The sequence below is a fragment of the Pleurodeles waltl genome, chromosome 6 (assembly GCF_031143425.1).
Source record: "Pleurodeles waltl isolate 20211129_DDA chromosome 6, aPleWal1.hap1.20221129, whole genome shotgun sequence".
Taxonomy (NCBI): Eukaryota; Metazoa; Chordata; class Amphibia; order Caudata; family Salamandridae; genus Pleurodeles; species Pleurodeles waltl.
The window spans coordinates 304528940-304673118 of record NC_090445.1 but is presented as its reverse complement, the minus strand read 5'-3'; positions in this window follow the sequence as shown (position 1 = coordinate 304673118).

Here is a 144179-nt window from a genome sequence, read left to right as displayed (position 1 = left end):
TTACACGCCACTGGTGCTAAAAAGAAATCAATATAATTTGATATAGGTTCCAATAGAGATTGATTCGCTGAAACTATTGGCCTCCCAGATGGATTTTTTAGATCTTTGTGAATTTTGGGAAGAAAATAAATTGTGGCAGTGACCGGATGTTCAACTGTCAGGTATTTAGCCTCCTCTTGATTAATGAGGCCATGTTCTATCCAATTTTGTAAATATGTTTGAATCTGAACTGCCACATGTTTCATAGGATTGCTATTTATGGGTTGATAATAAGTTGCATCTGATAGTTGTCGCATTGCCTCCTGTACATATCTGTTTTTATCTTGAATTACAATATTCCCGCCTTTATCTGCGGGTTTTATTATTAAAGTTTCATCTTTTTGTAAATCACGCAAAATTTGTACTTCAGTTTTTGTCAAGTTGTTTTTGCCACGAATCCATTCTGTTTTATACAAGTCATCAACAACAATTTCAGCAAATAAATCAATTTTATTTCCTGATGGTAATGCTGGGCAAAACTTGGACCTAGGTCTTTTTTTAGTTAGGCCTGCTCCTAATGGTATTATCGCCTGCGATTCGCTAATCGGCTCTTCCTCTTGCGTGCAATCCAGATTTATTAAAGTCATTAAGGTATCTTTATCTTGTACTGTTAATTCATAAGTTGGCATGGTGATACTCGTTTTACTAATGAGATTTGCATCTCTGTGAAACGTTGCCAATTTAATTTTCCGTATATATTTGTATAAGTCAATCCGTGTCTGTACTAAGTCAATGTCGATGGCAGGACAAGAATTGAGGCCTTTTTTCAATAGGGACTCTTCTTGTGATGACATTACTCTATCAGAGAGATTTATCACATTTAATTCTTGAATAATGTTGCGGTTTTCGCTCTGGTGTTTCTTTGAATTCCTCCTCTGTCCCCTTCTTGTGCGTTTGTTTTTCTTTCGCCCCGTCCTCGTCCTTTTCCACGTCTGCTGCTCTGTTGGTCCTTGGATTGTTGTTGGAGGGCGAGGTGCATTTCGTTTAAAAGTGTCGGATTCGATTCATGTGATGTTGCACTTCCATCCTCACTTGCACTGGTGTCACTATGCACAGAAAGAGATTCAATACTTGAATTTTCCGATCTTTGAGATTGTGGCGAATCAAGTTGAGCTCCATGTTTTGCACTCTGAAATTTGCGCGAGAATGTGAATATTTTTCCTTCTGCATAATCCTGTTTATCTCTCTGAAATTTCAATTGCTTGCGCGCTATAACAGTTTCCTCATGTTGCTGTACTTTCAAACTTAAATCATTTTTAATTTTCTTTTCTTCCTCAGTCAGAGTTAGAGAGTCCAAATCTTGCTCAAGATTTTTTAGCTCATTTTGAATTTTATCCAATGCTATCTTTGCATGCTTAACCCCTTCGCTGCCAGGCCTTTTCCCCCTCCTGTGCCGGGCCTTTTTTTGCCTATTTGGGGCAGTTCGCGCTTAGGCCCTCATAACTTTTTGTCCACATAAGCTAACCAAGCCAAATTTGCGTCCTTTTTTTTCAACATCCTAGGGATTCTAGAGGTACCCAGACTTTGTGGGTTCCCTCGAAGGAGGCCAAGAAATTGGCCAAAATACAGTGAAAATTTCGTTTTTTTCAAAAAAATTGGAAAAAGTGGCTGCAGAAGAAGGCTTGTGGTTTTTCCCCTGAAAATGGCATCAACAAAGGGTTTGCGGTGCTAAACTCAGCAGCTTCCCAGCTTTCAGGAACAGGCAGACTTGAATCAGAAAACCCAATTTTTCAACACAATTTCGGCATTTTACTGGGGCATACCCCATTTGTGCAATTTTTTGTGCTTTCAGCCTCCTTCCAGTCAGTGACAGGAATGGTCATGAAACCAATGCTGGATCCCAGAAACCTAAACATTTCTGAAAAGTAGACAAAATTCTGAATTCAGCAAGGGGTCATTTGTGTAGATCCTACAAGGGTTTCCTACAGAAAATAACAGCTGAAAAAGAAAAATATTGAAATTGAGGTGAAAAAACCATCAATTTTTCTCTACGTTTTACTCTGTAACTTTTCCCTGCAATGTCAGATTATCGAAAGCAATATACCGTTACGTCTGCTGGACTGCGGGGATATATAGGGCTTGTAGGTTCATCAAGAACCCGAGGAACCCAGAGCCAATAAATGAGCTGCACCCTGCAGTGCGTTTTCATTCTATACCGGGTATACAGCAATTCATTTGCTGAAATATAAGGAGTAAAAAATTGCTATCAAGAAAACCTTTGCATTTCCAAAAAGGGCACAAGATAAGGTGTTGAGGAGCAGTGGTTATTTGCACATCTCTGAATTCCGGGGTGACCATAGTAGCACGTGAATTACAGGGAATTTCTCAAATAGATGTCTTTTTTACACACACTCCTATATTTGGAAGGACAAAATGTAGAGAAAGACAAGGGGCAATAGTACTTGTTTTGGTAATCTATGTTCCCCCAAGTCTCCCGATAAAAATGGTACCTCACTTGTGTGGGTAGGCCTAGCACCCGCGACAGGATATGCCCCAAAACACAACATGGACACATCACAGAAAACAGAGCTGTTTTTAGCAAAGTGACTACCTGTAGATTTTGGCCTCTAGCTCAGCCGCCACCTAGGGAAACCTACCAAACCTGTGCATTTCTGAAAACTAGAGACCTAGGGGAATCCAAGGAGGGGTGACTTGTGTGGCTCGGACCAGGTTCTGTTACCCAGAATCCTTTGCAAACCTCAAAATTTGGCTAAAAAAACACATGTTCCTCACATTTCTGTGGCAGAAAGTTATGGAATCTGAGAGGAGCCACAAATTTCCTTCCACCCAGCGTTCCCCCACGTCTCCCGATAAAAATGATACCTCACTTGTGTGGGTAGGCCTAGCACCCGCGACAGGATATGCCCCAAAACACAACGTGGACACATCACAGAAAACAGAGCTGTTTTTAGCAAAGTGACTACCTGTAGATTTTGGCCTCTAGCTCAGCCGCCACCTAGGGAAACCTACCAAACCTGTGCATTTCTGAAAACTAGAGACCTAGGGGAATCCAAGGAGGGGTGACTTGTGTGGCTCGGACCAGGTTCTGTTACCCAGAATCCTTTGCAAACCTCAAAATTTGGCTAAAAAAACACATGTTCCTCACATTTCTGTGGCAGAAAGTTCTGGAATCTGAGAGGAGCCACAAATTTCCTTCCACCCAGCGTTCCCCCACATCTCCCGATAAAAATGATACCTCACTTGTGTGGGTAGGCCTAGCGCCCGCGACAGGATATACCCCAAAACACAACGTGGACATATCACAGAAAACAGAGTTGTTTTTAGCAAAGTGACTACCTGTAGATTTTGGCCTCTAGCTCAGCCGCCACCTAGGGAAACCTACCAAACCTGTGCATTTCTGAAAACTAGAGACCTAGGGGAATCCAAGGAGGGGTGACTTGCGGGGCTCGGACCAGGTTCTGTTACCCAGAATCCTTTGCAAACCTCAAAATTTCGCTAAAAAAACACATGTTCCTCACATTTCTGTGGCAGAAAGTTCTGGAATCTGAGAGGAGCCACAAATTTTCTTCCACCCAGCGTTCCCCCACGTCTCCCGATAAAAATGATACCTCACTTGTGTGGGTAGGCCTAGCGCCCGCGACAGGATATGCCCCAAAACACAACGTGGACATATCACAGAAAACAGAGCTGTTTTTAGCAAAGTGACTACCTGTAGATTTTGGCCTCTAGCTCAGCCGCCACCTAGGGAAACCTACCAAACCTGTGCATTTCTGAAAACTAGAGACCTAGGGGAATCCAAGGAGGGGTGACTTGCGGGGCTCGGACCAGGTTCTGTTACCCAGAATCCTTTGCAAACCTCAAAATTTGGCTAAAAAAACACATGTTCCTCACATTTCTGTGGCAGAAAGTTCTGGAATCTGAGAGGAGCCACAAATTTCCTTCCACCCAGCGTTCCCCCACGTCTCCCGATAAAAATGATACCTCACTTGTGTGGGTAGGCCTAGCGCCCGCGACAGGATATACCCCAAAACACAACGTGGACATATCACAGAAAACAGAGCTGTTTTTAGCAAAGTGACTACCTGTAGATTTTGGCCTCTAGCTCAGCCGCCACCTAGGGAAACCTACCAAACCTGTGCATTTCTGAAAACTAGAGACCTAGGGGAATCCAAGGAGGGGTGACTTGCGGGGCTCGGACCAGGTTCTGTTACCCAGAATCCTTTGCAAACCTCAAAATTTCGCTAAAAAAACACATGTTCCTCACATTTCTGTGGCAGAAAGTTCTGGAATCTGAGAGGAGCCACAAATTTCCTTCCACCCAGCGTTCCCCCACGTCTCCCGATAAAAATGATACCTCACTTGTGTGGGTAGGCCTAGCGCCCGCGACAGGATATGCCCCAAAACACAACGTGGACATATCACAGAAAACAGAGCTGTTTTTAGCAAAGTGACTACCTGTAGATTTTGGCCTCTAGCTCAGCCGCCACCTGGGGAAACCTACCAAACCTGTGCATTTCTGAAAACTAGAGACCTAGGGGAATCCAAGGAGGGGTGACTTGCGGGGCTCGGACCAGGTTCTGTTACCCAGAATCCTTTGCAAACCTCAAAATTTGGCTAAAAAAACACATGTTCCTCACATTTCTGTGGCAGAAAGTTCTGGAATCTGAGAGGAGCCACAAATTTCCTTCCACCCAGTGTTCCCCCATGTCTCCCGATAAAAATGATACCTCACTTGTGTGGGTAGGCCTAGCGCCCGCGACAGGATATGCCCCAAAACACAACGTGGACATATCAGAGAAAACAGAGCTGTTTTTAGCAAAGTGACTACCTGTAGATTTTGGCCTCTAGCTCAGCCGCCACCTAGGGAAACCTACCAAACCTGTGCATTTCTGAAAACTAGAGACCTAGGGGAATCCAAGGAGGGGTGACTTGCGGGGCTCGGACCAGGTTCTGTTACCCAGAATCCTTTGCAAATCTCAAAATTTGGCTAAAAAAACACATGTTCCTCACATTTCTGTGGCAGAAAGTTCTGGAATCTGAGAGGAGCCACAAATTTCCTTCCACCCAGCGTTCCCCCACGTCTCCCGATAAAAATGATACCTCACTTGTGTGGGTAGGCCTAGCGCCCGCGACAGGATATGCCCCAAAACACAACGTGGACATATCACAGAAAACAGAGCTGTTTTTAGCAAAGTGACTACCTGTAGATTTTGGCGTCTAGCTCAGCCGCCACCTAGGGAAACCTACCAAACCTGTGCATTTCTGAAAACTAGAGACCTAGGGGAATCCAAGGAGGGGTGACTTGCGGGGCTCGGACCAGGTTCTGTTACCCAGAATCCTTTGCAAACCTCAAAATTTCGCTAAAAAAACACATGTTCCTCACATTTCTGTGGCAGAAAGTTCTGGAATCTGAGAGGAGCCACAAATTTCCTTCCACCCAGCGTTCCCCCACGTCTCCCGATAAAAATGATACCTCACTTGTGTGGGTAGGCCTAGCGCCCGCGACAGGATATGCCCCAAAACACAACGTGGACATATCACAGAAAACAGAGCTGTTTTTAGCAAAGTGACTACCTGTAGATTTTGGCCTCTAGCTCAGCCGCCACCTAGGGAAACCTACCAAACCTGTGCATTTCTGAAAACTAGAGACCTAGGGGAATCCAAGGAGGGGTGACTTGCGGGGCTCGGACCAGGTTCTGTTACCCAGAATCCTTTGCAAACCTCAAAATTTCGCTAAAAAAACACATGTTCCTCACATTTCTGTGGCAGAAAGTTCTGGAATCTGAGAGGAGCCACAAATTTCCTTCCACCCAGCGTTCCCCCACGTCTCCCGATAAAAATGATACCTCACTTGTGTGGGTAGGCCTAGCGCCCGCGACAGGATATGCCCCAAAACACAACGTGGACATATCACAGAAAACAGAGCTGTTTTTAGCAAAGTGACTACCTGTAGATTTTGGCCTCTAGCTCAGCCGCCACCTAGGGAAACCTACCAAACCTGTGCATTTCTGAAAACTAGAGACCTAGGGGAATCCAAGGAGGGGTGACTTGCGGGGCTCGGACCAGGTTCTGTTACCCAGAATCCTTTGCAAATCTCAAAATTTGGCTAAAAAAACACATGTTCCTCACATTTCTGTGGCAGAAAGTTCTGGAATCTGAGAGGAGCCACAAATTTCCTTCCACCCAGCGTTCCCCCACGTCTCCCGATAAAAATGATACCTCACTTGTGTGGGTAGGCCTAGCGCCCGCGACAGGATATGCCCCAAAACACAACGTGGACATATCACAGAAAACAGAGCTGTTTTTAGCAAAGTGACTACCTGTAGATTTTGGCCTCTAGCTCAGCCGCCACCTAGGGAAACCTACCAAACCTGTGCATTTCTGAAAACTAGAGACCTAGGGGAATCCAAGGAGGGGTGACTTGCGGGGCTCGGACCAGGTTCTGTTACCCAGAATCCTTTGCAAACCTCAAAATTTCGCTAAAAAAACACATGTTCCTCACATTTCTGTGGCAGAAAGTTCTGGAATCTGAGAGGAGCCACAAATTTCCTTCCACCCAGCGTTCCCCCACGTCTCCCGATAAAAATGATACCTCACTTGTGTGGGTAGGCCTAGCGCCCGCGACAGGATATGCCCCAAAACACAACGTGGACATATCACAGAAAACAGAGCTGTTTTTAGCAAAGTGACTACCTGTAGATTTTGGCCTCTAGCTCAGCCGCCACCTAGGGAAACCTACCAAACCTGTGCATTTCTGAAAACTAGAGACCTAGGGGAATCCAAGGAGGGGTGACTTGCGGGGCTCGGACCAGGTTCTGTTACCCAGAATCCTTTGCAAACCTCAAAATTTCGCTAAAAAAACACATGTTCCTCACATTTCTGTGGCAGAAAGTTCTGGAATCTGAGAGGAGCCACAAATTTCCTTCCACCCAGCGTTCCCCCACGTCTCCCGATAAAAATGATACCTCACTTGTGTGGGTAGGCCTAGCGCCCGCGACAGGATATGCCCCAAAACACAACGTGGACATATCACAGAAAACAGAGCTGTTTTTAGCAAAGTGACTACCTGTAGATTTTGGCCTCTAGCTCAGCCGCCACCTAGGGAAACCTACCAAACCTGTGCATTTCTGAAAACTAGAGACCTAGGGGAATCCAAGGAGGGGTGACTTGCGGGGCTCGGACCAGGTTCTGTTACCCAGAATCCTTTGCAAACCTCAAAATTTGGCTAAAAAAACACATGTTCCTCACATTTCTGTGGCAGAAAGTTCTGGAATCTGAGAGGAGCCACAAATTTCCTTCCACCCAGCGTTCCCCCATGTCTCCCGATAAAAATTATGCCTCACTTGTGTGGGTAGGCCTAGCGCCCGCGACAGGATATGCCCCAAAACACAACGTGGACATATCACAGAAAACAGAGCTGTTTTTAGCAAAGTGACTACCTGTAGATTTTGGCCTCTAGCTCAGCCGCCACCTAGGGAAACCTACCAAACCTGTGCATTTCTGAAAACTAGAGACCTAGGGGAATCCAAGGAGGGGTGACTTGCGGGGCTCGGACCAGGTTCTGTTACCCAGAATCCTTTGCAAACCTCAAAATTTGGCTAAAAATACACATGTTACTCACATTTCTGTGGCAGAAAGTTCTGGAATCTGAGAGGAGCCACAAATTTCCTTCTACCCAGCGTTCCCCCAAGTCTCCCGATAAAAATGATACCTCACTTGCGTGGGTAGGCCTAGCGCCGGCGACAGGAAACACCCCAAAGCGCAACGTGGACACATCCTACATTTTGGAAAAAAACAGAGGTGTTTTTTGCGAAGTGCCTACCTGTAGATTTTGGCCTCTAGCTCAGCCGGCACCTAGGGAAACCTACCAAACCTGTGCATTTCTGAAAACTAGAGACCTAGGGGAATCCAAGGAGGGGTGACTTGCGGGGCTCGGACCAGGTTCTGTTACCCAGAATCCTTTGCAAACCTCAAAATTTGGCTAAAAATACACATGTTACTCACATTTCTGTGGCAGAAAGTTCTGGAATCTGAGAGGAGCCACAAATTTCCTTCTACCCAGCGTTCCCCCAAGTCTCCCGATAAAAATGATACCTCACTTGTGTGGGTAGGACTAGCGCCCACGAAAGGAAAGGGCCCAAAACACAACGTGGACACATCACATTTTTTTATAAAAAGCAGTGCCTACCTGTGGATTTTGGCCTGTAGCTCAGCCGACACCTGAGGAAACCTAGCAAACCAGTGCATTTTTGAAAACTAGAAACCCAGGGGAATCCAAGATGGGGTGACTTGCGGGGCTCTGACCAGGTTATGTTACCCAGAATCCTTTGCAAACATCAAAATTTGGCCCAAAAAACGCTTTTTCCTCTCATTTCGGTGACAGAAAGTTCTGGAATCTGAGAGGAGCCACAAATTTCCTTCCACCCAGCGTTCCCCTAAGTCTCTCGATAAAAATGGTACATCACTTCTGTGGGTAGGCCTAGCGCCCACAAAAGGAAATGGCCCAAAACACAACGTGGACACAACATATTTTTTCACAGAAAACAGAGGTGTTTTTTGCAAGGTGCCTACCTGTGGTGTTTGGCCTGTAGCTCAGCCGGCCCCAGGGGGGGGGGGGGCCGAAATGCCCTAAAATAAATTTACCCCCCAACCCCCACCCTCCCCCGCCGGGAGCGACCCTTGCCTACGGGGTCGCTCCCCCTGCGTGACATTGGCACCAAAAAACAAATCCCCGGTGCCTAGTGGTTTCTGCCCCCTTGGGGGCAGGTTGACCTAAACTCAGCCAATCTGCCCCCAAGGGGGGCAGAAATGGCCTAAATACAATTTGTCCCCCAGGGGAGCGACTTTTGCCTGATGGGTCGCTCCCCATCTCTAAAAAAAAAAAACAAAGAAAAAAAAAAAGAAAAAAAAGAAAAATTCCCCTGGCGCCTAGAGGTTTCTGCCCCCCCCCCCCCGGGGGCAGTTCGGCCTAATAATAGGCCGATCTGTCCCCCGGGGGGGCAGAAATGGCCTAAAATAAATTTGCCCCCCAACCCCCACCACCCCCCCGGGAGGGACCCTTGCCTACGGGGTCGCTCCCCCTGCGTGACATTGACGCCAAAAAACAAATCCCCGGTGCCTAGTGGTTTCTGCCCCCTTGGGGGCAGATTGACCTAAAATTTGCCAATCTGCCCCCAGGGGGGCAGAAATGGTCTAAATACAATTTGCCCCCCCAGGGGAGCGACCCTTGCCTGATGGGTCGCTCCCCATCTCTAAAAAAAGAAACAACAAAAAAAAAAAACACAAAAAAAAAATTGCCCTGGTGCCTAGAGTGTTCTGCCCCCCCCTCAGGGGCAGTTCGGCCTAATAATAGGCCGATCTGTCCCCCGGGGGGGCAGAAATGGCCTAAAATAAATTTGCCCCCCCAACCCCCATCCCCCCCCCGGGAGCGACCCTTGCCTACGGGGTCGCTCCCCCTGCGTGACATTGGCGCCAAAAAACAAATCCCCGGTGCCTAGTGGTTTCTGCCCCCTTGGGGGCAGATTGACCTAAAATTGGCCAATCTGCCCCCAGGGGGGCAGAAATGGTCTAAATACAATTTGCCCCCCCAGGGGAGCGACCCTTGCCTGATGGGTCGCTCCCCATCTCTAAAAAAAGAAACAAAAAAAAAAAAACACACAAAAAAAAAATTGCCCTGGTGCCTAGAGTGTTCTGCCCCCCCCCCGGGGGCAGTTCGGCCTAATAATAGGCCGATCTGTCCCCCGGGGGGCAGAAATGGCCTAAAATAAATTTGCCCCCCCAACCCCCATCCCCCCCCCGGGAGCGACCCTTGCCTACGGGGTCGCTCCCCCTGCGTGACATTGGCGCCAAAAAAAAAATCCCCGGTGCCTAGTGGTTTCTGCCCCCTTGGGGGCAGATTGACCTAAAATTGGCCAATCTGCCCCCAGGGGGGCAGAAATGGTCTAAATACAATTTGCCCCCCCAGGGGAGCGACCCTTGCCTGATGGGTCGCTCCCCATCTCTAAAAAAAGAAACAACAAAAAAAAAAACACACACAAAAAAAATTGCCCTGGTGCCTAGAGTGTTCTGCCCCCCCGGGGGGCAGAAATGGCCTAAAATAAATTTGCCCCCCCCCCCCCGGGAGCGACCCTTGCCTACGGGGTCGCTCCCCCTGCGTGACATTGGCGCCAAAAAACAAATCCCCGGTGCCTAGTGGTTTCTGCCCCCTTGGGGGCAGATTGACCTAAAATTGGCCAATCTGCCCCCAGGGGGGCAGAAATGGTCTAAATACAATTTGCCCCCCCAGGGGAGCGACCCTTGCCTGATGGGTCGCTCCCCATCTCTAAAAAAAGAAACAACAAAAAAAAAAAACACAAAAAAAAATTGCCCTGGCGCCTAGAGTGTTCTGCCCCCCCCCGGGGGCAGTTCTGCCTAATAATAGGCCGATCTGTCCCCCGGGGGGGCAGAAATGGCCTAAAATAAATTTGCCCCCCAACCCCCACCCCCACCCCCCCGGGAGCGACCCTTGCCTACGGGGTCGCTCCCCCTGCGTGACATTGGCGCCAAAAAACAAATCCCCGGTGCCTAGTGGTTTCTGCCCCCTTGGGGGCAGATTGACCTAAAATTGGCCAATCTGCCCCCAGGGGGGCAGAAATGGTCTAAATACAATGTGCCCCCCCAGGGGAGCGACCCTTGCCTGATGGGTCGCTCCCCATCTCTAAAAAAAGAAACAACAAAAAAAAAACCACACAAAAAAAAAATTGCCCTGGTGCCTAGAGTGTTCTGCCCCCCCCGGGGGGCAGTTCGGCCTAATAATAGGCCGATCTGTCCCCCGGGGGGGCAGAAATGGCCTAAAATAAATTTGCCCCCCTACCCCCCCCCCCCGGGAGCAACCCTTGCCTACGGGGTCGCTCCCCCTGCGTGACATTGGCGCTAAAAAACAAATCCCCGGTGCCTAGTGGTTTCTGCCCCCTTGGGGGCAGATTGACCTAAAATTGGCCAATCTGCCCCCAGGGGGGCAGAAATGGTCTAAATACAATTTGCCCCCCCCCCAGGGGAGCGACCCTTGCCTGATGGGTCGCTCCCCATCTCTAAAAAAAGAAACAACAAAAAAAAAAAACACAAAAAAAAAATTGCCCTGGCGCCTAGAGTGTTCTGCCCCCCCCCCCCGGGGGCAGTTCGGCCTAATAATAGGCCGATCTGTCCCCCGGGGGGGCAGAAATGGCCTAAAATAAATTTGCCCCCCCAACCCCCACACCCCCCCCCGGGAGCGACCCTTGCCTACGGGGTCGCTCCCCCTGCGTGACATTGGCGCCAAAAAACAAATCCCCGGTGCCTAGTGGTTTCTGCCCCCTAGGGGGCAGATTGACGTAAAATTGGCCAATCTGCCCCCAGGGGGGCAGAAATGGTCTAAATACAATTTGCCCCCCCAGGGGAGCGACCCTTGCCTGATGGGTCGCTCCCCATCTCTAAAAAAAGAAACAACAAAAAAAAAAAACACAAAAAAAATTGCCCTGGCGCCTAGAGTGTTCTGCCCCCCCCCGGGGGCAGTTCGGCCTAAAAATAGGCCGATCTGTCCCCCGGGGGGGCAGAAATGGCCTAAAATAAATTTGCCCCCCCAACCGGCACACCCCCCCCCCCGGGAGCGACCCTTGCCTACGGGGTCGCTCCCCCTGCGTGACATTGGCGCCAAAAAACAAATCCCCGGTGCCTTGTGGTTTCTGCCCCCTTGGGGGCAGATTGACCTAAAATTGGCCAATCTGCCCCCAGGGGGGCAGAAATGGTCTAAATACAATTTGCCCCCCCAGGGGAGCGACCCTTGCCTGATGGGTCGCTCCCCATCTCTAAAAAAAGAAACAACAAAAAAAAAAAACACAAAAAAAAAATTGCCCTGGCGCCTAGAGTGTTCTGCCCCCCCCCGGGGGCAGTTCGGCCTAATAATAGGCCGATCTGTCCCCCGGGGGGGCAGAAATGGCCTAAAATAAATTTGCCCCCCCCCCCCCCCCCCGGGAGCGACCCTTGCCTACGGGGTCGCTCCCCCTGCGTGACATTGGCGCCAAAAAACAAATCCCCGGTGCCTAGTGGTTTCTGCCCCCTTGGGGTCGGATTGACCTAAAATCGGCCAATCTGCCCCCAGGGGGGCAGAAATGGTCTAAATACAATTTGCCCCCCAGGGGAGCGACCCTTGCCTAATGGGTCGCTCCCCATCTCTAAAAAAAAAAAAAGAACAAAAAAAAAAAAACACAAAAAAAAAATGTGCCCTGGCGCCTAGAGGTTTCTTCCCCCCCTGGGGGCAGATCGGCCTAATAATAGGCCGATCTGCCCCTAGGGGGGGCAGAAAAGGCCTTCCCAAAAAATTGCCCCCCCTGGGAGCGACCCTTGCCAAAGGGGTCGCTTTGTTGCGTGACATTCACGCGCAAAAACAAACTCCCTGGTGTCTAATGGTTTCTGCCCCCCTTGGGGGCAGTTTGGCCTTATCAAAATAGGCCAATCTGCCCCCAAGGGGGGCAGAAATGGCCTAAATATATATTGCCCCGTAGGGGAGCGACCCTTGCCTAAGGGATCGCTCCCCACCTAAAAAAAAAGAATTCATCACAAAAAAACAAAAAAACAAAAAATGGTCCCTGGTGCCTAGAGGTTTCTGCCCCCCCTGGGGGCAGATCGGCCTAATAATAGGCCAATCTGCCCCCAGGGGGGGCAGAAAAGGCCTTCCTAAAAAAATGCCCCCCTGGGAGCGACCCTTGCCCAAGGGGTCGCTCCCTTTTGCCAATTTCAAGAAAAAAAAAAAAATCCCTGGTGTCTAGTGGGGTTTCAAAAGCCGGATTGCAAGCAATCCAGCTTTTGAAACCTGTGAGAGACTTCAAAGGGAAGGAAATACATTTCCTTCCCTTTGAAGCCTCTCGGGGCCTCCCCCATGGGATTGAAAAAGAAATGCAAAAGCATTTCTTTTTCAATCGCGCTGGAAGCTCTGCTTCCAGCGCGATGGGGGAGACCCTGTGACTAATCAGCGCGCGCTCGCGCGCTGACGTCACAGGGGGAGTTGGGGGGGGTCGGGGGTGGGAGGGGAAGGGCTTCCCCTTCCATCCCTGACTTGGGGGGGTGGGGGGGAACCCCACAGAGGGAGCGAGAGCGCTCCCTCTGGGCTGTGTGCCGAGGACGTAGTGGTTACGTCCTCGGCACAGCAGCACTGTGCCGCAGGACGTAACCACTACGTCCGCGGCACAGAAGGGGTTAATAAGAATTTCAACCAAACCTCTCAATGACTCCAAAATATATGTTCCCCATTCTTCCAATAGGGCACTGCTGGCATCTTGGTAACTTGGCATAATTCTTATTCTCAAACCTCTAGCTATACGTTTTACTTCAATGTATTTTTTCAAAGTCACCACTTCCCACCATTTATTTATTTCCTTCCGAGACAGTTTCTCCCATTCACATAATTTAGCTTTCACATTTGAAGGGCCTTGACCTGTGCCCCCATTATCAGTTTTGGAATTAGTTGTAATGTCCTTGAAAGCTTCCTGTGCCATTAAACGCAGTTTTTCTGTTCTAGAATCCATTTCATGCTAAATTCAATTTGCTTTAAAGACGTACGAGCCTTTCTCTCCTCTTTTATTGCAGTGAGATTCTCCGACCGAAGGAAACTATTTGATCAAAGTATAAAGCAAATATTCACTGGCTTTTCATTCAAGGAAATGCTTTCCTTCGGTGTTTATACAACTCTGGTAGTTAATCAAAATGTGCTTACTTGGAATGGTGGCTGCTCACGCCGATTTGTCTGCAAGCATTTCAAAGATTGTCCCTGTTTTGGCATGTACTAGTGCACTTAATTCAGCGGTGGTGCTGGTGACGGCAGGACACTCTGTAATTTATCAACAACATTCATGAAATACTTCAGGAACGACCGCACTCCGGGATCTCTTGTTTCACAAAATTTATTTATTCAGGCTCAGTTAACTTCATCTACAGCTCAACAATCACCTGCCCTACGCGTTTCGGTCTGAGAGACCTTGATCACAGGCTTTTCCGGTAGGGGGTTTCTGTTTCCACATTTACATCTACAGATAACAATTCATTAAGACTCAACATATTTCTAAATGCACTTAGAAAATACTTCTCTCTGCTTTTTAAGTTTAATAACTGCGGTCTACACAACTAAAACTCTCCCATAATTTCCAAATAAATTCAATTATTAACTGGTGCACTATAAACTTATAATGCTGCATTCTGGGAGTTGTAGTTACCGTAAAACAAAACCAATTTAACCAATCTGTTGATACACCTCATAAATGTGCGTATGTGACATACTGTCCATGTCTCCCCCCATAATAAAAAAACTGAAATATTAATCAAACTGAATATTAGCTGCAAGTGCTGCAGAATAGAAAATAGAAAAAACTGTGTTTTATGATTATTTGCAATGGCTGCCATGTAAAATTACAAATGTACAAATAACTCCTCATCCTGATTCATCCCCATAGGGGTCAAGGTTCGAATCTCCAAGATGTGTTTAGACTCCAATTGTCGTAGTCTCTTTTCTCTGTCCCCTCCTCGTTCACTTATGGGGACATGGTCAATCGCATAAAAAGTCATTGTTTCCCATTGGCTATTATGTGCCAACTCCATATGCTGAGCCGTGGCGTAACTTCTGTCTGTGTTGACGATGGCACGAATATGTTCAAGAATCCTTTTCTTTGTTTCACATATGGTGCTCCCAACATACTTTAAACCGCAGGTCACTCCCACAATTTATTTTCTTCCCAAAATTCACAAAGATCTAAAAAATCCACCTGGGAGGCCAATAGTTTCAGCGAATCAATCTCTATTGGAACCTATATCAAATTATATTGATTTCTTTTTAGCACCAGTGGCGTGTAACTTAAATTCATATTTGAAAGACACAGGGGATTTATTGAGACATTTGGATGGCATTCCGTGGCAGGACTCATATAAGTTGATAACAATGGATGTCCTTTCACTATACACCAATATTGAACATCAGATTGGCATCCAGGCATGTAGGTACTTTCTGAGCCAAAGAAATATTCATTTTGCCCAACATAATGAAATGCTTTTAGAAATGATCCATCTCTGCATTACCAATAATTTCTTTCAGTTTGACCAGCAGTTATTTTTACAGATAAAAGGAACAGCCATGGGCTTTTCCTTTTCTCCAAATGTTGCGAACTTAACAATGGGCTGGTTTGAACAGAGAATAGCATGGGCAGAAGAAAATGAAAGATTCCAGCAGAAAGTCATTAGCTGGTTAAGATTCATTGATGATTTATTTCTAATTTGGGATGGCACAGAAATTGAATTTAAGGAATATTTTAACGTTCTGAACAATACTGTTGCCAAACTGCAATTCACTTATGAAATCAGTGACACACGAGTGACGTTCCTGGACACAGAAATCTATATAAGAGAAGGAGAGATACATACCACATTACACAGAAAATCTACTGCCACAAATTCAGTGTTACATGCCAATAGTTTTCACCCACCTAATACTAAATGGAAAATACCATATGGCAAATTATTATGGATAAAAATAATTTGTTCAGAATCTGGAGAATTTGCTAAACATATAAAGGCCTCAGAAGAAAGATTTATCTCCAGGCAATATCCCAGGAAATGTATTAATAAGGCAAAATAGCAAGTGGAAAAGATTTCGAGAACAGAATTAGTTCATAAAAAAACTTCTGTGTTGGAAGGTCAATCGGAGGATCCTATACGTTTCATCACAACATACTCCAATAATTTCTCCCAGTTACGGAAGATTCTAACCAAACACTGGTCTATTCTCCAATTGGATCCTATAGTAAAGGAGATTATGGGAGACTTTCCTCGAATGACTTTTAGAAGAGCACCAAATTAAAAAAAACAGGTTTTTGGAAATGTGGCAATTGCAAGGCTTGCAAAATTGTGAAAAACACTAAGGAATACACCATTGGTAATGGTGTTACAAAAAGCATTAAACAACATATCACTTGTAAGAGCCGGTTCACAGTATATGTTATTGAATGCCCCTGCGGTTTAAAGTATGTTGGGAGCACCATATGTGAAACAAAGAAAAGGATCCTTGAACATATTCGTGCCATCGTCAACACAGACAGAAGCTACGCCACGGCTAAGCATATGCAGTTGGCACATAATAGCCAATGGGAAACAATGACTTTTTATGCGATTGACCATGTCCCCATAAGTGAACGAGGAGGGGACAGAGAAAAGAGACTACGACAATTGGAGTCTAAACACATCTTGGAGATTCGAACCTTGACCTCTATGGGGATGAATCAGGATGAGGAGTTATTTGTACATTTGTAATTTTACATGGCAGCCATTGCAAATAATCATAAAACACCGTTTTTTCTATTTTCTATTTTCTATTCTGCAGCACTTGCAGCTAATATTCAGTTTGGTTAATATTTCAGTTTTTTTATTATGGGGGGAGACATGGACAGTATGTCACATACGCACATTTATGAGGTGTATCAACAGATTGGTTAAATTGGTTTTGTTTTGCGGTAACTACAACTCCCAGAATGCAGCATTATAAGTTTATAGTGCACCAGTTAATAATTGAATTTATTTGGAAATTATGGGAGAGTTTTAGTTGTGTAGACCGCAGTTATTAAACTTAAAAAGCAGAGAGAAGTATTTTCTAAGTGCATTTAGAAATATGTTGAGTCTTAATGAATTGTTATCTGTAGATATAAATGTGGAAACAGAAACCCCCTACCGGAAAAGCCTGTGATCAAGGTCTCTCAGACCGAAAAGCGTAGGGCAGGTGATTGTTGAGCTGTAGACGAAGTTAACTGAGCCTGAATAAATGAATTTTGTGGAACAAGAGATCCCGGAGTGCGGTCGTTCGTGAAGTATTTCATGAATGTTGTTGATAAATTACGGAGTGTCCTGCCGTCACCAGCACCACCGCTGAATTAAGTGCGCTAGTACATGCCAAAACAGGGACAATCTTTGAAATGCTTGCATATATATATATATATATATATATATATACACACACACATACTTTACCTATTTTCTCTGTATCCTCCAGGGGAATCCACAAACCCTGGGTACCTTTACAATCCCCAGGATGATGGGGAAAAAATGACACAAATTTGGCGTGCATACCTTATGAAGAAAGAAATGTTATGGAGCCCTATGCATGAACTACCCCTAATGGTCAAACAAGCATTTGCAATGCAATGGGTCTCGCGTTTACTTGAGTTAGAGCTATTAGCATTGTAAATTCCTAAGTGGACTCTTCTTGTCACATAAATTGAGAATTAAAATAAAAACAGTTGACATAAGTCAGCCGATTCAAAGAGCCACGCCTGCCATAAGCATGAGCGCGAAGGAGAGACACAAAAGGAAAAAGAAGTTAGCTCGTAGTCAAACGTATCCACAAAAGTGCAATTATGCACTTAACAGGGTCGATGGCCAAGGCGGTAACAAAACTGCACTAAGGAGGAAGAAGCGTAAAGCATTTACCTATGATAACAAAGGATTTTTTAAAGGCAAGCCCACGAATGTGTGATAAAGATGGGTGTGTGGTTGGAATGTTTAAAAGCCCACAGATATATTACAACAGAACAGAGAGCTTGCACGATTGACTTAAAAAGGGCTCAGCAACTGGGGAGTTGGAGGGTGGGAGGCAGCTAGGGGGTTAAGGACAAGCTTGGCAAACATTTCTCAAGATTTATTTAGTCAATTGTGTCACTTGGATTCTCCTTTCACTTATAGTGTGAACAGTCAAGCACTGCAGACTTTCAGTCAGGCAAAACAGACTATAACACTTTATTAAAAACTGAGAAGGAATATTCCTGTTTGCATTCCCAATTGAATTAGGCCCACAAAGGCGATAAACAGTTTCTTAAAAGGCCTATCTGCAGTGTGCAGATACTCGGCTAGATTAGACAGTAGTTCCATTTGAATGCAATCAGATCAGAGCTTCTTACCCAAGCTGTATAGCAGTGGACTTTTAAAATAAAGGTAGACTTTGGTGGCTAGCACTTTTACCAGGATGTACAATTAGTGAAGATGTTAGTGTCAAAGGAGAGATTGTAAAAACTGGATGCCACAAAAACAAAAGGGCTAGGGAAGCTAGATGACTCAGAAACCCATTCCTCACATTGTGTAATTGGTGAGCATTGTTTTAGGCCATCAGTGCAGTGGACTCCTCAGACCTAACACTGTGGTATCAGTGAGTATTCTAGCCTTAGGCCGGCCTCTTGTTTCAGATATCTGTGTTGTTTGCTGACCTACTGCAGTGGAATCAGCCTTGTTCTCATAACAGCTTTCCCTGTCACCAGGAGATGTCAAAGTGAGGTACTTTTGGTAGCTGTGAGTAATCACAACTACCCTTCACATATCACTCTGTCTTGTGCTATGCATAAGAGCAGCTACAGGTTTGCACGGATCTGTTCGGAACACAACTCTAAAACTCACGCACAACACCAAATATCACCCCATATAAATCAATCTAACCCAACACTAACAACCATAAACAATAAACACTTATATGATCACCTAAATGTTTGGAGTTTAAGGGGTAGATTTGCGCTTTAACAATGCCACCTTATCATTTAGTCTGTAGCAATCAGATTTTAAATGTGTGCAATCGGATATCAAGAGTGTCTGTTACTTTCTTTACTTGGGAAAGCTGTAAGCAAGCTCCACTGTGGTAGGACCATCAGACACAGGTAATTCTTTCTTTGTTGAAATATGTAACCTACTGACATTGGGAAGACAGATTTTAAGTCCAAAATCAGAAATCCTCTAAGGGAGCACATTATCTGCTACACTGTCATCATCATCATGACGCGGTGAAGCAGACAAAGGAGACCCGTCAGCGTTAGAGCGTGACTCAAAGTGGTCTTGAAATATTGTGCTCTTTTGAGACCTTTCCTGTTCCTGCCACTCTTAGAGTCAACAAAGAGATCTGTACAAGTTGTAAACACCCCAGCCAGCTTTGGCAATGGCATTTTGGTCACAGTTTGCAATGCTGATGACCCAATTAACATTTTCATTCTTTTTTTCCAACATCCTAGGGATTCTAGAGGTACCCAGAGTTTGTGGGTTCCCCTGAAGGAGACCAAGAAATTAGCCAAAATACAGAAAACATTTTGTTATTTTTTTGAAAAATGGGGAAAAAGGGCTGCAGAAGAAGGCTGATGTTTTTTTCCCTGAAAATGGCATCAACAAAGAGTTTGCAGTGCTAAAATCACCAGCTTCCCAGCTTTCCAGAACAGGTAGACTTGAATCAGAAAACCTCATTTTTCAACACAATTTTGGCATTTTAATGGGACATACTCCATTATTATATTTTTGTGTGCTTTCAGACTCCTTCCACTTAGTGACAGAAATGGGGGCCGATCAGCCTTCCAGCATGATCAGAGGGGACCTCTGATGAGATCAGGGTGTGATTTGCATGCTGACGTCATCAGACGTCCCTGGAGGGTTGTGGGAGGTGGCGCTGGAAGGGGGAGCGATTCTCCTTCCATCCCTGCCCCCATAGCCCAAGGGTGAGCACTAGCCGGAAATGTTAGTTGAAGTGAATGTTGGATGGAAAGAACTGTTACAATTAGAGGAGTTGTTCCTGGAGAGAAACATTACACCACAATCTGTAGTAAACAGTAAGGAAATAGTGTGAATAACACAATGAAGAAGAATACTGCACATAGGCATTTTGCATGGATCATAATGTTGATTGAAGTTGAATGGCATAGCACAGATTAACAGATTGAGCTGAATTTTAGACTGTATGTATTGGGATACAAATGACCTTTCCATTATAAATAGGAATTTACCCCTGCCCTAAGTGAGCCAACTCATGTGAAATGGATACCTATCTTCCCTTTGGCTCAGCAATTATGCTTAAAGCTTGTCCGTGCTGAGGCCTAAACCAGTTCTTGATGATTTGCACATCCAGGATCTTTTTTTTTACCTGCAGTGCAATAATTGTACCATGTAATTAAACATGTGACTACTGCCCATGTTGTTAACATAAAGCGATGGTGGCAACATATCAGTTTTTGATCATCATAGTGAAGAGACCTTTCTCGCTGGTTCAAATAGAACATGATGCCTACAGCTGATTATCAGGGCACTACTTTCTGCCTTAAAACTACTGTTTATAACAGTTTGAGAGCAGCACCAGGATTCGTTGGAACGGGCTGACCCAGCACTCCTTTTGAGACTGGGGACTGTGCCTGGAATGCACCCATCTGTTTTAAACTGCTCAGATTGGTGCAGTCTGAAGTGGGCATGTTGGGCTGGCCATTGCAAGACAACCGGCCAATTCAACATGCACACTTTAAGCTAGTCATCGCTGCTGCCAGTCAGCAGGAATGGCAATGCCCTCACTCTTGCACTTAGTCTAGAACAGCAGCCCTTTAAAATAAAATAGTAATGGCTATTGCACTGATGTCCTGTTTATATGTTGGAGGAGTGTGTGTGAAGTATAGGCAGAAAATGTGTTACTCTGCTAAAACCAGTTGTGAGAAAAAAGGGCTGATTGCAGAGGCCCTCTAACTTTGTGCCGCCATTTTCCACTTTTTTCTGGTGTTTTCCTGACTCTGATGGTGCCTTGGGTACTGCTAACCAGTCCCAGGGCCTGTGCTCTGTGTAAAATCAATATGCAAATTAGGCTAATTATAATTGGCTAAGCCAACCTACCTATAAGTCCCTAGTGTATGGAAGGGCATGTAGGTTTAGGGACCATAGCATAGGTAGTGCCCCCATAGGTGCACTGCTGACATGCCCAGTGTCATTTTAAAGGCAGGCCTGCCTTGCTGGCTGCTTTTAAATTAAAGTTATATGCAAATTCGACTATGGGATTAAAAGTAGTTCCAAAGTCTTAAACTACCTTATTTTTACATATAAGTCACCCCTAAGATGTGCCCTATGTGCCCCTAGGGCTGGATGTAACTATAAGCAGGGACCTTATAAAAGTAGTTTTATAAGTCCTGGTGAGGTAAAAACAGCCAAATTCGTTTTTCCCTCATTGTAGTCAATGGCCTCCATAGGCTAAAATGGGGAGACTTTATTTTAATTTTAAAAGTCCCCATAAATAATGGATGCCACGTGTTTGGTATCAAATTGATTGTTATAATAAATCCCACAACTTCCAGTTGTTGGATTTAATATAACTTGTTCAGGTAAAGAGTTTTAAACTTTACCTGAAAAGTTGCCAATTTCAGCCCTGCATTGTTTTTGCTGCTGTGCCCTGATCGGCCAGCCTGGACAGGCTGCCTTGATGAGGTGTAAAGTGGCCTGGCTTCATACAAAGAGATGTGCCTGTGGGAGGGAATCTCCCTCAGCAGATGGTGAGGCAGGGATGGGGAGGGCTGCCAAACTGGTCTTCAAAGGCAGAGGAGGACATTTGGAGCAACCCAGCAACACCCCCACATCCTGCAACCCCAGACAACTAGGTGCCCCCTTGATTAGATCAGGAGAGGGCAGGAGAGGGCTGTGTTTATGATTTTTAGCCACACCAGTGGGTGCGCTCAGCCAGATGTAACCTCCAAAAATCAGATTCAGCCATGATGGATTTTTGAAGAATGTTGCCTCCTGGGATTGATTTTTGCCACACATCCCAGGAAGTGGTCATCACAGGGGGAAGTACCCTGTACCTGATTGGAGAATCAGGACATCCCTGTTTTTCACCCAGGAACAAGGATAAAACTGGCAGACCTGCACCCACACCTCAGTTCCCTACCACATCCAAGAAGGAAGAACCAAAGGAGAAGAAGGACTGCCCTGCTGGACCGCGGGCCTGCACCTGGAACCTTCACTCAGAAGGACTGCACCAGCTGCACACTTGGGCTTCACCACAAGAAGGACTTTGCCTGGCTTCAACTGGTTTAAGGACGGACTCCCTGTTTGCTATAGGTGAACAATTGCTAGCCAGAGTCCCCTGCACCAACTCCTGAAGAAAGCGACCAGCTGACCACTATCCAGTGGCCAAAAAGGAGTTTGTGCCAGGTGCATTCTGGGAGTTGTAGTCCACACCCCCAAGGATCATCTCAGAGCTTCTGGACCCTTGGGGTGAGCTGTAGACCCCAAATAACCTTAAAAGAGTATCTGGGAGAAGACTCAGAAGTTTGGAGAAGTTTGGAGAACTTTTGAAAAAAAGCTCCATAAAGGGATCGACCTGCTGCGGCAACTCTAGCCGGCTTGCCTCAACTGCAACCCGGCCTGATTTGCAGGTTCGTCCCGGTAAAAATAATCTCCAAAAAAGAGATTAAGTCTGAAGGTAAAAAGCTAAAAAGTTGACCGGGACCTCCCAGCCAGCGTATCCGAGAAGGGCTCCAGGGTCGTCAAGATCCAGGTTTACCCCGGTCGAAGGATTTCCAACTCGAAAAAACGACTAAGTCCAAAGGTAAAAATCTCCACCGAGGATTCCCGTGACACGTATCTGGAGAAGGGTTTCAGGAGGTTCGTCCCGCTGAAGAAATTCTTCAGAAAAACGACTAAGTGTGAACGTAAACTTTTGACCAAGGCCTCCCGCGGCCTGTAGCCAAGCCAGGCTCCATCGCGGTCAGCCTTAAACTTTGACTTTGCCCCGTTCGAGGTGCAACCAGATGGTCAGATTGGCATTTTTTGTTTCTAGGCGCTAGAAAATAATAATTCTTTAAAAATTCATATCTCCGGTTCCCCTTATCTGATTTTTTTCATTTTTGTGTCATTTTAAAGATAAAAAATATAACTATTTTTATAAATTGGTTTTAGATTTTTAAACTGTTTCCTGTGTTTTATTTAATTACTGTTTTGTGATATTTGAATGCTTTACACTCTGTCTCCTAAGTTAAGCCTTGACGCTCATTGCCAAGCTACCAGGGGTTGAGCTGGGTTTAATTTACTGAGACCTAACTGGACCTAAGTGGAGGTTGGTGGCCTATTGCTAAGTGTAGGTACCTACCTGCCCTTACCAATAACCCATTTTCCAACATTAATCCATCACCCACACTTTCTGTCCAGGCTAGAATTTCACAGCTAACCACATACTGGGGGCTTGCTCCCACTCCTCCCTTACCAGGCTGAGAGGTTCGCTTACAGTTCAAGTGCCGTGTTATACCCCTCTCCCCCCCCTTACCTGCCCCCATACCCACTGGGTCTGCTAATCACTGGAAATCACTTATAACACTTAGCAGTAGTAGGTACCTACCTGCCCTTAGCAATAACCCATTTTCCAACACCAGTGAGATCCATTTTGCCCTGCCCTAGTTTTACAAGGCACAAAATGAAGGTTGGGGCATGTCACACTCAAGTCATCGCTTACCTATCCATCCAAATGTTGTTGCAGGAACAACATGAACCCCATTCTTATTCCATTCCATTCAGATTGACAGTATAAAAAACACCCAAGACGGTGCTCAATTCTGACAGCAAAGAAGGCAAAGGTGGATAGGGACCTAGAGAAGACAAACACAAAATACCACCTGTTTGTAGTCACACAGCTCACCTCCTCAGGTGGAGTTTCTCTTGACAGTTTTAAAAAATAATAAACATAATACAGGACTGCAGTTACTCTCTCCACTTACATCAATCTAAATTACATGCAGTTGTTTTCATTTAGAGGGATTTCACGTATTGTCAGATGAATTGTAACATTCTACAGGAAATGAAGCACACAATTTACTTTAGTAAATGCAGTATGGTAAACATTCAACATATCAAAGGTAGTGTATATGGCCAACAGTAGTCTAGCAGTCCAAACCAGTAATATTTAACTAACCTAAGTGCTCTGAAAACATCATTGAGTGAGGTCAAATAATTCCATGGATGCAATGTAAGTCATTGAGGTAACCCTTCAGAGGGAATTTAAAAAAGCTCTTAAAACAGGAATCTTGTAGGAAAAAGTTATTGATCACTGCCTTGAAGATAATCTCAGCTGGGGATTCAGGCACACAGGTCAAAAGCTGAGCCCTAGCAGAGGAACACAAGTGAAGAGCAGAACTCAAGCCTCAAGCAGGTGCTTCCTCTGATCATTTGGGAGGAAACTCAACCACCTGATAATGCCTTTGAGGTGCCTTTTATAGACTGCCACGTTTTTTAATTCTACAAAAGATATTCTGGGGTGCTTGAATCCTTCAGCATATTATCTAACTGTGGGATACTTTAACTCTTTTGTAAATTGTCAAATCCCGCTGTAGCCTTCAATCAGATGGTCACAGCTTTTGGAGAACCTTTGTGGGAGAAAAAGTGAAGGGAGGTAACAACTGGGCAGCACAGATATGACAATCATAATATTGGGTGTGATGTCTTGTATCATGCAGCATGGGCAACATAGTAATTAACAATGCCCTTAGCAAGGAGGGAAAGAGGAACTCAATAACTCAAAAGAACAGAAGTGGATTGAATTAGGGGAGCAACTGTGATAGGCCACAACAGAATACATATTTTACAGACAAATACGATTTTGAAGTTGAAGAGAAGAGCCCAATGTTTCGAAAAGTTGGAAATTGGAAACAGGGCCAGCTTTAGAAATCACGTTAGGATCTTTTAGTTGGTAATTGCTAAATAGTCGTTTATGAGCATTGCCATTTGATTAGTGGTAGGAAATCAAGTGAGTCATTAGGGGAGGGCGGATTTAGAGGGAGGGTAGCTTCTTTCCTTAATTCACACTTCAGGAAGGCTGATGTCAGCCAGGTGTAGAGGTTTCACATTGTGCTTATGCTTCGATTACATCTGCTTGAAGCCAGACTCATCACTTCCTGCTATGACAGCCATTACCCTTCACATTAACATGGTCTGTACTACAGCCAGAAAATGTAATTTGAAAAGAAACCAGATCAAAGTCATTTTTGGACTTCCAGCAGTGCATCCAAATCCCCACCATAATTATACAAATGTTACAGGCTATTAAACAATGTGAAAGTTACCCTGCTTCAATATATTAGATTTTATGAGGTATGCTGAGTATAGAAACGTAGTAACATAAGAGAAGTGTTTCGCATGTTATGAAGGCATATACATCAGTGTTCCCCAAACCCCGGGCCGCAGACCGGTGCCGGTCCGCTGATCAATCGGCACCGGGCCGCCCGAGGTCTTCAAATCTTGAAGGCATGTTTAAATACAATTAAATTTAAATTATTAAATCAAAACAAGCGGACCACGGAAAAATGATCAAACATTTACCGGTCCGCGGCGATAAAAAGGTTGGGATTCACTGATATACATGATTGGTTACACCCAAAGACATAAAGGTGCAATCCACCTGGCGCAAGGTTTTAGACAAGCTAAATAATAAAACAACACATGCTCCTCAGATTCCTCTGAGCAGCAACAGATAATGCACAACTTGTACCTATTGAGTAGCAGAAAGTGACCAGGAAGATGTGAAGTTAGCTAATGGAAGAACGCCATATCTGAACATCAAATAAGGGATATTGAAGAGGAAGGTTTAATGTAATCCAGAAATTTCTCATTCTTGAATGCAGACTTTTGAAGCAGACAAGCCTTGAACTGCCTACTGAGAGAAGCAGAAGATTTTCTTTTCTTCACTGAAAGTCCTCAGTACCTTTTCTTCAAAGTTTTGGCATAGACCGTCAAAATGATGATGGATTATGCCAGATATGGCACAGTCAAAATGTATCAAGGATGTCTTAATGTAATTCATCCAAGGAATCCTCAAGGCATAGGGTTGACTAGAGATATCAGTGAGCACATCTCTGTAGGGCTTCACCGTGTATGAAGCCAGTGCAAGATGGGCCTTAGTTTTGCAATATTCATAATGGGCTTCAGAGCAAGGTACAATCTTAGAGGCAGTAATGGGATACTCTGAGGTAGGTTCAATAGATATATTAGTTGTTCACCTTTATCCCTAACTTTGCTGCATTACAAAATCCCCAGAGTTCTATGCTACAAAGAGCAGCACTAGTAGCTTTGGCTTACTAACTTTCTATTCTGGGTGAAACGGGATAAGAATCTAGGTGCTTAGGAAACCAAAGTATAGCTTATGCCCTATTCTTAATCAAAAGGAAACTCTTTGTATTTTGTGGCACACATGAACTTGAGTCAGACAACCTGATTACCAAATATTTGAATTTGTGAACTCTCTCCACTATGTTGTTGCCCAGCCTAATCTGCCACATAATATTCTTGCCTGGAGTAAAGCTCATAAACTTGGTTTTCCGTACCTTAATCTCTAATACATGATTGTCACAAAATACAAGAATGAGAATTTGAGACGCTTGCGAGATTTTGCAATAAGAAGGGTACCATCTGCAAAGAGTAATACTAGTATCTTCTGCATGGTTATTGTTGGTGAATCGGTTTTGCAAGCAATCAAAAAGTGAAATCAGCCAAAACATACCCTTCTGAACTCCTTGTTGACATTTATTTTTCATGAGTTTACCATTTAGGTTTACTCAAACCAAAGAACAAATATCCTCTTGGAAGTGTTTTATTATCTTGAGGATGTCAGGAGGACCCCCATGTTGGAAAGAACCTCCCATTACCTTGCTCTTGGCACCAAGACAAAAAAAGGCTTGGGTGTCAATAAAACCAAAATAAAGATTTCCCATCAATATCTATTTCCCTCTACTCCGAACAAAGAAAGTGTAAGACATGGCCACCTTTTCCAGTTTTCACTCTATCTCCTGCTTGAAAGTGACCAAATACATTGATTTCCCTAATGCAGTCAGTCAACTATTCAAGAATTTGTTTACAAACAATTTTCTTGGACATTTTCAAAAAGACTGATAGGGTGATAGCTGCTCAAAATATTTTTTCAGACCTTTGTAAAGATGGGTTTAATCTCTGCACCTGTAGCTATAGCAGTACAGATAATATTAATATAAGGCACTCAAACTTTACATTTGGAGCAAAACTAATCTACATTACTTTGGTAATCCCCTGCTAACATGTCAGAAAAGCAATGCTCTTGTAAGGGGATCAGCCATTATATACAGAGATTGCACATGAGAGTTTTATCTGTTAGTTGTAGTGTGGATTTACTTAGATGTGTTTCCAGGGAGTCAAAAGATCTGGGATGCCAATAATGCCTCCTGTTCATTGGCCAGATCCCTTTTAGTAAATGAGAGTTCACATTTTGTATTAAAATCACCTATAATAATAATAATATGTAGCTGTTAATATAATAATTCGATTTTTGATCATTTGTGGTTGATCGTTGTACTTAAGACTACTTCTATTACAGATTGTAATTAAAGATCCCTGTATTTGTAATACCAAAGCACTTTTAGACAAATCTAAGATCATTGTTGAGGGCCCATATTTCTTGAAAGAGCTAAATCTCCAATCCATCTATAAAACTGTTGCAATCATCATCATCACACAGTTTTGATTTTAATCCTGCTATGTTCCAGCTAATGATAAATATATTGTTCTTGGAATGAGACACACTTGCCCATTTCTTACTTGAACATGGGTAGTTAGAACAACCACTTCTATTCTTCCTTCATTTTGCATTATACTCAGTTATACCAGGAATATACTCAGGGCACATTGCAATTAAAAGGTTGGACATGTATTTTTAAGGTTTACATGTCCTGGTTGTGAAACACTCCTAAACTCATTTTTTCACTCCTCTGAGGCATACCTCTCTCGTAAGATAAAAGGTGTTGCCTTATTACATTGAATAAGTGCTCACTTTTGGTTGGGAAAAGGTAAACATTTGATGTTTGGTGTCTGAGGAACTGTAATTTAAAAACCCTCTTAAGCTGTAAAGTCAGATTTTAACTTATAATTTTGAAAATGCCACTTGTATAAAGTTGCCAATTCCTGTCCTATTTGGTGCCCGCATTCTGTTCCTAGGTCACATGACTGGGTGTAGTTGTCAGGTTTTCTTTGTTTAGTCCCCCCAGACAGCCACCAAATAGAGGGCCTAGATGAGCCTGGATGAGCAACCACTGGCAGGATGGAGGGTGGAGCTTGGCAAAGCCCAACTTGCCACTGAATAGGATGTGCTCTGCCTTCACAAAATTACCTGTTGCCACTGAAAGTTCATGCAGCCACCTTTGAGTTAGGGCAGGGGAAGCAGGAATCTTCAAGCTAGAAACTTCCCCTACTTCAAAGAAGGCACGAGGTATAACACTAGGGGCCAGATGTAGGAAGAGAGCAATTTGCGACTTGCAAATTGCGAGTCCCTGCGACTCGCAATTTGCAAGTCGCAAATTGCTATGCAGTACGGTGTCTCAGACACCGTCTGCAACTCGCAATGGGGTCGCAATGACCCACCTCATGAATATTCATGAGGTGGGTCGCAAATTGCGGCCCCATTGCGAGTATAGGCACTCGCTAACATGGAGGCCTGCTGACGTCAGCAGGCCTCCATGTTAGCGAACTGCCTTTTCAATAAAGCATTTTTTTTTTTTTTAAATGTAGCCCGTTTTCCCTAAGGGAAAACGAGATGCATTTAAAAAAAATCTGAAACCTTTTGTTTCGTTTTTTTCAGGGCAGGGAGTGGTCCCTTGGACCACTCCCTGCCCTGAAAAAATATTTTGGGGTCCAGTCTCAAACTGGAAGGGGTCCCATGGGGACCCCTTCCAATTTGCGAGTGGGTTACCATCCACTTGAAGTGGATGGTAACTGCGACTCCATTTGCGACCGCGTACGCGGTCGCAAATGGAGTTGCATACCACTGCGACTCGCAAATAGGAAGGGAACACCCCTTCCTATTTGCGATTCGGAAATGCATTTTGCGAGTCGGTAACGACTCGCAAAATGCATTTCTGCATAGGAAACACGCATTTGCGAGTCGCAAACGGCAGATTTTGCCGTTTGCGACTCGCAAAGTGTTTCCTACATCTGGCCCTAGGACCCTTAGACTGACTCTTAAGTTCACTTTCTGGACCTGTGGAAGGACTCTCAGAGGAAAACCTGCTCCTGTGGCCTGCTGTACACTAACTCATACTGCTTAGCTGCACCTCAACCAATCAGTCATTTGTTAAGCATGGTAACTGTCACCCCTAAGGGTCTCTGGGCACTGGGGATGCCGTGTCTCCATTGAAGAGCCATGTCTTGAGCCGCTTCTTGAACACTGCCAGGAAGGGAGGTGTGCGAGGTGTAGGGGTAGACTGTCACAGGATTTGACAGCAACGTATGAGAAGGACCAGCTGCTGCTATGGGTGCACTGGATGGGTGGCATGTGTGCGAGGTTGAGTGCAGCAGAGCCTATATATATTGATGGGGAGCCAGTTGAAGGTTTCTCAGAGCATCCAGAGTATGCGGAAACAGGAGGAGGCTACCAAGTTCACTTTATATCTCAACAACAGTTGCTTGTCTGAATGTGATGTTTCGGGTGAGGTCGGTTGGGGTGGGTATAGGTCCAAGCTCCACCGGCCACCAGCTGTGATCCCAAATGCTGGTGTTGCTCCTGAAGATCAGGACCTCAGTCTTGTCTGTGTTTAGCTGAAGGCATCTGTGTTTCATCCACGTGGCTATGTTGTTCATGGTGTTGTGGAAGTTGGTCTTGGCTTTGTGAGAGTCTTTTGTGAGCGATAGGATCAGTTGTGTGTCTTCAGCATAGGAGAGTATGGTGATGTCAGGGGATCTGATGATGTCTGTGAGAGGGGTCATGTATATGTTGAAGAGTGTGGGGCTGAGGGAGGATCCTTGGAGTACCCTCCAGTTGATGGAGTAGGGTTCGGGGTGAAAGGTGGGAAGTAGATGCTTTGAGTGTGGCCTGAGAGGAAGGACACGATCCACTTGAGGGTGTCCTGTTGAATACGACTGTTGTGGACTCTCATGAGAAGCGTGTGGTGGGAAACCGTGTTGAGTGCTGCTGAGAGGTCTAATAGGATTAGTGTTGCTGTTTCTCCTCGGTCTAGCAGGGCTCTAATGTCATCAGTGGCTATGATTAGTGTGGTCTTTGTGCTGTGGTTGGCTCAGAATCCTGATTGCGAGTGGTTGAGCAGGTGGTTTTTCTCTACGTGTTCGGTGAGCTGTTAATTGATGATTTGTTTCTATGACTTTGGCAGGGTATGGTAGCAGAGAGATGGGACTGTAGTTTTTGTGGTTGTTGTGGTCGGTGAAGGGCTTCTTGAGTAGTGGCTTGACCACTGCATGTTTCCAACTGTCTGGAAAGGACACCGTGTGGATGGAGGTGTTGAGGAATGTGGTTAGAAGGGATCAGAGGGTGTCCCTGAGAGCATGGATGACAAGACATTTTCTGTAGTTTGCAAGGTGATGGGTATCCAGGTGGTCAGGCCTAAGGAAGTTGCTTGTGGGAAGTTGTCCAGTTCTGTGGTGGTGGGTCGAAGTTGTTGTAAATGGTGGTGATTTTGCTGTGAAAGTAGTCTGAGAGGGAGTTGCAGAGCTCCTGAAATGGGTGGATGTTGGTTTCTGTGGATGTAAGGTTGGTGAATTCATTGATGAGTTTGAAGAGTTCTTTAAAGTGGTTGGTTGCAGCGTTGATGCAGGTTGTTATGGCTGCTCTCTTAGTTGCCTTGATGAGTATGTGGTAGTTTCTGAGGGCTTCCTTGAAAGCTGAATTGTCAGACAGGTGTTTGGTTGTGCACAATTTTTTTCAAGTCTGTAGCAGCCGCATTTGTTGCTTTTGAGCTCTGGGGTGTACCAGCTAGCTTGCTTGGTGGTCTTGTTGGATTTGGCTGATTTCAGTGGAGCGACTTTGTAAACACAGCTGGTGATCCAGGTGATGAGGTCTGTGACATGGGTGAATCTAATTTGATCACTGGAGGTGGAGTGCGTGCTGGCATTGTGTGTGGGCTTGTTGATTAACCGGGTGAGCCCAGTGTTGCTGAGATTTTCTAGGAGGGTAGTAGTGTTGCCATCACTGGGCTCCTTGAGGTGGAAGTTGAGGTTGCTGAGTAGCAGGTAATGAGGGGAGTGAATGGTGAGGGGTTCAATAAGGTTGGTGATGGTTATGCAGAAGGCCAGTCTTGGGCTCAGGGTTCTATATACTAAGGTGCCTCTCATTGTGGTGTTTGGGTTGGTCTGGATTCGAAAGTTGAGGTGTTCCATGAGGGGCGTCTGGTCATTTTCTAAGATGGTGCAGTGGATGGATTCCTTAAAAACAATAGCAATTCTCCAAGAGCATTTGTTGAGACAGTCACGGTGAAGCATCTTGTAGCCATCAAGGATTGCTGTGGTGATGTTGGGAGATGCGGAGGTGTTGATCCAGGTTTTAGTGATTAATGTGATGTCTGTGGAGGGTGGTGAAAGTATCCCAGATTTCGGTGTAGTGCTGCATAGGGAGCAAGGGTAGAGCAGCAAGCACTTTGAGTTTCTCTTTTACCTTATGCGTATGTCTTTTGGGGCATTGTTTTGTGACGGCTGGTGAATGTTGCAGAAGAAATAGCAGCATTGTCAGCTGAAAGGTCCCAGGGTTGTGTGTGGAGAGGCCGTGAAGCATCCGTTGTTGCAGGGTTTGGTGTTCAGAGCCTGGAGTACCTTGGCAGTGCAGTAGCAGATCATACGAGGGCCAGGAGTCCTGGCACTGGGCATGGTCCAGGAAGGTCTACTTTGCTGCCTGGAGCCCATCCCAAGCTCTCAGAGGCCTGCCCTGCTATTTGAGCTTGAACGCAGGGCTACCAGTGGGGCTTCAAGTGCTATTTTGCTGGCATCCTGATCAGAGCCTCAGGCACAAAAAATGCTCTAACCATCTTGAACCTATGCCCATACTCAACCTGTGCGAGTCCTAACCTCCCAAGTGGTGTCCCTCCAGTCCTGGACAGACCCTTGGTGGTGATTTTTAATGTGGCCAGATAGCCAAACTTGGGAAATAGAAAATGATTGGCTAAAAGTTACTCTCAGAACCTAGAAGTGACAGGGACCAATCTTCTTGCCTATCTGCTCAAGGTCCAGCACCAGCCCCCTGACTGCAGCATTTCCCGCTACATTCTTCTCCTTAGCAGCAAATCCTGTTCAGCAGTCCTTTGCCAAAGATGTATCTGGCCTCATGGAACTCTTGTCTACTACAGCCTCCAGCTTTGTCTCACTTCAGATTTTTTACTTCAAAAGTGAGAGCAGGCCTGAATGTAGAAATGTTCACCACAATTTTGGCCAGCAACTCCCTGATTCTGATGCCTCCTCCTCAGCCTCAGCCTCACTTACTGCCTTGCCACATTGAACTTCTACCTTTTCAGAGACTTTTTATTGAAATTTCTTCTTAAGTCTGAAGGTAAGTGGCAACTGTGCCCAATTCACTTTTTGTATCCGACTTACGCTCCATTGTGGTCAGTCATATTTTTATTACTTTGAACCGGTCTCACATGACCAAATGTCCGCATTTGGTCTTTGATCTTTTAGTCCCTAGTTTTTACCTCAAACTTTAAATATTTATAACTCTAGGTTTACTGATTCAGTTTTTGTCATTTTATTTGAAATTACTCTATTTTTCTAAATTGGTGTGGGATTTTTCTTGTGTGTGTTTTCACTTTATCACTGTTTGTGTGCTTTATAAACACTTTATCCATTGCCTCTAAGTTGAGCCAAGCTACTAGAGCCAAGCTAAGTTGTGCCAAGCTACTAGAGGGTGGAACACAGATTAATTTATTGACTTTTGTGATGCACCCTGCCAAAGATTGTGGCTGTCATTTGTGCAGGGCTAACACCGCACTCAAGCAACAACCAAATTTCTCATTCTTGGGATAGTCAGTTCTAGTGGAAAGTACATCAGTATCTAAACATCAATCATTCTCAGGTGAGTCAGAAACCCCAGAGTAATGGTTAGAAGGGGCATATGTAGAAAGGGGGGGCGTAAGTCTGGAGAGTATCTCTGCATTACTGGTTTCCATATAAAAAAAAAACAAAGGCAAAAGGTTCAATAAACCTAAATAATTTGGCTCTAGGTAGGAGGCCTTCTATAATGTGAGTTCATATTTACACAGGCTCTGCTAAAGCACTTGTTTTATGGTTCTACTCACCCAACCCTTTGCACCAGCAAAATGTTATTAAAAAATCACATATTGACAGAGGACGTAACAGTCCTTTATCGGGGCAGCAATAATGGTGGCCAAACACAACATTGCTTGCAAATGGTACTCCCTGGAACCACCTTTAATGGTGGAGTGAAAAAAGGGGATAGACTGGTGGCCTAGCAAGAACAGTTGATTTACAAGGCATGGAGCTGCCCCCGAAAACATGAGAAGATCTGGGCATGTGGTGGGAATATCTTGGGTTGGATGTTAAGACTTCATAGATATTATAATGGAATGCTGTGTACTGTGTATATATATAGAACTGGCCATATTCTGTCATTAACATTATTAAAATCATTAAAAATCAATAAAATTGGTTATAAAACATATTTCTTTTTACATTTCTACGTAATAAATATGTGACTTGTTCCTTAATTATTCAGGCCCTCATTACGAGACTGGTGGTCCTTGGTGGAAGTCTTGCTGCAGCCGGGTCGGCAATAAAGACCCTGATCTATGATGACTTTGGCAGTTTGGCTGAAGCCAAACCGCTGAAACGCTGCCCATACAGCCAGGGCAGTTGAAATACTGGCCTGGTGGTGAGCACCTCAATATTACGACTCAGCAGACCACCAGCATTTTCGTGGCAGTTGCACCACCACGAAAATGCTGACGGTCATCCATCTGGCGACAGGAATGCCCATTCCTGTTGCTGTCAGACACCCCCCCACATGACCACGCACCTATATTCACGCACCCCCCACTCACCCATGCATTTGCTTACATACAACCCACACACGCACTCAGATACACCCATTAACTCCAACACATGCACTCAAACAGACATTGCCCCTCCGCATTCACACAAACATATACGCATGCACTCACATACACACTCACACACAACACCCCTCTCTCTTGGCATACATGCACTCACAAACGCACACACAGACACCCCTCCCCCTCTGCATTAATTCATACATGCAGACACCACAAACATCCATACTAACACCTCCACCCGATCGCACGCATACAGACACCCCCACTCACTCGCAGACTTGCACACATGCACCCCATCATGCATGCATCCCAATACACACACCTACTCACTCACACCCTGACACCCCCTCCCCTCTGCATACATGCAGACACACACACACCCTCCAAGCACACAATCATACACACATGAAATCATGCACACCCATTCCGCAAACATACACGCACACACACACACACATGCACCCAAAACCCCCCTCTTTCGGATGATCCACTATTTCAGGGAGGTGGTGTTCCGGGAGGGGATGGGTCCTGGTGTCTTCCACCGCCAGCACTGCACCACTGTACAGGACACCGCCGCGCTGTATTATGCATTGTAATATGGGTGCTAGGGGTGAAATTACCTCTCTTCCTCCATCAGCCAGGCCAACGGGGTTGGATTTCTGCCTGTCAACGGGTGGAAATCCTAAGCAACTCTAAATATGCAGTCTTCGGACCACCAACACTGGTGTTCTCTTGGCAGCAGCAGCTTCGGCAGTCTTGCAAAAAGACCGCCAAAGTTGTAATGAGGGCCTCAGTTATATCTATTGTTTGGGGAGCTAGGCAGGGGACCTTTACCAGGACAATAAGATAGGGAAAAGCAGCAGGGGGCAAATGGACAACAGGGGGGGCGCTTCCAACAGCTGCTGCACAAATATATTTCCTTTGTCTTCATAATTATCCTGCCCTCTCATCCAAACTGAGGTGAGTGGCTGGAATTATGGCCTTCAAGAGATGTATTTTCAAAGTCTAACCCCACAGACCCTGCTCATGTTTCCACATCTGTATGATTAGAGATCTCGAGAAACATTGTCATGGGAATCAGATGTAGTTGAAGGATGAACCTCAGTCACATATGAGCCTACATCTTAACTTGCCAAATTATGTTCAACAATCCCCAATAGATCATAAATGGGACGGAGACTATTTTCCAAAAGATAAGTAAACTTAACACATAGGGTCTTCATGAGTACACCCTGGTTCGTCATGGTAAGTCCATCTGTAGCAGAGTGCTTAAAGTCTGGTGAGGACGTTCATGCAGATGAAGTAGCACCACTGGGGAATAGGGAATCAAGAGTCCCTCTATCAAGATTAGAGTTGGAACAAAAAGGTTTTGCCTTGGTTGCTACTGGGCATTGCAGGTTGATACAGGAAACAAAGCAGTTGTATCCACTGGGAGCAAGAGATAACTTTCTGCTATTTCTTTAGATATAATTCCAACTCATTGCTTGAGAAAGCCATCTGTTGTTGAGTTTTTAGGCAAAGTTCTTTCTTGCGCTTCCCCATTGTTATCAGCTCGGAGATCAGGAAGGAGAAACCCAACTTCCAGCTAAAAGTGCTCACGCTGGGGGCCAACAGCCCAATCTGGTACCTAACGAGAATCAGAATCTCAGTTTCAGCACCTGATTTCTGACTTTGTCTGACTTTTCACTTTTTATATAAATATATAAAAGCTTAGTACTGCCCAAATCCCTTAGTTTTGGTGGCAAAACAACATGCTGAAAAGGTCTCTAAAACTCAGTAGATGAGAGTGAGGGGGCCTGTCTCCTCTGCCCCTTCCTTTACTTTCAAGAGTGCCTTCAAAGGCGCAGATACAGAGTCCAAACAACAAGCTGTGGCTCTCCCAGTGGGGATAGATTCCCCACTATGTCGTCAATGAGCAGTCAGCACATGAGGGACCCACCTCCCCTGCCCTCTCCTCAGTTTCCAAGAATGTATTTTGGGGCACTGAGTCCCTTCCAAACAGCTTGCGCATCTCGCTTATGCTGTTTATTTAAAAAAAAAAAAAGAAAACAATGGTTATGGTGCTCCTGGAGATCAATATGATGCCTCTCAAGTTACTTTACAGGTTGCTAAGAACCTGAAAGCCCTGCAACTCCATTTATGTTCACCTTTTGATGCTTTATTTGTATCTAGGGACTATATTAATTATTAGCACCAATAACGGTGTTCACCAGCTGTCTGCTGAGACTCAATTCACATCAATGTGTTAAGTTTGCTGCAGTTAGGAAGTCTCAGGGACATCGTCTCTTCCAGGAAATGCATCAGGGGACATAGAAATTCAGCTTTTTGATTCTAGAATTGAATCATCAATCAGGGCTTGAGGGTAGACTTGCTGCAACAGCAACTGGCAGTGTCACTCAGGGATTCACGGGGTCCTCTTGTCTCCCACGGACTCTGATATACTTCAGCATCCTTAGCGCACAGTGCCCATGCCCTTGGCTGACTCCCTGGGCCCTCAGAACTCTTTGTCCCACTGTGTTTGACTGTAAGCTCAGGAGCTTCGCTTCTCAGGCAATTCTGGTTGGTCGCATTGAGCTACCACGCTGCCTCGTCCAGCGATGTTGATGATCTCAAGTCAAAAAGGAAGATCATCCTGGAGTCATTCTGAAGTCATCTGATGACTTCAGCTGGGCTATTCCTGTAATTATCTGGATAAGCCATCCCAAGCCATCATGAAGTATGCCTATAGGGCGAAATATTTAAATGAGATGATTCTAGAGTCATCACAGAAACTACAGCAGGATGGATTGAAAAACATGTGATGATCACTTACTACTGCAGGATGACCCCAGGATGATTTCTGGATTAGGCTGGATTACTCAAGGATGGGTTCCTGATTACTTAAGTGGAAAGCATGTGATGATCATTTACTACTGCAGGACGATTTCAGGATTAGGCTGGGTTAGTCCAGGATGATCCTAGGAGTATTCCAGGATGGGGCTGTATTATTACAGAATGATGTTGTGATGACATAAAAATGAGGCTGCATTACTCAAGGATGGCACCAGGATAACTTTAGAATGAGGTCATATAATGACTTAATGATGGAGACGTACAGTATTACCCCAAGATAGCATTTGGCTGTATTACTATATGATGATTTCAAGATGAAAATGTATTACTCTACAATAGTGGTTCTCAACCTTTTGACTTCTGTGGACCCCCTTCTAATCATTACTGGAACTCGGGGAACCTACTGCATTATTGCTGGAATCTGAGGGCCACCGATAAGTCATCACTGGAAGCCAGGGTCCACAGCTAAGCATTTACGATTTGAACAGCAAAACAATGCACAGCAAATACAGAAACAGGCATTTATCAAACAAACACACAAATGATCAAATGTTTTATTCATTCAAAAATATACAAAAAAAATTAACAATTTAATCGGAATGTTGGCGCTTTTCCAAATTAATTTAGGTCACTCATCGTCCATACAATACTATATTCTTTTTGATTCACTTGCAATGCTCCCACAAATAAATCAGAGGATTTACAGTTGTACATTTTGCGTCTTTATTTTAATACATTTTATTAGTCTGTTATATTATTTTTAAGTAGTCGCACTCCCCCCTAGTAAGGCCCACCGGTTAAGAACCACTGCTCTAAGATGATCTTGGATATTAATGGGTAAACCTTGTATAACATACAGTGGAAGTTAAAAATTACATATTTTTAGTAATTTGTCTGCAAAGCCGATCATGGCTACAAAAAATACAAGTAACTGCTTCATGGGCTGCCCCCAAATAAATAAAAAAATAGTGGATTCATAGTCTGAACACGAGAAAACCACATAAACTGCTCAATGGAAGTATGCACTACCCATTGTAACTCCAAATGGTTATCTTGCATTACATTAGAAGGGTCTAACCTGGGAGAACTATCCTGGTTGTCTGAAAGCAGAAATTCAGAATTAATGAAAGAAAGGGATGTGGTTTGTCTCTTTTAATTGACTTGTAGGAAGACATTCACCCTAGCACCGTGCTTACTCACTAGTTACAGATTGTGATTGGCGAAATGGGCAGGTATTCCCTTAGCATTATATGGATCACCATGGAATATTTTTAGCTGTTCACTATGTTATATGTACACAGAAAACAGAAGAAGAAACAGGAAAAGGCAACTTCGCTTGGAATTCAATTCAGTTTACCACAGTAAATTTACCCAGCCTTACATGTGAGGACTTCATGATATGTTTAGGTTACTACGGGACAATTTCACGATTACTATTTTATGAGTTTTTTGTGATCAACTTAATTGCACGGGTGTGTTAAGCTATTACACAAATTAGAAACTGCTAATACTATTTCACTCCTTTTAATACCTGTCTCACCTCTATTATTTCATTTTGATCTTTGTCACTCTAATCAAGTAATTTTGTTAACTAAATATGTTCAACAGTCACTGTAAGTGTAGGGGTTAGCACCATTAGTGCAGGAGTAGTGTTGAGTGAAAAATTGTGCATGCATTAGACTGCAAGTTGTGATGTAAAAAAAAAAGGTGTGAGTGGCTTGGTCATGCTATCTGAGGCAAATGTGGTTATGCAGAGCTATGGGTAAGATGTGACCGAGTGGCTCATGTGAATGATTACATTGGTGAATGATAGCTGAGATGGGTGAATGGAGTGAGCAAGTTAGACATTGCTTGAGTGGATGTAGCTTATTGTGGCTGTGAGCGAAGCTTGTGATTGTAGCTTGTGTTTGTGGTGTGAATGACTGGTGTTTGTGACTAGCCGATAATGAATGATGCATGTAGCTGAAGGCAAGTGGTTCTTCTGATGAGGGGGTAGCTACTGCGCAGGCAAGGGATAGAGGTGACTGGCTAATGGAGAAGTGTGTACTGAAGGTGTTTTTTCAAGGGATACGAACATCATAGTGTGGTGAGTGGTTAAGGTGAAAAGTTAGTTGTTGGGGTCGTTACTTTGTGTTTGGGTGATAGTCTAACTGATTAGTGCTGAAAATGCTGTTGCAACTGCCTAAAGGGAAGTAAATGGAGTGAGTGACTGGTGTAGGAAGTGGTGCCAGAAGCATGTGTCAGTGGAGTTCTGAAAGGATAATTGGTGTTAGGTGCAACATAATGTGTGTTGTGCGGGGTGAATGAAAGGGTGATGGAGGAAGGTGCATTTGCATCTTGTATGTGTTTAGTGTCTCAAACTTGTGTAAGTAGATGATGGGGAGTCAATGGTGTAAATCAGTGCTGTGAGTGGGTTATCACTTTTGCTGATGTTGCTGCGTAGTATTCAAAGTGACTGGTGCTTTGTGAGGATGTTTTGGTGAGATGAGCGATTAGTGTTGTGAGACAGTTATATAAGTAGTGTTATAAGTGAATGGAATGTGCTGTTAGCATGTGGATGACTGAGCTTTGCTGCACATGGCTAAATTACGTTAGGGGTTGAATGCTTTGAACAGGTGGTTGCATGTATAGTTATAATGGAGGGCTGTAGTAGACTGATAAATGGATTTTGTAAGAAATAAATTGTGCAAGAGGTGAGTGCTGATGGTAGTGTGGGAACACAATCTTGCCTAGTTGTGCTACATAAAGCAGAGTTGTGTTACTAGTGGTTCTATGCGAAAAGATGGCATGGCCAGTGAGTTCTAAATAGTATTGAGTGATGAATAGCAAGCAAATGGTATGTCTGTTGTAACAGGTAGATTATGATTCTATATAGGAGGTATAACCAATTAAATGGTGACAGTGAGCAGTGTCAAGGGTGAACAAATATTGAGTTAGAGGTGTGCACATGTTAAGTCTAATAGTTTCAGTGATGGTGAGTGAGGGATGATGTAAGTGGGTGACTTTAGGCAAGTAATGTTTCAAGTGAATGTGGGTGAACAGGGGTGTTGTGTACAATTGTGAGCATGTACTAAGTGAACTGTGGATTGAGTAGGTTAAAAGGCTGTGGTTCATCAGATGACATGGTAAGCACTGCATGGTTAGTTATAGCATTTTGAGTGTGTGGTGTGAGTGGTTGCTCTTCAGTCTGTGAGGGGAGTTGTAACTACTGGGAATGTGTGTGGATAAATTGGGTAGTGAGTGAGAGGCTGTGAATGACATAATACCATTTCACACTCTTCCCGCAATGGGCGCTGACAATTTTGTGTTGAGAAAGTTGACTCATTATGAGTGAGAAATAAAATTGGCTGTGGAGTGTAGATGGTGGTTGTAAATGATGTGCAAAAGATGCAGGGAGTAGGCTGGAAGAGAACCAGGGAGATAGAGAAATGTGGTAAGAGGATAGGGGCTTGCTACAAAAGGACAATGCATTGCTTTGTTTAGGTAAGAGTGATGGAGGTGTGTAGAGCAAGGGGTATACACAACGGATGTTGCAGGATTGATACACTGCTGATGCAATACTTTTTTGGGAAACAAAAACAGGTTTTCATCACTGGACCGTACGGTGGTTGCATAGCCAATTTAAAGCAGTCTTTAGTACAATAGGTGGGGGGTGGACACCACACACCTCTGCAACAAATCACCACATGAATTACCTACGTCATACTTGCAAGCCCTAGAACATGGCTCAAACACATTGGCAAAACCAATAGCTCTTGCAAAGGCAAGACCTATTGTCTTTATCAATGCTTACTTAAAAAAAGGCAGTCACAGACATGGTAGCCTCCTGGCTGCAGTAGGCCAGTGATGGTCTTTAATCGGAGTAGCCACAATTTGCAACCTCATGATATTGAAGTAACAGATCAGATTGCGTCCCACTCATAATCTACATTTTTAAACTGACTTATTTGTGCATAGATCAGTTCCAAAAATGATTTACTGGTCGCAAAAATACTGGCTGAAATTTGCAACCAGTATTTAGCGAGCAGCAAATAGTACATGTGACATCTACTAACTTAAGCGGTAGGCTACTGCTTTTCATTTTTTTCTATTGCTTACAGATTTTTCAAGTCCAAACTAATGCTTTTCTTAAGAACAGCACAGGCCTGAAAACATTGAAAGCAAGGCCCAGCAGAGTGGCACTTACTTTGAAAAGGCACAGGACATGTCTTCTAGCAACCATATTACCTGTGCTCTCCCAAGTCCAACAGCCCCTGGTCTCTTCAGGCATGATATTAGAATTTTGCAATGGAAAATATTTTGATTGCAGACAGAAACTCAACATTATTTCTACAAATAATAATGAGACCCCTCAAAAGTTGTCATGATTTTACGGATTCCATAGGCCTGTTTAGGCTATGGTCCGACACCATTCATTCAGTACCAAAACCCTCTAATCCCATCCTCCTCCAAGACATTCATACCTGTCCTCTTCTGCCATAATCCCTTCATTCTCTTGTCACAATCATTATGCTTTCCCAACAGCTTTGTTTCTTCGGCCTGCCTACAACGGCTGCAAAGGAGGGGCACCATCGTGAGTGAGCGACTCTGAACTTTGTCCATAACACACAGTTTTAGGGGTGACAGAAATACTGCCCAAAATGTAAAAAAAAAAAAAAACATTCTCACAATGTGCGAACCATCATTGGACTATCTTATCATGCTGTATTATAATATAAAGACACTTTCTCAACTAGAAAAAGTAGGGAAGAGTGGTGATGAACGAAGGAATCAGACAGGTGTAAACCATGAAAGATAAGGACAAGAAGGTAGAAGGTTTGTCAAAGGAAATGGATATCACCTATATATGAGCTTTGGGTGTGTTTGTGGCATGTTGAACACAAGTGTGGCTACTGTTCAGCATGGTTTAAGGTTAGAGATGTGGAATTTCAGAGTGGAGTGGGGGGAGTAAAGTGGCATAGAGGAGAGGAGAGTTAAGTAGTTTAGAGGTAGAGAGTGTTGTGGTTGGATTGAGGTAGTAGAGTGGACTGGATTGAAGTACACTGGGGTGAATTGGAGTGGGTGGATTGGATTGACATTTGGTGAGGTGGATTGGAATGGAATGGGCCAATTACATTGGATGGATTGAATAGAAGTGATAGTACTGGGCCAGCGGTGGATTGGGGTGGGGTGGACTGGATTGATTTGGAGTGGGGTAGATTGGACTGACTGGCACGGGGTGGACTGGAGTGAAGTGGGCTGGATTAAATTGGATTTGACTTGTGTGGAGTGGACTGGACTGAAGTGGGATGGAGAGGGGCAAATCTGATTGCACTCTGAAGGACCTACACACACACACGCAACACTTGCAAAACACCGGAAACGTTGGGTATTCACAAGCATGCACCAAGATGCACAATCTGTGTAACAAAGGCCCGTGAACAAATGTGTCAAAACTTTTTTGTAATCATGCAACCTCATGGACACTATCATGCTCTCCATACTGTAGGAGATACCCTTCATCACACTAACGTCCACACACATTTATTTTTGATGAACCCACAATCTTTACAAGTGTGCATTTTAGTTACATTGTGTCTTATCCAGGTGACTGGTTGACACCTGTTCGGTATAAGTCAATAAGGACGCTCAATAAGGGACCACACGCCAATTATAAATACAATTTAGCTTTACTAGAATTGCAGGTAAAATGCAGGCATTTAGCACATTAACAATAGTAGAATAAGAATAGCAATGAAAAGCATCTATTTATATGTATAAGCAAAGAGTTCATTGACAGATATAAGTTTTGATTAACTGTATACTAAAATGCATCGCACTACGATATTCAGGAAGCAGAATATAAATTAGTTGAATACTTCAGATAAGCTTTGATTTACAGCACACCAAAATGCATGTTTCAATTACTGCAGCAGGCTCTCACTACGATGTTCAGGAGGCAAAATATAAACAAACTGAATACTTCAGATAAGCTTTGATTTACTGCACACCAAAATGCATGTTTCAGTTATTGTAGCAGTTCACACTAATAGGTTTAGAAAGCAAAATATAAACAAGCTGAATACTTCAGGTTATAAACACAGTGCAGGCATAAATAATCAGTCATAATAATAGAGCAGAGAAACAAAGGTATTTTATCCCTGTGTGGAAACTTAGCTTAGTCCACGACATGCTGGGGAGCACTCTACCTCCTGCTTGGACCTCTCCCCCCCTCAAGCACCACGAGCAAACAGGGAGGCAGCGCTGAGCCATGGCAGCTTCCACAATTCCATCTGCGAGCTTCCAAATCCCTCACCCACACTTCAGTGCTTAAATAACTCGAAGCTTGGATTCTATCTCATTCCGGCATTTTCTAGCTATGTTATCAGTACTTGGCTGCTCTGCCCTTCTCCAGCCTTTGTTTTCATTCCATCTTCTCCCTGTACTCTTGTTCTCAAGGTTGAGATGGAGTCTTCTACACAAACAAGTTTGAAAATAATATCATTAACTTTTCCACGATGTTTGGGAGGGGGTTTCAACAGGCATTACACTCATCTACACTGCTCAAGCTAATTAACCCTTCGCGTTACAATGTCTTCTGCATCTTTCCCTATACTGAACACATTGTTTACTAGAATGGACATAAAACCATTGTGCACAAAGTCTAGAATACACATATGTTTTTAGATCTGGCCAGATCTGCAATTTAACTAACAGCCATTTTTGTTTTTAGCACATTCTGCCCAAATAGTGGACTTGTAGCGCTGCAGATAATTAGGAAGCAAACGCAGTGAGTGGACTTGCTAGATCTTGACCATGTGCCTTACAGGTTGTGTCCAGGTACCAGCAGCAAGCCGTGGCCACTTTAAAATCCTTCTTTAACCCGAGTGAGATTTTCATACCTACTACTTACCTTTTGTAGAGACCAAAAATCCACTGCAGTTTACTGTGTTGCGAAGGATGATCACATACATCTCAGAGTAAAATCAGTAGTGTTGTGTAAAAGATCACATTGGTGTGGATGGCAGCGTCTGCTCAGAGCTTGTTTGCTCTTTATCCCTTCCCCTGCAGGTAAAGTGTACAAATTATCACCAGCACGAGGACCTCTCTATAAAACCCACAGACTAGAATGTAACTTTAGGTCTCCTTTTACGAACGCTCGATTTCCTTGTCCAGTCAGAAAATAAATGTTTAGTTTCTCTGTCTGGGACGTGGCACTTCTGCAGGAGCGCCTAGAGCATCACCCACCCCGGCATCAAGCCACTAAATCACTTAAAAGAATATAAATGAAGATAAAGTAAAATGCACAATGGATTTTACCCCTCAAAGATTGCAGTTAGTTAATGCACCAGTTACTACCAATTACTCCACAAGAAATTAGACCTATAAGTAACATTCAATTACTTACAAGTTTTACAAAAATACAGTTTGTGCCATTAAGAGTCGCATTTCATTTTCTGCAATCCAGTGGAGTACTTGAAAAATGTCTCCTTTAGACAGCAATAAATCACCCGAACCTGAAAGCAATTATTACCGGACTAGTCCACCTGGCAGAGATGAGACTCGATCTCATCAGATCTCTGCGTGCTCATCTTTTATAATATTTTCCCAACCGTGCACTCTAAGTTTGTCTGTTTGCAGAAAATGAAAAGCACAAAAAATACCATACCCAGATGTTAAACACCCACAATGGCTCTCCCAACAACTAACTCTCGCAGTTTTCACACCAGACAAAGGACTTGCAGGGGGCGTAACTTCCGGCGGAACCGGAAGTGCATATGAGGCATGCCTGTCACCCAGCTCTCGTATTTGTAGTCGAAATAAGGCAGAAAAAGCAAAAACAAAGGTCATCCAGGACAAATAACTGACAGTGGTAAAATATATAGTCTGATTGGGGCAGCATATTAGGTGGTTGCTGGGAAGCACCTCCAACAGGGTTTCTTTCCTAACACACATTGCATTCTGGGACATGCAGTTATGTATTTAAATTCATTCTCAACAGAAAAGTCCATGTGAAAAAAGCAGAAGAAAAGCGCACAGTGAGATAATTGCTGCCTTGCCTAATAGGTTTTGAATCTACATAGCACATAGGCCTTACTAGCTTTTTCCACATATTCACATTTTATAATAGAAATATAAGGCCTTTAACAACAATTGCATAGAACTTTGAAAAATATGTCCGTAGATCTGCCTTTTGCCCCATCCGGTCAAAAACTCAATTCCTGGTACATTTGAAACAACCTTACAGCAAGCATACTCCACTGAGGAGAGCAAAGTTCGATTCACACTGCACACATTCCTAAGAGCACTTTGGAACCAGCTTTTCTAACCACACAAGTGTGTAAAGTGTGTTGAGGACATTGCGAATGTTGATTGGTCCGTACCATGAATTCACTTCACTGGAGGCCCTCTGCAGCAGCTCCGGCATGCTTCCAGTGCAACTCCATTGCTTTGTAATTCCTGCGGCTCTGCACATAATGCGCCACATGCATCATTATTAATATTACGTATTGAACAAATTAACACTGTGTATTTGCTTTTACTTGTTAGTAGTAAAAAGATTTAAAATAAAAAAAGTAAAAACACTGACAGTTGATCTAATTTACACGCAGTCCTCTGGAGCACATTGTATGCTTATTTGCTTGTAACACCAAAACTTGTGTAATATCTAAATGCTGTTCTTTATGTAGTATGAAGTCACTCATTTTGAAATCATCCAAATGGTTCAAGATTTCTAACAACAATAATAACTTAAGTAGTGGACATGTGCTAGAAGTAACTATCTTTAAGAATAGTTTAATTTTATTTAAAAAGGTGGTGCTGCTGTGGTAATCAGATAATCATCCTCTGATCATCAGGAACAATCTCTTTTTGTGAAGTATCCAAGAAGTCATTTATAAATCATCCTCATGTCATCAAGAGCAATTCCAGTAAAGTAATCAGATAGTCATTTTCAAGTCATCTGCACATCATCTGGCTTAAGTTTCTAATCACTGCTGATGACTTTAAGAGCTTGATGACGTCTGATGATGAGGGAATGACTTGTAATGTAGTTGGATGATCAATGTCTCTGGGATAGCTTCTAAATTAATCCTGTTTGACCACCTATTATTCCCAGGCTCTACTATTAGTGGGGCACAACACTGTTGTCTTCTAGGCTTGGACCGTTTCCATATTGGAAGCATTCTTCCTGTGTTGCCCGGACCAACTCCACGCCCACCACCACCATTGCAGAGTTCTCTCCCTACCCCTATTTTTTGAAAATATCAAAGTAAATACCCACAGACCCTCCTTCAGAGCTATGATCTTGTGCCATTAAGTAATCTGTGTTCTAGGTTGTTATGCACTTTTCTACTTGCAATATTGCATCAGAAAACACAGAGGCCCTAATTACAACATTGGCTGTAAAAGCCACATACTGCCGTGCAGAAGAACGCCAACACACCGCCGTGGAAAACCGCCACAGCTATTATGACCCACAGTACGGAATCTGCCAAAGTTCAGACACCCACACAAGTCCGCCACAGCAAAGGTCAGTGATAAACTGGCGAAAACAAATCCTCCACCGTCACACCAACAGAAATACGCCCACACTATCACGACACATGAATCCACGTAGTGGTCTTTCAACCGTGGTATTCCATTGGCGGTACACACCGCCACGCTCAAAATACACACACTCTTACAAAACACTACCACATTGGACAATTCGAAATACACACACCTGATACACATATACACACCACTCCCACACAACCAATACAATATAAAACACACACCCACATCACCCACAAACCCCTATGACGAAAAATCACGAACGAAGGCCAGAGGGAGACACCACCATCAACAATACTAGATTCCACAGACACACAACACCATCACCCACAGAACTTCCACGCACCTCACACTACACACCACTACATATCAGCACACTTATCACCCCACACACCACCCCACACATCACCTACACCACCCCATGGCACGGCAAAGGCACCCCAGGTTCTTGGAGGAGGAGTTCACGGTCATGGTGGAGAAAATCGTCTGGGTAGAGCCACAGCTATTCGGAGCACAGGTGCAGCACACCTCAATTGCAAGGAAGATGGAGCGATGGCAAAGAATAGTGGACAGGGTCAACACAGTGGGACAGTACCCAGTGGGACAGTACCCAAGAAATCGGAAGGACATCAGGAAGAGGTGGAACGACCTACAGGGGAAGGTGCGTTCCGTGGTCTCAAGACACAACTTGGCGGACCCCCACCTCCTCCCGCACAACTAACAACATGGGAGGAACAGGTCTTGGCGATTCTGCATCCTGAGGGCCTCGCAGGAGTAGGTGGAGGAATGGACTCTGGTAAGTCAAATCTTGACTATTACATCCCCAACCCTACCTGCATACCAGCACATACCCCCACCCTCACCCTCACCCGCATCACTCTAACTCCTCACAAATGTCTCAACATCACAAACCACACATCCTAACCCCAAGCCCTGCATGCAACAACAAAGCATGGACACCCATCACTAAAGCATGGCAACTGCACATACCCATACACCCCCTAAACCATCATCACACAAGGTTCCACACAGGAATGCAAGCACTGGGGTACACGGTCACCCATCCATTGCACACCATGGCACACACAGATGTAATAAACATCCTTTTATACCTCTGCAGGACCCCTACCCAATGTCACACAGACAGGAGGGTCCACACATGTTCACACCACCAACAGAAGAGGCCCACAGTGATGACAGCACCTCTGTCCAACTGGATCTAGATGACCAGCCCGGCCCATCGGGGACCTCGAGACAGTCGGTTCCCCTCACCTAGTCACAGGCCACCACAGAGCTTCCCCCGTCTGGGAACACCAACACGGCACCCACCCAGCGGGCCCATACCTCTGTCCCCAGGACACGTATATCAGCAGTGTGTCCACCACTACAGGGAACCTAGGCTAACCCACCACCCCAACAACAACAGGGACCTGGGGGCAGTGGTAGTGGGCACACGGTCCAGGGGACGGAGGCCCAGGAACACAGGGGAACTGGGAGGGCTGCTGTGCGACAGGGGGTGGACAGGCCCAGGGAACCCACTCTCCACAAGACACTCTCCAACATCATGGGAGCATACCACCACTCCCAGGAGATGATGGCAAAGGTGCTGGCCAAGTTTCAGGAGACCCAGCGCCTGTAGGAGGAACAGTATTTGGGCTTCAGGGAGGAACTCAGAACCATCAATTCCACCCTGGGCACCATCGTAGGGGTGCTGAAGGAAGTACTCAACACCAGGAGGGACACTGTGGCACTACAAGGGGCCCCTGACACTAGCCTGGACAATGAACTGCCCACCACCTCCGCCGGCGCTAGTGGACAGGAGGCACCGCCACAGGAACACCACACCAGCACCCCACCCCCTGCAGATGGAGAACCACCTCGCAAACGGTCCCTGAGATCCAGGACAAAGACAGAGAACGATGCCAAGACCCCCAGCCAAGAAATGAGACCACCCTGATTGTCATCCTACTGTCCCACTTTGTCACCCTGTCCATCCTTAAACTGCCCCAGCTCCACTTCCTATGCCCATTTGGGCAATGCACCTGTGAGACTAACAGACTGGACTCTGCCGTGGACATTCCTCCGCCATCACCCCTCACCATTTTGCCACCCCCTCCAATTTTGAGCACTAAAATAAACACCCTTAAAGCACAAAACAATCTGGAGTCAGTCTGTGATTTCAAAATAGTGTATTAGCAATTACAGTGTCAAAATCCTCTTTCAAATGTAATGTCAACATACCTATGTCACACAGCTCTAGTCCATGAGGAAACAAAGCAGATGTCACACTGTAGGACCCACATCTGTGAAATCGTAAGGGAAAGTGACAACTCAGTGACCATACACTGGGTGAAAACGACAGACAGTAGAGAGGTAGTAGTGTTAAAGTACATGTAGTAGGCAGGTTTGTATTCTTACCTGTGTTTCACTGGAAATATTGCTGGATCACTGAGTCCCTGTTGTCCATGTCTTCTTCTTCTGCTTCCTCATCTACACTGTCCACAGGCTCCACAGCTGCAACAACACCGCCATCTGGACCATCCTCCTGCAGAAAAGGCACCTGTCGTCACAAAAGCCAAGTTGTGAAGCATACAGCAGGCCACGATGATCTGGCACACCTTCTTTACTGAGAAGAATAGGGATCACCTGTCATATGGAGGCACCTGAACCTGGCCTTCAGGAGGCCGAAGGTCCGTTCGATCACCCTCCTAGTTCACCCATGGGCTTCATTGTAGCGTTCCTCTGCCCTTGTCTTGGGATTCCTCACTGGGGTCAGTAGCCATGACAGGTTGGGGTAACCAGAGTCACCTGCAAATGGCAAGGGACAACTGTTAGACACACACTAACCTGTAGGGATAACCCGAGACCCAGACAACCATTCCCACTGTCTTGCTTCCAGGTGCTCACCTAATAGACACACACGGTGCCTCTGGAGTTGACCCATCACATATGGGATGCTGCTATTCTGCAGGATGTAGGCGTCATGCACTGAGCCAGGGAACTTGGCATTCACATGGGAGATGTACTGGGCGGCCAAACATACATCTGTACATTCATCGAATGATAACCCTTCCGGTTTCTGTATACCTGTTCACTACTGTGGGGGGTACCGCCATCTCCTCACATGTCCCAGTGGACAGTGCCTATGAAGGACAACAGCGAGCACAGAGTCAAACAAGTTAGAGGTACGTACCCACAGCTTACACAGAACACCAATCATAAACTTAAAAAGTGGCCTGTATGTGTGTAGAGTCTAGGCCTAGGTATGTGTGATGCAGTTGAAAATGAAGCCATGTGGGCCCCTGAAATGGCGGCTATCTGACCTCTAAAGTGGGACAATGGGATGTGAGGTAACTGCGCTGGCGCTGTACACCGTCGCGGTAGGCGGTCGAAGACCGCAGCGCAATGCTGCATTGGTTAACATTGGACCTCATGGGTCCCAGGAGCCAATGACGATGTATGCCGGCGGTGGCGGTACGCACTGCCGCGGACATGACTGCCATTTTCTATCACTTCAATCACTCGATACCTGATCTTCGACAGGAGAGGTCCTACACTGCAAGTGCTGCTGTGACCTCGGTCTGGAAGATACAATGGCTCGAGTGTCTGGGGAAAGGGCCCCTGCCTTCACATCGGAGGAGTTGGAGAAACTCGTGGATGGGGTCCTCCCCCAGTACACGCTACTCTACAGTTCTCGAGACAAACAGGTAAGTACACTGGGAGCATGCTGTGTGGGCTATGCCTGTGTGGAGAGGGGTGTATGTAAGAAGGAAGGGGGGAGAGTGCGGCGTGTATGAAATGACGGTGAGTGCATGTGCCACATGCCAAGGGTAGGGATGGGGGCCAATGACTGTGACGGTGCAGTTGTTAATACGTTTTTCTTCCCCCTGTACAAATCATGTAGGTCAGCGCCCTCCAGAAAAAATATATTTGGCGTGCCATCGCCAAGGACGTCCAGACCCTGGGGGTCTACCACAGACGGAGCACCCACTGCTGGAAAAGATGGGAGGACATTCGCCGCTGGAGCAAGAAGACGGCAGAGGCTCAGCTGGGGATGGCCTTCCAACGTGGGAGGGGTGCCCGTCGCACCATGACCCCCTTGATGTTCAGGATCCTGGTGGTGGTGTACCCGGAGTTGGGTGGGCGCTTGAGGGCATCACAGCAGCCACAAGGGGGTGAGTACACTCTCATTCTGCTGATTTTGCATGCAGTGGAGGGGTCTGGGTGGGGGAGGTGGGCTGTGGGTTTCCCTAGGCCAGGACGAGTTCCGTAGGCAAGGTCCCTCCGTAAGGTAGGCCATGTGGCACCCCACCGCACCTCTGTAGAGTGCCAAATACACCTAGTCATGCCCCTGTGCCATCCATGTGTGCAGATGTCGTCCATAGCCTAGTAGGCCTTTTCCCAGGAATTGAACAGTGGAGCCCAAGAGCATGGTGTTGTGCAGGGGGCTTCTGTGTCTGTCGTGTCCACCAACGGTAGCAGTGATGCATGCACTCAACATGTCTTTCTTCTGTCATCCCCCCACCCCCTTTTTGTGGTCTCCCTGTTCTTGTGTGCATTAGCATCATCAGGCGGTGGAGCAGTGGCACCGGAGCACGAGGGCGCTGCATCCCACATGGCCATGGGGGGCCACACTACGGACTCGGACTTCACCAGGGGGACTGAGGACGAGGGGAGCTCCACTGCGGGGACAGGAGCTGAGACCACTGACACAGACTCGTCCTCTGATGGGAGCTCCCTTGTGGTGGCGGCAACATCTGTGCCCCCCCATCTACAGGTACAGCCGCCACCCCACTTCCAGCACCACCCTCCCAGCAGCCCCTCAGACTTTGCCCCGTGCCCGCTCACCCGGGAGGGTGGGCATCACCTTCGCCCCAGGCACCTCAGGCCTTGCCCCATTCACCCTTGCTGCCCTCAGTGAGGAGGCCATTGACCTCCTCAGGTCCTTCACCATTGGGCAGTCTACCATTTTGAATGCCATCCAGGGTGTAGAAAGGCAGTTGCAACAAACAAATGCATTCCTGGATGGCATCATTCTGGTCAGGCGGCCCTTCAGCGAGCTTTTCAGACTCTGGTCTCAGCACTGATGGCAGCCATTGTCCCTGTGTTTAGCCTCCCCCTCCAACTTCCTCCACCCAGACCCAGTCCCCTGTACCCCAGCCTATCCCAAGCACACCTCTAGACCAGCATGCACACACGTCAACACACAAGGGAAGCTCAGGCAAACATAAGCACCACACATCCCACAGGCACTCACGCAAGCATCAGACACATGCAGACACACCAACATCCACTGCCTCCACTGTGTCCCCCTCCTCCTTGTCTCCATCCTCCCTCCCATTCTCGTCTACACTCACACCTGCATGCACTACCTCTACAGCCACTACTACCATCACCAGCACACCCACCACCACACCGGCTCACGTGCAGTCACCACCCCCACTACCATTCACATGTCCCCTGTGTCCTCTCCAAGTGTGTCTGTGACGCCCCCTCCCAAGATACACAAATGCAGACAACACCCACCCAACATCCATCCACCTCACAACAGCCTCCAGCGCATGCACCTTCACCCAAAGTCAGCAAACGAACACCTCCTACAACCACAACCTCTTCCTCCACTCCCAAACCCCCTCCAGCTACCCGTCCCAGTGTCTCCAAAAAGTGTTTCCTGTCCAACCTTGACCTCTTTCCCACACCTCCCCCACCCTGTCCTGCTCCTAGGTCCAGAACTAGCACCTCAGCCACAACATCTCCGGGACCAGTGGTGCCTGTAGTCACTGGAATATGGAGTGCACCGACCACCAGGGCAGCCAGTGTGGCACGGAGCCACAGCACGGACAGTCCCCCACCTGTGAAGCATCAGAAGTTGGCCAGTGCCCGGCGGGAGAGGGGGAAGAGACAAGCCACCAAAGCCGTTCTCAGGGATACAGGTGGGCGTGTGGAGTCAGCTCTCCAAAGCAGTACGGCGGAGAAGACCGCCATCATCCCCGCTGCCCAGGAGGCCAGCACCAGCCCTGCTGCACAGGAGGCCCCCGCCACCAGCCCTGCTGCCCAGGAGGCCACCGCCAGCACCAGCCCTGCTGCCCAGGAGGCCACTGCCAGCACCAGCCCAGCTGCCCAGGAGGCTACCGCCATCATCCACGCAGGGACAGTGAGGACCGCCAGCATAAGCCCTGCTGGGCCAAGAAGGACCGCCAGCACAAGTCCCACTGGGCCAGAGAGGACCGCCAGCACAAGCCCCGCTGGGCCATGAAGGACTGCCAGCACAAGCCCCGCTGGGCCAGAGAGGACCACCAGCACAAGCCCCGCTGGGCTAGAGAGGACCGCCACCACAAGCCCCACTGGACCATGAAGGACCACCAGCACAAGCCCCGCTGGGCTAGAGAGGACCGCCAGCACAAGCCCTGCTGGGCCATAAAGGACTGCCAGTAGCTGAGTCACTGCAAACAAGCCCGCCGCTCCCAGCACCGCTGAGCAGGGCACCGCCGTCTCAAGCACCGTTGTACAGGGCACCGCCGACTCAAGCACCGCTGTACAGGGCTCCGCCGTCTCAAGCGCTGCTGAACAGGGCACCGCCGTCTCAAGCGCCGCTGAACAGGGCACCACCATCTCAAGCGTCGCTGAACAGGGCACCGCCATCTCAAGCGCCGCTGAACAGGGCACAGGCGTCTCAAGCGCCTCTGAACAGGGCACCGCCATCTCAAGCACAGCTGAGCAGGGCATCGCCGTCTCAAGCACCGCTGAATAGGGCACCGCCATCTCAAGCAACGCTGAACAGGGAACCGCTGTCTCAAGCAACGCTGGCCCATGAGCGCCAAGGGCACTGACGCTACTGAGTCCGTCACGGGCAGAAGGAAGCACTCTGGGCACCATGCCCCCTCCAGAACCAGTGGAGAGATCCATCCACTGCCTCTGTCCTTAGCAGGATGAAGCACTCTGGGCACCATGCCCCCTCCAGAACCAGTGGAGAGATCCATCCACTACCTCTGTCCTTAGCAGGATGAAGCACTCTGGGTACAAAGCCCCCTCCAGAACCAGTGGAGAGATCCATCCACTACCTCTGTCCTCAGCAGGATGAAGCACTCTGGGCACAAAGCCCCCTCCAGAACCAGTGGAGAGATCCATCCACTACCTCTGTCCTCAGCAGGATGAAGCACTCTGGGCACCATTCCCCCTCCAGAACCAGTGGAGAGATCCATCCACTACCTCTGTCCTCAGCAGGATGAAGCACTCTGGGCACAAAGCCCCCTCCAGAACCAGTGGAGAGATCCAACCACTACTTCTGTCCTCAGCAGGATGAAGCACTCTGGGCACAAAGCCCCCTCCAGAACCAGTGGAGAGATCCATCCACTACCTCTGTCCTTAGCAGGATGAAGCACTCTGGGCACAATGCCCCCTCCAGAACCAGTGGAGACTGTTATCCACTTGAGAGACTGTGGCTTTGCACTCCCCAGGATTGAACAGTGGGCAGCCCACCCACTGTATAGACTTAAGAGACTGGGCTTTGCACTCCCCAGGATGGAACAGTGGGCAACCCACCCACTGTAGAGACTTGAGAGACTGTGGCTTTGCACTCCCCAGGATTGAACAGTGGGCAACCCACCCACTGTAGAGACTTGAGAGACTGTGGCTTAGCACTCCCCAGGATTGGGCATGTGGCCCTCTCGTGGATTTGGCATTGTGCACTCAACCGGCTGAGGTGCCCCCCCTTTCCCTCCCCCTGAGGTGCCTGTTTTCTTGCTCTCTGATGCCCCTGCAGGGTTCTCTCCATCATGGCTAGGGATCTTGTGTGGGCCTCGCCCACACCGTGTGGGCCCAGTGTTCCATGGACTTAATTGGAGCACTACCTGGACTGCCATGCTTGGTGTATATTTTGTTAATGGTGTATATATATATATATTTTTGCCTACTTGCTTTTAATATATTACAATGGTTACACTCATTTTCTTTTGTCTTCGCATTTTTCCGGGGGGGAGGGTGTAACTGTGATGTATCAATATGTATTAGTGTGTGTATTGTAGTGGGTGAGGGTGGGGGTAGGGGTGTTGCGTGTGTGTGTCCCTGTTTTTTCCCTCCCTCCTCCCCTGTGTCGTAGGTGCAGTACTCACCGTGGTCTTCGCCGCCGGCGTTCGTGCTACTGGTAGAGGAGCAGGAAGTCTATTGCAGGGAGAATTTGGAGTTCCGGAGCCATGGTGTCCTAGTTCCTCGTGGGGTGTGTAGAGGTGAGCTTTTTCCATTCGGAATCCTGTTTCCACCGTGTTTTTATCTGCGGTGAATCCGCCCCGGAAAAGGTGGCGGATTAGTAGGTTGTGATACTGTGGGCGGTACTTTGTCTTCCGATGTCTGTTGGCGGTGACCGCCGCGCTGTTTGTTTGTACCGCCGTGGCGGTCGGAGTGTTAAAGTGGCTGTCTTTGTTGGCAGTTTCCGCTGCGGTCGTAATTGCAAATTTTTTACCGACGGCCTGTTGGCGGTCTTACCGCCGCTTTAACACCGACCGCCAGGGTTGTAATGACCACCTAAGTCCGAACGTAGAAAGTTGACCAGGACCTCCCAGCCAGTGCCCCGGTCGAGGTGCAACCAGATGATCAGATTGGCTTTTTTTGTTTCTAGGTGCTAGAAAATAATAATTCTTTAAAAAATCAAATCTCCAGTTCCCCTTATCCCATCTTATTTGTTTTTGTGTCAGTGTAAAGATAAACATATAATCTATTTTTCAAATTGGTTTTGGATTTGTAAACTGTTTCCTGTGTTTTATTTAATTACTGTTTTGTGATATTTGAATGCTTTACACTCTGTCTCCTAAGTTAAGCTTTGGCGCTCCTTTCCAAGCTACCAAGGGTTGAGCTGGGTTTAATTTACTGAGACCTAAATGGACCTGAGTGGAGGTTAGTGGCCTATTGCTAAGTGTAGGTACTAACCTGCCCTTACCAATAACCCATTTTCCAACAATATAAAAATGTGAAGTGTTCCTGTTGTGTTTCCTGTCACAGGCATTAGGCCTACCCACACAAGTGAGGTGCCATTTTCATCAGAGACCTGGGGGAAAACAGAATAGAAGAACAAGTGTTATTGTCCCTTGTCTTTCTCTACATTTGTTCCTTCCAAATGAAAGACAGTGTGTAAAAAAGATGTCTAATTGAGAAATGCCCTGTAATTCACATGCTAGTATGGGGACCCCAGAATTCAGAGATGTGCAAATAACCACTGCATCTCAACACCTTATCTTATACCCATTTTGGAAATACAAAGGTTTCCTTGATACCTGTTTTTCAGTCTTTATATTTCACCAAATGAATTGTTGTATACCCAGTATACAATGAAAACCCATTGCAAGGTGCAGATCCTTTATTGTCTCTGGGTACCTAGAGCTCTTAATGAACCTACAAGTCCCATATATCCTGACAGCCAGAAGAGTCCAGCAGATGTAACGGTATATTGCTTTTGAAAATATGACTTCACAGGAGAAGGTTACAGAGTAAAACATGGAGAAAAATTGCAGGTTTTTTTTTACCTCCATTTCACTAATTTTTAATTTCAGCTGTTATTGTCTGTTGGAAAACCTTGTAGGATCTACACAAATGACCCCTAGCTGAATTCAGAATTTTGTCTACTTTCTAGAAATGTTTATCTGTCCTGGATCCAGCATTGGTTTTACACCCATTTCTGTCACTAACTGTAAGATGGCTAAAAGCACACAAAAAAATCATAAAAATGGAGTATGTCCCAATTAAATGCCAAATGTCTGTTGGAAAATACTGCAAACCCTTTGTTGGTGCCTTTTTCCCATTTAAAAAGAACAAACATTTGTCCGTATTTTGGCTAATTTCTTGGTCTCCTCCGGGGAACCCACAAACTCTCAGAATTCCTAGGATGATGGGAAAAAAGGACGCAAGTTTGGTGTGGGTAGCTTATGTGGGCAAAACGTTATGAGGGCCTAAGTGTGAACTACCTCAAGTAGCCAAAAAAAGGCCCAACACCAGGGGGAAAAGGCCTGGCAGCGAAAGGATTAATAAACAACTAATTCATTTGTTTTATACAAATCTTTAGCCTGCTGTGATATTTCCTTAGAATTTTGCTAGTGCCCCTGTCATTGTGTTTTTTAGAACTAAGGGGCATATTTATACTCCGTTTGTGCCAAATTTGTGGCATTTGTTAATGCAAATTTGGTGCAAAACTAACTCCATATTTATATTTTGATATTAAACATGTCTAATCTCAAAATATTGGAATGTGCACCATTTTTTAGATGCGTGAACCTTCCTTGGTCAATGAGATGCAAGGTTCGAGTTCACATTTAAAAAATGGTGCTAACCCCATATTTATCCCTTTGTGCTAAAATGACACACGGGTGGGAGGAGGAGCTAAATAATGGGTCAGACCAGGCATCAGGGGACCTATGACCCATTTCCATGGTTAAACACCATGGAATGGATCCACAGGTGCCCTCCTTAAGCCCCCGGAACACCCACACCCACACCAGAGGGGCACCAGAGATGGGGTACGCCATCCCAGGTAAGTAGGGTAAGTATAGGTTAGTATTTTTTTTTGTTTTTATTAAAATGCCATTGTGGCCCAACTTGGGGATCAACTGCATGCAGAGGGTGCAATGGCCATGCCCAAGGGACACTGGTCCCCCGTTCTGGCCACTGGGGAGGTGGGCATGTCTCCTGTCATTTTTAAGACAGGAGTCATGTGGTATGGATGGTTTTGAGTCAGAAAATTATGCTATGCTGGTTAGAGGCATTTATTTTTGCCTGTAGCCAGCGTAACATAATTTTTTGGCACAAAACCCCCTTCTCTCATACTGCCACCCCCACCCGGTTAACATCATTTGTTTTTACGCTAGCCCACCCTTGACACCAGCTTGCAGCATTCCATAAACATGGTGCTCAGGAATGGCGCAAGCTGGTGCTAAAATCTTTGATGCAACACTGCATTAGTGCAGTTTTGCATCAAAAAGTATAACATGCCCGTAAGTTGCTGAGCCCCATTAATGTTATGTTATGTCAGTTATGTTATTTTATTTCAGATATAATTGTAGAGTGCACATCTCAATCAAAGAGAATCCTGGTCATGAAACAGGAGCTATTTGGGCCGAGCCAGGATCAGAGATAGGTGAATTGCTAGGTCTTCAATATCTTACCTAATTTAAGGACTAATGTGGAGGCTCTGATGTGCAGGTCCAGGTTTTAAGAATGAGGTAGGATATGGCACAACAACAGGATCTGGTTCTGCATGTGCAAGGTGGGGACAGAGAGTATGAATCCTGCTTAGTGGTGGTGTCTAGTAGGTTTGTGGATGTTTATGCAGTTGTTGATGTATGTTGTGTAAGGCTTTAAATGTGGGAGTGAGGATTCTAGAGAGAGCTTATTTGTAGATTGAGAGCTAGTGATGCTCTTTGAGGTAGGTTAAGGGTGAGCTTGGCCATAGATTATTGTATGATCCAGAGTCTTCTGGTAAGTTTAGCACTGATTTCAGCAAATAATGTGTTGTTGTAGACCAGCTCGCTGGTGATGATATCTTGGATGATGGTTCTGAAAGTGTAGGTTGGGAGCCATTTGAAGAATATTTTGAGCATCTTAAGTGTGTGAAAGCAAGAGATGGAGACTGCATTCACTTGGATGAACATTGTGATATGGTTGTCAATTACTATTCCAATGTTCTATGTATGGGGTGCTGGAAAGGGTGTGGAACCGAGTTCTGCAGGGCACCAAGTGGAGTCCCAGAGGTCTGCAATGTACCAACCTACTTGCAGTTTCGTTCTTGTGCTTTGTTGGCTTTAAAAGGTGTCCATGCGTTGAAGATGGGGATGGATGTGGGGAGGTTGTTGATATGACGCTGTTGGTGCTGTAGGAGCTCAAAAGACCTGGATACTTCTGAAATCGTGTTCCTTTCCTATTGTGAATATTTGGTAATGGTGTTTCTATGGTGGTGGGAGATGTGTGTGATGAATATGGTGAGAGTGTAGCCATGCCAAGTCATTGGTGTGGGCTTGTCTACTATGGTGTTGCTGGAGCAGATGAAGATGGGTTCCAGTAGGTGTCCGGCGGTGTGTATGAGGCCTTCCACTTTCTGGTTGAGTACAAGGTTGGATAGATCTTTCAGGTAGGATAGGTCAGGTCCTCCAGGTGGTAGCTTAGGTTGTCAAGGAAGATAAAAGCATGAAGTTTAGGATCGGGGGGGGTAACAAAGTCCACACTGGTACAGTTGGTGGTGATGAGGAGGGTGCAGATTGATATTGCTGTTAGTGATTTCCGAGGTGGTGGAGTGTTGAATAGATTCTTTAAAGATGTTGGCTAATTTGCCTATGGGTCAGTTTGTCCTGTCCTGTCTTGCAATCTTGTCTGTGGGGGTGAGGATTGATAGTTGTGAATGTAAGGGCCGATGAGGGCATTAGCCAGGTTTCAGACAGGAAGAATAGGTCCACTGAGTGCTGTGTTGCAGAAGTTTGAGGTGCAGGAGGGAGTGAGTTGGGTGCAGGAGGGTGTATGTGAAATGCACATTCAGTGTTGGGTGACAAGGCGCTGCAATAGCACGAGCAGATGAGACTAGGATTCAGGATGTAGAGAGTCACATCAGAATACTGACAGGGATGAGGTGGGTGGTAGGGGGCCAAAGGGCCCTGGTACTTGCCCTGGTGTTGGGTGCAGACAGCATGTGTATGGGTTCAGACGGGCTTGACTGTGGGATGGCGTATACATACCTGTTGCTTGCCCACTGCCTTGTCCATAGCATAGCCACGCTGCAGTTTCCATTAAATGAAAAAAGCTTTGTTGAAAAAACAATAATGTCCCTTCCTATGAAGAATGAATGATGGGAAATTAACCTATGTCACTTCCTGTACAGATGGATGAATGGAAATCCATGGATATTACTTCCTGTGCAGATAGATGATGGGAAATTCAGTGATAGACCACTTTGATTGACAGGATGACATGAATGCACAGCAATGGCTCATAAGAGGTGAGGAAAATATAGAGAGTGGGCCCTGTTGCTATCCTGTTGGTACAGCAGTGTCAAATCCTGCTTAACAAGGCTGTCTGAGGCACATTGAAAGAGATTAAGCAGGACCAGATAGCAATCCTTCTATGTTCCCTGTATGGTTACTATGGAGCCCTGCTTTTGTCCTACCAGACAGAAGTTTCTTGTTTTGTTGTGCATCTGGGGCTGCTTAAAACTGGGTTTTAGTGGTAGCGCCTCAAGACCCTCACTTGTGATTTTCTGCACTATATAGATGTTTGATTGGGTGTTAATTATGAGAGTGCACTGCTGCTTTCTATAGTATCCTCCCATACAAACCTCTAGGTCTCAGAGCTCAAGGTTAGTATGGCAGGAGACTGGTCATTCTGGCAGTGTCCCCACATCCATCCCCATCTTCAACGCATGGACACCTTTTAAAGACAACAAAGCACAAGAACCAAACTGCAAGTAGGTTGGTACATTGCAGACCTCTGGGACTCCACTTGGTGCCCTGCAGAACTCGGTTCCACACCCTTTCCAGCACCCCATACATAGAACATTGGAATAGTAATTGACAACCATATCACAATGTTCATCCAAGTGAATGCAGTCTCCATCTCTTGCTTTCACACACTTAAGATGCTCAAAATATTCTTCAAATGGCTCCCAACCTACACTTTCAGAACCATCATCCAAGATATCATCACCAGCGAGCTGGTCTACAACAACACATTATTTGCTGAAATCAGTGCTAAACTTACCAGAAGACTCTGGATCATACAATAATCTATGGCCAAGCTCACCCTTAAGCTACCTCAAAGAGCATCACTAGCTCTCAATCTACAAATAAGCCTGGCACATAGCAATTTGGGCCTATTTAGAGTAAGGGAAAGAGGAACTACTGAGAAGGCAAGTAGGGTGTCCTGTTAGAATTGTTATCCTTCTTTTATGGTGGAACCAAGATTCATCATCAGCAACTACCTGATTCCAGGCATAAATGAGGCACCCCAAAGCACCCTTCTTAAAGCATCTCTCTGGATCTGTGGGGAAACAGAACAAGGACTCCACGGTGAGGGGACAGAAAGAATGTGAATTTCTGGAATGCTGTGATTGGCGTTTACTCTCAACCTTGTTTGCTATAAATATCCAGATTTCAATCTGTGACTCCTTTGCTGTATTACACTTCTTGGCACCCAAAGTGTTCTGTTTTAGCACTACTTGCCATCTGTGTTTTCTTAAAGGCTTTCTTAGATGATTCTACTCATTTGTTATATACTTCTGCAGGCAGGTCGCTCCCCGCTACTCCACCCAGTGCCACCTCCTCACCGTCCGTTTCCTGCTTTCTTAAGGATTCCCCTGCTGCTGCGTCCCCTGTGGCCCCTCCCGCCCCCCTCCTCCTCAGTGAGGAGGAGGGGGAGGCGTTTCCTGCTTCCTTAAGGATTCCCCTGCCGCTGCATCCCCTACGGCCCCTCCCACCTCCCCCTCCTCCTCACCGTCTGTTTCCTGCTTTCTTAAAGATGCCCCAGCCACTGCGTCCCCTGAGGCCCCTCCCGCCTCCCCCCTCCTCTTCACCGTCTGTTTCCTGCTTTCTTAAGGATTACCCTGCCGCTGCGTCCCTTGCGGCCCCTCCCGCCTCCCCCTTGTCCTCACCGTCCGTTTCCTGCTTTCTTAAAGATTCCCCAGCCGCCGCATCCCCTGCGGCCCCTCCCACCTCCCGCCCCCTGAGCGTCTGTTTCCTGCTTTCTTAAAGATTCCCCTGCTGCTGCGTCCCCTGCGGCCCCACCCCCCATTCTTCCCATTCGCCCAGCCCTCCCTCCTCCCCGCTGCCACTCCCTCCCTCCCCCCAATTTATGGCGGCCGTGACGCAGATGCGCGTAGCGGGTACGCCGCTGGCGCGCCGAAGGAGCACCAAAGGCAAGCCTGCCTGCGGCCGGTCCGCGCCAAGAACGTGCCCAGAGCCAGTCCCACTGGCCTTCTCAAACAAACCTACTCACCCTCCACTCACTCAACCCAGGCCCTCTCCCCTCCTGCACCCTTTCCAGCCCCTCACACACTCATGGCCCCTTCAGCTGCCTCATTTCTCCTGCTCCTCACTGCTCACTCCACACACCAACCATAGCAACCCCGACAACAAACACAACTCCCCCAACACAATACACACCTACTCTGCACCCACCCCCACCAACCAGCCCCGCCACACACCACCCCACAACCAGAACCCACCCCGCAACAATACCCTCATGCACCACACCAACACCACCCACCTCAACTGCCTGCTCCTCAACACCCGCTCCCTTTACAAACATGCCATAGAACTCTGGGACCTCATCACATCACACTCACCTGACATCGCCTTCCTCATGGAAACCTGGACCAACCCCTCCTCTGAACCCAATATAGCCATCGCCACCCCCAAGAGATACAAACTCCAATGCAAAGACCGCCTCAACAGGCCAGAGGGTGGCGTCGCCATCCTACACATGGACACCATCAAAGTCACCACCAGCTCCCAAGACACTATTGACAACACAGAACACATGCACTTCCTAATCCACATTAACAGCAACTCCACCCTCAGAGGTACACTAATCTACAGACCACCAGGACCACGCCCCGCCTTCTGCGACACCATCGCCGACACCATCAGCTCGCACGCCCTTACCTCCACAGACTAAATCCTCCTCGGTGATTTCAACTTTCACTTGGAGAACCTATAAGACCACAACTCTACATCCCTCATAGACAACCTCACCAACCTCTGACTCAAACAACTGGTCACCTCACCCACCCACTCAGCAGGACACACGCTTGACGCAATTTTCACCTCAAGCCAACACATAGCCTATACCCACACCACCAAACTCCTCTGGACTGACCACCACTGTGTCCACTTCTTCTTCGCCAAACCCCCCACACACCACCTCCAACACACCACACCGGGGACAAGATCCCCACAGAACGCCTGAACTCCAAACTGGCTCACAACCCCCCCCACACCAACGACCCCAACACAGGAGCACACAACCTCTCAAAATGGATCACTACCTGCGCAGACACACTAGCCTCCCTCAGAAAACACATTGCCACCGCAACATCAAGAATGCCCCATGGTCCACTTTCTGGTTGAGTACAAGGTTGGATAGATCTTTCAGGTAGGATAGGTCAGGTCCTCCAGGTGGTAGCTTAGGTTGTCAAGGAAGATAAAAGCATGGAGTTTAGGATCGAGGGGGTGTAACAAAGTCCACACTGGTACAGTTGGTGGTGATGAGGAGGGTGCAGATTGATATTGCTGTTAGTGATTTCCGAGGTGGTGGAGTGTTGAATAGATTCTTTAAAGATGTTGGCTAATTTGCCTATGGGCCAGTTTGTCCTGTCCTGTCTTGCAATCTTGTCTGTGGGGGTGAGGATTGATAGTTGTGAATGTAAGGGCCGATGAGGGCATCAGCCAGGTTTCAGACAGGAAGAATAGGTCCACTGAGTGCTGTGTTGCAGAAGTTTGAGGTGCAGGAGGGAGTGAGTTGGGTGCAGGAGGGTGTATGTGAAATGCACATTCAGTGTTGGGTGACAAGGCGCTGCAATAGCACCAGCAGATGAGACTAGGATTCAGGATGTAGAGAGATGCGCTTGGAACTCCAAGACTCCAAGCGCAAATGCCGCCAAGCGGAGAAAATATGGCGACAAGAACCCTCTACAACCAACTTCTCCACCCTCAAAGCCACCATACGCACCCATCACTAACTCCCATGCAACGCCAAAAGAGACTGCTACAAGACACGCCTTGACAACAACTCTCAAAACAGCAAAGAACTCTTCACCACCATTAATGAACTAGCCAAACCCAAAGCCAGCAACATAGACCCTTCATACACACAGCCCCTATGTGACACCCTCTTCAACCACTTCCACCACAAAATCCTGGACATCCACAACAGCTTCATACCACACACACCCACCACACACACCCCTCACTCACCCAACTCAACCCCCTCTCATGATCCCCCACCCCACTCACCACCTGGGCCCTCACCACACACGAAGAAACCGACAAAACCATGAACTCCATCCACTCTGGATCCCCCTCTGACCCCTGTCCACATCGCATCTACAACAAAGCCAGCCCAACCATCGCCCCCATACTCCACGACAGAATCAACTCTTCCTTCTACTCCGCCGCCTACCCAGAGCCCTGGAAGCACGGGGAAATCACTGTTCTCCTAAAAAAAACAAAGCCGACCCAGAGATCCTCTCCAACTATCACCCCATCTCCATCCTCCCTTTCCCCGCCAAGGTCGCTGAGAAACTAGTCAACACCCGCTTATCCCACTACCTCGAAGAAAACAAAACTCTTGACCCCTCACAATCTGGGTTCCACAAGAACCACAGCATGGAAACCACCCTCATTGCATGCACTGACGACATTAGGACCAAAGTCGACAAAGGCGAGACCGTCGCACTCATTCTCCTAGACCTCTCCGCAGCCTTTGATACTGTCTGCCACCACACACTCCACACACGCCTCCACAACATAGGAATTTGCCACAAAGCCTTAGACTGGCTCACCTCCTTCCTCACTGACCAGACCCAGAGAGTCCGCCTCCCACCTTTCCCACTCCACCACCACCAAGATCATCTGCGGAGTCCCCCAAGGGTCCTCTCTCAGCCCCACACTCTTCAACATTTACATGATCCTCCTAGCCAACACCCTCCGATCACACGGAATCACTATCCTCTCCTACGCAGATGACACCCAACTCATCCTCTCCCTCACCCATAACCCCACCACGGCCAAAACCAACCTACACGCAGCTCTCCTCGACACCGCCAACTGGATGACAACTAACCACCTCAAGCTTAACTCCAACAAAACCGAGATCATCATCTTCGGCCCCAACAAAACCGTATGGGACGACTCCTGGTGGCCCACCGCCCTAGAACGCGCACCCACCCCAGCAAACCACGCACGCAACCTCGGCATCCTCCTGGACCCCTCCCTCTCCATGACACAGCAAATCAATGCTCTAACCTCCTCCTGCTTCCACACACTCTGCATTCTAAAAAAATCCTTCAAATGAATTCCCCCAGAGACCAGGAAGACAGTCACCCATGCACTCATCAGCAGCAGACTAGACTACGGTAACGCCCTCTACGCCGGCACCACACTCAAACTCACACGCAAACTCCAAAGAATCCAGAACACAGCCGCATGCCTTGTTCTTGGCCTCCCCCGCCACAAACGAATCTCACCACACCTCAAAACCCTTCACTGGCTCCCCATAAACATGAGAATCACATTCAAGATCCTCATCCACGCAACCAAATCCCTCCACAACACCAGCCCGACATACCTCAATGAAAGAGTGAACTTCCACACTTCCACCAGCAACCTCCAATCAGCCGCCCTAGCCACAGTCCCCCACATCCAACGCACCACCACAGGAGGCAGGTCCTTCTCCTACCTCGCCCCCAAAACCTGGAACTCCCTCCCCACCAACCTCTGCAAAACCAAAGACCTCCTGCTCTTCAGAAAGAACCTCAAAACATGGTTGTTCGAACAGTGACCTTCCTGCTCCCCCCCCCAAGCGCCTTAAGACCCTCACAGGTGAGTAGGGCGCTTCATAATTATTATTATTTTTTTGATTGATACTACTGATGGCTATCAGCGCTCGAAAGACGTTCTCCTAACTTCAACCAAGATCATTGTGGAGTGGAAACCATCCCAAAGGTTGCACATCACCAACCAGATACTAAAATAGATGTCATCATCCTGTGGAGGGCAGTGATAATGCAGGAGGTGAATGTTTTAGTGAAGTTACACATGGACTATAAGGGCTCGATTAAAGCTGGCCTTGTAAAGGGTGCAGTAATTATTGCAACCACTGTATTCCAACAATGTAAGGATCAGACTTTATTAATTGTGATAAATGCCACCCAATTACCTTTACTGAACTAGAAATGGGACATCAATTGCTTATTTTGGTGCTAATTGCACCAAAATTCACATGCCCTCTTTTTAGCAGACCTTTTTACACAAGATGTGTGTGTGGAAGTTGAATTATTCAACAACTGGTGAAGTGTTTGTCTTCATTGGGTCCTTGTCAGAGGAAACTCCAACCTGGCACTGGTTTGTTGTTCCTGACAATCTGGGAGACACCACATCTCCCCTTCTGGCTACCCAATGTGGAATGCAAGGATTGCAAAGTGTAATGACAGTAGATAGACAATGTATGTAGATCTTGTGAAAGTAGAAAGTGAACTGTGTGGTTTCAAATAATAAAAATGATTATTTTATTATTGCCCAATAATTGGTGAGTGCCCAATTGTTAATGAGTGGTAGATAATTATATGAGGGGATATACTAAATAACCTATGAGCAAATAAATAATTGTATTTGTCAAGGGGGGGGGGGTATATCCGTGTTATACAGTGATTTTAGAAGGAATAAAGAATGACCAAAAAAGGAATTAATTGAGGTTGTAGTTACCTATCCCACCTAACAGAGAATATTGTAAGAATGAAGTGTGACTAAGATTTTGTAATAAGTTAATAAGAAAAGGGATTTGGGCTTAGATATCTACAGTGCATAATCTGTACAACAAAAAGTATTGCGGCACAAAGGATTGTTCAGAACCCAGCTTCCAACACTATAGAAGGTTGTAGTGTTGAACATCAAGGCAGCATAACCTTGACTCCACTAATGCCTCTTGCAGTCACCACTAGGCACTTTCTTCTTCTTTTTCTTATTCTTGCAAGTTCTTTTTCATCATTGCTTCCTCCGTTTGTCTCTGTTCTTTAATTTAAGGATGCTTCTGAGTACATTTATTAAAGCCTATATACATATGAGTGAAATTAACCTCCATTGTCACATGGGATGACATAGTTACAGCCTTAGTGCATGACCAATACATTATTGCAGTATTAGAAACAATTTTAAATCTAACAGTGGGGGTGGATTATGAGTGATATGGCGCTCCTGCCTCTATAAATATAACAAACTAGTATTGTGGTGCACGGTGGCAAATACTGGGGTTGCACCCTCCAATCTCCCCTAAAGAGGTAACCCAAAGTTACCTGTAGTCAGATAAACGGTATTAGCACACATGCAATAATACAGAGAAATAGTATAACGATCAGTAAATTATCATGCTAATTATTTGCATAGAATTATACACACTCCAAAAGAAAATAACACATTTTAGTATAACAAAATTAACATACTTAAAGGAGGATTTCATCAAACCGATATATACAATAGGGTTCATAGAATTGTTTTCATCTAATTATCCTAATTTCCACGTTGAAATATTATTACTTCCAAAATGAAATATTCTTGCTTTACAGTTGCATAAATTAAATCCCAAAAGTTCATCTAGTTCCAGAATAAGTGTAATCCAATTCAAAAATTATTCATAAGTAAGTGTCCATTCCATCGTCCCGCTGTCACAGTTGCATCAATTAGATCCCAAAAGTTCATCAAATTCCAAAATAAGTGTAATCCAATTCAAAAATTATTCATGAATAAGTGTCCATCCCATCGTCCCGCTGTCCCCGCTGTCAACACGTGTTTCATCCTGGGAGTGCCCACGGATTTCTTCAGGACCTCCTACAACAGTATTATATGTATAGTCTTGTGATATACTTTATCATAATAAAATATTTACATTTTTATCTAAATAGGTGTATTGTGAGAACCCAATTATTACCAATTGAATTTTATCAACCCCATGCTGTGTGTCCTTAGTAATTATCATAAAAGTGGGTGAGCATACTATTATCTGTGACTAAAACTAATCCTGTGATCAAGCATGTTTTGATGCAACTGTGACAGCGGGACAATGGAATGGACACTTACCTATGAATAATTTTTGAATTGGATTACACTTATTCTGGAACTAGATGAACTTTTGGGATTTAATTTATGCAACTGTAAAGCAAGAATATTTAATTTTGGAAGTAATAATATTTCAACGTGGAAATTAGGATAATTAGATGAAAACAATTCTATGAACCCTATTGTATATATCGGTTTGATGAAATCCTCCTTTAAGTATGTTAATTTTGTTATACTAAAATGTGTTATTTCCTTTTGGAGTGTGTATAATTCTATGCAAATAATTAGCATGATAATTTACTGATCATTATACTATTTCTCTGTATTATTGCATGTGTGCTAATACCGTTTATCTAGAAACAATTTTAGTCTAGGCAAAAATCCCATCTACACCTCAGTTTATAAATTTTGTAAACTATTTTTTGCCCGACCAAAAGCATTCAATTATTTTGTGGGCTCCTATTGTTGTGTCCATTTTCATATATTTTGGCCTTGCTTCGAAATCATGCTTTGTATTTAATATTTCCTTGATAGACAAAGTGTTAGATCTAATGAAAATAAGAGGATGGATGTGTAAAAGAAATGTATGTATTTATAATTTTGTGCATAATTAACAATGTACTATATGCAATTTTATGCTAGATTTCACATGCTAGATTTCTCTATGATTTAATAGAGTATTTTTTTTAAATGAGCTTTCTATGAGTTGTAAATGTGTAAATTGATGGTAACTAGGCCACATTTCTATGTGAAAAGCCATTTTAAGCAATATTAAAGTTATCTCTGTTAATCATTTAGTGCGTCTGCCTTGTATCCATCTCCCCACCACAAGCTCCGCAGCAGAGATACAAGCTGATATGTGCTTGGATATTTTTCACTGTTACTGGTCTGTCCATGATGATCTTTCTCTAACTCAGATGAAAGATATTATTAACTCACACCACAATGCTTCTGTAAAAGTTCTTATTTACTTTGTAAAAAATGTGTAAAAGAACCTTTGATTTTTGGGGTGAGCCAGAAGACGTTCTTGTTTTGCATAGGGATTCTGTCATATTCTATTCTGATTCTGCTACCAATTGTGACTTAGTGTATTTTCTGATTTATACATGCTCTGTAGAACTCTACACTTAAAAGAATTCATGACTCTGTATTACTTATCTTTGAAATGTGTAATTAAACCCTTTAACTTTTCATTGCTCTAGAACTCATAATTCTAAATCATTCATGTACTGTATTTCGCCTGATTATTGTGTTTTGTGAGGGGACAACACAGGGAAAAATTGCTTCAGGAAATTGAGGTTAACAATGTCTCTAATCGAGTAAACTTGTGGGCAGTCTGATTTAAGTACATGTTTGGGTGTCTCGATTTTGGAGTACCTTCAGTTGCTCCCACAATATTTGGTAGCAGAGGGTGGTTGCAAGGTAAAGAGCCTTGCCTTTTGCTATAAGAGCTTCCTGTCCATACTTTTTGTCCTGCAATTAGTAATAGGGGATTTTTCAGTGTAGGGCTTCTATGATGTGGATTTTGCCACAAAACCTGACTTGCTGTATTTTTCCTGATTGATCTAGATTGTAAGCATTAACAGGGTGGAATCATTTCAGAGCCTGAGCGAGAGTCTGCTGTGTTTATTATATTTCTGTATCATTGAGGTTTTCTGTGTGCTATCTTATATGCAAGATGATGGTTTATGCAATGCTGAGTTTGGTTTCAATCACTGTTGTCCTGATGTACCATTCTTATTATTGATTATTTATTTTGAAAAGGTTTTACTTATGGTTGGATTGCGTATGTGATTCATCGAAATTCAAGATCTTGAGATATGGTAGTTTACTTATATGGATAAAATAGTGTGTTTTGCCAAGCACAACATGTATATAGATAGGGTTTTCTGAATTAATTAGCTTTTTCATTTCAGTAAGTTGTGTATAATCTTTATTGATGTTCTTTGCTTTTAGGCACACTTGAATAGGTATATTAGGCAGGGTAAATTGTGGCTGGATTGGTTCTACCTCATATGATTTGACCTGAATCATTGCGGAAAAGGTTTTGCTCTTGTTTTCCATTGTTTGTCAGATTTATCTTACTTTAACTTGCTACTTTCTTTCCTATTTAGGCTAAGCAGTCTAGTTTATTTTCTTTATTTAGTGCAAGATCATAAGGTTTAGTTTCTTTATTTAGAGGAGATGTGCTGTGGTTGGTAACTCATTCGGGGAGCCACTCTGAGATGGGTGAAATGTCACAATAAAGCTGCACTTTAATTGGTTGGTTGCTGACGGAGCCAAACTGGGACAAGTTGACCTTTGACAGAGCCACGCTGGGATTGGTTGTTACTCACTAGTTTATTTCAATGTTTTTTTCAGATCATATTGAGTGAAAATAATGGGTGCTGTTAAAAAAAGCCTAAAGTTTTTCTTGTGCCTTCTTCTGAAAGTCAGAAACTACCTGCTGAGACTTTCTGCATGTGAAATTATGAGGCAGACATTGGCTTTTATTCATGTCCCTAAATTTCAAAATGGCATGAATATATTATACATCTGATAAAGAATTTCAGTTGAGAGAGTACATTTACACTAGACAGCTAGATTGTCTGAGACAAACCATGAATGATTGAAAGAGGTTGTTCAGACCTACACAGTTTGAGACATTGTGATCCCATGGCTACAGAGAAGGAGAGAAAGAAAATGTCAGAGCAGGAAAAATATTCCTCTAGTCAATGGCATGAACGTAAGTGGGACTGACTGGAAAGATGTTGTAGGGAAGATATGATAGAGGGCGTGAGAATAGTATTTTCAAAAGTCAAAGAAATGACAGACATAAAGCAAACCAATGAGGGGAGAAAAGAAAAGCAGAATAATTAAGATGAAAAGGGTAACTTTTTAAATGACTTTTGAATTTCAGCACTCCCACTTATACTAATGGGATACAGAGACAAGGATCTGTTCATGATCCAGTGTGGTACCAGATATAAGTGCAGCAGGAGACAGTGCATCCAATCAAATACTAACTACATCTATGACTGTGAGCACAATAACGAGTGCCCCACCTGGCACCATGATAACAGCACTGCCAAGTACTAGCAGAGATACCATAGCTGTTTCTGAAATTTAAATTCATCCACCATTCACTACAGTTATGTCCTGGAGATCCCTTTTGAGAAAACTATGGATGTCGGTCTTTTGAAACATGAATATGGAGAAATTTTACAAGGGACAATTGCTTTAAATGGATTGTTATCATACGTTATGAATGAATTGCAATAGTTGATTAAAGAAGAAACTAGAGATGCAAATAAAGAACAGGATAAATTAGAAGAATTAGCTGATGAGTTTGAGGTTGTTATCAGTAAAAATGAAAAATGTAAAGAGAAATTACTAAATGGATTTAACAAATAAAATAAAAGACAGGTTTAATGATCTTAAGAACTCACATAAACAATTTTTTTGAAAAAGAAAGACAATGAAGTGACTAAATGAAATACAAAGAAAGATGGGACAGTAATAGCAAGTAAAATTGAAACTAAAGGGACAGGGAAGATGGCAAAAGACTATGGCCCTCATTACAACCCTGGCGGTAAATGCCACTTACCGCCGTGCAGAAGACCACCAACATACTGCTGCGCCAGCAGAATTCAGCTATAGCTATTACGACTCACAGCTAGGAATCCGCCATAATCCAGACCCCCACACAAGTCCCCCACACCAAAGGTCAGTGATAAACTGGCAATAACAAAACCTCCACCGTCACGGCAACAGGAATACGCCCACACTATCACGACCCATGAATCCACGCGGCGGTCTTTCAACCACGGTATTTCATTGGGGGTACACTCCGCCGCACTCAAAATACACACACTTTTACAAAACACAACCACATTGGACAAATCGAAATACACACACCTGACACATATACACGCACCACACCCACACACCCAATCCACTATAAAACACACACCCACATCACCCACAAACCCTTACTACCAAAATGTTGATACCACGCCAGAGAGAGACACCACCAGAAACAACATCAGCATCCACAGACACACAACACCATCACGTACACAACATCCACGCACCTCAAACAACACATACCAACACATCCCCTCACACATCACAACACACACCACCTCACACATCACCCACCCCACATCGTGGCACCTCAACAACACCCCAGGTTCTCTCAGGAGGAGCTCATGGTCATGGTGGAGGAAATCGTCCGGATAGAGCCACAGCTATTCGGATCACAGGTGCAGCACACCTCCATTGCAAGGAAGATGGAGCTATGGTGCAGAATCATCAACAGGGTCAACGCAGTGGGACAGCACCCCAGAACACGGGATGACATCAGGAAGAGGTGGAACGACCTACGGGGGAAGGTGCGTTCCGTGGTCTCCAGACACCAGATTGCTGTACAGAGGACTGGCGGTGCCCCCCCACAACTAACAACATGGGAGAAGCCTTGCAGGAGTAGCAGGAGGACTCGACTCTGGTAAGTTAAAGCTTTACTATTATATCCCCTACCCTACCTGCATGCCATCACATACTCCCACCCTCACCCCTATCACTCCAACACCTCACATGTGCCCCACTATCACAACCCACCCATCCCAACACCAAGCCCTGCATGCAACACCAAACCATGGACACCCATGTCCAAAGCATGTCAACTACAGATACCAACACAGACCCCAAAACAAATATCACTCGAAGACCAAGACAAGAATGCAAGCACTGGAGTACAGGGTCACTCACCCATTCCACACAATGGCACACACAGATGCAATAATCATGCCTTTACACCCCTGCAGGACCCCCAACCCAATGTCACCAGACAGGAGATACCAGACATGTCCAGTCCCCCCACAGAAGAGACCCACAGTGATGACAGCATCTCTGCACAACTGGATCAAGATGACCTGCCAGGCCCATCAGGGACCTTAGGACAGTTGGTTCCCATAACACTGGTACAAGCTACCACAGAGCCTCCCCCCTGAGGAAACACCACCACAGCACCAACCCAGCGGGCCCATCCCTCTGTCCCCAGGACACGTCAATCAGCAGTGTGCCCACCACCACAGGGAACCCAGGCAAACCCACCAACCCAAGAAAATCAGGGACCTGGGGGCAGTGGCAGTGGGCACACGGTTCAGGGGACAGAAGCTCAGGAAAACAGGGAAACTGGGAGGAGTGCTGTGCAACAGGGGGAGGACAGGCCCAGGGAACCCACTCTCCACGAGGCCCTCTCCATCATCATGGGAGCTTACCATCATTCCCAGGAGACGATGGCAATCGCACTGGCCAAGTTTCAGGAGAGCCAGCGGCTGCAGGAGGAACACTATCTGGGGATGAGGGAGGACCTGAAGTCCATTAACAACACCCTGGTCACCATTGTAGGGGTGGTGCAAGACCTTGTCAACACCAGGAGGGACACTGTGGAAAAACAAGGGGCCCCTGACACTATCCTGGACGATGAACAGCCCACCACCTCCGGCAGCGGTAGTGGACAGGAGGCACCGCCACAGGAGCACAACACCAACACCCCACCCCCTGCAGATGGAGAACCACCCCGCAAACGGTCCCTGAGATCCAGGAACAAGCCAGAGAATATTGCCAAGACCCCCGCCAGGAAATGAGACCGTCCTGAATGTCACCCATCTATCCCACTTTGTCAGCCTGTCCATCCTTCAACTGCCATTGCTCCACTTCCTATGCCCCTTTGGACAATGCACCTGTGAAACAAATAGACTGAACTCTGCCAAGGGCATTCCTCCACCACCCCCCCTGCCCATTTTACAACCCCCTCCCACTTATTTGCACAGAAATAAGCACACTTCAATCACAAAACAATCTGGAGTCAGTCTGTGCTTTCACAAACGTGTAATTGCAATAACCATGGAATTTGCAATGTCAATTTAATTGTTCACATACCGATGTAACACAGCTGTAGGACTGGAGGGAATATAGCAGAGGGCACAAAGTAGGACCCACATCTGTGAAATGGAAAGGCAAAGTGACAAGTCAGAGTCCATACACTGAGTGACAATGGCAGACTTATGCTAGCTCCAACAATAGTATGAGATGTGGGAGGCAGTGTCATATTCTTACTTGTGTCTCACTGGAAGTATTGCATATAATGTTGTTTCTGTTGTCGATATCCTCTTCTTCTGCCTCCTCTTCTTCTCTGTCCACAGGCTCCACAGCTGCCACAAGACCACCAGCTGGACTATCCTCCTGCAGAAAAGGCACCTGCCGTCGCAAAGCCAGGTTTTGCAGCATACAACAGGCCACGGTGATCTGGCACACCTTCTTTGGTGAGTAGTAGAGGGAACCACCTGTCATATGGAGGCACTGGAACCTGGCCTTCAGGAGGCCGAAGGTGCGTTCAATCACTCTCCTAGTTCGCCCATGTGCCTCATTTTAGCGTTCCTCTGCCCTTGTCCTGGGATTTCTCACTGGGGTCAGTAGCTATGACAGGGTGGGTTTACCAGAGTCACCTGCAAATGTCGAGGGACAACTGTTAGACACACACTAACCCGTAGGGACAACCCCATACCCAGACAACTATTCACACTGTATAGGGTCCTTGTCCTCACCTATTAGCCACACACGGTGCCTCTGGAGTTGCCCCATCACATAAGGGATGCTGCTATTCCTCAGAATGTAAGTGTCATGCACTGAGCCAGGAAATTTGGCATTCACATGGGAGATGTACTGGTCGGCCAAACACACCATCTGCACATTTATAGAATGGTAACTTTTCCGGTTTCTGTACACCTGTTCATTCCTGCGGGGGGTACCAAGGCCACATGGGTCCCATCAATGGCACCTATGATGTTGGGGATATGTCCCAGGGGATTAAAGTCACCTTTCACTGTGGGCAAATCCTCCACCTGAGGGAAAACGATGTAGCTGCACATTTGTTTCAGCAGGGCAGACAACACTTTGGACAACACGTTAGAGAATATTGGCTGGGACATCCCTGATGCAATGGCAACTGTTGTTTGAAAGGAACCACTTGCCAGGAAATGGAGTATTGACAGGACCTGCACGAGAAGGGGGATTCCTGTGGGATAGCTGACATCAGGTCTGGCTCCAACTGGGCACACAGTTCCTGGATTGTTGCACAATCAAGTCTGTAGGTGACTATTATGTGTCTCTCTTCCATTGTCGACAGGTCTACCAGCGGTCTGTACACCGGAGGATGCCGCCATCTCATCACCTGCCCCAGCAGACGTGCCCTATGGACGAGATCAGCGAGCAGTGAGTCAGCCAACACTGAGGTATCACAACATGTCATTTACACACATTTATTAATTCGCAATGTGCCTGTTACTGTGCGTAACCAAGGCCTACATTGGTGTGACGCAGTTAATATTAATGCCATGTGGCCCCATGAAATGGCGACTGCCTGACCTGTAAGGTGGGACAAGGGGATATGAGTTAACTGCGCTGGCGTTGTACACTGTTGCGGTAGGCGGTTGAAGACCGCAGCGCAATCCTGCATTGGTTAACATTGGACCCTATGGGTCCGAGGAGCCAATGACGATGTACGCCGGCGGTGACAGTTTGCACTGCCGCGGACGTGCCTGCCATTTTCTATCTGTTCACTCACTTGATACCTGACCTTCAACAGGAGAGGACCTACACTGCAAGTGCTGCTGTAACCTCAGTCTGGAAGCGACGATGGCTCATGTGTCTGGGGAAAGGGCCCCTGCCATCACTTCGGAGGAGTTAGAGAAACTAGTGGATGGGGTCCTCCCCCAGTACACAAAACTGTACGGTCCTCCAGACAAACAGGTGAGTACACTGTGAGCATGCTGCATGGGCAATGCCTGTTTGGAGTGGTGTGGATGGAAGATACATGGGGGGGGGGGCTGAGGCCTGCATGTGCAGATGGTGAGTGTATGTGCAACAGGGCAAGGGTGGGAACGTGGGCCAATTAGTATGACAGTCCGGACGGGTAAAGATTCTCCTTTTCCCCTGTACTATTCCTCTAGGTCAGCGCCCACCAGAAGAAGTCTATTTGGCATGCCATTGCCAAGGACGTCCGGACCCTGGGGGTCCACCACAGACGGAGCACCCACTGCCGGAAAAGATGGGAGGACCTTCGCCGCTGGAGCAAGAAGATGGCGGAGGCCCAGTTGGGGATGGCCTCCCAACGTGGCAGGGGTGCCCGTCGCACCATGACCCCCCTGATGTTCCGGATCCTGGTGGTGGCATATCCCCAGTTGGATGGGCGCTTGAGGGCTTCACAGCAGCCACAAGGGGGTGAGTACATTCTCATTCAGCTGACTCTGCGTGCATTACGAGGTGTCTGGGTGGGAGAGGTGGGCAGTGGGTTCCCCTAGGCCAGGGCGAACTTGGTAGGCAAGGTCCCTTGTGAGGCAGGCTCAGTGGCACCCCAACCCCACTAGTGGTTAGTGCCGTCTACACCTAGTCAGGCTCCTGTGACTTCTATGTGTGCAGCAATCAGGCTTAGGCCTTGTACTCCATGGGCATGTGATTGATCTAGGAACTATAAGTGCATGGCGTAGTGCAGAGGGCTGCTGTGTCTGTAGTGTCCGCCAACAGTAGTGGTGTTGCATGCACTGAACATGTCTTTCTTCTGTCTTCCCCCACCCTTTTTGTGGTCTCCCTGTTCTTGTGTGCAATAGCATCATCAGGCGGAGGAGCATTGGCACCGGAGCAGGAGGGAGCTGCATCCCACTTGGCCATGGGGGGCGAAACAACAGAGTCTGAAGCCACCAGTGGGACGGAGGGCGAGGTGAGCTCCACAGCGGGGACAGGAACAGACAGCAGTGACAGCGACTCCTCCTCTGATGGGAGCTCCCTTGTGGTGGCCGGCCCCTCTGTGCCTCCCGTATCAACAGGTACAGCCGCTACCCCCCCACCAGCACCCCTCTCCCAGCAGTCCCTCAGCGTGTGTCCCGTGCCTGCTCACCCAGGAGGGTGATCATCTCATTCGCCCCAGGCACCTCAGGCCCTGCCCCAGTCAGCCCTGCTGCCCTCAGTGAGGAGGCTATTGACCTCCTGAGATCCCTCACTGTTGGGCAGTCTACCATTCTGAATTCCATCCAGGGTGTTGAGAGGCATTTGCAACAAACAAATGCATACCTGGAGGGCATTCATTCTGGCCAGGCAGCCTAACAGAGAGCATTTCAGGCTCTGGCCTCAGCACTAATGGCAGCCATTGTCCCTGTATCCAGCCTCCCCCCTCCAACTTCCTCCACCCAGACCCAATCTCCTGTACCTCAGCCTATCCCAAGCACACCATCAGACCAGCATGCACACACCTCAACACACAAAAGTGACTCAGGCAAACATAAGCACCACACATCCCATAGGCACTCATGCAGACATACCAACATCCACTGCCTCCACTGCGTCCCCCTCCTTCACGCCTCTCTCCTCCCTCCCAGTCTTGTCTCCACTCAAAACTGCATGCACTACATCCTCAGCCACTACCTCCATCACCAGCACGCCCATCACCACACACCGTTCACTTGCAATTACCACCCCACTACCATTCACACATCCCCAGTGTCCTCCCCCACTGTGCCTGCGAGCCCCCCTCCCAAATTACACAAATGCAGGCACACACCCACCCAACAGCCATCCACCTCACAACAGCCTCCAGCCTATGCACTTTCACCCAATTTCAGCAGACGAACACCTCCTACAACCACTACATCTACCTCCACTCCCAAACCCCCTCCATCTACCCATCCCAGTGTGTCTAAAAAACTTTTCCTGGCTTATATTGACCTGTTCCCTACACCTCCCTCCCCGTCCTTCCCCTACGGCCAGGCTTTCCAGGTCCCAGCCCAGCACCTCAGCCACCACATCCCCAGGTGCCAGCAACTCCGGGGTCATGGAGTGCACCAACCATCAGGGCTGCCAGTGCGCCACAGAGCGAGGGCAAGGACATTCCACCACCTGCCAAGGTGAAAAAGGTGCCCACATCTCAGAGGGACAAGCTGGAAACACCTGCCACCAAGGGTGTCAGGGAAAACAAAAGGGGATAATGGCAAGACAGCTGCGCCACCATCAAAGGTGGGGAAGGGCCAAAAACTGAAGGGCATGTCCAGAGAGGGCATGGTGGCATCGTCTGAGGGACCAGTGTCACACCTTCTGTCCATGTCGACGCCAACCTGTACGGTGGAGTACACCGCCACCTGCACCGCCAGCACCACAGCCACAGACCCCGCAGCCAGCACTGCCGCCACAGACCCCGCACCCAGCACCGCCGCCACAGACCCCGCCACCAGCACCGCTGCCACAGACCCCGCAGCCAGCACCGGCTCCACAGACCCTGCAGCCAGCACCGCCGCCACAGACCTCGCAGCTAGCACCGCCGCAACTGACACCGCCGCAAGCACCGCCAGCAGCCCCACGACATCCACAGCCCGTGGCACCACCGCAGACATGGCTACCATCCCCAGTGGTCAGCCGTCCGAGGCTGGTGGTGAGTTCCAGGACCCTGGGCAGCTTCCATGAAGCATCACTGTCATCACAGTTGTCACCTGCATATGGAATGGGAAACCGCAGCAGTGTGGGGTATGTCGCTGCCTCCATGCCATATCCTGCTACCTGTACCTCGGCAATCTCGTGGCACACACACCAAGATGAGGGAATTGTACCGGCCACACTGCACGTGGAGCACTCTGGGCAACATGCCCCCTCCAGAACCAGTGGGGTATCTCATGCACTACCTCAGTTCTTGGCAGGATGAAGCACTCTGGGCACCAAGCCCCCTCCAGAACCAGTGGAGTATCTGATCCACTACCTCTGTCCTTGGCAGGATGAAGCAGTCTGGGCACAAAGCCCCCTCTAGAACCAGTGGAGAAAGGCATCCACTACCTCTGTCCTTGGCAGGATGAAGCACTCTGGACACAAAGCCCCCTCCAGAACCAGTGGAGTATCTCATCCACTACCTCAGTCCTTGGCAGGATGAAGCACTCTGGGCACAACGCCCCCTCCAGAACCAGTGGAGTATCTCATCCACTACCTCTGTCCTTGCCAGGATGAAGCACTCTGGGCACCAGGCCCCCTTCAGAACCAGTGGAGAAAGGCATCCACTACCTCAGTCCTTGGCAGGATGAAGCACTCTGGGCACCAGGCACCCCCCAGAACCAATGGAGACTGTTATCCACTTGAGAGACTGTGGCTTTGCACCCCCCAGGATAAAGGAGTGGGCAAACCACCCACTAAAAAGACTTTAGAGACTGTGGCTTTGCACTCCCCAGGATACAGCAGTGGGCAAACCACCCACTGAAAAGACTTGAGAGACTGTGGCTTTGCACTCCCCAGGATAAAGCAGTGGGCAAACCACCCACTAAAAAGACTAGAGAGACTGTGGCTTTGCACTCCCCAGGATACAGCAATGGGCATGTAGCCCCCTCGTGCAGCAGTGGTGTTGTGCGTTCATCTGGCTGAGGTGCCCCCTCTCCCCCTGCCCCTGAGGTGCCTGTATATGTTCGATCTGATGCCCCAGCAGTGTTCTCTCTGTTTCCAGTCGGGTATCTAGTGTGGGCTTCGCCCATGCATTTTGGGCCCAGATGTCCACGGACATTGATTGGTGTACTATCCGGACTTGTGTAGTTGGTGTACATATTTGGATATACTGGATTTTGATTTTTGAGTACTGGATTTTTATTGAATACAATCATTACAATCATTTCCTTTAGTCTGTGCATTCTTCCAAGTGGGGTGAGGGGGTATATATGTAATGCTGCAGCATGTATTTGTGTGTATGGTGTTGTGGGTGAGGGTGGGGGTGTTGCATGTTGCGTGTGTGTGTCACTCTCTTTCCCTCCCCCCACCCTGTGTTGTAGGTGCAGTACTCACCATGGTCATCGCCGCCGTCGTTCGAGCTCTTGATAGAGGAGCAGGAATACCATTCGCCGGAAGGATCTGCAATTCGGGCTCCATGGCGTCCTGGGGCCTCGTGGGGTGTGGAGAGGTGAGTATTTTCCCTTCTTTGTACTGTTTCTGCTGTGTTTTTATTTGCATTGGTTCCACCCCGGAAAAGGTGGTGGTTAGCCGTGTTGTGATAGGGTGGGCGGTACTTTGTCTTCCGCCTGTCTGTTGGCGGTGACTGCCACTATGTTTGTTTGTACTGCCGTGGCAGCCGGAGTGTTAAAGTGGCTGTCTATGTTGGCGGTTTCCGCCACAGTTGTGATTCCATTTTTTTTTCTGCTGGCCTGTTGGCGGTATTACCGCCGCTTTAACACCGACCGCCAGGATTGTAATGAGGGCCTATGTAAGAGATTCAGAAACAGAAACAGTTACAAAGTTTCCCTGAAGGGAGTTATGTGCATGTGACCTGGTCGAGAGTTGTTCTATATTCTTCTATGGTAAATTTTCCAAAATTGTGAGAGGAACCTGAGAGGTGTTACAAACAATCTCTTACATTAGCTATCATTTCAAAAATGATTTGAATTTACTGTTTGAGATTATGGTTCCTGTTATTTATAGTCTGATGTTAAGAATGCTGTTGCTTGACCAACTGAATAACCAGCTAGGGTTCCGCTTAATAATGCTCCTTCTTATTAGGTAGCTAAAAATGCAAACAGATAATTGGGCATTTGAAAAAGAAGGTACCTGAGAGAACTATTAAGTGGGGGAAGATTCTGAGGACTTTACAGGGTCATAAAGTGTCACTGCATGCTATTTATGAGAGATGTATGCAGATTTTCAAAAAGCACAGTGGGGTCAAAATTCCTAAGAAAGATGGTGCTAGTTGTTGCATCTATGCCTTCGTCATGGTTTTGCATCTGGACTTAGTAATCATAGAGCAAAGCGAATTTGCTGACAGACAAAGAATACAGACATGATTTTGGATATTGCAAAATATAGGAGTGATTGGTTTGATGTGAAGCAGAAGAAAAGAGAAGCTAGTGGTTACCCAAACAAAGCAATTTGAGAGGATTGCCTGTAATCAGTTGATGGGTTCTGATTTGGGTTATATTCAATCCGGAAATTCCAGAATAAATGGGATGTCTTTGTTGCAAGCTGTGAGGATAGGAAATGGAGCGATGCAGATGCACCATTGTGGAGGAGGAATGGTGAATAATTCTGAAATTAATGCAAACATTGATGTGATGAAAAACAACACCGTTTGTCATGTTTGTGGTGAAGTCAAGCACTAGAAATGGGAATGTCAACAGAATCCAGATAGACTCCAGAGTTAGGGGGTCATTCCGACCCCGGCGGTCCTTGACCGCCGGGGTCGGCGGGAGCACCGGCAACAGGCTGGCGGTGCTCCTGAGGGCATTCTGACCGCAGCGGTATGGCCGCGGTCAGAACCGGAAAACCGGCGGTGTCCCGCCGGTTTTCCGCTGCCCTGAGGAATCCCCCATGGGGGCGCAGCTTACTGCGCCCCCATGGGGGATTCCGACCCCTTCACCGCCATCCTGTTCCTGGCGGTTTCGACCGCCAGGAACAGGATGGCGGTGAGGGGTGTCGTGGGGCCCCTGGAGGCCCCTGCAGTGCCCATGCCAATGGCATGGGCACTGCAGGGGCCCCAGTAAGAGGGCCCCACTTTGAATTTCAGTGTCTGCTTAGCAGACACTGAAATTCGCGACGGGTGCTACTGCACCCGTCGCACACCTTCCACTCCGCCGGCTCCATTCGGAGCCGGCTTCCTCGTGGAAGGGTGTTTCCCACTGGGCTGGCGGGCGGCCTTTTGGCGGTCGCCCGCCAGCCCAGTGGGAAACCCAGAATGACCGCCGCGGTCTTTTGACCGTGGGACGGTCTTCTGGCGGTCCCAGCCAGGCCGGCGGCTACCGCCGCCGGCCGGGGTCAGAATGACCCCCTTAATGTCTTCCTCAAATGCAGAGAAACATCCAGTCAGTGGTTTACATCCCAACTGACAGCTGTGCAGGGCATGCATAATCAGATTTTTTTTTCTATGAGTATGTCTACAGCCCCTGTGTTGTAAGAAAGTTTTGCAAACAAGATGTCATATTGTGATGCTATTAATTGTGTTTGACCAATGACTTTGTGTTTCACCACTGTGCATATTAGTTGCTCAATGTTCACCAGTAGCACATTATTATGGGCCTGATTCTAACTTTGGAGGACGGTGTTAAACCGTCCCAAAAGTGGCGGATATACCACTTACCGTATTACGAGTCCATTATATCCTATGGAACTCGTAATACGGTAGGTGGTATATCCGCCACTTTTGGGACGGTTTAACACCGTCCTCCAAAGTTAGAATCAGGCCCTATATGTTTTGTTCAGTTTAGCTGCCTATTGGCTTTGACATGGCATTAGACATTACATTTTGTATTCAGTTCAGCTGCCTATTGGCTTTGACATGATATTAGACATTACATTTTGTATTCAGTTCAGCTGCCTATTGGCTTTGACATGATATTAGACATTACATTTTGTATTCAGTTCAGCTGCCTATTGGCTTTGACATGATATTAGACATTACATTTTGTATTCAGTTCAGCTGCCTATTGGCTTTGACATGACATTAGACATTACATTTGATATTTAGGTTAGCTGCCTATTGGCTTTGACATGACGTTAGACATTACATTTGATATTTAGGTTAGCTGTCTATTGGCTTTAACGTGGAGTTAGACATTGCAGTTGAGACATTGCAGAGATGTCTGTGTTTTTCTCAAGCTGTGTTTTTCCACAAGATGGACCAAGCTGTTTTCTTCACACCAGACCTTAGCTGCTAAGAGCACGTAGATTTTGTGTTTACCTCGCAATCCAGTCTGAGACCGGAATGGCTCAAGAGAACTGGCCATTCTCCAAGGTCGTTCAAATCTCATACTGAGTTTGCTTTTAAGGATGACTCTGGGCTACAGTGAGTTGGACTTGAATCTGCTTGACTTCAGGCTGGAGCTAGACGTCAGTTGGCAGTCTCCCGTTTGGGTAGATAATCTCTTTCTCGCAGTTGACCGGAGTCATCAACTTGCAGACCCCAGAAAGATGAAGCTGAATATAGGCCCTACTTGCCCATATGGTGATGAATTTTGACTTTTATGCTTTGCTTTGACAATAATTATATATATATTTGCTGTGTACATTGCAACTGAGAAGTACTGTGATATATTTTGCTTTCATTGCTGCGACTACTCTTTTAAACGTGTGCTTGAAATCTACTAATTTTGACTCTCAAGAACTTGTGGGTGGGGGACAATTAACAACAATAAAGGTCTTCTTCGGACTCAGAAGTGCATTCCAGAGAGGTTCTGTAAGCTCCGATAGGAGATATGTAGGAAAGCAGAATACATATAGTCCAGGATACCAACAGAATAAATGATTCAGGTCAATGATTTTCCTCAGTTTTCTCCAGAAAATAATTTCCAGTGACTGTGTATGAAGGGTAGGAGAATCATCTACTTGGAACAGTTTTAGAGGTCGACCAACGTGGTCCATACATTTATGGTGAAGTCAGTGGCCACCTCGTTTCTTGTTTAATGGAGATGGGAGCTACCCATTGTAAAGTTCATTCTATCGATGTCCCAAACCTACCCCTCTTGGAAAGAGAAGTCCAAGTTGTATGAATCAGTAGTAAACAAATTGTTAGTCAGGTTACAGCAGACTTCCCACTTAAAAAAGGGTAAAGTGAAAATAATCCTCAGTTTAATTTGTGTGATTAACATCCTGTGGATCTGTTCAGCAGAGACTTGTTGTGGAAGAAGAACAGCTCAATTTAATGCACACTCAATGGTGTTGCAATCAAATTCCAATAAAATGATTCAGTGATCAAAATTAAATGACAAGATTCCAGAGTTCAACTGTTCTCAGTCTTAACTAAAGTGATTTGCCTATGGATTTAAGTTATGCTATGAAAAAGAGGTGTAGGATTTGTGTGGTAAAGAGATTAGACTGATAAAAAGTGCCAAGTTAATGAAGCTTAGTTTGAAGTCAAACACTGTTTTCACCAGAGCTAAATAGTACAAACTTTTTTTTTAAAGTGATTGAGCAGGGTATTCTTTGGGAAATGCTTGGTAGCCCTTGCAATTATTCCAAAATGGGGATAAAAAAAACAAGTGGTTAATGGGCGAAGATGCAGGATTTAAGAAAAATAAATGTAGCAGTAATCCCAAGTTGTCCGGTGGTACAGAATCCAGCAGTCATCATGTTCCAAATTCCATCAGATGTAGAATGATATACGGTCATTGACTTATGCAAAGTGTCCTTTTCTAGTCCTTTCCATAAGAAAAGCTAGTTCCTCTTTGCATTACAATTTCAAAATAAAGGTCTCATTTTTTGCAGAATTCCACAGTGGTACATAGAAAGTCCTTACTTTTTTAATAAAATCCTGAAGAAAGATCTTGAAATATTAAGGTTGCCTTGCACCTCAATCTTGGTGCAATATATTGATGACCTACTGGTTGCATTCAAGGCAAAAGAAGACTGCAACAATGAATCATTTAGCTGATAGATTCAGTACTATAAAAAGACATGATTTATCTTGATCAACACATTGAAAAAAGAACAAGGAAAATCTCAAAACAATGTGTTTCTGCAATTCTGAAAATGAATAATCCTACCACCCAGAATGAGGCGAAGATGTTCTGTGAAATTGTTTGCCACTCTCATCAGTGGATTTCAAAAGGGGTGACAAATAGTGATGTAAAAGATCTCGTTTTAGATTGTTTAAGCCTTCTGGGTATTGAGAGAAAGTTTGTTTAATCGACTTACCCTTGGAACGCTGACTACAACTTAACCTTCTTACTTTATTGGCATGAGAAGGATGGGTGTGCACTATGAATATCTAACCAGAACTATGGAGGAGCAATGAGGCCTGTGGCCTACCTTACATTTGTGTTGCATCCAGTAGTTTTAAGTCTTCCTGGTTGATACAAATCAGTTGCATTTGTTTGCATTTTTTTTTAACAAAGTGAAATAAAGGTGATGAGACATGTTAACTGTGTATATTTCTCACTGTTTTCAGATTCTGACACATACTAAAACCCATCATAACACAAACAGTTGTCTAACCATTTATGAACATGTCAAACTAGCAACTGAGAACATCTCATTCAGGAGACGTAATTTGTTTAATGCAGCAACATTGCTTCTTATCTCAAACAAATACTGTGAAGAAGGGATAATGATGATGATTATAATGATGATGAGCCTGAGCATGATTGTATCAAGGTTACAGAATTATATACCAAACAAAGACCAGATATTAACCCCTTGGCTACTAAGCCTTTCCCACTAGAATACCACACCTTTTTGGGCTATTTGGCATAGTTCCTGCTTAGGCATCCATGACTTTTTCCACATACTGTATCAATGTCAAATTGACAGCTTTTTGTCTCAACATCATGGAGATTCTAAAGGTACCCAGGGATTATGAATTCCTCTGGAGGGGACTGAGAAAATTGCCAAAATATCACTAACTTTTGAGTTTCTTGGGAAAATAGAAAGATGCCCTGCAATTTTTTTTAAAAATGTTTTCTATCAATGGCATCAAAGATAAGTTTGAAGTGCTAAAGTCACCACTTTCCTGGCTTTCAGGAACATTTAGAGCGCAATCAAAATATATTTTTTTCTACTTTTTGCATTTTTCTAAGCGGTAGCCGATGTTTCCTCATTTTTGTGCTTTCAACCTACTTTCAGTTTGTGGTGGAAACTGCTGTGAAACCAATGGGGGATCATGGGGAGCTATAGATTTCTGAAAAAGTGATAAAATTCAAAATTCAGGAACGGTTTCCTCAAAGAAACTAACTGTTGAAATAAAAAAAAGATTAAAATTAGAAGTGAAAAAGTCAATTTGTTACAACATTTTCATTTGTAACATCTTCTCATGATGGCCGATTTACAAAAGCAATGTACCATTAAATCTGCTATATCCATCTTGTTGCAGAGATACATAGGGTTTGTAGGTTTTCTGAGAACGTGAGGAAGCCAGACCAAATAATTGGTCAGCAGCATGCAATTGCTTTCATCATGTAGCAGGTATAGAGCAATTAATGAGGAGAAAATATAAAGAGTAAAAAATAGGTATTAAGGAAACCTTTGTATTTTTTAAATAGGCACAAGACATTGAAATAATAAGCAATGGTTATGTGCACATCTCTGAATCTGTGGTACCCAAACTAGCATGTGAATTCGAGGGCTTTTCTCAAAATGCCTTCTTTCCTACACACTGGGTAACATTTGCGAGGCACAAATGCAGAGAAATGCAGTTCTTAATAACACTTGTTCTACTATTCTATGTTGCCCTAAATCTGAAAATAAAAATGGTACCACACATGTGTAAGTAGGCCTAGCACCTGGGATAAGAAAGGGCCCCAAAATGAATCATGAGCACATCACATTTTTCCACTGAAAAGTTACCCTTTTTTGCAATGTGGTTAACTGTAGTTTTTGGGCCCTAGATCATTCAACACCGATGGAAACCTAGAACATTTTTAAAAACTAGATACCGGGGGAAATCTTGTGTGTCTTACACTAGATTTTCTCACCCAGAAGCCCTTGCAAACCTTAATCCTTGACTCAAAACACTTTTTCCTCACATTTTAGCTATTGAAAGTTCTGGAATCTGCAGGAAGCAACAAGTTTCCAACCACAAGGCATCTCCCCAAAATATCTTGATAAAATGGTACCTCATTTATATGCATAGAGCTAGTGGCCTCAAAAGGAAATGGGCCAAAATGCAACATGGACACATCACAGAACTGCATGGAGGCTATCTGTGAATTTTAGGTCTTACTTCAGCAGGCACCCAGGGAAAACTGGCAAACCTGCACAAACTAGACACCCAGAGGGAATTCAAGGGACCATGACTTGCATGGCTCTCACCATCTTTTCTTAATCAGAAACCATTGCAAACCTCAAACTTTGACTAAAAAACACATTTTCCCACATATATTTGATGGAAAGTTCTGGAATTTGCAGAGCAACACATTTTCTACCACCTTCCATTTCCCCAAGTCTCCTGATAAAAAGGGTACCTCACCTGTGTACAAAGGACTTGTGATCACAACAGGAAAAGAGCCAAAAACATAGACACATCACATTTTTCCACTGAAAAGTGATCCCTTTTTTGCCATGTGGCTAGCGTTGAATATTGGGCTCTAGCTCTGTTGGCACCCAGGGACACTCAGCAAACCTGTACATTTCTAAAAACTAGATACCTGGGAAAATCCAGAGTGGTGTGACTTGTGTTGATCTCACAAGGTTTGCAAACCTCACACATATTTTCCTCAATTTTTGTGTGATGGAAACAGTACCACACTTATGTGAATAGGGCTAGTGACTGCAACAGGAAAGGCACCAAAACGCATCATGGACACATCATATTATTTCAATGAAACCTGGCCTTTTTAGGAATTTGGTTAGCTCTGGGTTTTGGGCTTAGCTGGCACTTGGAAAAATCCAACAAACCTGTGAATTTTTTTTAAACTATACACCTGGGGAATCCAGAGTGGGATGAATTGAATGGCTATCACCAGGTTTTCTTACCCAGAAGCTCTTACAAACCTCAAACTTTGACTAAACATAAATTTGCCTTCACATTTTTGTGATGGAAAATTCCGGAATCTATATGGAGCAACAGATTTCCTGACACATACCATTTCCTCAGTTCTCCTGATTAAAACAGTACCTCACTTGTGTGGCTAGGCCTAGTGCCCCTGACAAAAACAGACCAACCAAGTCAAAGAACCCATCTGTTCTTGTCACAGGCACTGGGCCCAGCAAGACAAGTAGGGCAACATTTTTATTGGGATAAGGGAATGCTGACTGGTAGGAATATTGTGGATCCCTTCTTATTCTGGAAGGAATTGTTTGAGAAATGCGCTGAAAAAGTGGAATTTCTGCACATTTTGAGTTTTGCAGGGCATTTTGGGTAAGAAATCTTTGTGATATCCATTGGAGGCAATTCTCATCATGTACTGCCCTGGGTATCTAGTTTTTAGAAATGTATTGGTTTGGTAGGTGTCCCTGAGTATAGCCAAACCCAGGCCAAAAAACGACAGCTACCCCTTTAGTTGATGGTGTCACATTGCACCTGGCAGCTGCTGGAATATGTGTACTGGCATTTCGCTGATGATGTGCGTAGTAACTTGCTGCTGGTCACTACACACACATTGACAGCCAAACACCAACACACACACACACCACCAACTAGACACCAGTCACACACACTGACAGCCAAACCCTATTCAGAGATCACCATCACATTCAGTTCTAAAACACTCCCATAATGAGATGCTTACACACACAAAGCACAGACAGGAAGGAAAACAAAAAATCCAAGGAAATAGAGCACATTTTTTTCAAATAGAAAGATCCAACCAATTGGTGTAATTTGAAATACCAACTATGACTACGTACACAAAAGGTGTAACTGAGCACAACAAGCCACTGCCAAACAGCCATCTAAAAAGAATTTATAGTAATACAGACCACAGATAGTTCCCTTTTACTGTCATGGTCGCTCTCAAAACTTGAGTTGTGTATCATACAATTTAAAACTTTCTGGCACAAGTGGGCCAGGATTAGAAAGCCAGTCGAGACAGTATATATGATCCCCCATTCGTACTCCTTTTCAGACACAGACTCTACATTTCTGACAAGGAAAGTCTTTTTTGAGTGTTAGAAGAATGTATTCAGGAAAGTAGCAACCTTTTAATCTAGCCAAATCCTCCACCACTCCAACTCTAGGAACACTTGCCTGCTCAACAGCAACAAGGCTGCCTATTTCAGACTGCTGAAGCTATGCAAAAGTCATAGTTGATTCTGGGGAACAATCTTTAAGTACAAAGTAAGCATTGAAGGGTGCTAAATAAAATAGATGAACTGCCATCTTCTTGAGCAATCTATGGGTCTTTTGAGCAGCATTGTAAGGCTCCGACCTTTGATCTACTCTAGCTACACCTCCCATGTGCTTGTTGTAGTCTAGAATCCATACTGGTTTGCACACATCTGCAACATCAACCCAGTCATAGGTGCAGTACTTTCATCATGAATAGTTGTCCAAATGTGGACATCTCTTCTGTTCAAAAATTTCACAACAAGGAGTTCATTACTATGCAAAGCCCTCTCCTGTCCCAGTTCACATTTTTTACACTCACTTTCCTTAGGGTAACCTCTACTGTTACAGTGGATTGAGCCGCATGCCTCAGTGCCCAATCTGAACAATTCTTGAAATAATTGCACACCTGTATAGAAATTGTCCACTCATAAATGGTGACCCTTGTTAAAAAGTGATCTGGGAAGTTACCACACAATTTTCTCACTGATACAAAAAATAGAAGGACAACCGGGGGGGCGGGTCAATGGAAGAATCCCGACTAGTGTACAAATTATATGCATATCCAGTGGCATTTTCATACAACATATACAGCTTGATACTATAAAGTGTTCTCTTGCTGGAAATATATTGTCTGAGAACCAAACACCCCTTGTACAAGATGAGAGACTGATTCACAGATATATCTTTACCTGGAACATAGATCTCTGAGAAAAGATCTACTAAATGGTTAAGGACAGGCCAAATCATGAAAAGATTGTCAATGTCAGAGTGAACTGGAGGCAATGCTGTAGCATTAGCCTCAAAATGCAGCTTCCATTGCAGAAGTAAATACTGATCTTGACTTAAAGTTGCTGTATATATAGCAGTTCCGAACAAGAGACAAATAAATAAATATAAAGACAGTTATAGCTTATTTATCAATCCCATTAGCAAAGTTAAATCCCAGAGCTTTTTTATCCAGTGGTAGTCCAGTAGGTAGCTCTGGAGTGGGTCTTAAGTGTTGCACTGTTGTCCATTAAAAACTGTTCTGTATACAATTAGTCTGCTCAACAATGTCATTCAAAACACAGCCTACATAAACAGAAGAATTTGATATGCAAAATGTTCTCTGAATTGACTCTACACCCTGAAACACCACTAAAGACAGGCAAACCAGGGTGTACTATGTTACGGGCAACCCAGGGGTTAGCACTTTCAATGGGAAGCCTTCCATCCTCTGGCTGCAGTACAGCTTGCTCTTGCTGCATTACTGGCATATCACTGTCCTCATCTAAAAGAGACACTTCATTGGTATTGTTAGTCCTGACAGCCTTAGAGTAGTCTTCTTCCCAATTGTTGCTTACCTCCACCACTGTTCTGACCTCATCTTTGCTGGCATAACGAGTAGTCTGTGTACTTTACCACTGCTAACCAGTGCTCTCGACTCTAAACATGATAATATTGGCTTATCCCTAATTGTCATACTTAATTTACTTATAAGTTCCTAGTAAAGTGGTACTTTGTGTACCCAAGGCCTATAAAGTAAATGCTTCTAGTGGGCCTGCTCCACTGATTGTGCCACACACTTAAGTAGCTCCTGAAGCATGTCTCAGACCTGCCGATGCAGAGCTGATTTTGTGTGTGCAACTTTAAATTGCCATCTTGCTCTGGCAAAATCACCCTTTTGCCAGGCACTAACCTTCCATTTTTATACATTTATCACCCCTAACAAAGGTCCTGTACAAACCATAGGGCAGGGTACAATGTACTTAGAAGGCAGGACAAGTACTTGTTTTGCATATCCTAGTAGTGAAATACTCACAAAGTAATTTTGCACTACTGCAAGACCTTTCTCTCCCATAGGATAACATTGGGATTACTTTATACACTTTGTAAGTGTAATTCCTAATTGTGAAGATATGCAATTTACACGTTTGATGTCTCTGGAATCACAATTTAAAATACAAAATTATGATGGTCAGATTTTAAATTGCATCATAGAAACCCAGAAAGGAAGGGAGCAGATCAAAGTTAACTGTGCAGCTGAAGCTGATCAGAGTTCAAATTTATCAACAGTTGGAGAAGGCTCGGCAGTAGTTTCTAGATAAGAAATGGTGGAAGCATGCAAGACATGGAAAAGAGCATATGAGAGAAAGGACTGACAACAAGAGAAACTGATATCTTTTACTGAAGAATCTGAAGTAATTGACTAAGATTCAGAGAATAGTGAAAATGTGTTACCAGTTGCTGAAAGAATTCATTACATGAAACGGTATATTCAGCAACAGCATCTGATGAAGAAGCAGAGATAGAATCAGAAATCCACAATCCAATTAAACATTGCTAATACACATTTGGAAGTGGCCCTGAAAGTGAATCAAAATTGAAAAGACTGTTCAAAACAAAGATAAAAGTGCTTTTTATTCCAGCTATAAGAGAAGAAAGGCTCGAAAAATATAAGAAAAAAAGAGTTTGATTATTGGTTTTAACAATTTTTCCAATTTTAACAAAGTTGTTAACTTTTATATTTGTAGCATCACAATATTTCCTGATGGCTCCTTCGAGAATGGAATACAGCAAACATTGTAAAATTATTAGTTTGGTTATATTAACAATAATATTAATATTAACAGTCTTAGCTGGCTTGTTGTTGTGCCTATTTTCTCCTGTAGGACGTCTCACCAAAGGTTCAATTGATTACAGTTCATAGTAAAGTGAAACAGAGCACACTGACATGTAAGGTAATGTACAAACTGTCACTTGTGTGCTTTTCTTCCCTCTTCTGCAGGTGAAGAAGCAACATACTTACAACTTTCTGTTTCTCTTCATCGTTCATATTCAGTATATATTTTGTATAATATTTAACAGGAATGAGTGTTTGTCTTCTTATTTGTTTGATTTTATGTCTGGTGGAACTACCTTTCTTTGAAGATGAATGAGGTTATTAACAAGGATCTTGAGTGTAGTATATGTCTGTGAACAATGCACAAATTAAGCATTGAATTATACATACTAAATGGGGTTATGCATGTGGATTGAGTACAAAAGAGCTTGACTTCTTTTAAAGAATTGAATGAGAGAAGATTACTGATTGTGAGATACTGGAAAATGAGAGAAACATAATAGAACAGGCGGAAGAAGAAAAATCATTTAGATTGTCAAATCTACATCTTCGATTGATATTGTGGCATGAGAGAAATGGTGAGATGTGTATGGTTTATCGTGAACCTTCAAAAATTGGGAAAGGTGAATATGTGAAAGAAAATTAGTGTGAAAGAAGTTATGTTATCGATGGTGATTTTCTGGTTGGTGAAAAGCTGATTATGAGCAGATTTTATTAGGAATATACTAGATGTGTGGTAAGACTGCCTACTTCAATTTGCTCCAATATTGGGATGAGTCATATTATTTTGCCTTGGTGTTTCCTATAGTCTATCACATGAGTGAAAGGAAAGATGCAGTTGGTTTAAGGGAAGTGAAACTCGGCTTTGGACAGACATTATTAAATCCATTAGGTGCTAATGTTTTCCTGGAGGTTTGGCTATGAATGATTTAAAAATTAAAGACTTGTATACAGTGATGGACAGGCTTGCTTTGAGAACTGCTAGGGCACTAATAAATTAATTTGAAACTGATCTACATGAGAGCAATGGTAATACAAAACCACTTAGCTCTAGATATTCTTCTTGAGAAGGAAGGCTGTTTTTGCAAGGCACACAAGATCAAGGAATGCTGCACCTTTATAGATGATATTGGTATGGTAATAATTAATACATAAACAATGGTACTAATGTCCCTTGTGAACTTCAAGATTTCAAAGAGCATGGTGTGCCTGATCAGTACTAAAGTGCATGTGCTTCTCCCCTTAACATAGTAACACTGGTCTATTTAACATACTTGTAAGTCCCTTGTAAAGTGGTACACCATATACCAAGGGCCCGTAAATTAGATGCTACTAGTTAGCCTGCAGCACTGATTGTACCACCCACTTAAGTAGCCCTTTAAAAATGTTACAGGTCTACCACTGCAGAGTCTATGTGTGCAGTTTTTACTGTCACTTCGACTTGGCATTTAAAGCCCCTTGCCAAGCCTTTAACTTCCTTTTTTATTACATATGTTAGCCCCAAGGTAGGTAGTAGGTAGCCCATATGTCAGGGTGATATCTAACTAAAAGGTAGGACATGTATTCCTAAGGTTTACATTGTCCTGTTAGTGAAAAACTCCCAATGTAGCTTTCACTACTGTGAGGCCTACTTCTCTCATAGACCAGCTTTGGGAATTCCTTAATATACTTTTAAGCTGTAATTCTTGATCAGAAAGGAGTAGTTGCATCACGTTACATATAGTTGGAATTGTAATGATAATACCTCTTTACTGGTAAAGTCAGACTAAACATTACTATTTTAGAAATGCCACTGTTGGAAAGTAGGCATTTCTTTGCTCTTGCAGTTCTCTGTGCCTGTAGCCTATCTCCAATATACATATGGGGTGGGTTTCAACTACACTTTATGCATTTTCTCTAGATGGCCACAAACACAGGAAGCTTAGGTGTGTCTGAGGACTCATCTGCATTCTGATGGCTCTTCCTGGGCAGGAAGGGTGGAGGCAAGATGAAACGTATACCTGAATAGGAAGTGCCTGTCACCAAACAATGGGCTGATTACACTCTACTGTGGTCTGATGCCAGGGCTGAGAAAGACAGCCTTCTTTGAAGTCAAATTTATTTCAAAGACACATGTAGGTATAAGGACTGGGTCTCTGGACCTACCAAATCAGTACACTACTGGACCTGTGAAATACTCTGCCAGGAGTAAGGCTGCTGCCAGGAGTAAGCACTACTGTGCCCAAGGAGTACCACTCTGCTAGACTGCTTTCCAAGGTGGGCTGTTATCTGCTTTGCTAAATTACCCCACTGCCAGCTGAACTCTCCCCTGTTGACGAAGGACTCAACCACTCTCATCTGAACCCAGAGTGACTCCAAGGGCATGTTGGCTGGCTCCTGTTCCACTGTAGTCTCAGGGGCATCAACGTCTACCTGTAATCTGCAATCAGCACCTGGACTCACTCTGCTGTGAGACCTGCTCTGCAAGTGATGCCAATTTAGTCCCTGTCCTTGGAAGTGAATATCTGTGCTTCAAATAAAAAAAAATGTATGCATTGATGACGGTGCACCTATCAGAACCAGCACATTTCCTCTCCACGCCCGAGTATCGCCGCGGAAACCACCTTGCCAAGTGTGCAATGCATCATCCCCGGATTTTGACACATCTTTGACCTTGCGAAGCTCAGTGCCAATACTATGCCCCAACCCAGCGGTTCAACAATGACACATCACCTCATCTCCTAACACTGCCTGGTCTTTGATGTAGCCTTGACACGGCACAGCTCAGACCCGACACATTGCCTACATCTCCTCAATCATGAGTGATACAGCTACTCTTTTGCTCCGTGCATCAATCCTCGGCGCCGATGCTTCTTCCATTCAAGGTGCTTTCTCAGTGGATCTTGTGTGGGTTCTGTAACCACTCTGCCCTCCATCCCGGTTGCCCTGAACTTTGGATTTATCCCAGTCTGGTGAGACCTCAAGTAGACTTTTGGCGCAATTTACTTCTAAGCACTGTTTTTGGTTTATTCTTTAAAAATTCAGAGCTCTGTTCCACATATTGGATTTTTGTCATGTTGGCCTTGTTTTACTCATACAACTTTAATTTATTGTTATAATGCTTTGTGGAGTCCTTTTTGTGGTGTTTTCATTGTGTTAGCTTGTGTGTGTTGCACAAATATTTTATACAGTACCTCCTTAAATAAGCCTGACTGCTATGTGGCTAGCTACAAGATGGTGAGCATAGGTTATCTCTAAGTGTGTATCTAGCTTAACCTGACTAGAAGTGGTAGTTCCTGTTTGAACAGGGTGCATACTCTGACAAAGAGAAACCCAAGGTCTAACATGATGATCTACGGGGAAGACTGGATTTGTGTTATTACTATTAGAAATGGGGTTTCTAAATGACTAGGGTTTGCACCTAAACCACGCAGAATCCACCACTCTAGTCAGTGCAAGGAAGTTATGCACCAAAGATAATCTGTGCTCACCTCCTGGTAGCCTGGCACAGAGTAGCTAAGCGTATCCCTAGAGGTCATGTGTAAAGTGTTTGCACAACACAATCATACTGCTGACACAGTAAATCCACTACAAACCCAATCAATCAATCAGTATTTGTAAAGCATGGCTACTCACCCGTGATGGTCTTCAGGCGCTGAGTGGGGAAGGGTCTCATCCGAAGAGCCACATCTTGAGGTTCTTCCTGAAAATGGTGAGCGATGGGCTATTTCTGAGGAGAAAGCTTGGCTGGGGCCAGGTGACCTGAACACCATGTTGCCACAGATGGAGGAGTCGTGGTTGGAGTGGTCAGGAAGTGAAGGTGTTCTATGGTGGTAGGGTGATCTTCTTGGACGGCCTTGACACATAGTGAGTACTTGTGTATGATGGCGACTCCTCTACCTGGGCAAGAGGGCTGGTCCATCCTTAGGATGCTGTAACCGTCGGGAATGGCGATGGCAGGTTGGTCCAGGTCTCGGTGAGGAAGGCGATGTCTGTTCAGGTGGTGTCGATCAGGTCCCAGAGTTCAGTGCCATGTTTGTGAAGTGGATGTTCAGGAGCAGGCAGGTAATGGAGTTGTGGAGGTTGTTGGTATCTTTGGGTGCAGAGAGTACCTTTGTTGAGGTTGGAGCTGAAGTTGCAGTTCCTGCAGGTGAAGGGTCCGTGGGTCTCTTTGGAGGAGATGTTGCAGCAGTTGTTGAGAAATCCGGTGTGGAGGCAGAGGAGGACAAAAGAGACTCCATTGAGTTATATATAATAACATGTTTCTTATATTATAAATATACCATTAGACTAAAAGTATCACAGGTCATAACTACTAGTGTGCGTACTTATGCAGTTCCTAAGATAGTATTCGGTATGCCAACAGGTCAAGAATGAACACAATATGCCTCATAACATCAGGGAACACTCAGGACATGAATGAAATTAGATTATAAAGAGGTACATGAATTCCCACATTAGTGCAAGAACGCAAATCAGGTTATGAGAAAGGTACATGTATATATTGTTAAACCAACAACATTGACCATAATAACTGTGCATAAGGCATCAATCCTGTGACAGGGCAGGGTAAAAATGACATGTATTATACCATCAGGTGTTGCATTGCAGCAGTAAAGCAGGTGAATGTTTAGTATTGTGCCTCAAAAAACTATGTCTGATAATCATACCCATAATCCTGGTCAAAACAAGATTAAAAATGGCAAGAATACAATTAGTGGGATATGAGGTATCAATATGTAATGAATAGTCACCAAGCAGTGCTTTTCAGGCTAGGTATGTTGCACACGCCAATATCATAATGTTAAAATTGCAGCTAGCAGTGTTCAAAATAAGCACTACCTGAACATGGGGCACCAAACTGACTGTGCTCCTATAAGCGGAGATGAGGTAGATTCTAGTGACCCCAGCTGAAACAGTCATACTTAGAGCAAGAGTTTACTTCTGCAGATTATAGTATCTCTGGGGGTGGGCTTTTTAGAGCCAATGTGGCAAAATTTCCTAGCAGCGAGGAGAAGCTGAGTAAGTCTACTGGGATCACTCGGGTCTGAGTCAATATTCACTGAGTTATCACCTCGGCACATCTTTTAACCTGAAGCGCACCTAGTGACTAATCTTTCCTGGGGCATGACTCACCCACGGTGATCCTTGCAACTAGGGTTCAGCTGTTGCAGTCAGCATTTCCCTTGCCCTATACGTGATTTTAGGAGGCAGGGACGGGCAGATATGTCATTGGTTTCCTGTTTTCCCACAAGTACATTGTGGACAGCTCTGCTGAGAAGCACGGCATTGGCTCACTCTTCCTAAGTGTCAATCGTCAATCCTGGATCGGGGTGGATGTGGTGCAAGGCAAATGGAAAGCACTGAACTTGGATCGGAGCATAGCACTCTGCCTTTCTTCTAGAGTGGTGCAGGTCCTGATCACCACTCAACTGCCTCAAACAGCGCTCACCAAGTGCTAGTCTTCCAGAAAGTAGGGAAAGGTGAGGAATAGGCCTGGGTGGAATTCGCGTAACAGCGGTACGCAGAACTTCACAGAGTAAAAAAAAATAACTCTGTCACGCCACGTGGAGTTCTGCTAGCGAGCAGAGTTTCTTGCCTTGCCCGTTCGTGTGACATTTAACATCACTGGCAACGCGAAGTACTTCCTCACACGGGAATTCTCTCACGAACAGCACCACACAGTTCACATGGGCACAGCCATCTTGTTTTTTTGCTTGTTATGGTGCTGGGGCCTACTTTTCTATGCCTCTATATCACTCCATCCCTCTATTTTAAACCTATCTTACCCTAGTATCTTTTTATTATGTTACCTTTATTCTTTTTAATTTTATATTTTATCTCTTCTTCTAATTTGTTTGTTTTTTTGAAACTTTTTTACTTTTTCATTTTTTTACTTTACTTCCCCACTCTTTTTTCCTAATCCGTCCTTATCCCTACCCTTCAAGTCCCGATCGAAAGCGAGGTCCCACTCCACATAGGTGAACTCAAATGAAGATCCTGCACACTGAGTTGAGGTTACTTTTACCACATCCGCCCTACCAATTGTGTGAATAATCAAGGTGTAAATTATTGAGTAAGAGATCACAGAGTCCAGGGGAAGTGAGTTAGGGATTTGATGAATGGCTGGGAAAGGGATTTTGGAAAAGGTGTCACAAAAAGACAAACACAACACAAACACAATATTCGTCTGGGAAATGATCAGCATCCTGTTGTCGGAAGAATAGAAAAGCATAAATATATGACACAGATAACTTTACATTCTGTCAGCCCCAGTGAGCCCCAAGCTGTATATATCTAAAAAATTTCAATCAGGTATGTTTGCAAAATAGGACACATAATTAATCTTGGGGTGAAGCTAACACCCAGTGCTCTAAAAAAAGAATATTGAAAGAAAAATGATAGAAGTCTGTATTGCCAAATTGGGTGGTGCATCTGAAATCTTCTTGGGGTCCTTCCTGAAGTGGTCAGATAAGGCAGTGATTGTTATGGTGCAGGAAAAGAGAAGGCCTGTGGATTGTAAAACAGAAATGATTATCATCATGATATTGTAGGATCACAAAGGGGTGAATGTAAGGTAAGCTTCATTAGGAGTAGTGTACCAAGAAGACTCAGAGGTGGCACAGCAAAAGCAAAGACCTTTGTGATCATCCCCAGCAATCACAGACACGTGTCAGCATGTATCGGAGTGATCAAACTCGCAAATGTTATGCTTACCATAACATTTAGCCAACAGCACTGCATAATGTGACATTATCATCTATCACATGTCTTTCTCCTCCAGTTTCCCACAACACACCCTTCACCCAACTACATAGTTTCACGTTTGAGCCAGCCAGCAGACACACACAGCAGCATTACATTTCCCAAATCAAGTAATTGATGCACCACCAGTCCAAAGATTGGAGTAGGTCTCTTAGACTCATCCTCACATCACCCATGTTGATTTTCATGAAGTTGATAACATCCTTCTTCTCGCAGTTGTTTAAGTTGTCTAATCGCACTCTGATTCCTTCCATCATCCTCCAGGCTCTGATTTAAAGATTATGATGTCCTACTCCATACCAACTGCTCTCAAGAGTTACAGTCTCACAACCCAATTGAGATAGGGCGACCTGTAACTGCTTAACAACAAGAGAAACACTGAGTATTTGTTTTCTGGAGTAGAATTTTGTTTGTTAGCTAAATGAACTGGTTGGGTTTTCTCTGACACATGTGAACCAGAAAGTAGAGCACCAGGAAACAAAGCAGTGTGAAAATATCGGCAAACAAATTTCAGTAAATGTAAAAGGGGAAGGGGAAAAAATCACATTCAGGAAAAAATGTATCACCCATTATTATTTTTCGTCCACCAACCTTGTAAATCAATCCTGACACAAACACAAGCCAGCATAATATATTTAAACAATATAAACATCTACTCTCACTATCTGCCACCACTAGACATGATGAGCCACACAAACCATCTCTATTCTCAACATTGAAACAAGTATCCTTCATATCAATTGTTGAAGCATATTAATAGCATTACTTACCTCTTCCAATCAAGCATAGTGGCACATTGCTGATCCTCTTCAATTCAGAAAATTAAACACTCATTGGCCAGTAAGTTGTAAATCAAATATCTGGGGCAGTCCTGCTACTGGATAAAAGAAAGGACAGGCACAGAATGGAGGCAGGCATTGTCTCTCAAATCTCCTTGGGGTGATTTTGGAGGTTTGGGGGCTTATTCAATGCACACTGGTCCAACTACAATTCTGCCATATGTGTGCCTAAAACAGTTGTGGTTCATTAGTAATTTAGGCAAAAATAAACAATATACAATAATAAGGTTCCTACAGTTAGCTACTTTTTTTTCTCGAAGCAGTTCATAGTAGAAAGTTCTATGGTGCCCCAGGTCTAGTCAGGGAAGTAAAGTTTGTCCTCAAACCCAGGTGGTTCACCCAGAAGTTGGTCCTTCTGGGTTTAGCACACTACCATGACCTGAGTCCAACCAATCATCTCCCTCATCCACTTCCTGTTGTACTTCAGGTATGCTGTAATTTGGTGGTATGAAGTGCTGATTCCTTTTGATCATGGTCAATCTCTCGACGTTTTGGGGCAAGAGACTGGTCCTTCTCACTGTCACAACTGTACCTGCTGCACTGAACACACACTCAGCAGACACTCTGGCTACAGGGTAAGTCAGATACTTTATTGCCAGCCTGCTGAGCACTGCCCATTGGCGCCTCTTCCCATACCAATACACCAATGGGTTTTGATCCAGATAGACCTCTGTTGGGTCTTCCAGGCACATCTGGACCATCGGCTCAATAGTCTTTGGTTCTCAACCTTGCTTGAGCTCTTTTGCCTTCGCCTCTGCAGTGGACTCAAGCCCTGCCCTTAGAAACCAATCAAATGCAGATTTTGGGCTGCTGCTCATGTTCCTGTTGTTGTTGCTGGTGTTGACTGCTGCTGTGAGCCAACAGCACTGCCTTGGAAGCTCTATGGAAGTTGCAGGCTACACCCCATAACTTCTGTCCGTGAGTGGGCCAATAATTTCCATCTGTTCTTTGCTCAGCAATCCACTGTTTGGTAAGTTGAAACATCCCAATCTGAAAAAGGAATGAAAATGGCCTGTAATTGTTTGCACTGTGGGTCAAGAATTGTGGCACAGATGTAATGCTTGGATGACACAATGTCTCCTTGAAGCCTTGTATTAATCGATGAGTGAAGGATTAGGCTCTCCTCCAACTCCTGCACATCTGTTTTTTTCATCCACACCTGCATACATTTCAGACACCTCTTTTAGCTGTTTCTGCAGATTATGCACCAATGGTATAGCTTGACCCATGGTACAGTCCTCCTTCCTGACTTTCCGTGTGAAAATTTCAAAAGGAAGCAACATCTCTGTCAGGCATTTGACTAGGACGCATTGGTCCATCTCAATGAGCATGCTTTTCACAGTTGCATCCCCTCTTTGCATGACATATTCATTCATTGGTCGGCACTGTTCATACAGTCATTGTAGCATATAATAAGCAGAATTTTCAATGTGCTGGCACCTCCTGTATTAGGGCTGTAACTGACATTCGATTATCACGCTGGATAACCCTCAACAGCTTGTAGCCTTTAAAAGAATGGCTAAAATGAGTGCTGATTCTTCTGCTTATGGACAGTATATTACTGACTCTGGGTTCTTTTTTGAGGAATTTCTGTACAATGATATTTATACAGTGTGCCAGACACAGAACGCTGAAATAGTCACCATCTGACATGACCTTATCTATATTACTGCCATTGTCTGTGGCAACAAATCTAATGCTAAGCCCTCTGGGATGCAACCATTCAAAGGCCTTGTTGTTAAAGTCATCCCAGATGTTTGTAGCTGTAATGGATTTCTCTATGGCGAACATAGATACTGTTGCATGCTTCCAAGCACCATTAAAAATTTCAGATGTGTAAACACTTGCAGGTATCATTTCTCTAACCCCTACAAAAGAGATCCAGTGTGCAGTGATGCACATGTAATCAGTGGCTTGGCAACTGGAAAATCCACCTGTCTGTCATGCCTCCAGTTCCATAGTTTGGACCAAGCTTATCGCGACTAACACTTGCTCAGCAAAAGGAGCATATGGCAATATTTGGCTCCTTTTTTTGCTAACTGTAAAGAAGTCCCAAACTGGGGAGGTCAACTTTCTAACACTAGTGTCACTGTCAATGTCTGAAGAAGGGGTGGAAGGTGGATGTTGTTTTGATGACATTTGCCTCTCTGCAGTGCCTTCTTCTACTGAGGTGGGTGTGGATGTAGGTCACACCTGGGGCCTTGTAAATAGGGAAGCTGGTGGAGGTGGTGGTATAGGTGCCACATCTCTCGGCAAACGTTGAAAAGATGAGTAATGTTTGACTCCACTGGGGCTGGGCTAAGAGCCAAGATGACTGGCTCATCAGCAGACTCGTTATCCTCCTCTTTTTCATCCATAACTCCAAGGCTTTCAGGAACTTTCCTTTTCACTCCTTGCCTCTCGTGGCGTGTCTCAGACTTAGGTGACATCCAAGTGGAGTCTTGATCATCAGAAAGGGGGCTTGAGGAAGAAGATGGCGGAGATCTGGAAGACAAGGGATCCTGCTAAAGAGGGGTGTCTTCGGCTTCCTCTCATCCTGATGTGCTCCTACTTCAGGAGGAAATGCTATTGCTGGCTGTGGCTTTTGTTGTTCACTGGCCTGCATTTCCAGCTAAGATTGGGTACTGGTGTGAGAAAGAGATAAGTCCAATTCAACATCACTGTTCGTCTCTGTTTGGAGAGGCTGCCTCTGAGCCAGACATGGGCTTGGGCCTAATTTGGAATGGGGTCGCTAATGCGGGAGTGGTGCTCCCAGCTTGCTCCCCAGAGGCTGGTGTGGCAGGCACTTATCTTTGCCCAAAAAAGGCTTGGGGTGACACAAGCTGAAGAGATGTCTGTGTGGTCATGAATATGATCAACCATCACGTTGAGCACAGGGCTTCTGTCTGGCAGCGTTGTGGGTGAAATTTCTTTCTCTTTGTGCCCCTAAAAGCAGACATGCAAGAAGGATCAGTGAACCGTGTCATTGTTGTTGCAGTTGCATTAGTAATAAAAACAAACAATATCATAGAATGGTTACTTAAATAAACTAATAAATAATTATTAAATACAGTGTATCCATTCGTAAAAACAACACACCAACATTAACTTTCATTGTCATGTACAGTCATGAAGGTTAGGAAAGACCAACAACTACAACGTACAGAATGTAAATGCTTGCTTTACCTGTCTGCATCAAGTTGGCATGTGGCACTCAGGGAGGTGCTGGTGACAAATGGAAAAATAATAATCCTTGAATAATGTAATGTTATGTAATGCAGTTCAGCTGTACACCTATGGCAGACATTGGGCTAATAGGACAAATAGGAAAAAATATATATTAAAAAGAAAAACGAAAAGCAAGAAAAAAGTTATTATTATTAGACTGATATTAAACATTTAAATAAAATAAAGATGGTAAAAAAAATAAAAGAAAAGGAAAAAAACATTTTTTGAAATAGATTTCAATTGTCGATGTACTAGGGGAAGGTGACTAGCATGACAAATCACAGGAATTTGGGAGGCAAAAAGTGGTGGAGGTGCAAAATGCAAAAACAAAGTATTAAAACTGCTTATACAGTACATTTAGTAATAAGCAATGAACTACTAGCCCCGAATAAACAGACAGAATGGCCTCCAGCCATGTGGTCAAACAACAACCAGCAAGGAGGCATGGCTACCACAAAAAAGAAGAACACATGCAGGCCTAAAGCACACTAGCTACCTACACAAAATGGCTGCCAGCCACATGGTCAGAGAACAGCCAGAAAGGAGGCATGGCCACCACAACAAAGAACAACACATGCAGCCCTAGAGAACACTGGCTGGCTATCCAAAATGGCCACCAGCCACACAGCTAAACAACAACCAGCAAGGAGGCATGGCAACCACAACAAAGAAGAACACATGCAGCCCTAAAGCACACTTACTGCATACACAAAGTGCAGACCAGCCACATGGTCAAACTACAACCAGCAAGGAGGCATGGCCACCACAACAAAGAAGATCACATGCAGGACTACTGGCTGCCTAAATACAATGTCCACCAGCCACATAAAACAACAAGAAGGATGATTAGAAAACAAAAACACAAATAGGTATAGGACTATAATTTTGACTATACAAGATGGGCCCCTGGCCACATGGCATGGGGAACAAAGGCAAATGGAGGACTATTACAAACACTCTCACGTACTGGTCAGACAAAGAAGGCATTGGTACAGGAGAAAAAACAGCATTAAGTCAGTATTAGTAATTCCAAAAACTAAAGTAAAAGGGGCTAAACATTTTTACTACAACAAAACACATCATACAAAGGGATCAAGTACTATAACCCCACCATACACTGATGGCAGAACAAAAATATGAAATACCGCAAAACAACATTTTGTTATTTTTAATCCAATTCCATCCATGGTGTTTCCGTTCCATAGACACCACAAACAGTCTCCACACTACTCCTTACAGATCAGAAATTATCATTTAGACATATATAAGGGAATTCCCAAAGAAAACCAATGAGAGGAGCAGGACTCAGCAGTGAAAAATGTAGTAGATTGTTTGTCACTACTCCGACGTAACACATATAAATATATGTCTTACCTCTTCTAAATACAGCACCCTACCACAGGGTATCTAGGGCTACCCTAGGGGTGACATGTGTAGTAAAAAGGAAGTTTAGGCCTTGACAAGTAGTTTGACTTACCAAGTCAATTTGGCAATAAACTGAGCATGCAAGCGCTGCTGAGGTAGGCCTGAGACAAGTTTGAAAAGCTACTTCTGTGGGTGTAGCATTTAGTTTACAGGCTCTGGGTCTGTGGTATACCACTTTATAAGGGACTCACAGGTAAATTAAATAAGCCAAACAGGTGCAAGCCAAGTATATCACATGTTAAGGAAAAAGAACATGCACTTAGAACTGATTAGCAGTAGTGAAGTGTCCAGAGTCCTAAAGCCAAGTAAAATAGAGTCAGAAATCTAGGAGAAGAAAGGCAAAACGTTGGGGGACAATCATGCAGAAATTGCCATTTCCATCACCATATCATATAATAACTCAGTGTTCTCTACAAATCTACTCTGAGACCATTTCAAAGTTTTTCAATTCTTTGTGATTGGCTTTTTGATTTTTCTGCTAATTTAGGCCTCACTTTGGAGAAGCAGCACCTGCAAGAATAGAGTTTGAACTGGCCAGGTTGGGTTGGAGTCTTACACTGTGCCTCTGCTGAAAGATTTCTGTAAGGATTTTCAAGTTTCTACAAAAAGCTTTACTGGGAAGATGGAGCTGCAGAAAGCCTGGGCAGAGACCCAGGTTGCAGGGGATGACATCCCAGAGGAGGAGTAGGATGACCTGAAACTGGAGCCTGATGTGGCTCTAGAACTGCCTCTAGATAGGATAAACAGCTTGATCGGAGCAGTGGTGGTCCCCAAACCAGGGAGAAGTGTCTCCGCCAAGGACATGTCCCCAGTGGAGCTGGCAGACAGGAGAGAGGAATTAAAGCTCAAGCTGCATCTTGCTGAATTGGAGCTGGCTCATGAGGAAAGGAGGCTGGCTGTGGAGAAGAGAAAACTTAGCCAGGAACTCTACACAAGCAGCTGGACATAGGAGCCCTATAAATAGGGTCCAGCAACATCAATGGTAACAGCATACCTACAATGTTCATTGGTGAGTCCAGAGTCCAGATACCCAAGGATTTGATGCCCAGTTTTGTGGTGGGGGATGACATAGAAAAACAGATTCCAGCCTATGAATTGACTCTAAGAGTACACATTGTCCCCGCGGAGTCCTGGGGTGGTAGTTTATAAAGGTATATGCCCATGGTGGGGAGGGACCTGCTCCTTACATCAGAGGCAGAGGACCAGACGAGCTACACTTCAATGAAGAATATGATAGTTAGTACCACATGCTTAATACTTGTTTTCCAGAGCTGCACCAGCACCTTGTTGATAGCAAGCGTTCTGATCCCAGGAAGCTTGCTGAGAAGAGACAAAGATCTGAGTCATCACCAGATTATCTAAGAAGTCATCTAGGGGGCTCTCCCAAAAGGGTGGTTAGGGTTCCCACCAGAAGAAGGAAGGGGAGATAAAAAAAACTGAGTTCTCTAAAGATCCCCAAAACAACTCACAGGAGAAAGTGTCTGGTTCTCATTCCCAATCTGGCCACCAGATGAAAAACTGAGCTGCTAGAAATCAGCAGCCCAAAACTCGCAAGTGCTAAGAGTACTTTGTGTAAGGACACTACAAGCGGGATTTGGAGTGTCCAAAAAGAGCACCTCCTCCCACTGGTGGGAAAACTCCAGGGGTGGTAGTGTAGTGGTGGGGGAGGAGGTTGTCCATGTTACTGGAGGGGGAGTTTAGTGGGATTTTCCTAGTGTCCCTGACAGTGAGATGGTTACTAAGATCCATGTGGCCTCAAATACTAGAAAGTGTAGGCACTGGGTCACAATCAATGGGTATGGTGTTGAAGCTCTGAGAGATACATGTGCTAGCATGGCTATGGTAAGGAGTCAGCTGGTTTCACCAGAGCAGATGATTTTCAATGCATTCCACCAAGTTGTGGTGGCTAACAACAGAGAGGGTCACTGCCCAGTGGCCCTTGTTTCATATGAGTGGGGAGGAGGTTTCAGGACTTTTTAGGAATGCTGTGAGTCATGCCCTGCCTGTGGACTGTTTGCTTGGTAATGCCTTTGAGCACACTATCTGGAAAAAAATTGCGCACTAGGCTCATGTGGAGGGTTACCTGGTTGGATCTGTGCAACAACAAGGTCTATGGTGAAGTACTGGGTTTTTCAGAACCCAGTGGTGCCAGGGAACACACCCTAAGACTTCGAGTCCTTCCTGTTTCAGACTACAGAAACACAGAGTCTTCTTGGTGAAGTCAAAGATCTTGTTTATTGGCTGCAGCCAGTAACAGGTATCCTAGAAGTACAACACGGTGTATATTCTCAGGAGACTGCTCCTCTTGCAAAGCTAACCTTCTCTTTTATACAAAATATTATGCTTTAGGCAAACATTCCTTATTTTACAGTTGACCATTCACATATTTTCACTACAAAGTAATAGCAGGGTTATGATGACAAGCCCATATTTCAGTTTGTCCAGCCCTCAATCAATTACCCGGCAAGGCTTAGTACTTTCATCAGATATCGACGGACCCCCAATATAAACGGGCACCTCCTCCTTGTAAAGCAAGTCATAAAGAAAGAAACAGAGACAGGTGTGTGTAAGATTAGGCATGGTTTGTGTGTGATGAAAGGTTTATGATGTGTTGTGCCTTGATACTAATCTCATTCGGCCACTGGGAAAGAAACTGGCCGAACAGGTTTGGCTTCAGGCAGTGGAGTCAGCTTGCCCAGGTCACAGAGGAGTCAGCAAAGGTGTACGTGTCCTTCAGACTCGTTTTCAGCATTAGACATTGGCCTATGTGATGGCAATCACAAAATGGCTGTTGTTTAAATGGAACACGAGGGTTCAAGACGGAAACTCTGATATTCGGGTGATTTCGTTACCCGAATATGAATACAATGCTTGTGCATACTATTCTAATCATTCTCGGTCTGCTGATACCAAAATCGTTGTGATACGACGATGTTTATAACACGGGTCCAGAATTTTCAGTACCACAATGGCTGCCCACGACAGGAGTCAGAAAGGACTGAAGCCAGGAACAGTGGCCCAGCCAGCTGCCAAAAGGTGAATGACAAAAGGTGTGGGAAACCAGTCCCTGAATGTATCCCCAGTGAGATGAATGGGGCACCTGCGCTGGCTGGCCCGGAGTTCTCCGAGGAGGACATTGTTTTACTTGGTGACCTACCTATACCTGCTGGATGACATGTAGAAGGGGGCCCCACAAGGAGGAGTTTTGTAGGGCACAGAGGGAGTGTCCAACTCTTAAGTGCATGAGGTGCCAGGTTGAAGCTCAGGCAGCAGGTGAAGCCTCTTGGAGCTATCTCATTTACTAAGAGGACAAACTCCTTACAGTGAGCATACGCCTCCTGTGTAACGGACAACAAGGCTCTAGTGGTCTCTCAATGCTACAGAGCCTTCCTACTGGGACTGGCTCACATGATTCACCTGGCAGGACACCTGGGCCAAGACAAGATCTTTTCCAATACGTATCCCCCACTTCTATTGGTCCAAGGTCAGGACTTCCTCCGATGCATTCTGTAGGACCTTTGTTACCTGCTAGGCCAGTGGGGAGAGAGGGCAGAGGCTGAAATATTGTGTCTGTGGATCCCCAGACTGCATCAGGAAATAGGTTTATCCTGGTTCTGGTGCATCATGCCACTAGGTACCCAGAGGCAATCCTTCTGGGGACCACAACTGCACCTGCTGTGGCAAAAACCCTGATGGGGATTTTTTTTACTTTAGTGAATTTTTCCTAGGAGGTTGTGTCAGGGGTACATACTTCTTATCTGCTTACATGCAGTCAATGTGAAAGGATTGTGGGGTAACCTACAAGTTCTTCACCCCATACCACGTCCCAAAAAATGAGTTTGTTGAGAGATTCAACAAAAGTCTGAAGGGCTTGATTAGAGACCTACCTGAGGACTTGAGAAAAAGTGGAATATCCTCTTGCCATACCTGTTGTTTGCCTACAGGGATGTACCACAGATGGGAGTAGACTTCATCCCCTTGGACCTTCTGTATGGGCACTATGTCAGGAGAGCTCTGAGTTTGGTCAAAGAAAAATGTTACAAGAGCCAAGAAAGCCTCCACGGGATATACTGAGCTACATGCTGGCCTTCAGGAGCCAAATAGCTAGGTTGTGAAGGCAAACTTCTGCCAACTTAGAAGCCAGCCAGGCTGACATAAAAGAGTGGTATGACTAAACCTCTACCACCGTGGAATTCCAGCCTGGGCAGAAAGTGTGGGTTATGGAACCTGTAGAAACCAGGGCCCTCTAGGACTGTTGGAATGGGCTCAGTGAGGTGACTAAGAGAAAGGGTAAGGACTCCTACCTGGTGGACCTTAGGACCCCCAGGCAACCCCACTGGGTACTCCATATCAATCTACTCAAAACCCACTTTAAGAGGCCTGAGCTCACCATGCTGATGGTAACAGATGAAGAAAAGGAGGAGGAGAGTGACCCTCTCCCTGACTACTTAGACTCCAAAGAGATGGATGGATCTCTGGAGAGAGTAATCCTTTCCCCCAGACTAACTCCTTAAAGGTAGAGCAACTGTTGCCAAGTGTTGGGACAGTTTGCCTCTCTGTTCTTCCTTACTCCTGGGATTGATTGACCAGTTAGTGACCACTGAGTACTTATATACCTTTGATCTTACATCAGGGCACTGGCAGATTGCCCTAGCAGAAGGAACCAAAGAGATTCCAGGCTTCTCCACTACAGAGAGACACTACCAATTTCATGTGATACACTTTGGACTCAAGAATGCCTCTGCCATCTTCCAGAGGTTGATGAACCAGGTTCTTGCTGATGTGGAGGCCTTCTTAGCTGCCTACCTGGATGGCATAGATGTCTTCAGTAGCAGATGGAAGGACCACCTCTTTCACCTCCAGGAAGTGATTCCGGCTCTGCAATAGCCAGGCCTGACTGTCAAGGCCAGTATGTGCTGGATAGGGCAGGGGTCTGTGGTGTGCTTGGGACTCCCTGTGGGCAGGGGTATGGTGAAGCCCCTCCAGGCTAAAATGCAGACTATTATGGTCCTTCCCCAAAATGCAGACTGAGCTCAGAGCTTTTTCGGGCCTCACTATGTACTTTAGGAGGTTTGTAGGGGATGTGGTACCATTGTTGCTTCCTTGACAGAGCTGATTTCTAAATAGCAGCCTGGAAATGTAATTTGGACGGAGGCATGCCAAAAAGCTTTTGACTCCATGAAGCAAGCCATGTGCACAGCCCCTGTGCTCGAGGCCCCTGACTTCTCCAAGGAGTTTACCGTTCAAACAGATGTCTCAGAACAATGGCATGGCACAGTTTTATCACAGCTAAATAAAGAGGGCCTATACCACGCTGTAGCCTTTAGGAGGTTGCTCACCTCCTCCTCCTCCAGAGGTGGAGTGCCATAGAAAGAGAGTTTGCTGCTGTTTCGGCACTGAAGAAGTTGAGGCTATGCCTGTTTGGTACCTACTACTTGATTCGGACTGACCACAGACTCCTCAGGTGGCTTATGTAAATGAGGGGTGAGAATCCAAAGTTTTTGAGGTAGTCTATCTCCCTACAGGATATTGAGTACAGACCAGGGTTAGACCACACCAATTCTGATGATCTATCTAGGTTTTTCTACTTTAGTGATGAGAACCTACTAGAGGTGGATTAGCTCTCTCTACTTTTAGCTGGGGAGGGGGCACTTGTAAGACCTGTCACCTTTAGCGTGGTCTTCCCCCAATGTGTTTGTCTGTTTGCCTAACATTTTTGCTGTATAATTTTGTTGCCCTTGGGATTCTGAGCACTTTGCTGGTGCTGATCAGTGCTAAGGTGTGTGCGCTTCTCCCCTAAAAATGGTGTATCCACTATTGCCATATTTTCTTTACTTGTAAGTCCCTTGTAAAGTGATACACCATAAACCCAGGGCCTGCAGTTTAAAAGCTACTAGTGGGCCTGCAGCACTGATTGTGCCACCCACCTTAATATATCAGGCTTGCCACTGCAGAGCATGTGTGTACAGTTTCACTGCCACATCTTCTTGCCATTTTAAACCCCTTGCCAGGCCTTGATCTTCCCTTGCATTACATATGTCACACCTGTGGTAGGCCCTGGGTAGCACAAAGGGCAGGGTACAATGTATTTAAAAGATAGCAATGTAACTAAAAGGTAGCACATGTACTTTTAAGTTTTGCATGTCCTGGCAGTGTAAAACTTCCAAAGTCATTTTGGACAACTGCGAGGCCTACTCCTCTCGTAGGCCAGCACTGGGTATTTGTTAATATACTTTTAAGCTGTAAATCCTGACTAGAAAAGAGTAGCTGCATTATGTTTCATATCATTGGAATGGTAATGATAAATCCTCTTTACTGATAAAGTCGGATTGAACATTACTATTTTAGAAATGCTACTCTTAGAAAACGGGCATTTCTCTGCTCTTACAGTTCTCTGCACCAGCAGCCTGTCTCTAATAGACGTCTAGGGTGGGTGACAGCTACACTTTGTTCATTTCCTTTAGACAGTCACAAACAGAGGAAGGTTAGGTGTGTCTGAGAACTCATCTGCATTCATCTGAATTCTGATGGTTCTTTCTGGGTGGTGGGGAGCTGACACTTACACCTGAATAGGGGGTGTCAGTACCCACACAAAGAGCTGATTACCACCTACTGATAGTCTGGAGCTAGGACTGAGGAAAAAAGTATCTCTGTACACTTCAAAGACCTTTATTTAAAATCACAGCCACATCAAAGGCACATTTGGGTATAAGAAATGGGGCCTAATTTACAAGAACCTAGCACATTGTGATCAATGCACCAGTTTTCTTGCACGGCCCTTCGTCCTCCTAACTAAGCCATGAGAGCTCTGTATTTACCATACAGTGTCCACAGTTGTGTCAAAAATGCTGATGCATTTTTTATGCTAAACTGTAGCATTGTTGGTCTAGTGTCCAAATATTGATGGTAGTCTGGCAATGCTGGCGAGTGGGGGTGTCTATTGAAAACAGCACAGCATCACTTTAATGCCTGCCCTGAGCAGGCATTAAAAAATGATGCTGTGATGATGCAGAATGGCAGAGTGAAATCTTGTAGATTTCACTGCACCATTTCTACTGCCTACCTTGCATACATAATACCTGGCGCAGGAATAATGTGGCTTAAGCCTTTACAAACTGGCGCAATTATACCATCGCGCAAGTACGTAAATATGGCAGTGTGCCGAGGACTGTTTGCCCTTCTGTAGCATAAAAATAAATAATGCTATGGTGGTGTAAAACCCTTGTAAATGAGGACTTAGATCTCTGACCTTATGAAATAAGTAGACTATTGGACCTCTAAAGAACCCCATGAGTAAGGACTTCTGTGATACAAGGAGTGCCACTCTGCTGGACTGCTTTTCAAGAAGAACTGCCCCCTGCTTTGTTGAGGAGTTACTCTGCTGCCTGCTGATCTCTGCCCTGCTGAGAAAGGACTGGACCCCTCTCACCTGAACCTAGAGTGTCTCCAAGGCTTGCTGGCTTCCCCCATTCTCCTGGAGTCTTATGGACATCAAAGACTGCCTGCAACCAACACTTGTACTTTGTCTGCTGTGACTTCTGTTCTGCCAAGTTGTGCCAATCCTGTCCTGTACCCTTGGAAGTGAGTATCTGTGCTGCAATTCAAGAAAATCCATGCATCAACAATGGTGAGCCAATCGGAGCTGGTGCATTTCTTCTCAATGCTCATGCATTGCCACAGCGGCCCAATCTGCAGACACCACCCTGACAAATGTGTGAAGCATCGTCCCCAGATTTCAACGCTTCTTCCACCTTGTGTGGCTCGGTATCGACACCTCGCTCCAACCCAGAGCTTCAACAAACGTGCATCGTCTCGTCACCTAACACTCTAGCCTCCAAAGTGCACAGCTCAGGACTGACACATCGCCTGCATCTCTTTGATTGACAGCAAAGCATCTCCTCCTCTGCTCTGCCCATCAAATACTCAATGTTGACGCTTCCTCCATCCAAAGTACTTTCGCATCAGACCCTGTGTGTGTTCTGCAGCTGACATGCCCACCATCAGCGTTGGTCTGAAATTTGGATTTACCACAGTCTAGCATGACCTGAAGTAACCTTTTTGCGCTATTGAATTCTAAGCACTCTTTGGTTTACTCTTTAAAAATAACTCAGCTTCTACTAATTGGAAGTATGTCGGGTTTTTATTTCATTTTTTACTCAGAAAGATATAATCTATTTTTCTAAACCTGTGTGGAGTACTTTTTGTGTTTTTTTCATTGTGTTACTGTGTCTGTTTTGCACAAATAACTTACACATTGCCTGACTGCCCAGTGCCAAGCCACAAGATGGTAACCACAGGTTATCTTTAGGTGTGTATTTAGCTTACCCTGAGTAGAAGTGGTCTTTCCTGCATGTACAGGGAGCATCCTTTGACAACCAGAACCTGCAGTTCTAACAGGTATGCAGAAGAGTTTTATGAATTTCTAATTTTGTGCATCATTAATAATGTGCATTATGCTGTTTTATTCCCCTTGTACAGACTGATTTAATACCATTTTTAAGAAATCATCTATAATGAATGGAAGTGTTGTCCAATTAATGTTAACTAGGCTACATTTCTATGTAAAACACAGCTTTAACCCGGATGGAAAGTTATCTCCGTCACGCATTTAATGCTTCCCTTCTGTACCCATCCTCTCCCCACAGACTCCAGAGTAATTAGTCAACCTGAAATGTACTAGAATTTGTTTCACTATTACTATTGGTCAGTTCATGATTAACTTTCTCTAACTCACATATAAGTTGCAAGATATTTTTATATCTACCAGACTTTTCATGAGAGCTATTCATTCATGGAATTGTAAATTTAACTTGTGTAGGAAAGTATCATCTTGCCTGGCATGTTACCTTCATTTTTACTTGTGTGTGTGTTTGTTTTGCCTGTGTCACTGGGATCCTGCTAGCCAGGACCCAAGTCCTCATAAAGTATGCCCTGTAAGTGTTCCCTGTGTGGTGCCTAACTGTATCACTGAGGCTCTGCTAACCATAACCTCAGTGTTTATGCTCTCTCTGCTTTTAAAGTTGTCACTGCAGGCTAGTGACTAATTTTACCAGTTCTGATTGACACACTGGAACACCTTTATAATTCCCTAGTATATGGTACCTAGGAACCCAGGGTATTGCGGTTCCAGGAAATCCCTATGGGCTGAAGCATTTCTGTTGCCACCCATAGGGAGCTCAGATAATTCTTACACAGGACTGCCACTGCAGCCTGAGTTAAATAACGTCCACGTTATCTCACAGCCATTTTACACTGCACTTAAGTAACTTATAAGTCACCTATATATCTAACCCTCACTTAGTGAAGGTTAGATGCAAAGTTACTTAGTGTGTGGGCACCCTGGCACTAGCCAAGGTGCCCCCACATTGTTCAGGGCAAATTCCCCAGACTTTGTGAGTGCGGGGACACCATTACACGCATGCACTACATATAGGTCAAAACCTATATGTAGCGTCACAATGGTAACTCTGAACATAGCCATGTAACATGTCTAGGATCATGGAATTGTCACCCCAATACCATTCTGGTATTGGGGGGCTAATACAATGCATCCCCAGGTCTCCAGCATAGATCCCGGGTACTGCCAAACTAACTCGCCTGGGTTTTCTCTGCAGCTACCACTGCTGCCAACCCTCAGACAGGTTTCTGACCCCCTGGGGCCTGGGCAGCTTCGCCCCAGGAAGGCAGAACAAAAGATTTCCTCTGAGAGAGGGTGTTACGCCCTCTCCCTTTGGAAATAGGTGTGAAGGGCCTGGGAGGAGTAGCCTCCCCTGGCCTCTGGAAATGCTTTGAAGGGCACAGATGGTGCCCTCCTTGCATAAGCCAGTCCACACTGGTTCAGGGATCTCCCCAGCCCTGCTCCGGTGCGCAACTGGACAAAGGAAAGGGGAGTGACACTTCCTCTGACCAGCACCTCCCAGGGGAGGTGCCCAGAGATCCTCCAGTGTGTCCCAGACTTCTGCCATCTTGGATGCAGAGGGGTGAGGGCACAATGGACAGCTCTGAGTGGCCAGTGCCAGCAGGTGATATCATAGACGCCTCCTGACAGGTTCTTACCTTTCCTTGTAGCCAATCCTCCTCTGAGGTCTATTTAGGGCCTCTACTGTTGGCATCTCACCAGATAAGAAATGCAAGAGCTCATCAGAGTTCCTGTGCACTTCCCTCTTCATCTTCTGCCAAGGATCGACCGCTGACTGCTCCAGGATGCCTGCAAAGCCACAAAAAAGTAGCAAGAAGACTACCAGCAACATTGTAGCGCCTCATCCTGCCAGCTTTCTCGACTGTTTCCTGGTGGTGCATGCTCTGAGGGCTGTCTGCCTTAACCCTGCACTGGAAGCCAAGAATAAATCTCCCATGGGTCGACGGAATCTTCCCCCTGCCAACACAGGCCCCAAACTTCTGCATCACTGGTCCTCTGGGTCCCCTCTCATCCAGATGAGCTTGGTCCCTGGAACACAGGAGCTGGGTCCAAGTGTCTTCGACAGTCTAGTGGCCCTTCTGTCCAAATTTGGTGGAGGTAAGTCCTTGCCTCCCCACGCCAGACAGTAATCCTGTGTCCTGCGTGAACTGCAGCTGCTCGGGCTTCTGTGCACTCTTGCAAGACTTCCTTCATGCACAGCCTAGCCAAGGTCCCCAGCACTCCGTTCTGCATTGCCCAACTCACTGAGTTGGACTCCGACTTCGTGGGGCCCTCTTTTGTTGTGCTGATTCAACCTTCATGCTCAGATCTTCTGAATGCCCGTTCTGGTGCTTCTGCGGGTGCCGTCTGCTTCTGCATGGGCTCTCTGTATTGCTGAGCAACCGCTCTGTCTTGTCCTCCAAGGGGCAATGTCCTGGTCCTTCCTGGGCCCTGGCAGCACCCAAAATCTTCAAATGCAACTCTTGCAGCTAGCAAGGCTTGTTTGTGGTCTTTCTGCATGGAAACAACTCTGCATCCTTCAGCACGCTGTGGGACAACATCTGCCCAAAGGAGAAGTTCCTGGCTCCTTCCGTTGTTGCAGAATCTTTGACTTCTTCCACCCAGAGGCAGCCCTTTTGCACCTTCATCCGGGGTTTAGTGGGCTCCTGCCCCCCTGGACACTTGCGTGACTCTTGGACTTGGTCCCCTTCCTTTACAGGTCCTCAGGTCCAGGAATCTGTCTTCAGTGCTTTGCAGTCAGTTGTTGTCCTTGCAGAATCCCCTATCTCGACTTTACTGGCTTTCTGGCGTAGTAGGGTAACTTTACTCCTACTTCTCATGGTCTTGTGGTGGGGTATCTTGGACACCCTTAGTGTTTTCTTACACTCCGAGCGACCCTCTATACACTACACTAGGCCTGGGGTCCATTTGTGGTTCGCATTCCACTTTTGGAGTATATGGTTTGTGTTGCCCCTAGGCCTATTTCTCCCTATTTCATTCTACTGCATTCTATTGTGTTCTACAGTGTTTGCTCTACTTTTCTAACTGTTACTTACCTGATTTTGGTTTGTGTGTGTATATTTTGCGTATATTAGTTACCTCCTAAGGGAGTATATCCTCTGAGATACTTTTGGCATATTGGGGGTCATTTTGACCTCTGCAGTCTTTTGTCAAGACCGCCGAGGGACCGCCGTGCTGAAGACCGCCAGTGGTGGCGGTTTTCCGCTTGCCGTATTATGACTGTTGGCAGCCCTCCGTCCTTTTTCAGACAGAGAGCCGCCAACAGCCATACTGGCGGTAGGCGGGGAAGTGGAGGTTGCTCCACCTCCACCACCACGTCAACAGAACACCGCCCACCGAATCACGTCCTGTGATTCGGCATGGCGGTGTTCTGTTGACGGTGTGGTGTCGGCGGAGCAGCCCCCATGGATCCCGTCCCTTCCCGGAGGATCAATGGACCAGGTAAGTTGATCGTCTGTTACGGGAGGGGGGTGAGGTGGTGTTGTGTGTTGTGTGCGTGCATGGGGGTGTGCGGGTATGTATGTAGAGGGGGGGTGTGAGTGCGTGTATGTAGAGGGGGTGTTGTGTGTTTGGGAATGAGTGCGTGTATATCTGTAGGTATGTCTCTATGGATGTGTGCGTGTATGTTTGAATGTGGATGTGTGTCTCTGACTGTGTGTGTGCAGCTTAATCAGCAGCAGCTGGCCTTGGACAGGGAATCTCTGGATGTAGAGAGTGAAAGGCAGAGATTGGGGTTAGTTCCCCATGGTGGCAGCAGCAGTGTTTTTGATAGCAATCCTGTTAGAGAGCAAGATTCCAGAAACCTGCATAAGATAGTCCCCCCTTACAAGGAGGGGGATAACATTAATAAGTGGTTTGCTGCACTTGAGAGGGCCTGTATGGTACAGATGGTCCCTCAAAGGCAGTGGGCTGCTATCTTGTGGCTATCTTTCACTGGTAAGGGTAGGGATAGGTTCCTTACTGTCAGAGAAAGTGATGCTAATAACTACAAAGTTTTGAAGGATGCACTCTTGGATGGATTTGGCTTAACCACTGAACAATACAGGATTAAGTTCAGAGACACCAGAAAAGAGTCCTCTCAAGACTGGACAGACTTTGTAGACTGTTCAGTGAAGGCCTTGGAGGGTTGGTTACATGGCAGTAAGGTGACTCACTATGAAAACCTGTATAATATAATCCTGAGAGAGCATATTTTGAACAATTGTGTGTCTGATTTGTTGCACCAGTACTTGGTAGACTCAGATCTGACCTATCCCCAAAAATTGGGAAAGAAAGCAGACAAATGTCTCAGAACAAGAGTGAACACAAAAGTTCATATAGGGGGTGACAAGGATGGTAAGAAGAAGGATGGTAAGTCTTCTGACAAGGGTGGGGACAAAGATAAAAAACATTCTGAGTCTTCATTAGGCCCACAAACATCCTCTGGGGGGGTGGATCCAAATCCTCTTCTAACGAACAGAAAAAGCCTTGGTGTTATTTACATAAAGTAAAAGGCCATTGGGCAAGTGATTCCACTTGTCCAAAGAAAAACACCAAACCTCCCACCACCACAACCCCAACTGTAACCTCTAGTGCCCCTAGTAATAGCAGTAGTGGTGAGAAGTCTACTATAAATAGCCAATCCAAAGGTGTAGCTGGGCTCAATATTGGCAGTGTAGTTGGGGTTGGTCTTATAAGGAAGACCACAAAGGCTGTTTTAGTCTCTGATGGTGGCATTGACTTTGCCACCTTGGTTGCCGGTCCCCTTAATATGGGTAAGTACAAGCAACTACCCCTAATCAACGGTGTTGAGGTTGAGGCCTACAGGGACACAGGAGCCAGTTTAACTATGGTTATAGAGAAACTGGTTCACCCTGATCAACACCTACTTGGTCAGCAGTACCAAGTGACTGATGCTCACAATAACACACTTAGCCACCCCATGGCTGTTGTGAATCTCAACTCGGGGGGGAGGTTACAGGTCCAAAGAAAGTTGTGGTAGCCACTGAATTACCTGTAGATTGCTTACTAGGCAATGATTTGGTGACATCGGCTTGGGCTGAAGTGGAGTTGGAGGCTCATGCAGCAATGCTGGGTATTCCTGGGCATATTTGTGCTTTAACCAGGGCTCAGGCCAAGAAGCCAAAAGGACAGGGAAACTTGGATCCGGGAACAATGGACCAAGTGCTCCCAAAAGCTAGGGGTAGGAAGGGTAAATCCTTGCCCACTATCCTTCCCTCTCCAGAAGATTCCCCTTTTAAGGAAGAGGAATCCTCTGCCTGTGCAGAGCCTACACCAGATGAGCTGGCAGCAGACACTGCTGAGCTTTTGGGTGCAGGGGGGCATGCTAGGGAAGAGCTGAGTGTGGCACAGCAGACCTGTCCCACACTAGAGGGTTTGAGACATCAGGCTGTCAAACAGCAGAATTGGGATGTCAGTGATAGCGATAAGGTGTATTGGGAAGACAACCTCCTGTATACAGAGTCAAGGGACCCTAAACCTGGAGCTGCCAGGCGATTGGTTATTCCCTTGCAATACAGAGAGTTTCTTCTGACCTTGGCACATGACGTTCCCTTGGCTGGGCATTTAGGCCAAATTTAAACTTGGGACAGGCTTGTTCCCCTGTTTCACTGGCCTCATATGTCAGAGGACAGAAAAGAGTTTTGTCGCTCTTGTGTGACCTGCCAAGCCAGTGACAAGACTGGTGGCACTCCAAGTCCCCCCTAATTCCACTTCCTGTGGTTGGGGTGCCCTTTGAAAGGGTAGAGGTTGACATAGTTGGCCCCCTTTACTCTCCAGCAGCTTCAGGCAACAGGTTTATCCTGGTGGTAGTGGACCATGCCGCTAGGTACCCTGACGCCATCCCCCTAAGGACCACTACAGCTCATGCAGAATCTTTTCCAGAGTGGGCTTCCCTAAGGAAGTGGTGTCAGACAGATGTAGTAACTTCATGTCTGCATACCTCAAAGCAATGTGGAAGGAGTGTGGTGTAACTTACAAGTTCACTATTCCTTATCATCCACAAACAAATGATCTGGTTGAGAGGTTTAATAAAACTCTCAAAGGTATGATTATGGGACTCCATGAAAAACTCACAAGGAGATGGGATGTCCTATTACCTTTCCTCCTTTTTGCTTACAGGGAGGTACCCCAAAAAGGAGTGGGCTTTAGCCCCTTTGAACTCCTCTTTGGGCACCCTGTGAGAGGTCCCATTGCTCTTGTTAAGGAGGGTTGGGAACAACCTTTAAAAGCTCCTAAACAGGACATTGTGGATTATGTACTTCACCTAAGATCACAAATGGCTGAGTACATGAAAAAGGCCAGTAAAAACCTTCAGGCCAGCCAGGAGCTGTAAAAGCAATGGCATGACCAAAAGGCTCTCCTGACTCAGTAACACCCAGGACAGAAGGTGTGGGTATTGGAGCCTGTGGCCCCAAGAGCACTCCAGGACAAATGGAGTGGACCCCATCTCATTGTTGAGAAAAAGATGAGGTTACCTACTTGGTAGACCTTGCCACTGCCAGGAGTCCCTTAGGGTTCTCCATGTCAACCGCCTGAAACCCTACTATGACAGGGCTGATCTCACCCTGCTCATGGCAACTGATGAGGGACAGGAAGAAGAGAGTGACCCTCTCCCTGATCTCTTCTCCACCACTGAAGCTGATGGCTTAGTGGAGGGAGCAGTACTGGCAGATTGTCTTACTGCTGAGCAGGAAGATAACTGTGTAAATCTTTTAAGTCAGTTTTCTGAACTCTTCTCACTTATACCAGGTACCACTACTTGGTGTGAGCATACAATCAACACTGGAGACAGTTTTCCTGTCAAGAGTAAGATTTAAAGGCAGCCTGACCATGTCAGGGACTGCATTAAACAAGAGGTTCAGAAAATGTTGGAAATAGGAGTGATTGACCCTTCAGAAAACCCATGGGCTAGCCCAGTGGTGCTTGTTCCTAAACCTCACAGTAAGGATGGTAAAAGAGAGATGAGGTTTTGTGTTGACTATAGAGGGCTCAACCAAGTAACTAAGACAGATGCTCACCCTATACCCAGGGCAGATGAGCTGATTAATACACTGGCTTCTGCCAAGTATCTGAGCACTTTTGACTTAACTGCAGGGTATTGGCAGATTAAGTTATCAGAAGATGGAAAACCTAAAACTGCATTCTAAACCATTGGAGGGCACTATCAGTTCACTGTGATGCCCTTTGGTCTGAAGAATGCACCTGACACTTTTCAAAGGTTGGTGAACACAATCCTGCAAGGGTTGTAAGCTTTTAGTGCAGCATATCCGGATGATATAGCTGTCTTTAGCTCCACCTGGGATGATCACCAGGTCCACCTGTGGAAGGTTTTGGAGGCCCTGCAAAAGGCAGGCCTCACTATCAAGGCCTCAATGTGCCAAATAGGGCAGGGGAAAGTGGTTTATCTGGGCCACCTGGTAGGTGGAGAACAGATTGAATCACTGCAGGGGAAGATCCAGACCATTATGGAATGGGATCCCCCTACAACTCAAACCCAGGTGAGAGCCTTTTTGGGCCTCAGAGGGAACTATGGGAGGTTTATTAAGAATTATGATGCCATTGCAGCTCCTCTTAATGACCTCACTAGTAAAAAGATGCATAAAAAGGTATTGTGGACAGCTAGCTGTCAAAAAGCTTTTGATGAGCTCAAACAGGCCATGTGCTCTGCACCTGTCCTAAAAAGCCCTTGCCACTCTAAAAAGTTCATAGTCCAGACTGATGCTTCTGAATTGGGGGTTGGGGCAGTGCTATCACAGCTTAATACTGAGGGCCAGGATCAACCTGTTGCTTTTATCAGCAGGAGGTTGACCCCTAGAGAAAAGCATTGGTCTACCATAGAGAGGGAGGCCTTTGCTGTGGTCTGGGCACTGACAAAGTTGAGACCATACCTGTTTGGGACTCACTTTACTGTTCAGACAGACCACAAACCTCTACTTTCGCTAAAACAAATGAAAGGTGAAACCCCTAAACTGTTGAGGTGGTCCATATCCCTACATGGAATGGACTATACAGTGGAACATAGACCTGGAAGTACCCACTCCAATGCAGATGGGCTCTCCAGATATTTCCACTTAGACGATGAAGACTCATCTGGGCAAGGTTAGCCTTATTGTCCCTCGTTTGTAGGGGGGTGGTGTAGGAAAGTACCATCTTGAATGGCATGTTATCCCCATTTTTACTTGTGTGTTTGTTTGTTTTGCCTGTGTCACTGGGATCCTGCTAGCCAGGACCCTAGTGCTCATAAAGTATGCCCTGTATGTGTTCCCTGTGTGGTGCCTAACTGTATCACTGAGGCTCTGCTAACCAGAACCTCAGTGTTTATGCTCTCTCTGCTTTTACAATTGTCACTGCAGGCTAGTGACTACTTTTACCAATTCTGATTGACACACTGGAACACCCTTATAATTCCCTAGTATATGGCACCTAGGTACCCAGGGTATTGGGGTTCCATGAGATCCCTATGGGCTGCAGCATTTCTTTTGCCACCCATAGGGAGCTTAAACAATTCTTACACAGGACTGCCACTGCAGTCTGAGTGAAATAACATCCACATTATCTCACAGCCATTTTACACTGCACTTAAGTAACTTATAAGTCACCTATATGTCTAACCCTCACTTAGTGAAGGTTAGGTGCAAAGTTACTTAATGTGTGGGCACCCTAGCACTAGCCAGGGCAAATTCCCAGGACTTTGTGAGTGCGGGGACACCATTACACGCGTGCACTACAGATAGGTCAATATCTATATGTAGCATCACAATGGTAACTCCAAACATGGCCATGTAACATGTCTAGGATCATAGAATTATCACCCCAATACCATTCTGGTATTGGGGGAAAATTCAATGCATCCCCGGGTCTCCAGCATAGAGCCCAGGTACTGCCAAACTAACTTCCATGGGTTTTCTCTGCAGCAACCGCTGCTGCCAACCCTCAGACAGGTTTCTGTCCCCTGGGGCCTGGGAAGCCAGGTCCCAGGAAGGCAGAAGAAGGGGTTCCTCTGAGAGAGGGTGTTACTCCCTCTACTTTGGAAATAGTTGTGAAAGCCTGGGAGAAGTAGCCTGTCCTGGCCTCTGGAAATGCTTTGAAGGGCACAGATGGTGCCCTCCTTGCATAACCCAGTCTACACCGATTCAGGGATCCCCCCAGTCCTGCTCTGGTGCGAAACTGGACAAAGGGGAGTAACCACTCCCCTGACCAGCACCTTCCAGGGGAGGTGCCCAGAGCTCCTCCAGTGTGTCCCAGACCTCTGCCATCTTGGATGCAGAGGTGTGAGGGCACAATGGACAGCTCTGAGTGGCCATTGCCAGCAGGGGACGTCAGAGATCCCTCCTGATAGGTGCTTACCTTTCTCTGTAGCCAATCCTCCTCTGAGGGCTATTTAGCGTCTCTCCTGTGTGCATCTCACCAGATAATGAATACAAGACCTCACCAGAGTTCCTCTGCACTTCCCTCTTTGACTTCTGCCAAGGATCGACTGCTGACTGCTCCAGGACGCCTGCAAAACCACAACAAAGTAGCAAGAAGACTACCAGCAACATTGTAGCACCTCATCCTGACCGCTTTCTCAACTGTTTCCTGGTGATGCATGCTCTGAGGGCTGTCTGCCTTCACGCTACACTGGAAGCCTAGAAGAAATCTCCTGTGGGTTGATGGAATATTCCCCCTGCCAACGCAGGCACCAAACTTCTGCATCACCAGTCCTCTGGGTCCCCTCTCATCCTGATGAGCGTGGTCCCTGGAACACAGGAGCTAGGTCCAAGTGTCTTCAACAGTCCAGTGGCCCTTCTGTCCAAATTTGGTGGAGGTAAGTCCTTGCCTCCCCAAGCCAGACAGTAATCCTGTGTACTGCGTGAACTGCAGCTGCTCGGGCTTCTGTGCACTCTTGCAAGACTTCCTTTGTGCACAGCCTAGCCCAGATCCCCAGCACTCCGTCCTGCATTGCCCAACTCGCTGAGTTGGACTCGACTTTGTGGGACCCCCTTTTGTTGTGCTTAGTCAACCGCCATCATCAGATATTCTGAGTGCCTGTTCAGGTGCTTCTGCGGGTGCTTCCTGCTTCTGCATGAGCTCTTTGTATTGCTGAGTGCCCCTCTGTCTCTTCCTCCAAGGGGCAATGTCCTGGTCTTTCCTGGGCCCTGGCAGCACCCAAAATCCTCAACTGTGACTCTTGCAGCTAGCAAGGCTTGTTTGCGGTCTTTCTGCATGGAAACAACTCTGCATCCTCCAGCACACCGTGAGACATCTTCTGACTAAAGGAGAAGTTCCTGGCACCTTCCGTTGTTGCAGAATCTTTGGCTACTTCCATCCAGAGGCAGCCCTTTTGCACATTCATCCGGGGTTTAATGGGCTCCTGCCCCCCCTGGACACTTGCATGACTCTTGGACTTAGTCCCCTTCCTTTACAGGTCCTCAGGTCCAGGAATCCATCTTCAGTGCTTTGCAGTCAGTTGTTGTCCTTGCAGAATCACCTATCTCGACTTTACTGTCTTTCGGGGGCAGTAGGGTAACTTTACTCCTACTTTTCAGGGTGTTGGGGTGGGGTATCTTGGACACCCTTAGTGTTTTCTTATACTCCCAGCAACCCTTTACACACTATACTAGGCCTGGGGTCTATTCGTGGTTCACATTCCACTTTTGGAGTATATGGTTTGTGTTGCCCCTAGGCCTATTTCTCCCTATTGCATTCTATTGTGTCTACAGTGTTTGCACTACTTTTCTAGCTATTTACTTACCTGATTTGGTTTGTGTATGTATATTTTGTGTGTATTACTTACCTCCTTAGGGAGTATATCATCTGAGATACTTTTGGCATATTGTCACTAAAATAAAGTACCTTTATTTTTAGTAACTCTTGAGTATTGTGGTTTCTTATGCTATAGTGCTAAGTGATATAAATGGTATAGTAGGAGCTTTGCATGTCTCCAAGTTCAGCCTAAGCTGCTCTGCTATAGCTACCTCTATCAGCTTAAGCTGCTAGAACACTACTACTCTACTAATAAGGGATAACTGGGCCTGGCACAAGGTGTAAGTACCACAAGGTACCCACTATAAGCCAGGCCAGCCTTCTAAAACTTGTTTGTTTGAATATCTCTGGATGGCAATATCATAGAGGGTGCTGACTAATTATTCATGTGCTGGTGTACTGCTTTATTTTTCTTGTGCTTTGATTTGTTGAACAATTGATACATTCACTCAAACCACAAAGACTGCAATAGTTTTGATTTTCAATGCCATAATTGTGCTTAAAACCATTGATTTTAGGAGTGAGCTAGAAGACGTTCCTGTTCCGTTTAGGGATACTGTCCAATTCTTTTCAGGTTTTGTTGCCCACTGAGACTTTCGATATTGGCCACTTATTTCTCAATTTGTAATAAATTAATTTTCATTGATCTAGAACTACGTAAGTGATTGGACCCACATAATTTTTATCAATCTAAAAGATTAGTGTAATGTATTTTGCTTGATTCTGGTGTTTAGTGAGGCTCCCTATCACAGGTTCACATTGCCTCGTGAAATTGGGGTTAACATGGACTCTGATAAAGTAACATTGTGGAAAGCCTGATTAAGGTAAATATTGAGGTGTCTAAATTTTGGGATACCCTTCATTTGCTCCCACAAATGATTCACGAGTAAGCTAGAAACTCAAGTGACAATATGAGCCTAAAACAACACGCAATCCTGGGAGATCGATTTTATGACACAGCCTAAACTGAAGAACTTTTAAATACTGTCCCCAGATCCCAATTCCTTCATGCCTAGGATTTCACGGTTTCTTTGGGGCATCCCGAGCGGATTGCAAGGATATAAAAGTAGGGATTCTCTAATGACAGCAGCAATCGAGCAGAGTAGGGAAGTGAATGTGAGCAGTAGGTGTTTTTCATACTGTCTTAAAAAGATATATGGATTTTTTCTTTCTGTTCTCCTATTGAGAGTTTAGAAAACCTGGATGTCCGATGACATTGATATTGCATTAATCTGTAGTTAGACAAGTGATTATTACATTAGTGAAAGGCAACCGAGGTAAACTCAAGAGGCTGATGGGAGGCGATCTAATTAAATGGAAGCAAACTGATAAAGCTAACAGTTTCTTTGGTGGAAGGGTTTGTAAATCCGGATGGGCGGTCGAGGGTTATAGAGAAGCCACGTAACCTAGGTCGCAAGCCAAACAGATCTTCGAAGTAAATCTTCAGCCTCAAGTTTAGAAGACAAGTCTGAAATCTTCCGGTGTTTTGCTGGATGTACCTGAACACTGCAAGTTGAGTGATTCTACAATAACCTACACTCTACCCACACTCTGAATTGGTAAGCGTCGAACGGAATATGAATGTGAGTAATCATTTCGTGTTCATATATTTTAAAAGGGAGGTAAATGTGCCTCCCTTTTTGACACAAGTACATCATAGTCTGAGGGCCTTGTGTATGATTAAAACAAGCATGGTTGGGGTGCCCTGAGTCTTGCATATGGAGGGAAGGGAAGAAAGACTGCAGTGGGAATGCAAGCTGCCTACTCAGAAGCAAGATGAGGAACAACGTTTGTTCTTTGTGCTCCACAATGGGGGCCGTATTTTGACCCCCTCCTCTGGCGTAGGGCTGCGCGCCTGGTTTTATGCACCTGAAAGCAAATTGGGGCTGGTGCATTATTTTAGACAGCGCAGCTCAGAAAGAGGAAAAAGTCAATCTTTGCTCAATGTGGCGGAGCAGTACTGTGAGAAAAAAAGCTCTAAGTCGAATAAATATTGTGTTAAATGAATGAATAAGCAATGGAGACACATACATACAGGCTTTCTGTTATATGCTGAGACAACAAAGCACCGCCCCTGGGCTCATTCACTGAACATCCCAGGTTTTAGAGAACGAATGAGTTCAACAGAGAGGCATGAGGGTCGGTTACACCACTTCAGAGAAGAATGGGGAAAGAAATCCCAGCAAAAGGAAACATTTGGTGCTGTTTAAATGTGTGGTGTGATTAGGCACGCAATGACCAAACCAGGTTCACTGAATCAATGCAATTTTTCTAAACTTGTTTCTCAAAGAAGCAGACCGAATTAGTTATCAATAGGGCAGCAGACGTAGTGACACTAGTCCACGAGCATAAGCCCTCGGCAGGATCAAGCACAGCTTCAAATGTCTTTTTCGCACTACCCAATCGGTAGCGAGGGACATTTTTCCTTCTTTCCGAAACATTCTTCCCAGTTCGTATTCCGGGATATTTCTTGAAACACACCTGACTCTCTCAGTAGTTCATCTGCGTAATAGTACCATGGTTAATTTCACATGCTTCACTTAAGCATTAATAAATGAGGAGACAGCCACCACGTGGTATTCAAAGTCACAGCCGCAGAAGGATTGCGTACAAAATGTAAGAAAAATGGGCGGAGTCACCAAATCTAATTGGGACAGTTATTTGTGTGCTGCTCACGAATGTTTCATTTAAGTTTAGCCACCCGAAGCTTTTTTTCCAGAGGAAGTCACTTTAGTTTCGTGTAAGGGTTATTGGAAGCGACACTAAATAAATACCTTCAGTTTCACCAAAAACAACTTCAACATTTAATCAAGGTTTAGCAATGCCCACAATCATCAAAGCGAAAGCACAAGCAGACACTTGAATTGAATTTGATGATTTAAACTCTGGTTTTGCTGCGCATCGTATCATGTTTTATGGACACTTAGCATCGAAAAGTAGCATTTCAACAAAAGGAAAAGGTTTTTTTCCTTGGCTGTCGACTTTCGATTTAATTTTATTCTGATGTTTTCTTGTTAAATTATCGACAGAAGTCACACATGCTTCGTATCTCGGGCTTTGACAAGGACACAGGACCTGACAAAAAGATCAAGTGCTTGATACATTATTTGAAAAGAGACTCTCAAATACAGAAACCACATATGTTTGTATTACAGTAATAATGCATCACTTACAAACAACAGGCTGACTATGATCGTTGCGTGTAAATTAAAAGGTCTTGCACCCCATTGATGCATAAGAAGCAGTAGAAACAAATCTGTCATTATATCTTTGGGCTCATTTAGTGATTACTGCAAGCACCCGCAGTACCATTATGCAAGAACTGAGAAAGAAACCTATACCTAAAATTATGTGATGCATAGCTCTCAGAAGTGTGGTTTGTGTTCCACCGCCCAGAGTAACAAGCAGACAGGCTGGCAGAAGCAACAATACAAATCAGACCAGCAGGTACGCTGATACTTACTTCTGACAAAGACCAGAAAGAGTAGAGCGAAGTCCCCTGGGTTAACATAAAAAAAGAAAGCAGGGTAAGGCAACCGACTAATAATGCATGGTCCTCCTTGGTAGTTGTTGCCAAAGAACATCAATTGAGTGCGTTCGCTGTTGGAAGTGCTGCAGTGCGGAGTTCAAGGTAAAGTTTGCGTCTTGGTAAAGCAAGTGTAAATGGCAGTAATTGGGAGCTCAACAGCAGGATACTGATAGGGCAGTTATCTACAAAAAACAGAGAGATTGATGGCCAGGGTGATGTAGGAAAGTACCATCTTGCCTGGCATGGTACTCCCATTTTCACTGTGTGTATGTTTGTTTTTGCCCTTGTGTTACTGGGATCCTGCTAGGCAGGACCCCAGTGCTCATAATGTATGCCCTGTATGTGTTCCCTGTGTGGTGTCTAACTGTATCACTTAGGCTCTACTAACCAGAACATCAGTGTCTATGCTCTCTCTGCTTTCTAAAATTGTCACTGCAGGCTAGTGACTAATTTGACCAATTCTGATTGGCACACTAGTACACCCAAATAATTCCCTTGTATATGGGACTTAGGTACCCAGGGTATTGGGGTTCCAGGAGATCCCTATGGGCTGCAGCATTTCTTTTGCCACCCATAGGGAGCTCAGGCAATTCTTACACAGGCCTGCCACTGCACCCTGAGTGAAATAACGTTGGCGTTATTTCACAGCCATTTTTCACTGCACATAAGTAACTTATAAGTCACCTATATGTCTAACCCTCACTTGGTGAAACTTAGGTGCCAAGTTACTTAGTGTGTGGGCACCCTGGCACTAGCCAAGATGCCCCCACATCGTTCAGGGCAAATTCCCTGAACTTTGTGAGTGCGGGGACACCATTATACGCATGCACTAGACATAGGTCACTACCTATGTATAGCGTCACAATGGTAACTCCGAACAAGGCCATGTAACATGTCTAAGGTCATGGAATGGTCACCCCAATACCATTCTGGTATTGGGAGCACAATTCCATGATCCCCCGGGTCTTTCGAGGGGGTTCCACTGCAGCTGCTGCTGCTGCCAACCCCTCAGGCAGGATTTTGCCATCCTGGGGTCTGGGCAGCCCCAGCCCAGGAAGGCAGAACAAAGGATTTCCTCTGAGAGAGGGTGTTACACCCTCTCCCTTTGGAAATAGGTGTGAAGGGCTGGGGAGGAGTAGGAGGAAATGCTTTGATGGGCACAGATGGTGCCCATCTCTGCATCAGCCAGTCTACACCAGTTCAGGGATCCCCCAGCCCTGCTCTGGCGCGAAACTGGACAAAGGAAAGGGGGGTGACCAGTCCCCTGACCAGTACCTCCCACGGAGGTGCCCAGAGCTCCTCTATCTTGGATTCAGAGGTGTTGGGGGCACACTGGACTGCTCTGAGTGGCCAGTGCCATCAGTTGACATCAGAGAGCCCCTCTGATAGGCTCTTACCTCTCTTGGTAGCCAAACCTCCTTTCTCTGTAGCCAAACCTCCTTTTCTGGCTATTTAGGGTCTCTCCTTTGGGGTATTCTTTGGATAAGGAATGCAAGAGCTCACCAGAGTTCCTCTGCACTTCCCTCTTCGACTTCTGCCAAGAATCGACAGCTGACTGCTCCAGGACGCCTGCAAAACCACAACAAAGTAGCAAGACGACTACCAGAAACATTGTAGCGCCTCATCCTGCTGACTTTCTCGACTGTTTCCTGGTGGTGCATGCTCTGAGGGCCTTCACCCTGCACTGGAAGCCAAGAAGAAATCTCCTGTGGGTAGACGGAATCTTCCCCCTGCTAATGCAGGCACCAAAAGACTGCATCACTAGTCCTCTGAGTCCCCTCTCATCCTGACGAGCATGGTCCCTGGAAGACAGGAGCTAGATCCAAGTGACCCCCACAGTCCAGTGATCCTTCAGTCCAAGTTTGGTGGAGGTAAGTCCTTGCCTCCCCACGCTAGAATGCAAACCTTTGTGCTGCATGATTTGCAGCTGCTCCGGCTTCTGTGTACTTCTCCAAGGATTCCTTTGTGCACAGCCTAGCCTGGGTCCCCAGCACTCCGTCCTGCAGTGCTCAACCCTCTGAGTTGGACTCGACGTCGTGGAACCCTCCTCTTGTGACTCCGGTTTCACAAATTGCCTGCTCCGGTACTTCTGCAGGTCCTGCCTGCTTCTGCAGGGGCTCTATGAGTTGCTGAGCACCCCCTCTGTCTCCTCCTCCAAGGGGCCACATCCTGGCCCTTCCTGGTCCCCAGCAGCACCCAAAAACCTCTACCGCGACCCTTGCAGCTAGCAAGAATTGTTTGTGGTATTTCTGCGTGGAAACACTTCTGCAACATCCAGCACCCCGTGGGACATCTTCCATCCAAAGGAGAAGTTCCTAGCCCTTTTTGTTGTTGCAGAATCTTTGGCTTCTTCCACCCGGAAGCAGCCCTCTAGCACCTTCATCCGGGGTTTCCTGGGCTCCTGCCCCCCTGGACACTATTGCGACTCTTGGACTTGGTCCCCTGGCCTTGCAGGCCCTCATGTCCAGGAATCCATCTTCAGTGTTATGCTGGTACTTGTGGTTCTTGCAGAATCCCCCTATCACGACTATTGTATCCTTTTGGGGTAGTAGGGTAACTTTACTCCTACTTTTCAGGGTCTTGGGTGGGGTATTTTGGACACCCTGACTTTTCTTACAGTCCCAGCGACCCTCTACAAGCTCCCATAGGTCTGGGGTCCATTTGTGATTCACGTTCCACTTTTGGAGTATATGGTTTGTCTTGCCCCTAGACCTATGTTCACCTATTGCATCCTATTGTGATTCTACATTGTTTGCACTACTTTCCTTACTGTTACTTACCTGTTTGGTAAGTGTAACTTGTGTATATTACCTTCTAAGTGAGGGTATTCTCTGATATACTTTTGGTATATTGTCATAAAAATAAAGTACCTTTATTTTTAATAACTCTGAGTATTGTGTTTTATTATGATATTGTGCTATATGATATAAGTGGTATACTAGGAGCTTTGCATGTCTCCTAGTTCAGCCTAAGCTGCTTTGCCATAGCTACCTTCTATCAGCCTAAGCTGCTAGAAACACCTCTATTCTACTAATAAGGGATAACTGGACCTGGCACAGAGTGTAAGTACCACAAGGTACCCATTATAAGCCAGGCCAGCCTCCTACATTGGTGGGGCAGCGGTGGGATAAGTACTTGTTACTGCTTTACCACTTTGTCATTTGGTGCTTTTCATAAGAAAATCTTATACTAAATAGTTCAGTATATGTACACTTAACCAAAAAAGTTTACTTTTCTATTCTAAAACTTTTAACAAAGTTCTGAAAAGTTTTTTGAAAACTTCTAAAAGTTTTCCCAAAGTTTGAAAAAGTTTTCTCTCCGTGCTTTCTAAAGTTCTAAAACTTTTTCTCTCACTATCCTTAAACCTTTTCTATCATGTCTGTTGTAGAGTCCACTCCCAAAACTGTTAATGCAACATATGAGAGTTTGAACTATAAATATTTGAGCAGTCTCTGCCTAGATAGAGGTTTGAGTATAGGTAAGAATCCTAAAAAAGAGTTTCTCTTTAACATGCTCATTGTAGATGACCAGAACCAGTCTGACCCATCTCAGGAGAGGTTAGAAAATGGGGAAGCTTCCCAGTCAGACTCAGAGGAGTTCCATGAGGAAGCTGGGGAGGTTTTTTACACGGTCCTGCCCTCTAGCAGGGCACCTAGTGACTCTGGTAGTGTTAGAGGGTCCCACACCAGTAGGGCATCTTTCACCTCTAGAGGCCAGGGTACTAGGGTCCAGTCAGTTAGGGACAGGTCTCCCTCTGAAACTTCCCACATTTCCTCTGTGTCTAAACATTCCCAACCCACCCACCCTGAGGATAACTTAATGGAAAGGGAACTCAGAAAGCTGAGGGTAGAAGAGACCAGACTGAAGCTTAAACTGCAGCAGCTGGCCTTAGATAGGGAATCCCTAGACATAGAGAGGGAAAGACAGAGGTTGAGGTTAGTTCCCCATGGTGGCAGCAGCAGTATTTCTGATAGCAATCCTGTTAGAGAGTAAGATTCCAGGAATCAGCACAAGATAGTCCTCCCTTACAAGGAGGGGGATGACATTAATAAGTGGTTTTCTGCACTTGAGAGGGCCTGTATGGTACAGTTGGTCCCTCAAAGGCAGTGGGCTGCTATTTTGTGGCTATCTTTCACTGGAAAGGGTAGGGATAGGCTCCTTACTGTCAGAGAAAGTGATGCCAATAACTTCAAAGTTTTGAAAGATGAACTCTTGGATGGATTTGGCTTAACCACTGAACAATACAGGATTAAGTTCAGAGACACCAGAAAAGAGTCCTCTCAAGACTGGACAGATTTTGTGGACAGTTCAGTGAAGGCCTTGGAAGGATGGTTGCATGGCAGTAAAGTTTCTGACTATGAAAGCCTGTACTATCTTATTCTGAGAGAGCATATTCTTAACAATTGAATTGTGTGTCTGACTTGTTGCACCAATACCTAGTGGACTCTGATCTGACCGTTCCCCAAGAATTGGGAAAGAAGGCAGACAAATGGGTCAGAACAAGGGTGAACAGAAAACTTCATACAGGGGGTGACAAGGATGGCAAGAAGAAGGATGGTAAGTCTTCTGAGAATGGTGGGGACAAAAGTAAGCATTCTGAGTCTTCATCAGGCCCACACAAATCCTCTAGGGTTGGTGGGTCCAAATCCTCTTCTAACAATCAGAAAAAGCCTTGGTGTTATTTGTGTAAAGTCAAAGGCCATTGGGCAAGTGATTCCACCTGTCCAAAGAAAAACACCAACCCTCCCACCACCACAACCCCTGCTGCAACCTCCAGTGCCCCTAGTAATAGCAGTGGTGGTGGGAAATCTACTACAAATAACCAATCCAAGGATGTAGCTGGGCTCACTATTGGCAATGTAGTTGGGGTTGGTCTAGTTAGGGAGACCACAGAGGCTGTTTTAGTCTCTGATGGTGGCACTGATTTTGCCACCTTGGTTGCTTGTCCCCTTAATATGGGTAAGTACAAGCAACTTCCCCTAATCAATGGTGCTGAGGTTGAGGCCTACAAGGACACAGGAGCCAGTGTAACTATGGTGATAGAAAAACTGGTCCACCCTGATCAACACTACTTGGTCAGCAGTACCAAGTGACTGATGCTCATAACAACACTCTTAGCCACCCCATGGCTGTTGTGAATCTCAACTGGAGGGGGGGTGGGGGTTTACTGGTCCAAAGAAAGTTGTGGTAGCCACTGAATTACCTATAGATTGTCTACTAGGGAATGATTTGGAAACATCAGCTTGGGCAGAAGTGGAGTTGGAGGCTCATGCAGCAATGCTGGGCATTCCTGGGCATAATTTTGCTTTGACAAGGGCTCAGGCCAAGAAGCAAAAAGGACAGGGAAACTTGGATCCTGGAACAATGGACCAAGTGCTCCCTAAAGCTAGGGGTAGAAACGGTAAATCCCTACCCACTATCCCTCCCTCTACATATGATTCCCCTTTTGAGGAAGAGGAATCCTCTCCCTGTGCAGAACCTACACCAGAGGAGCTGGCAGCAGACACTGCTGAGCTTTCAGGTGAGCCTACCAGGGAAGAGCTGACTGTGGCACAGCAGACCTGTCCCACATTAGAGGGTTTAAGACAGCAAGCTGTCAAACAGCAGAATGTGGATGTTATTAACAGTCATAGGGTGTACTGGGAAGACAACCTCTTGTACACAGAGCGAAGGGAACCAAAACCTGGAGCTGCCAGGAGATTGGTTATTCCCCTGCAGTACAGAGAGTTTCTTCTCACCCTAACACATGACATTCCTTTGGCTGGGCATTTGGGCCAGACGAAAACCTGGGAAAGACTTGTCCCCTTGTTTCACTGGCCTCCTATGTCAGAGGACACAAAATACTTTTGTAAATGTTGTGTGACCTGCCAAGCCAGTTGCAAGACTGGTGGCACTCCAAAGGCCCCTCTAATTCCACTTCCAGCATTTGGGGTGCCCTTTGAAAGGGTAGGGGTTGACATAGTTGGCCTCCTTGACCCACCAACAGCTTCAGGCAATAGATTTATCTTGGCGGTAGTGGACCATGCCACAAGATATCCTGAAGCCATACCCTTAAGGACCACTACAGCTCCTGCAGTGGCAAAGGCCCTCCTGGGAATCTTTTCCAGGGTGGGTTTTCCTAAAGAGGTGGTGTCAGACACAGGTAGCAACTTCATTTCTGCATACCTAAAAGCAATTTGGAAGGAGTGTGGTGTTACCTACAAGCTCAGCACCCCTTACCATCCACAAACAAATGGTCTGGTTGAGAGGTTTAACAAAACTCTCAAAGGTATGATAATGGGACTCCCTGAAAAACTCAGGAGGAGATGGGATGTCCTGTTACCTTGCATCATTTGTGCTTACAGGGAAGAACCCCAAAAAGGAGTGGGCTTCAGCCCCTTTGAACTCCTCTTTGGGCACCCTGTAAGAGGTCCACTTGCTCTTGTGAAGGAGGGTTGGGAACAACCTTTAAAAGCTCCTAAACAGGACATAGTGGACTATGTACTTGGCCTAATATTCAGAATGGCTGAGTATATTTAAAAAAGGCCAGTAAAAACCTTCAGGCCAGCCAGGAGCTGCAAAAGCAAGGGCATGACCAGAAGGCTGTCCTGACTCAGTACCACCCAGGACAGAAGGTGTGGGTATTGGAGCCTGTGGCCCCAAGAGCACTCCAAGACAAATGGAGTGGACCCCATTTCATAGTTGAAAAGAAGGGTGAGGTTACCTATTTGGTAGACCTGGGCACTGGCAGGAGTCCCCTTAGGGTGATTCATGTCAACCGCTGAAAACCCTACTATGACCAGGCTGATCTCACCCTGCTCATGGCAACATATGAGGGACAGGAAGAAGAGAGTGACCCTCTCCCTAATCTCTTCTCCACCACTGAAGCAGATGCCTTAGTGGAGGGAGTAGTCTTAGCAGATTGCCTGACTGCAGAACAGAAAGACAACTGCATCAGTCTCTTAAGCCAGTTTTCAGACCTCTTTTCACTTGTACCAGGTACAACATCCTGGTGTGAACATACAATTGACACTGGAGACAGCCTGCCTGTCAAAAGTAAAATTTATAGGCAGCCTGACCATGTCAGAGACTGCATTAAACAAGAGGTGCAGAAAATGTTGGACTTAGGGGTGATTGAACCTTCTGAAAGCCCCTGGGCTAGCCCAGTTGTGTTTGTACCAAAACCTCACACCAAAGATGTAAAGAGGGAGATGAGGTTTTGTGTAGATTACAGATGGCTCAATCAGGTAATAAAACTGATGCTCACCCTATACCCAGGGCAGATGAGCTCATTGATACACTGGCGCCTGCTAAATATCTTAGCACTTTTGATCTAACTGCAGGTTATTGGGAGAATAGATTGGCAGAAGAGGCGAAACCCAAGACTACATTTTCTACCGTTAGAGGGCACTACCAATTCACAGTCATGCCCTTTGGTTTGAAAAATGCACCTGCCACTTTTCAGAGGTTGGTGAACACAGTCCTGCAAGGGTTGGAGGCTTTCAGTGCAGAATATCTAGATGATATTGTTGTATTTAGCTCAACCTGGGATGATCACCTGGTCCACCTATGGAATGTTTTGGAGGCCACGCAAAAGGCCTCAAGGCCTCAAAGTGCCAGGTAGGGCAGGGGAAAGTGGTTTATCTGGGCCACCTGGTTGGTGGAGAACAGATTGCACCACTAAAGGGGAAAATCCAAACTATCATGGATTAAACTGTAAAAAAAAAACTGTAAACTTCGTACTTGTATAGCGCACTACTCACCTGTTAGGGTCTCAAGGCGCTGTACACATACCACTGTGGAACCCCTCCTGGCTTTTCCCTGTGAGGTGCCCACTCTTGGGCAACCTCCAAGGTGAAGCCAGGCATCCCAGTGCTGTTGTGGAGATTAAGCAAGCTATTGCCCAAAGTTACAAAGTGGGACCCATGAATTAGATTAGGCACCAATGCGAGAATGATCAGGTCTGAGGAAATTGAGCCCCAAACCCGCCAAGGCGGGAATTGAACCCTGGTCGCAGGCCAGATTTCTGCATCAGGGTCTGCCGCTCTAACCATTGAGCCACACTTCTCCAGTTCTCCCTACAACACAGACCCAGGTGAGAGCCTTTTTAGGCCTCGCAGGGTACAATTGGAGATTCATCAAGAATTATGGCTCCATAGCAGCCCCTCCTAATGATCTCTCTAGCAAGAAAATGCCTAAGAAGGTGTTATGGACAGTAAGCTGTCAGAAAGCTTTTGAGGAGCTCAAACAGGCCATGTGTTCTGCACCTGTCCTAAAAAGCCCATGTTACTCCAAGAAATTCATTGTTCAACCTGATGCATCTGAATTAGGGGTAGGGGCAGTACTATCACAACTGAATTCTGGGGGCCAGGATCAACCAGTTGCTTTTATCAGCAGAAGGTTGACCCCTAGAGAAAAGCATTGGTCTGCCATAGAGAGGGAGGCGTTTGCTGTGGTCTGGGCACTGAAAAAGTTGAGACCATACCACTTTGGTGCTCACTTTATTGTTCAGACAGACCACAAACCTCTACTTTGGCTAAAACAAATGAAAGGTGAAAACTCTAAATTGTTGAGGTGGTCTATATCCCTACAGGGAATGGACTATACAATGGAACATAGACCTGTGAGTACCCACTCCAATGCAGATGGACTCTCCAGATATTTCTACTTGGACAATCAAGACTCATCTGGACAAGGCTAGTCTTCTTGTCCTTCGTTTGGGGGGGGTGTATAGGAAAGTACCATCTTGCCTGGCATGTTACCCCCAATTTCACTGTGTGTATGTATGTTTTTGCCCTTGTGTCACTGGGATCCTTCTAGCCAGGACCCCAGTGCTCCTAATGTATGCCCTGTATGTGTTCCCTGTGTGGTGCCTAACTGTATCACTGAGGCTCTTCTAACCAAAACCTCAGTGTTTATGCTCTCTCTGCTTTCTAAAATTGTCACTGCAGGCTAGTGACTAATTTTACCAATTCTCATTGGCACACTGGTACACCCATATAATTCCCTTGTATATAGTACTTAGGTACCCAGGGTATTGGGGTTCCAGGAGATCCCTATGGGCTGCAGCATTTCTTTTGCCACCCATAGGGAGCTCAGGCAATTCTTACACAGGCCTGCCACTGCAGCCTGAGTGAAATAACGTCCACGTTATTTCACAGCCATTTTTCACTGCACATAAATAACTTATAAGTCACCTATATGTCTAACCCTCACTTGGTGAAGGTTAGGTGCCAAGTTACTTAGTGTGTGGGCAGCCTGGCATTAGCCAAGGTGCCCCCACATCGTTCAGGGAAAATTCCCCAAACATTGTGAGTGCGGGGAAACCATTACACACGTGCAATATACATAGGTCACTACCTATGTGTAGCATCACAATGGTAACTCCGAATATGGCCATGTAACATGTCTAAGATCATGGAATTGTCACCCCAATACCATTCTGGTATTAGGGGGACAATTCCATGATCCCCCGGGTCTCTAGCACAGAACCCAGGTACTGCCAAACTGCCTTTCCAGTGTTTCCACTGCAGCTGCTGCTGCTGCCAACCCCTCAGTTAGGATTCTGCCCTCCTGGGGTCCGGGCAGCCCCAGCCCAGGAAGGCAGAACAAAGGATTTCATCTGAGAGACGGTGTTGCATCGTCTCCCTTTGGAAATAGGTGTGAAGGGCTGGGGAGGAGTAGCCTCCCCCAGCCTCTGGAAATGCTTTGATGGCTATTTAGGGTCTCTCCTTTGGGGTATTCTTCCGATAACGAATGCAAGAGCTCACCATAGTTCCTCTGCACTTCCCTCTTCAACTTCTGCCAAGGATCGACCGCTGACTGCTCCAGGACGCCTGCAAAACCACAACACATTAGCAAGATGACTACCAGCAACATTGTTGCGCCTCATCCTGCTGGCTTTCTCTACTGTTTCCTGGTGGTGCATGCACTGAGGGCTGTCTGCCTTCACCCTGCACTGGAAGCCAAGAAGAAATATCCCGTGGGTCGACGGAATCTCCCCCCTGCTAACGCAGGCACCAAAAGACTGCATCACCGGTCCTCTGGGTGCCCTCTCATCCTGACGAGCGTGGTCCCTGGAACACAGGAGCTAGATCCAAGTGACCCCCCAGTCCAGTGATCCTTCAGTGCAAGTTTGGTGGAGGTAAGTCCTTGCCTCCCCATGCTAGACTGCAAACCTGTGCACTGCGTGATTTGCAGCTGCTCCTGCTTCTGTGTACTTCTCCAAGGATTCCTTTGTGCACAGCCTAGCCTGGGTCCCCAGCACTCCGTCCTGCAGTGCTCAACCCTCTGAGTTGAACTCCGACGTCGTGGGACCCTCCTCTTGTGACTCTGGTTCCACAAATCTTCTAAGTGCCTGCTCCAGTACTTCTGTGGGTGCTGCCTGCTTCTGACGGGGCTCCCTGAGTTGCTGAGCACCCCCTTGTCTCCTCCTCCAAGGGGCAACATCCTGGTCCTTCCTGGTCCCCAGCGGCACCCAAAAACCCCTACCACGACCCTTGCGGCTAGCAAGACCTGTATGTGGTATTTCTGTGTGGAAACACTTCTGCAACATCCAGCGCACAGTGCGACATCTTCCATTCAAAGGAAAAGTTCCTAGCCCTTTTCGTTGTTTCAAAATCTTCGGCTTCTTCCACCCAGAGACAGCCCTCTTGCACCTTCATCCGGAGTTTCATGGGCTCCTGCCCCCCCTGGACACTATCGCGACTCTTGGACTTGGTCCCCTTGCCTTGCAGGTCCTCATGTCCAGGAATCCGTCTTCAGTGTTTTGCTGGTGCTTGTGGTTCTTGCAGAATCCCCCTATCACGACTATTGTATCCTTTTGGGGTAGTAGGGTAACTTTACTCCTACTTTTCAGGGTCTTGGGGTGGGGTATTTTGGACACCCTGACTGTTTTCTTACAGTCCCAGCGACCCTCTACAAGCTCCCATAGGTCTGGGGTCCATTTGTGATTCGCATTCCACTTTTGGAATATATGGTTTGTCTTGCCCCTAGACCTATGTTCACCTATTGCATCCTATTGTGATTCTACATTGTTTGCACTACTTTCCTTACTGTTACTTACCTGTTTTGGGTTTGTGTACATATAACTTGTGTATATTACTTACCTTCTAAGTGAGGGTGTTCTCTGAGATACTTTTGGCATATTGTCATAAAAATAAAGTACCTTTATTTTTAGTAACTCTGAGTATTGTGTTTTCTTAAGATATTGTGCTATATGATATAAGTGGAATATTAGGAGCTTTGCATGTCTCCTAGTTCAGCCTAAGCTGCTTTGCCATAGCTACCTTCTATCAGCCTAAGCTGCTAGAAACACCTATTCTACTAATAAGGGATAACTGGACCTGGCACAGTGTGTAAGTACCACAAGGTACCCACTATAAGCCAGGCCAGCCTCCTACAGGGGACCATTAAAATGGGAAAGAAAGCCTGGCTTTAATGTTTACATGACACCACTCGTCAACACCATTTGATCCCATGGCATCAACATCATCTCTTAAGCTGAGACCCAGCTCATCCCCTTCCTGAAAGACAAAACAAACACCACCAGAACCAAGTTCACCAACTGCATGACTATGGTAGCAGAAAGAATAATAATCAAGTGTCTGAAGCTTATCTTCAACAAGACAGAAGGGCTGGTCTTCGGAAAACCAAGACCTTCCAGTGGGATGTCACCCTGTAGTCAACAGAGCTAGGATCAAAACCAACACCAATCATCCACACCAGTTTTATACACGCCTCTCTAGACCTTGGGCACTTGGTACTATCTGGCAATGCGCAGACTGACTTATATGCAATATCTAGCACTATGTTACGTTTATTGTATGCTTTAGGAATAATCAGATATTGAGGCCGACAGCCCAAAAGACTGATTCACATGCTGCAGCCTGCCTGTCCCTCATGGTCAGCACTATTTTATATTGCCTGATATTGCACACAATCATTGTGACCCTATGCTGCATGTTTCTGACTGATTTGCAAAGTAAGTGTTTGTATAACATTCTGCAACTGGCCCTTATACCTGAGTTAATATAATAGCACAAAGGGTCTGTACTTGAACATGCCATTGCTGACTTCAGTGTAGCTTGGCACTCAAGCTGTTTGATAATCTTAGTTGGTGATCTGGCTATTGAAGCAGGACAGCTTGTGGCAGTAGTGTTCATTATGTATCTCAGGGGTTTTAGTCATTTTTAGGTCAAGCATAAGTGTTTGACGTGTTGTATACTTTTTTGAAGTATACTTATACTGTGGGTTCCAACAATTTCATTTGTTGGTGCCAGTGTCCTTTAAAATCCTTGCTTGCTAGTGGTCAGTTCTGCTTCTTTGTCCTGCCTTTTTCACTTTGGGAACAGCACCAACTACTGTATAATTACACTATGTCCTGTTTATGTCTTCTGTAGGGGACCTATTTTTTTAGTATTTGCCTGTTGGTCTTTGTAGGAGGCTGGCCTGGCTTAAAGTGGGTACCTTGTGCTACTTACTCCTTGTGCCAGGTCCAGTTATCCCTTAATAGTAGATTAGAGGTGTTCTAGCAGCTTAGGCTGATAGAGGTACCTATAGCAGAGCAGCTTAGTCTGAACTAGGAGACATGCAAAGCTCCTACCATACCACTTATATCACTTAGCACTATATCATAAGAAAACACAATACTCAGAGTTACTAAAATTAAAGGTACTTTATTTTAGTGACAATATGCCAAAAGTATCTCAGAGGATATACTCCCTTAGGAGGTAAGTAATATACACAGAATATACACACAAACCAAAATCAGGTAAGTAAACAGTTAGAAAAGTAGTGCAAACACTGTAGAACACAATAGAATGCAATAGGAGACAATAGGCCTAGGGGCAACACAAACCATATACTCCAAAAGTGGAATGCGAACCACAAATGGACCCCAGGCCTAGTGCAGTGTGTAGAGAGTCACTGGGAGTATAAGAAAACACTAATGGTGACCAAGATACCCCACTCCAGGACCCTGAAAAGTAGGAGTAAAGCTACCCTACTAACCCAGAAAGACAGTAAAGTCGAGATAGGGGATTCTGCAAAGACAACAACTGACTGCAAAGCGCTGAAGATGGATTCCTGGATCTGAGGACATGTAAAGGAAGGGGACCAAGTCCAAGAGCCACGCAAGTGTCCAGGGGGGGCAGGAGCCAACTAAACTCCGGATGAAGGTGCAAAAGGGCTGCGTCTGGTTGGAAGAAGCCAAAGATTCTGCAACAACGGAAGGTGCCAGGCACTTCTCCTTTGGTCAAAAGATGTCCCACGGCGTGCTGGAGAATGCAAAGTTGTTTCCACGCAGAAAGACCGCAAACAAGCCTTGCTAGCTACAAGAGTCATGGTTGAAGATTTTGGGTGCTGCCAGGGCCCAGGAAGGACAAGGAGATCGCCCCTAGGAGGAGGAGACAGAGAGGGTATTCAGCAATACAGAGAGCTCACGCAGAAGCATGCAGCACCCGCAGAAGCACCTGAACAGGCATTCAGAAGATCTGAGCATGAAGGTCATCTCAGCACAACAAAAGAGGGTCCCACAAAGTCAAAGTCTAACTCAGCGAGTTGGGCAATGCAGGACGGAGTTCTGGGGACCTGGGTAGGCTGTGCATGAAGTAAGTCTTGCAAAAGTGCACAGAAGCCCTTGCAGCTGCATTTCATGCAGTACAGAGGATTACTGTGTGGTGTGGGGAGGCAAGGACTTACCTCCACCAAATTTGGACAGAAGGGCCACTGGACTGTCGGGGACATTTGGATCCAGCTCCTGTTTTCCAGGGACCATACCCGTCAAGATAAGAGGGGACCCAGAAGACCGGAGATGCAGAAGTTTGGTGCCTGCGTTGGCAGGGGGAAGGTTTTGTCGACTCATGCAAGATTTCTTCTTGGCTTCCAGTGCAAGGTGAAGGCAGACAGCCCTCAGAGCATGCACCACCAGGAAACAGTTGAGAAAGCCGGCAGGATGAGGCGCTACAATGTTGCTGGTAGTCTTCTTGCTAATTTGTTGCAGTTTTGCAGGTGTCGTGGAGCAGTCAGCGGTCGATCATTGGCAGAAGTCAAAGAGAGAAGTCCAGAGGAACTCTGGTGAGCTCTTGCATTTGTTATCCAAAGAGAAACCCACAGGAGAGACCCTAAATAGCCCTCAGAAGAGGATTGGCTACAGAGAAAGGTAAGCACCTATCAGGAGGGGTCTCTGATGTCACCTTCTGGCATTGGCCACTCAGAGATGTCCATTGTGCCCTCACACCTCTGCATCCAAGACGGCAGAAGTCTGGGACACACTGGAGGAGCACTGGGCACCTCCCCTTGGGAGGTGCTGGTCAGGGGAGTGGTCACTCCCCTTTCCTTTGTCCAGTTTCGCACCAGAGCAGGGCTGGGGGGATCCTGAACCGGTGTAGACTGGCTTATGCCAGGAGGGCACCATCTGTCCCTCCAGCATTCCAGAGGCCAGGAGAGGCTACTCCTCTCAGGCCCTTAACACCTGTTTCCAAAGGGAGAGGGTGTAACACCCTCTCTCAGAGGAAATCCTTTGTTCTGCCTTCCTGGGACTGGGCTGCCCAGGCCCCAGGGGGGCAGAAACCTTTCTGAGGGTTGGCAGCAGCGGTAGCTGCAGAGAAAACCCCAGAGAGTTAGTTTGGCTGTACCCGGAGTCTATGCTGGAGCCCCGGGGATGCATGGAATTGTCCCCCCAGTTCCAGAATGGTATTGGGGTGACAATTCCATGATCCTAGACATGTTACATGGCCATGTTCAGCGTTACCATTGTGACACTACATATAGGTATTGACCTATATGTAGTGCACGTTGTGTAATGGTGTCCCCGCACTCACAAAGTTTGGGGAAATTGCCCTGAACAATGTGGGGGCACCTTGGCTAGTGCCAGGGTGCCCACACACTAAGTAACTTTGCACCTAACCTTCACTAAGTGAGGGTTAGACATATAGGTGACTTATAAGTTACTTAAGTGCAGTGTAAAATGTCTGTGAAATAACATGGACGTTATTTCACTCAGGCTACAGTGGCAGTCCTGTGTAAGAATTGTCTCAGCTCCCTATGGTTGGCAAAAGAAATGCTGCAGCCCATAGGGATCTCCTGGAACCCAATACACTGGGTACCTGGGTACCATATACTAGGGAATTATAAGGGTGTTCCAGTGTGCCAATGAGAATTGGTAAAATTAGTCACTAGCCTGCAGTGACAATTCTTAAAAGCAGAGAGAGCATAAACACTGAGGTTCTGGTTAGCAGAGCCTCAGTGATACAGTTAGGCACCACACAGGGAACACATACAGGGCACACTTTATGAGCACTGGGGTCCTGGCTAGCAGGATTCCAGTGACACAGGCAAAAACAAACATACATACAAGTAAAAATTGGGGTAATATGCCAGGCAAGATGGTACTTTCCTACACAACCCCTCCAAACGAGGGACAATAAGGCTAACCTTCCCCAGATGAGTCTTCATTGTCTAAGAGGAAATATCTGGAGAGTCCATCTGCATTGGAGTGGGTACTCCCAGGTCTATGTTCCACTGTATAATCAATTCCCTGTAGGGATATGGACCACCTCAACAATTTAGGGTTTTCACCTTTCATTTGTTTTAGCCAAAGTAGAGGTTTGTGGTCTGTCTGAACAATAAAGTGAGTGCCAAACAGGTATGTCTCAACTTTTTCAGTGCCCAGACCACAGCAAAGGCCTCCCTCTCTATGGCAGACCAACGCTTTTCTCTAGGGGTCACCCTCCTGCTGATAAAAGCAACAGGTTGATTCTGGCCCTCAGTATTAAGCTGTGATAGCACTGCCCCAACCCCCAATTCAGATGCATCAGTCTGGGCTATGAATTTGTTTGAGTAGCAAGGGCTTTGTAGGACAGGTGCAGAGCACATGGCCTGTTTGAGCTCATCAAAAGCTTTTTGACAGCTAGCTGTCCACAATACCTTTTTAGGCATCTTTTTACTGGTGAGGTCATTAAGAGGGGCTGCTATGGAGCGATAATTCTTAATGAACCTCCTATAGTACCCTGTGAGGCCTAAAAAGTCTCTCACCTGGGTTTGAGATGATGAGGTAGCTCATTCCATAATGGTCTGGATCTTCCCCTGCAGTGGTGCAATCTGTTCCCCACCTACCAGATGGCCCAGATAAACCACTTTACCCTGCCTTGTCTGGCACTTTGAGTCCTTGATAGTGAGGCTTGCCTTTTGCAGGGCCTCCAAAACTTTCCATAGGTGGACCAGGTGCTCATCCCAGGTGGAGCTAAAGGCAGCTATATCATCTACTGTAGATATGCTGCACTAAAAGCTTGCAGGAGTGTGTTCACCAACCTTTGAAAAGTGGCAGGTGCAGTCTTCAGACCAAAAGACATCACAGTGAATTGATAGTGCCCTCCAATGGTTGAGAATGCAGTTTTAGGTTTTGCACCTTCTGATAATTTAATCTGCCAATACCCTGCAGTTAAATCAAAAGTGCTTAGATACTTGACAGAAGGCAATGTATCAATCAGCTCATCTGCCCTGGGTTTAGGGTGAGCATCTGTCTTGGTTACTTGGTTGAGCCCTCTATAGTCAATACAAAACCTCATCTCTCTTTTTCCATCCTTACTGTGAGGTTTTGGAACCAGCACCACTGGGCTAGCCCATGGGCTTTCTGAAGGCTCAATCACTACTAAGTCTAACATTTTCTGAACTTCTTCTTTAATTCAGTCCCTGACATGGTCAGGCTGCCTATAAATCTTACTTTTGACAGGTACACTGTCTCCAGTAATACTCACACCAAGTAGTGGTACCTGGTATCAGTGAGAAGAGTTCAGAAAACTGACTTAAAAGATTTACATAGTCGTCTTTCTGCTCAGCAGTAGTACTTACAGCTTCTCAGCTGCATGTACTACTTCCTCCACTAAGCCATCAGCTTCAGTGGTGGAGAAGAGATCAGGCAGAGGGTCACTCTCTTCCTCCTGTCCCTCAACAGTTACCTAGTGGCATGGTCCACTGCCACTAGGATAAATCTATTGCCTGAAGCTGTTGGAGAGTCAAGGGGGCCAACTATGTCAACCCCTACCCTTTCAAAGGGCACCCTACCATTGGAAGTGGAATTAAGGGGGCCTTTGGAGTGTCACCAGTCTTGCCACTGGCTTGGCAGATCATACAAGAGCGACAAAACTCTTTGGTGTCCTCTGACATATGAGGCCAGTGAAACAGAGGAACAAGTCTGTCCCAAGTTTTATTTTGGCCCAAATGCCCAGCCAAGGGAATGTCATGTGCCAAGGTAAGAAGAAACTCTCTGTATTGCAAAAGGGTGACCAATCTCCTGGCACCTCCAGGTTTAGGGTACCTTGATTCAGTATACAGGAGGTTGTCTTCCTAATACACTTTATGGCTATCACTGACATCCCCATTCTGCTGCTTGACAGCTTGCTTTTCTCAAACCCTCTAGTGTGGGGCAGGTCTGCTGTGCCACACTCAGCTCTTCCCTAGCAGGCACCCCTGCACCTGAAAGCTCAGCACTGTCTGCTGCCAGCTCATTTGTTGTAGGTTCTGCACAAGGAGAGGGTTCCTCTTCCTCAAAAGGGGAATCTTCTGGTGAGGGAGGGATAGTGGGAAGTGATTTACCCTTCCTACCCCTAGCCTTTGGGAGCACTTGGTCCATTGTTCCAGGATCCAAGTTTCCGTGTCCTTTTTGCATTTTTGGCCTGAGCCCTGGTTAAAGCAAAAATATGCCCAGGAATGCCCAGCATTGCTGCATGAGCCTCCAACTCCACTTCAGCCCAAGCTGATGTTTCCAAATCATTGACTAGTAAGCAATCTACAGGTAATTCAGTGGCTACCACAACTTTCTTTGGACCAGTACCCCCCCCCCCCCCCAGTTGAGATTCATAACAGCCATGGTGTGGATAAGTGTGTTATTGTGAGCATCAGTCACTTTGTACTGCTGACCAAGTAGGTGTTGATCAGGGTGAACCAGTTTCTCTATAACCATAGTTACACTGGCTCCTGTCTCCCTGTAGGCCTCAACCTCAACACCATTGATTAGGGGTAGTTGCTTGTACTTACCCATATCAAGGGGACAAGCAACCAAGGTGGCAAAGTCAATGACACCATCAGAGACTAAAACAGCCCCTGTGGTCTCCCTAACAAGACCAACCCCAACTACACTGCCAATAGTGAGCCCAGCTACACCCATTGGATTGGCTATTTGTAGTAGACTTCCCACCACCACTGCTATTAATAGGGGCACTGGAGGTTGCAGTTGGGGTTGTGGTGGTGGGAGTCTTGATGTTTTTCTTTTGATAAGTGGCATCACTTGCCCAATGGCCTTTTACTTTACATAAATAACACCATGGCTTTTTCTGATTGTGAGAAGAGGATTTGGACCCACCACCCCCAGACTATTTTTGTGGGCCTGATGAAGACTCAGAATGTTTTTTATCTTTGTCCCCACCCTTGTCAGAAGACTTACCATCCTTCTTCTTGCCATCATTGTCACCCCCTGTATGAACATTTCTGTTCACTCTTGTTCTGACCCATTTGTCTACCTTCTTTCCCAATTCTTGGGGAGAAGTCAGATCTGAGTCTAGCAAGTACTGGTGCAACAAATCAGACACACAATTGTTCAAAATATGCTCTCTCAGGATTAAATTACACAGGCTTTCATAGTCAGTCACCCTACTGCCATGTAAATCAACCCTCCAAGGCCTTCACTGAACAGTCTACAAAGTCTGTCCAGTCTTGAGAGGACTCTTTTCTGGTGTCTCTGAACTTAATCCTGTATTGTTCAGTGCTTAAGCCAAATTCATCCAAGAGTGCATCTTTCAAAACTTTGTAGTTATTAGAATCACTTTCTCTGACAGTAAGGAGCCTATCCCTATCCTTACCAGTGAAAGATAGCCACAAGATAGCAGCCCACTGCCTTTGAGGGACCAACTGTACCATACAGGCTATCTCAAGTGCAGTAAACCACTTGTTAATGTCATCCAACCCTTTGTAAGGGGGGACTATCTTATGCAGGTTTCTGGAATCTTGCTCTCTAATAGGATTATTATCAAAAACACTGCTGCTGCCACTATAGGGAACTAACCCCAACGTCTACCTTTCCCTCTCCACATCCAGAGATTCCCTGTCTAAGGCCAGCTGCTGCTGTTTAAGCTTCAGCCTGGCCTCTTCCAACCTCCGCTTTCTGAGTTCTCTTTGAAGT